The 130,406-nt window shown below is 29.7% G+C and overlaps 2 protein-coding genes across 2 annotated transcripts; one reads left to right on the top strand and one right to left on the bottom strand.

Annotated features, from left to right (window-relative positions):
* The first annotated feature begins 9,377 nt into the window (after positions 1-9,377).
* On the top strand, positions 9,378-44,513 carry LOC107450625 (cyclin-dependent kinase-like 4). Its single transcript, XM_016066459.4, has 10 exons — positions 9,378-9,567; positions 21,724-21,919; positions 25,406-25,527; positions 25,603-25,675; positions 27,201-27,291; positions 28,925-29,122; positions 35,207-35,289; positions 37,425-37,484; positions 39,787-39,921; positions 44,316-44,513. The coding sequence occupies exons 2-10, from the start codon at positions 21,752-21,754 to the stop codon at positions 44,433-44,435; spliced, it is 1,050 nt and encodes a 349-aa protein (XP_015921945.3). The 5' UTR covers positions 9,378-9,567; positions 21,724-21,751; the 3' UTR covers positions 44,436-44,513.
* A 3,671-nt stretch (positions 44,514-48,184) lies between these two features.
* Ufm1 (Ubiquitin-fold modifier 1) lies at positions 48,185-64,013 on the bottom strand. Its single transcript, XM_087167837.1, has 6 exons — positions 63,908-64,013; positions 63,542-63,586; positions 63,199-63,255; positions 59,172-59,229; positions 53,216-53,288; positions 48,185-48,308 (listed from the first exon to the last, which is right to left on the bottom strand). Coding segments are annotated over exons 2-6 (279 nt in total). The 5' UTR covers positions 63,544-63,586; positions 63,908-64,013; the 3' UTR covers positions 48,185-48,219.
* Between the last annotated feature and the right edge of the window lie 66,393 nt (positions 64,014-130,406).

The following is a 130,406-nucleotide window of genomic DNA, read 5'->3' on the forward strand; positions in this document are numbered from 1 at the left end:
TTTAAGAAAATAATTTTCTACTTGTTTCATTATTAAAGAGAGCATAGTAAACCATGACATACATATTCTTGTAATATTTTCTAAAAATTTTAATGAAGTTGTAGAGAATGCACAACAGAGAATATAACCGTGCCAGACACTTTGAAAATTTATGATGATTAATTGTGTAATGTTGCTTTGCTAACTTTTTTTTTAATTTCAGATATTTACAGTATCTGTAGTTTAGAATTTTAACTCATTTTTTTAATATTTTTTCTGAAGCAAAATATTCTCTATAACTCTCTACAGAGTTTGAATGAAACTTTAAGAAAAAATTAATAAATACATGGAAAAAACTTTAATTTCTATGTCAAATTAAAAATGTTCTTGTTGATCATTAATAATATTAATCATTTGTTTTCTTGGTGATAATTAATAATATCATTGTAAACAAATGTAAGATTAAAAAGATTGAATGGTTTAACAGTAAGTAAAATAGATTTTAAAGAAGATCATGTTTAGTTTTAATCTTTAATGGTAGAAAGATTTCAGATTTTATTAACGAACCTTATAAAAACATACACGAAATATAAATACGTCTTCAAACCATATTGTGGGAAATAATTGTTGTTTTTCTATATCATGTTGCACAAGTAAAAAAAAAATTATTTCTTTCAATCTCATTTATCTTTAAATGTTCTTTTCTTTTTGTACTTATGTCAAATAAAACTTTCTGTGCAATAACACCCTTAGGGTTTTTTTTTTGTAGCGTACAAAAAAAAATCTTTTGATTTTTATTTTATTTTTTGTAAAATTATTTCATATTGTAACTAAACACAAGTAATTTGTTTAAAACTTTCCATTTTTTATATTTTGTTATAATTTTTCTATATAAAGTACAGTAGACTCTTTTTGGATTAAAAATTTATTCTTCAAAATAATGGTTTATTCAAACTCGTGTTGATTCCCTTAGAATTTTGTATTGATACTAATGTTGAAATTTTATCAAAAATTCAAGCATTTGCCTATTTTTTGATAAATTCGATGCAGCAAAAACCCAATATTTCTTTCCATCCATTGTTAAGAGACATTTTTCCAATTTTGTAGAAAAAATCAGTAACTTGAAGATTGGAAAATGATGAAATCAGATGAGAGTTTAGGTGGCGTTCTTAGTTTTGAATAGTGAACTATTTTACCAATAATGAATTATTTTGTGACCAATTCATTATTGTTAGTAATTATTTATTGCATCCCTTTTCAGATTTTCCAAATATATTTCTAAATTAGGCATTTTATTGCAGTTACTATGTGACATGATTATTGTGGTAAAAAAAAATACAAATGTAATATTTTTAAGAGATGACGTTTGAGTATTGATTTGAAATTCTTAACCAACAACAGTAAGATATTTATACAAATGGTATTTAAAAAAATCTCAAACTTCTGTGTATAAAAATTCTCTATTTTCTGCAATGTTAATAATTTAAAATTGAGCCAACTAAAACTAACTCTTATTATGAAATATTTCAAGTGCATCCATGTAGAGATTATTCACATAAATGTGAATGTAAATTGTGTGTTTTATAAAGTTTCAATTTATAATAAAATTTATTATAATTTATAGAAATTGTAGGTGATCATTAAAAATTTTAAAAAATTAAAGAAAGCTTATTTTTTGTTAAATATTGTATTGAAATTGATTTTACATTGCAATATTTATTGTTTTTTTTTATTCACCCTTGAGTGAGAATTAAATAGAGTCTACTGTATTATGTAATTTTTTACTTTTTTTTTTTGTTAAACGAATGTTTTTTCTCTTGAGTTCTAAAAATGTGCCTGAAATTATTTCCCATAAGAAATAATTGTTAAATTTATTTATTAAAAAAGAAGTGTTAAAATTTAACTTTGATTTTTATCCTTAAATTTAAATGAAATAGTCTATATAATAAAACCAGTTCGCATTTACCTTGGTATGTAAACCTTTTTTCAATCCTTATAATTCTTAGATACTTGTACATTTGTAAAAAGAAAATTTATCCGGTGTTACGCTGGTATCGCATAAAGAGATAATGTGATTGTTAAAAGTATTTTTGAGAAGAATGTTGATTAAATTTTCAATAATATTAAAATACGATTGTTATTAATAAAATATATTTTGATCAAGTTACGAAGTTGCCCTTCTATCAAAAACTTTTATTTAAAACTATGTCTTTGATTAATTTTGATTAAAAATGTGTTTTGATAGAAAGTTTTTAATTAAAATTTATTTCATTAAAACAAGCTAATTTTTATTTATTTGTATTATGTTAAAGTTTACAATTTTCATCAAATTTCTGTATTTTGTTGAAAACTATTGTCAGAAACTAAAATGTCCGTCATTACCGTGCAATGATATTTTTATGCTAACTGGAGTTGCTATTTTTATTAAATTTTTTTTACCTAAAAAAAATTCAAAGTACTATTCAGATTGAACCTACGCAGTCGATGTGTAGCAATACAAAAATATAACTTTGTGTAACAATACAGAAATATAACTTAGCTTTTTTTTTTTCACTTACTATAATATCAAAGTGTATTAATTTCTTAATTAAATGTTTGATGTTTGTCAATGTAGCTTTTTGTGTACTGTGTATTTTTAAATAATTTTTGTGATTCTTAGTTCCATATATATATATTCTACTATAAATTATCATTTTTTAAATAATTAGTGTTCTTAAATTGAAATAATGAGTTTCAAAACCGCACAAGTCCTCCATTGATTTTTTTTTTCTTTTATGAAATAATTCTTATTTTTGAAATTTTATTATAATTTTTTTGTGGCAAATTAGCTCATGTGTATGTGTTAGTGGTAAAAATCTCTTGATTAACTCATCAAAATATTTCTAAAATTGGAATTTTTTTGACTGATTTACAATTGAATTCTTTCTTGCACTGTTTTTTTAGCAATTTAGCTCAAGGTTATGTTATAGAATCCAATTGTTAATTCACAGAACTATATTTAAATCTATATCATTTATAGATCGAAATTCTTTTCGAATTTAATATTTAACAAATTTGCCCAATTATGTTGTAGTATCAAAAAATGATTTGTTACTTTGCAAGTCTAATAATCTGAATTGTAATCTGAATCTTAATAATTCAATGGAAAAAAGTTAAAAATGTTTTTCAATCTTGAATATGTTTATTTTAACAATATTAAATTTTACAAGCTAAAATTAATTCATTTACTAAGTCATTTTAAAATCTAATAGTTGATTAATGCATCAATTTATAATTATTTAGGTCATACAGAAATTATTGACACAAATACTGTCACCGCACAGAATACGATTTTTTAAGTTAAAATATATAGTACATCTGTTACATATAAACGCTAGCCTCCTCAATGTACTTCTTCCATTTGGTTCTGTTGTCCAACATAAATTTGGAGAGCCCTTTTTTGAGGCTATTCGTTTGTTTTCTACGGACGATTGCTTGCAATTCTGCTGAAGATTAGCATCTGATTGTGTCCTTCATCTTGTTCTGTAAGTTGTAATTCCAAAGGGCCAACTTTGGCAATTATTGAGGTTGTGGTAACACAGGAAGAACACTGCAATAATATCTTGTGGTATCAATTGTGTCACAATTTCTGGCAATGCTCCTTATGCACGCCCTTTTTTTCCCCTTGCATCTTGTTGAAAGTTATGCACCTTTTCTTCATGATCTAACCCAGCACTAGCACTGTTTGCAATGCTGTTGATTCTCTCTTACTGGCGCTTTGTCCTCAAGCTCCACTCTACTGCTGATATTGGCCAATCTGTGGTAAACAATGTACTTTGCTTCTGCTGGCTACTATCATGCAATGATGGATTTCACTCCCCGGTATTGTCTCCTCCTATTGATCTGAGGATAGACACCTTCCATCATTGGTGCCCAGTCTATCAATAACTTCCATCATTGGTGCCCAGTCTATCAATAACTTCCATCATTGGTGCCCAGTCTATCAATGACTGTGACAAAAGAAATGAGCCTGCTTTTTTCTGTTCTCATACTTCAAGTGCTACCTATGCATTCCACTTATCTTATTGGGTTTTCCTATTGCTACGAGTATTGCTTATTTGTGTACTTCTACAGGATCTAAATAATATTTTCTTGATTATATAATTGTACAGGCTTAGGAGTCGTACAAACCTAATTCTCAAGTTATACTTTCCTGAATACCAGAGGTTGAATTCAGGGCGACTTAAAATAGTTTTAAAAACCATAAAATTCTTCTAGGTTTTTTTTCTCTTTTGTTAGATTAAGACTTTTTTTTTTTTTTTCATACGAAAAAATTTTGCTCAATTTTTTTTAAAATTAGTGTTTTGATATTTATAAAATAAGTTTTTAATGACTTAAGATAATAATAATTTACATACAGCTTGGACTTGTTTGCTGTTTTGTAATTCACGATGTCAAATATCAAGTGTTTCAAAAGTGACTGAAAATTTGAAAAATCAATAAATCTTAAAAGAATGGAAATAGATAAAAATGTACAGTTTTCTGCATTCTGCTTAGGAAGCTAGGTTTCTTATTGTTACAAAATTTCAAAGTAAGTTGATTAGTTATTCAAAAAATAGCGATACTACCAGGAAAAACTATAAAATAATGTTTTCTACCGCATGCCAGATCATTTCGATTGTAATATGTGCACAAATGTCTTAATAAATGTCCTTTGTTCTGAGACTGTGCTATATTGTAGATGCTGCAAATAGTTGTTGGTTTTTCTGAAAACATTTTTCTTTCTTAGTCAGCAGCACCATTGGATTAAAAAGTTTGTAAATTTTGAAACTTGATGAGCATAAATTTTCATTTTATGTTTTATTAAATAGAATGCAACTAACTATGTATTTCTATCTTATTTTGCTTATCTTTAATTGATTTTTCAAATTATTTCTGGGACATTTGGTATTATATTTCATATTATAGCAGTATTTATTGTGCTTTCTTAGAATAATTTAGCATTATTTCTTTCTTTTCTTTTTTTTAATTTCAGAATACTATATTGTGGAATCAATTTTTTTCTTGCACAGTTTAATAGTTACTAAATAGTAATTTATATGTTAATAGTTTTAAGAATTTATCGTTCCTATTGTGCTTTGAATAGCTTTACAAAGCTTCTGCGGTTTTGATGAGGATATTTAACATGAAGAAAAAGAATTCTTTTGAATGCCTGAAGCAGTATTATGTTATGATGGTGAAATGTTGTGTAATCTTCAGTGAAAGCCCTTCTATTTTGTGATGTATGTCCTTTTATGGAATTGAACTTTGTGTTGTGCCAATTACTTTATATTTTTCTTTGTAAAATCTTTTAAAGGAAAAAAAAAGAATAGCATTCAGGAAAATAGCAAATATTGCGTTGTATTATATACACCCATAAAAATTATTTTGTAGAAATGAATTAAAAAAAAAATAAAAAATTTCCATTTAACTGTGAATTTTTTGTGCTATACATGAAAAAATACTTGACAAATCACCATCTGCTCACAAAATATAGTACCAAAAAATGAACTTTTCATGCTGTTAATTTGCTCAACTGAAATTTCCTATAAACATAATTTTTATCCAATCGGGAAGGTCCAGTTGTTTTAGTAGAGATTTTGCATAGCATTTGTCTTACGTTAATAGTAACACTAACCTTTTTTTCTCCATCTCTTATGATTCGACGATTATTTGGAAAATGTTCGTAAATGCTCTTTAAAACTAAAATTGCCTTAAAGTTACTGGAAACCGTATCACTATGCAAAATCTCAATGTTCTAAGGGCAAATCAGTCACCATGTGTATGTGTATATATATATATATGATTAGTAATATACTAAACACTCCATGGAATAAGCGTAAATGTTCTCTTCAGGATGAATTCCTTTGCTACAACGACAGTGTCATTTCGAAATAAAGAATGAAAAGTCCCGCAATGGACTGATCGTAAAGACACGGTTCCCAATAGAACACAAAAGTCAAGCATCACTGGCTGCAGTCAGTAAGCGGGTGGGTGCCCACTTTGATCAGCCTGCGTAGGGACCGAGAGTGTGCGGTATCGATCCTCGTTAAACTGCTCTACCATAAAGTACTCGACTTCACCCGCCATCATTGGAATGCGTCATCAATGATTGCGTCATCATTGAAATGCGTCATCAATGATTTTACTCAAGAAATTTTCAGGATTTTTGAGTTGGGCTCACAATCACCCCTGGATTATTAAAGAGCTTCGTCAAAGGGCCAACATGTATTGTGATTGGAAGAAAGCGGTTAGTAAAAACAAATAAATTAAAGCTTGCGAAGTCCTTTTTAACTTATGTCTCTAATGTAACATTTTATGATAAAATTTTCATCATTTAGGAAAGAAAAAATAATAAAACTACAACAATTCTTATCCGAGGGTGGGGGGGGGGGGCACCTACCCTACTCAAAGTGAAGTAATTAGCATTTTATTGCAATTATTAGTTTTTGCATGAATGACTAGGGGTTTAATGATAGAGTAGCAGTAAGGTGTATAGAATTTTTTGCTACTAAAATGGTAATTGAAGTTCGGAAAATTTTCTGCGAGGAACTTAGGGAAAAGTTGAAAGACTTAGTTTTATTGCTGTTAGCAATAAGGCTGGGAAATATAGGTGTTTGCGCTGCAAGACAGAAAAGAAGGGAGGAAAATATAAAAAGTCAAAAATTTAGTCTTTCATTAATACTGCAGTATTTTAAAAACAATGTCGCTCAGTAGTTGTAACAACAATATACTTTAATGATATAATGAAAAAGAAATAATTTTAAAAAAATTAATTCTGAATCAAATTATTGATTTGAAATTTTGAAAACAACAGTGATGCCCGTAAAATTTTTAATTTAAAAAGAAATTGATTTTCGGGGTGCAAATAAAATCTTTGGTGCTCAAATAAATTTTACAACTAATGGCAGACTTAGATTTTTAAAAGAGCAAATAAGCATGAAAATAAAGGTAAAGAAAATATTTCGCACTGTCAAAAAAGTCTGTGATGAACTTATACAGTCAATGGGGCAGTAAATCTTAAGTACGATCATCAATGAATTGAAAGAACTGAATTACTTTTCTTCAGCTGTAGTTTCTCTACTTGCTTTCTCCCTTATATACCAGTTCTCCCATATAGACCTAAGTTAAAAGTTGAAACTTAGGTGTTAAATGTAATTATTATTAAACTTCGTAATGCATTTCATTTGCAGGCATAAATTGCCGAATACATGACTAAATTTCTGTATTCTCCAATGCAGAGGAACCCAAATTTTTTTTCGGCTATGGAACCCAAAAGGATCGACATTTTTTCGCCGTAGCCACATTATCATAACTAAAGTATATAAAGACAAATGTAAACGTATTAACCTATAAAAAGACTGCTTTATTTCAAAAATATTTAATGAGACGAATGACATTTTTCATTATAATAGGAAGCAGTTTTTATCTCTTTTTCAGTATCTGTATTTTTAAGAATTTCGAAATAAATATTAAGAGTTATGTATATCTAGCAACATATAATCTGTCTTTCGTTCACTTTTTATGCTTTTTGACATCAAGTCAAGCGCGACCTTATAAAATAAAAATCGCGTGAGAGTAAAAATTTTTAATAAATGATTACTATTTTAAGAAAAAGAAGTTGTAAAACAGCACTTAAAATTGTAATAACTTTTGAACACATTAGAAAGAAAAAAAACTCTGCGTTAAGTTCATATTCAAATATGTCCCTATCAATATGTCGAATTTTCGCAGCATGTAGAATGGCCAGAAAGGTATTTTTTCTGATAAGCTCAACAGTTAATAATTCTAGAATTAACTATCGAATGTTAATTTTTTTATTTCATCTTAATCCCTGTACAATTTTCTACACACCTATGCAGTTTAAACTTTCTAAGTTTTATTGTTTTTGCGCAACAAACCAAAATGTAATGTTAAGTTAAACACCCAAAGCAGTGCCCGTGACTTTTACGATGTTTTAATTTAGAGCAGGGGTTTCCAACTTGCATTAGGCCGGGGACAACAATTAAAAACACAAATCAAATGGTGGGCCGCAACTTTATCAAATTTTTTGTAGGACTCTTTTATGTTTGAAGGAACATTAAATATTACTGTCAGAGTTTTATCATGTTGTACAAAACAAAAGTATTGAATTACAAATTAAAATAAGAAGTAGATTTTTAAAAATATTTAATTGTTATTAATAATATTTTAAAAAATATTAAATAAATAATAAAAATTCGGGCTACAATAACTCTCAAGTGCGCACCTATGTATTAAACAATTAATGTGCAACAGATATCTAATTGTTAAGGTATTAAAATTTACATAGTAGCACACAAAATATTCAATGAGAAAATTGAGGTTTGTCTGCTGCAACTACCAGAGAATAGATATTTACATTTTAAATTTAAAATTTACAAATGTGTATTTAAATATTTTCGTCCAAAATGAGTGGTTTCAAAAAGTTTAATCGGAGAATTTCTTCGAGAAAATTTCTGATACGCACATGCTAAATTATATTCACAAAATACGAAAAAAAAATGAAATAAAAAAAGAGCAACATACACGATTATTTTTGTATTTGAAGAAATATTTTTTTGGGTGCAAAACCTGAAAAATAAATTTCTTTCCACCGTTGGTATGTTAAATTTCTCACAAACGAAGAAATTAGGTTTTTATTAACGAGAAAAGTATTTTAAACCCATATAGAATTTTTACGAAAATTGTTCGCAAAAAAATGGCAACTAATATATTTTTGCTCGCGGGCCACAAAAAAAGGCTTCGCGGGCCTCATGCGGCCCTCGGGCATCCAGTTTGAAACCCCTGATTTAGAGAAACTGAAAAAGAAACACGTTTACAACTATTTCAGTTCCATTTCTTGCAATAGTATGACCACTTTTTCAAAAAATTTGTAAACAGAAAATGTTGAAAAATAAATAAACATTCATTTTAAAAAAATGTAGTGCATCGTTTTTAAAGAATAAATTATGAAATTACAATATTCTTTTTAGCGTTTTTGCTACTTTTTGATAGTTGGAACCCAGCAAAGTAAAAGTAAAGACTATTTTTAATACCATTTTACCCCACCTGACGCTACTATATTAATTCCATATTTTCTTTTTTATTTATTTAAAGACATCATAACGCAAAATTTATGATCTTCAATAACGCGACATGAACTAATTATCTATGACGCAATAAAAAAAATACCTCAACTTCCTTAAGAGAAAAAAAGAGCTAGCTGAAGATTAAAAAAAGAACGAAAATATTTTTTTGAAATCCATCGAAGTGATCAAAGATGCACCCATTTGACTTGAAAAACATTACGTGCCCTGTATTCAAGGGAGAACAAATCATTGTTCTGTAACCATAGCAACGATCAAAACATAACGGGAACAAGTTGATATCATTCTACGGGTTTGTTCCAACAAAACGTTTGCTAAGACAGAGGAAAAACTTACTATTTACGAATATTACTAAAATGTCGGGGGAAATTTTTATGTGGTGAACTTCAGATTTCAAGGTTACCAATGCGGTTTCTTATTTTAAAGTTATTAATAGAATAGAGAAAAACATTCATTTGAATAAGTAAGTTAATGTTTTTTATAATAACTATAAGTAGTATTTTCAAGAATTATAGCAGTACTTAAGTACATTGAAGTGATAGGGTGTATATAATGATAAGCCACATTTTCGAATTGTTTATACAAGCTTTTTTGGTGAATCTTACGATTTTCATGTAGGCAATTAAGTGTATCTGTATATTGTGCTGTTATCTAATGAATATTTTGGAAACATGTATAGCACATATTAGTAAATACTAAGAAATAGTTTTATGCAAAAATGAACGTGTGGCTTCTCACTATATTAGCTCAAGCCTTTCAATCATTCGATATGTTTGTTGAGTCTTTGAAAATGTGTCATTCTCTCCCTTAAATCTCCCTTTCTTTATTTATTTAAAAAAAAGATTTAACCTTTTGCACTCCGATGTCACATCTGAGTAGACATGAAAGTTATCACTCTAAAAGTATATCTATTTCATATCTTAAGAATTCTTTACCATATTATTTTATGAGCTTTAGAAATTATATAAAAACTATTGCACAGTGTACTTTAAATGATTTAGTGTTTACATTAGTTCAAACTACATATAAAGTACTCGGAGTGCTGAAGAATAATTTAATGCACCGATTCTACGGAATTTTTTTTTGTTTAAAGCAGTTTTTTCTATTCATTTTTACTTTAAATTACATTACTGTTTACTCCAATTTCGAATTAGCTTTCAACTATTTCAATTTCAATTAATTTTTTTGAACAATTACCAATATGGTTCACATTTTACTTTGAAAATGTGTTGATTGCATGAGTTTAATATTAATTATATCCCTTATATGCGTTTTTAGAAGAAAATTTAACCCTTTCAAGACTGATTTCTAATTTTTTTGTAGAGAAAGTTTTTCTTTTGGTAGCATATTGTTTTTTCACCAATGATAATATTACAAATAAGTTCTTTTTTTAAATCTGGTCTCTCTTCTTTCAATTACCCCCTGGAATATTAATGTACCAGTATTCTTTTTAGTAACCAATGAACCATGAAAATATATGAATACTTGTCTCAGTATGGAAGATATATCTGTCCCATATGGGACATACACATCCTAAGTGGTAAAGATAAGGTTGTTTTTATTATTTTCGTATAGTAAATCAGACAAATTATGATTTAAAACAACCTTAAAGAAGATAAATAATGCTTACAATATGCAACTCACTTCTTCTTAGCTCTATTTCAGTTATTTTTCTCACGAAATGCTGCATAAATCTTCACAAACATGTGATTTTTTACAAGCTATGCTGAAATGACATTATGCTGCCAAACATCCAAATAGTAGAAGGGAAGCTCAAAAAGCTAATGTGCAAATATAATATTGAAATGTCATCGATTTATCCCAACAGTCTATTAAGGACATTATATATATATATATATATATATATATATATATATATATATATATATATATATATATATATATATATATATATATATATATAGAGAGAGAGAGAGAGAGAGAGAGAGAGAGAGAGAGAGAGAGAGAGAGAGAATCCTTTAAGGTTCGAAGGGGTTAATGCGTTATTCTTCCTTAATTACTTATTAAAAACAATCTCTTAGTTGTAGTTTCTCATTAAATTAATTTATTTCAATTTAATTCAATTTTAATTTCATTTTTAACTACTACAATTCAGTTCAATTTTGTAATAGTTACAATAATTATTACAATTCAATTTTACTTTCACTTTCAACAATACAATAAATAGTTCAAATCTTACTTTGAAAAATAAATTAATATTAAAAACATTTTATTTTGACTTAATTCAACAGCATGAGAATGATGAAAATAGCCTAAAAGTATAAGCTTTAACGTTCGTAAATAAAAAAGATATATTCTTTTGCGTAGGCACAGTATCGATGAAAAACGCTTTCATGAAAGTTTTTTTACGCACGCAAATTATTTTTTTCAATTTTAAAAATGCTTAAGCTTTCTTAACAAGTATAGTGTTTAAGGAGAATATATACCAACAACACTCAAACCCAGCACTCTGCCGGCAAAAAAAAAAAAAGAAAAAATCTTAGACTTGAATGTTTAGTTTTAAAAATATTACATTTGTTCTAAATTTTATTTCTCAAAAAATTTAGATTGATAAAAAATTTTTGCATACGGGCAATTTCAATTGAAAGTAATTACAAAAAGTGCTTTATTAGTATAATATTCATTAAAACACTTTTAACTAAAAACGTGTTTTAATTAATATTATCATAAATTTACGTTATATCTTTATGAAACTGGTTAATTAGGTATCTCGTTGTATGCATTTCTTAAGTGCAAAAAATTATGAAAACATTTAAATCTTCGTTTATAATGTCCACTGTGTATGAGTTTTTCATACTTAAATATTACTAATTTTAATTCGATCATTAATTTACCGAGAAGTAGTTTAATTGGGAGAAAAAATCTTAATGCTTGTAACTGTTTTGACCTTGTCCATTTTTTTTTCTTTGCAGCACTAAAAACTTCTTTTTTAAAAAAGTTATGCATCAAAACTAAACATTAAAACAAAAAATAACTTTGATAACTTTTTTTTAACTTCAATTAGTTAAAATATCTAAAAGTGCGGTTATTCAAAATTTCATACAATTATGTTTTATATTTTCTGAATTATATTTTTAAATTAAAAAATATAATAACAAAATAATTAAATGAAAAATGATGATAAATTCTAATAATATCCAAATCTCAATTTATTTTTGAACCGCTACTTTTAATAATATTTGAACTCAAATAAATGGACTTTTCATTTTCTGGACTTATGCACTCTTAGTCGCATTTCGACCAGCAGTCTTCTCCGTATTGCAAAACCTGTTTTCCCATGATACTTCTTTGAGAAATGTGCATGTTTGACGAATATTTCCAAACCTGGTAGAAATTGATCACTGTTTAGTCATTTAGGGTCGAATTCTCAGGATGTACCCGGTTCCCAGCCTATCTTGCAAGATTTTCACTACCCGGACTCAGCTAATGAATTTCAGTACCGAAACCCCAAACCCTATTTCAAGTTATCGGTTCGGGTTAATGTTCAACATACACCGAAGGCGCCATTACATTATGACCACCCTCCATCTATAACAATTGGCTCGCCCAGGTTCATGGTTTCTCACCCAGGAACAATGTTTTCATGGGGCATATTAGGACCCATAATCCTCATAGAACAATCCCTGACGTCTGTAAGCTGCTTGAACATAGTTGCAGACCAGGTTCACCCATTCATGGCAACAGTTTTTCCTGCGGGGGATGGTGTTTACCAACAGGATAATGCACCATGTCATAAGGGTCAAATCGTCATGGATTGGTTCGAGGAACATTCCGGTGACTTTCAAGTCATGTCTTGGCCCCCAAATTCACCTGACCGTAATCCAATAGAGCATTTGTGGTCCAACTTGGAAAACCAAATTCATGCTGCCATGCTACCCCCTCGCAATGTGAGGGAATTGCAGGACCAGTTGGTGAGAGATACCTCAGACTACCTATCAGCACCTTGTGGAATCAATACCACGGTGGGTGCTAGCAGTTTTGAGGGCTAAATGTGGTCCTACATGTTATTAGCAGGATGGTCATAATGTAATGGCTCTTCGGTGTAAATAAAATAAAATTTTCATCGGACTATTGAAAAGTTTAAGAGCGTGTAAAATGTACTTTCGTTTGCACATAAATTACGTTTCTAGTTATAGGAAAACTAAAAAATAAATCTCGAAAGTATAATTTCTTTTATTACTTATTTATAAATCTATTATTATATTAAACTTTAAAAATATCCTACACTAAACAAAAGCTACATCTATAAATGCCATTAAACATTGGAGTGAATCAGAGAAAAATGAATACATTATCAAGTTCACTATTAGCAGATGTCTCCTTAACAATATTTTACGTTAAACAAACTTATATAAGACCATTTATACCGAATTTCATTAATAAAATTTTTAAATATATAGTTTGAAACTTGTAGCAAAGTGATCATATATGCGCGTAGAATATTAACTTCATTGCATAATTTTTATTTATTATTTTTTTTCCCAATGCCTATCTGGAGAATGACCTTTCGTCATACAGGCATATGAAGGGCAGATTTGTTGACTACTCTTTCAGGGGCAACATATTAGGTGGGCCAACGTTGCTCCCACAGAAAAGACTGATAGTAGGGAGAATGAAAGAACATCCATGCCTCGCCCGGGGGCGACTTTACACATTGTCGACTCCCGGGCACCTCCACTCGCCGTGGTTTTATTTGTCAACTGTTTCACCGCCTTATCTAGTAACCCTCACTCAGAGGCAACCCTACGCTCGCCGCAATACAGCACTCGCAAAAGTCATAAACGAATCTTCGCGCTCATGGATAATTTTAAAAGCTGCTTGTTGAATTAAGTTAAAATTTTATCCTCGCTTAAGACTAGAAAAATTCAAATAACGAGATCAAAATACTTCGTCCTTCTATAAAGAAAAAGTTACATACACACAATTATTTCAGTTAATTACATGCATATTTCGGTTAAAAAAAATTTCAAATAGAAACTATTCTTGTAAATTAAATAAAAATCTGGAGTAATAAAATATTCATATCTTCGGAATAATCCATTTCTTTTGAATATCATAATTAATAAACAAAGTTTAAAAAAATAATCCCCTATATAAATCATCACATTATTAAGTGTACATATTTTTGAAGATAAAAGTATTAAAAAAAATTTACGCAGTTTGAAAAATAATTATTTTTATTTCCTTCATTTTTACCAGGTTTTTTCAATTGTTTCTATTTTGGAAAAAATATGTATTCTTCAAAATGCTTACAATATCTTAAAAAAATTGCATATATTTTATACTGAACAACTTTTGATTGACAATATTTTCTTCATAAGAGAGTCCTTAAAAAAATTTGAAAATATTTTCATTAAATTTGTTCAAATATTTTCTGTAAAATGCGTGCTATTATGAAAACAAGGAGAAAAAATATTTTTAGTAAAGCCAGGACATAAAGAAACAAATCTATGACATATTCACTACTATATTCGTATAGTTAATTTATTTTTTATAACATCAAATCATATTTATTAAAACTTAAAGTTGTGGCTGCTCAACTTTTTTTAATGTTTCTTAAATTTGTCAGGGAAAATTCCGATATTTTCCATTTTTCTTGCTTCTATCACTATTATTTGTATATATCTGAAATTACTCACCTTCGTTTTAATTGTTTCCTAATTAATTTTATCATATATTTTGCTATATATATTTATCCTTTCATTCTATGCTTCATTAATTTCATAACTTATCCATCTTGTAACTTTTTATTCATAATTTTATAACAACTTTAGCTTATTAGATTCTATAACTCAACAATTGGTCTATATATTTTATAATTTCTTTATTCAATTTTTGGGCTTCTAAATAAGATATGGAAAAAATGCTATGAAAATTATTACGTTTATTGTCAATCTAAAATTAGGCCTTTTTTTCCTCCTAAGTGCGAAAACACATTTACTAACTTAATGTAACGTAATTTAACACGATTCATCTATTTTAATAAGAACGATTCTGAGAAAAGCAGGATCAGTAGAAGTGAAATGTGTATTTTAATTTATATTCTGCTTCAAAAATGAGATAAAAGAGACACAGAAAACTTTTCTGTTATTATTTAATAGTATTCATTAGTCTTTAAAATTCCAAAAGAATTTTTAAGTTGCTGGAATCATATAATAGTCTCATTTGTAACAACTTGTTTTTTAATTTTTTTTCACACAATAGCTTTTATTGTATGTAATTTGCTTTGAAAGTTCAAACATTTATTCTTAGATTGTCATGCAGTCTGTGTGTCTGAAAACTGTATGACCTATTTTATTTTATTTGTTCCTTGCAGAATGGTAATAATTGTTTCTTATTTGGTAATAAAAATCTTACTTTTGCTGAGATAACTGATCGCAAGAGTTTTGTTTTACTATCATAACATCGATTAATTTTTTTTGAGAAAAGCGTGAGTCCTCAGCCTTTCAACCATATTGCTTTAAAACTACTTTCTTTATTTAAAGTAAATTATTAAATTTAAAAATTGTTAAGATTCTCTTATTTGACTCAATATCTTGTCTTTAATGAATCAGAAATAAATAAACAGATTGTCCTTATATGATATAAGTTATGATATGAGTTATGATATGAGAATGTCAAAGTTAATGCTTACTGTTTACATTATATTTTTATTTTACAAATCATAAAAGGTTTTCTTTAATCAAAATTGTGTTCACCTCATAAATATACTTTAACTGCTACAAATTTTTATGTCCTGGCTACCAAAGCTGTGGAGTTGGCTAATACGTATGAAGGAATTTATCGTTTGGGACATAACATTTACAAAAAAGTGTCAAATCTAAGTACAATTGTTTGGAAGCAAATATTATTCGCACTGCAAATGGGAATCATTACATCAAATTTAATCATAGATATCAATGTCAGAAAAGTAAAAAAGAATAAATTCATGTATAAAGCTGACAGCAACAATCTCCTCATCATTACACGTATATAAAATGAAAATGCTTAAAACTCATAAATTGTGTAGTTACTTAAATTAAAGGTTTTAAAAACTAAACAATAAGGTACAAAACCCTGCTGCATTATTGAATATTACGTCCACATGCTTGATAAAGACACCATAAATTATTTGCAATAAATTTATAAAAATAATTATAAAGCTATATTCTACTCATATATCCTACACCCATAACAAAACTTTATCCTAAAAAGGATATAAAAAAGTAAGAAATAAATATGTGTTTCAGGAAGTCCGAATAAAAAGAGAATGATAATACACAAAAACTTTTAAAGCAGCTAAATTTATTCACACCTCATGTTCACTCATGCGTTTTTTAAATCGTATGTCGCAAGTGAAACATGCGCGAATTAATATTCGAAGATTTTCGCGAGAAAATTTGAAACCCGACTTGGTGAATGTAACATTGGCGAATTTCAAAATACGGTGCCAAAGAAGTGCCCGGGAGTCGACAATGTGTAAAGTCGCCGCCCGGGGTTCGAACCCAGAACCTTTCTGATGCAAGGCCAGTTCCTTGATCCCTACACAGACCGGACGGCATAATTTTTATATTTTTTTTTTTGTAAAAATGCTATGATATTCAATTTTCACCGAATATCTGCAATTGGATGAGTGGCAAATAAAATTTTTGCTAACCAGAAGAAGAAGAAAAAATCAATTTTCGCCGGGTCGGCAGCCGGCTAATTTACGATCCAGCCGCCTTTAACTACTCGCTCTCTTTTTTTGAAGACTTTCCTGTTGGCTGAAGTTAGTCGCAAATTATATTGCAAGCTAATATTTCTTTTGAAATTTGTTACCTGAATTAAAAAAAAAAGTCAAGACTCAAGTTTTTTTTCTTCTTTTTTCTAAGAAAATGTCAAACAGGAAAGCGGAGTCATTAAATCGCTGCGAGGTACACAAATCCATTAAAATAAAGAGATCCGGTAAATCTTTCTCAACTTAAATTTATACTCTCGATTTTTAATGATATCTTCTAGTTTCCGGTCGTCATTGTAGTAAAATTAACATAAATATTTATCCTTGAAATCTTGATGAAATCCAAGATTATGATTCCTGCATTAAAAACAAAGATACTACGTTTTCATGAACATAAAAAAAAGGTGAATGAACTATATCGTGCGAATCTGATTAAGAGTTGTACTATTACAGAATAATTTAAGGTGTTGTTTTTCTTCATGAATGGCTAAAAAGGGTGGAGCGACCTTTGATTAATGATATCACCTGAAATATACCACCATTATTTTGGGAAAAGAAAAAGGGGAGAATGTTCACCTTTTAGTTAGTTTGGTACGCATAGAATTTTAAATAAAATTAAATACCTGCATGTAATTTTAGTACTATATAACATAAAAAGATACTGGTGTAAAGTCGTTTCTCATTATTGTTGGTGCATTCTTATTGGACAGAAAAATCTTATGATGGGATATTTAGTTAACAAAAAATTGGAAATCTTTAGCCGTCATCAATATTAAATTAATAACAGTCATAACGGTATTTACTTTTAAATTATTTACCTATCTCTTATATATATTTAACAGTATTTTTAAATCAGTTTTATTTCATTTAAAAATATATTTCATGTACTTTTGTGGACTTCACGTTGACATCATTTGTGGATAGCCTCTTCAACATTTAATTACTCAAAGTTTTAAAATTAGTATAATTGTAATTTTGACATGAACATAATTATCTATTTATGTATGTTCTAATGAAGTTGTACTCGTGTATTCTATGTAGTTGGTATTATGCTGTGTAGGAGATTTATGTTAGGTATTATGTTATATAAAACTTGTACTCTGACCATAAAAGGAAAAGTCTAGTATGCCCTAGATATAAAAATTAAAATACTTATTTTATACTTTATTTATACTTATTTATACTTATTTATTACCTAGATATAAGAATTAAAATAATTATTTTTATTTTAAATCATAGTATAGAAATTTTCATTCTACTTTTATTTTGATGGCTAAACTCATTAAGTAGAAAGTTGAATTGTTTTCTTTTCTTAGACCATTTAGTACACAGTATTCTAAAACATTTTAACAGTTTTCATTTTTGAATAAATAAAAACAATTTTAATAACAAATTACTTTCCTAAACAATTTAACATCAAGGCAAAAAAAGAAAGAAGGAAAGAAATATAGAATGATAAAACCGGTAAATTGCTCAGACTTCAGTGGTTCAACTGTTACGAAATGAGTGGTTAATTCAAATTGCACATTCTGCTTTCTAAATCTGAGTTAATTATTACGACTTGAAAAAATAGATTACCAATCAATCGCAACTGTCATTTATTGATCCAATTCATGCCAAGAAGAATTCGTGAGATCAGTAAAGCATGTTAGGGAGTAATTGAGCTTCAGCATGAAATGCGGGTATTGCTTTCGTCATGAGTACGGGTGCTACTTGATTACCAATCTATTGTACCTGTCATTAATTTATCCAATTCATACCTAAAAGAAATCAAGAGGTCAGCAAAACAGCATATAAGGGAGTTATTAAGTTTCAGCAATGAGTGCGGGTATGGCTTATAATTTTTCAGTTACTAGAGGAATTGTACTATAGTTGTATCATATGTTTTCCAGCACGTTTCCTTTTTAATTTTGATTACAAAGTGACGATAAATATTCGCTTATTTGACGCGTTTTTGTCACGTTAATATTTTGAGCCATATAAAGTCATCCCATATTTTATAAGCCATATAAAATACGGGATAAATAATGATAAAATTTATCATAAGAATCGAAATGATAGTAGTGAGAAAACTATTACAACTTTTGTAATACCGGATGAATTTATGAATTCCTCTTTTAACACTGGTATATTGTTTTTCTGTATAATGTAAAATTTATCTAAACTTGAAATTTTTAAAAAAATATTTTTGCATTATCGTTTTGCGTATGACTTTTTCTCAATTTTTATTATATTTCCGAGTAATTATTCTATTTTTATACGATTTGTCATATTTCTAATAAATTCGATCATTATTTTTAGAGTTATAATTTGAAAAATATAATATCTTGAAAAAGTAGTGAACGATAAGTTCTTTGTTTATTGCTAGTTGGACATTCAGTACCTATAGTTTAACACATTAAAATGAATTGAATAAAAAACAAATTTCATTAAAATGAATTGGTATTTTAGAAAAAAAAAATTCCTTTGTGGTGATTTATAAGAAAGCAAGTTCCTTTTTTTCTATGTTTTTTAACCACTGCTCAAAGATATCACACTACGAAACTTCTAGTTATAAAAGAATACTTAATAAAAGAAAGGATTTAGAATAAATAATATAAAAGAAATAATAATCTAAAATACAAAAAAAATTAAAGTAATTCTTAAGGAATTTACTTGTTAAGAAAAAAATGCTGGTGAAATAAATTAAAATGGAGAAAAATAAGTACACGGAATTAGAAAAATGAATTTAACAATAGGTACTATGAATTTCCTTCACTTCATACGTATACAATCATTCATTTCATTTTAATCAGAAATCTAGGACTCTCCTGTTAATTTCGTGCACGATATATTTTTTTTCTCTTTTAATAAGAAAATTAATCTCAATTCCTTTCTGTATTTGCATTACGAAATCGATTTCAATGAATTGGAAAATCGAAGCAAGCCAACTATTGATGTTTTTTAAAGCTTGCGTGCAAGGAAACCTCAATAGTGAATATTTCACAAGCTCTAGTGAGGGTTTGGGAATTTCCTAAACAATCTATTTGAATTGTTCAAACGTAATGATTCGGTAAAAATTTAGGACAAACACAAAATAAGAAATATTAGCCTACAAATCGAAATTTCTTCTGCGTGAAATGTTATACTTTTGAACTGAGAGCGTGTATCAATGTGTTATTCTGGTAAATTGGGCTTGGCAACAACCATTTCGAGGATCAAGCTAAATAGATCTTTTTCAACAGTTGTCATACGAATTTTTTTTTTCAAATGAAGGTTCGGTCAATTATGGAAGTTTTTTTGTCTTAGGTGTCTTGTTGAAAATTAAGTGCGTGTTATGCTTACGGAAAGATCAAGCACCAGGTAATGCGGAGTGCTTTTACATTGGTTAAGTAATGTACGGTCAAATTATTGATCACCGCAAATAGTTTTATGAAGCATGTTCATGTTGTAATAACAAATTATGCGTGAAATGTTTTATTCATGAAACTTAATACATATTTTAAAATTTAACAACAGCGTGTATATTTAAATGAGAATGTAGTAATTTAAGAAAAGGTACATGCAGACAAATCGTTTGTAGTTACAGTTCAAATGCATAGTTCTTTATTTTTAAATTTGCCATACCCGTACTTGTAATATATATATTGATTCTTCCTCACAATGTTGTATTTATGTATTTTGCTTTGGCTGTCTTGATACAGTGTTAGAAAGCACTTCTTTTTGCGGATATGGTCGTGTGAGCTAATGAAGAGATCGTATCTTTTATTTTCCGGATTTTTATTATTTTCCCCCCCTCTCTTTCGGAATTTGTTTTCCTCTCGGGTTTTTATTACTTTTCTTATTCTCATTTTTACCTTTTTTCATTGTTCTGTAATTTTTTTCCATGTTTCCTCCACATTTTGAACTAAGAAGGAGTATATATATATATATATATATATATATATATATATATATATATATATATATATATATATATATATATATATATATATATATATATATATATATATATATATATATATATATATATATATATATATATATATATATATATATATATATATATATATATATATATATGCACTCTTTCCTTCATAATTAATTCTGTAGTAGCAAATAATTTAATTTTTTTAAATTTATTTACTTATTAGGCCTTAGAGTTTAATACTTTCTAATGAAACTCATACTCATCTGCTCCTAATGAGGTATCATTTTCTTTCACATATGATTTTCAATTTTCTTTTTTATGTGAACATATGTTTCTCCCTCAGAGGGCCATAAAAAATTATAAAACATTAACCAGTCCTCGGTGGGAAAAATGTTGGAGAGCACTGGTCTAAAGCACTCTCGGTGACTATGGTTATGAGGTTAGATTATTTCAAGTGGAAATGAGTGGTAAACGTTTAGAATAGAATTTGATTCGGATCAGCGAGATGAATATAAAAAGCTTAATTCTTATGAAATGTGCTTTTTTTCTTGCTTTCATAATTGTTAACAGTCCCATACTCTGTGGTACGAGATGTTCCTTGGTTAGACAAAAAGCAATAAAAAATATTGTTTAAAGTAATATAAGTTATGTTGCTCTTAAAAGTCTATGAAGGAGCATTTAGAGAAAAAAATATTTCATGTTTTTCGCTAGTAAGCGTTTGTGTTACCTAGTATTTTTGAAATACGTATCTTCGCTCACCTAATTCACATGTTGTATGTTGACAAGAATTCTAAATGAAGTAGCAAATTTGGCGTCAGACTTTTTGGAGCTTTCTTGGGTAAGATTGGACTATCACTTGGATATTTTAAGTGAGACTATCAAGTAGTTAGTTTAAAAAAAGTCAACCAAATGTAGCTCTTTTATTCACTGTGTTATGGCGTGTCAAAGTTGGAAATATAATTCTAATTGTTTATGTATTTCTACTCCAACAGTTCAGCTCGGTGGTCACGTCTGGTTGGAATGGAAAGGTATGAGAAGATCTCAAAGATAGGAGAAGGATCTTATGGAGTTGTCTTCAAATGTCGAAACAGAGAAAACGGCCAGCTTGTGGCCATCAAGAAATATGTTGAAACAGAAGATGACCCACTCATCAAAAAAATAGCCCTGAGAGAAATACGAATGCTCAAGGTATTTTTTACTTAATTTATTGTAAATGATTCAAAACTAACATGAGATGATGTACGATAAGCAAAAAAAAATAATAAATAAATAAAAAATAAAATAAACGGACCACCCTGAATAACTTTTGATCTAATGATTAGATCTTCACGTTACAGCACTCAATCTTAATGAATTGAGGGGTTGACCTCAAAATAGTGCCAACGATATTTTATGTTACTAAATTGAGCACGAAAACGTACTTTCTCTGAATGAACATATCTTTTTTCTGATGAATTCGAGCTCGAGAATTTTTTAAGTGAATTAAAACAAATTTGCATACAATTATAAAATTTGTTTATCAAATGATAATAGCATGCAAAAAAGTAACTTTCAGTAAATAATATATATTTTTTTATTACTTTATTTAATTTTTCGTAAGGTATAGGAATTGTAAGATATAAAAATTTTTACATCATTTTAAGGAATGTAATTTTACATAGCAAAATTTGAGCAAAATCGGTCGAATAGTTCCTGAGAAATTGAAATTTGAAAACACGATTTATTTTTAAAATTCAATTTTTTTGGAATTATCAGACCAATTTTTGTATTTTACCGTGTAAAATTACATTCTTCAAAATGATGTAAAAAAATTGTATACCATGCAATTCAAAATATTTTTGATTATTATAAAGAAATAATAATAAAATTGACAAAAATTTACTAAAAGTTATATTTTGCATGGAATTCTTATTGGATAAATGAATTATATAATTATGTGCAAAAATATTTTAATTCGCTTGAACAGTTCTCGAGATAAATGAAACACGCTAAAAGTAAAATTAACATTAAGGGGGTTCAAACTTTGGACCTCTCTCCTGATCAATTGAGACTATATTTCCGAGATTGCAGTTTTCCCTATATTTTGGGGTCAGAAATCCGAATTCACCAGAAAAAGGGTAAGTTTATTCAGAGAAAGTGCGATTTCATGTCGAATTCCGTAACTTAAAATATCATCTGCTTTATTTTGAGGTCACTCTTTCGAACCATTAAGATTGAGTGCTATAACATGAAAATCCGATCATCAGATCAACCCTAACTCAAAGTGGTTCGCTCATTTTTTTGTACACTGTACATTGTTCAAAAACGTGCATGATTAAAAACTCACATCGTAATATGTACTTCAAAACTATGTGCGATTCAAAACTCTTATTACATTGTTTACTTTAAAATTGTATGTGATTCTAAACTCAAAGGAAATCATATACTACTTCAAAACTGTGTAAATCAAAGCTCTCATCACAATGTGTGCTTCAAAACTCATATCACATTATGCTCTTCAACTATGAATGATTCAAAACATCACATTGTATGCTTCAAAACAGTGTTTGTTTCCTAACTCAATTCACGTGTGTTAAAAAGAAAGAAAGAAAAACTAAAAACTAACCGCCCAAACACTTTATAACTCACTTCAAATCGGACTTTTTTTTAAGAATCATGTAAATTATGCTTTGAATTGAAGCTCTTGGTTTTCAAAATTAGTTCAAAGCCTGCTCAGAAACTTAAGATAACTCTCATTCATAGGCATTTTAATTTGGATAAGTATTTCTGATGTGTTTTGGAAAATAATCGGCATCTATTAGTGTTGCGAGAAAGCTTTCACTGTCAATAATTGCAAGTTTTTTGTAAATAGAAGTCAAAAACTTTAACAAACTAAGGAGTATAAAAGTACTTTCAATTGAAATGATTTGAGCGAGAGCCACATGAGTACCAATCATTTTGAAAATAGATAAAATCAACGGTACTTTGCTTATATTTTATTGTGTTTATGTTTTTCTAAATAATAAAAATAAAAACCATGTCCTATTTAAACTACTATGTATAAAATAAAATTTTGAACTAAAAAGGAGAAAATAGTTTTATTTTTAACCAGACATAAAATTGTAAACGACGCTATCAAACAACGTAAGAATGTGAAATCTCCGTGGTGATAAATTTTAATTACGACAGTGATACACTCTGCGTATTTCGTTATAGATCTGACATAAATTAAATCATATTCTTCCTTTTTTCTGCTAAAAAAATGAAGTTTTTAACAATTTCATTTTATTTAATTTATTTTAGTCATGTGTCTGTTAGTTTGTGTATGTCAGAAATTAGACAAAATATTGATTGGCGATAAAATAGACATGAATTTTGTTTGCAACATTTGCTAAACAATTGTATTTGAATCATCAGTTGGCAGAGTTCTAATCGAAATTTGAGCATAATCCTTTTTTCTATTAACATAATCGAAAAATAGTTGAAATTCTGAATATCGATAAATTCTAATTGTAAATAATTTATGTGGTAGGTTTGACCGAGTGAAACTTTTACTATCACCAAGCAAGAACTAGTTAAGATTTCATCACGCAGGCTAGTCGGAAAGTGAACGAAACTTCAGTTGGCGATAAATTAAGTTTAGTGATAAAATGGCAATAAAATTGGCTTGTAATGATTAGAGAATGATAGAACCTCACAAATTATTCCATCTCAAAATACAAACGAGATTTGGGTGTTGTTGTTTGAAAAGTGGAGAAGTTTTCAATCTCAAAATTCTATCCTCATGCACAAGCAAGCGAGTTAATCGTAAAATTATGCTTAGCTATATAGATGAAGAATTGATTTTTAGGTCAATACAAAACAATCAAATTCAATTTATTTGTTTTAATATTTAAGAAGGGAGTAGAAATTATTGCATCTAATAGGTTTAATTTTACAAGATGAGTTTTTATTGGCTGAAATATAAGTACATTTGAAGAGGAACAAAAAACGTTTAGTATCGCATGCATCGCAATTTCTAGTACACTTGGAAAAATGCTCCCCAGTAAGCTTAAATATACTTAAATAATCTCGAAATTGAAGCAGAAGCATATTATTTGTTTAAAACTTCACTCGCTTCAAGAACATATAAATCAGAAATAACAGTCGATGTATTTCAAGAGCTCAAAAATAGGTGTCACTCCTGGCAAATCTTGAAAATGTGCGCCTATTTTTGAGTGCTTGAAACACATCGACTTAAATATGCTTACTCAATTAGTTTTTAAGTAAAATAATGGATGGGATAAAATTTTATAATGTTTTCACTGATTAATTAGGTCAAAATGGTTAATCCATACACAAAAAAACCCTTATATCATATCAATTCCTACACTGCACAAAGTTTTTGAACACCAAAAATAGTGGCAACTGTTTTACAGCAAAGTGGTATTTCTTTATTTGATCCCCTACATATTTGCTGTGTAGTGAAACACTTAGTTTTCATTACACACAAATTTATAATCTCAATAATATATGATAAACATAAAGATCAATAAAGTTACTCTTACGATACAATCTGAAGCAAGAATCAAAATTTAGTATGCATGTATACAATATTTCATAAAATAAAATTTGTTTCTTAATCAAACATACACTCAGCATAGACAGAATTTCAGTCTTAAGTTTAATTTTATTTCACTATGTTTATTTCTACAGCAACTGAAGCACCCTAATCTAGTGAACTTAATAGAAGTTTTCAGAAGAAAGCGAAAATTACACATGGTATTTGAATACTGCGAACACACTGTATTAGATATTTTAGAAAAACATCCAAGCGGGTAAGCAGTTTATTTTTAAAATAAAAAAATTAATTATACTAAATTTATGTTCTAATATTGCTTAAATTATTATAGGGTACCTGCATCTTTGACGAAGAGAATATTATGGCAAACTTTGCAAGCAATTAACTTTTGCCATCAGCACAATGTAAGTTATTTTTTGCATTGATTTAATTTGGTGTACTTTCATTTAAAGTTGTACTTTCATTTCCTTTCACTTTCATTTCATTTAATAGTTCAATTTCATTTTATTTGAAGACTAGAGAGAAAATATCTCTTTTAGAATTAAAGGAATCGATTAGTATTTTTTTCTTGTTATTAATATGTTATTTTTAAATTAACATTTATCTCTAATTACGTGAACATAACAGTTTCTTTTAAAGTTGAATATGTCTTCAGCATAAAAAGCAATAAAGGGGAAAAAATAATAATTTACCGGCATAATTTTTAAAATTTTGCTAAATTTGGTTTAAACTCATTAACGGAAGGATACTTACGATATATAACTTAAATTGTTTGTGCATTTTTTCAAAAAGCTGGAGAAAAAATTAAAAATCAAGACTGTTTTGAGATATTATAAACATGGTTTTGAAATCGAAAAAAATCTAAAGTTATAACTACAAGCAACATACGATTTATGCAGCAAATTTATACAGTATGATTTAAAGCCTACTTTTAATTATGATTGATATTCCAGGGTTAAAAAATCAGAATTAATTGATGAATTAATGATCCCTAACTATTTGGCTACAGTTCCAAAAGAAGCGAGTTTTAATGTAATTTAATTTGATTTAACAAATTTTTTTTATTTTGAAAGAATTAACTTCAGAAAAAATTGCATTTCAATTAAATGATCGGATACGTTTTTTATTAATATGTTTCTACACCAAAGAGCCATTACATTATGACCACCCTGCTAATAACATGTAGGACCACCTTTAGCCCTCAAAACTGCTAGCACCCGCCGTGGCATTGATTCCACAGGGTGCTGATAGGTAGTCTGTGGTATCTGGTACCAAGCTCTCACCAACTGGTCCTGCAATTTCCTCACATTACGAGGGGGTAGTGTGGCAGCACGAATTTTGTTTTCCAAGTAGGACCACAAATGCTCTATTGGATTAAGGTCAGGTGAATTTGGGGGCCAAGACATGACTTGAAATTCACTGGAATGTTCCTCAACGATTCGACCCTTATGACATGGTGCATTATCCTGTTGGTAAACACCATCCCCCGCAGGAAAAACTGTTGCCATGAATGGGTGAACCTGGTCTGTAACTATGTTTAAGTAGCTTGCAGACGTCAGGGATTGTTCTATGAGGATTATGGGTCCTAATGTGCCCCTTGAAAACATTGTTCCTGGGCGAGAAACCATGAAAACCTGGGCGAGCCCATTGTGATAGATGGAGGGTGGTCATAATGTAATGGCTCTTCTGTGTATATTTAGGAAGAGAGTTATTGTATAGCATTAATCATATAATAGTTTTTACTTACTTCTATCAGGCTCATTTTTTTACGTTTTTTGTAACTTCTTTGTTTATTGCTCAAAAATCATAGAGTGATAATTAAGTATGATATACAATTTTTTTTAGACATGACGGGTAAATATTATTATATGGTATTTTGTTCTTTTATATCATTAGCAGCTTGTCTTAAAGCTGATCTTTATTTTTTAGTGTATTCATCGAGATGTAAAACCAGAAAACATACTCCTTACGAGAGATGGGATTGTTAAACTTTGTGATTTTGGATTTGCCAGAAATTTAAGTATGTTACAAATTACAAACCTATTCAGAAATCAGAACCTTTTATTTAAATTTTTTGCAATCATTTGTAAAAAAGTTAGGTCTAAAGTTTGATTTCATTTCGCGTAATATAATAAATATATTGAACTTATGATTGAAGATAAGCCAACCGGCCTGTGGAGGGGTTAGGGAACTGCATCAGAAAGGTTCTGGATTCGAATCCCGGTCAAGGCATGGATGTTCTTTCCTTCTCTGTACTGTCTGTCTTACTGTGGGAGCAACGTTGACCCACCTAATATGGTGCCCCTGAAAGAGTGGTCAACAAATCTGCCCTTCAGATACCTGTATGATCTAGGTCATTCTCCAGGTGGGCATTGGAAAAAAAAAGAAAAAAAAATGATTGAAGATAATTTTCTTCAGTAATATCTTGCTAAAATAAATTAATTTTAAAAAGAATCTATAGTTATATAACCGATAAACACCTTTTTGTCTTTCAAATTGATATAATTAGTGATATTTGTATTATCATTTTTACCAATTTATAATAATCATTATTTCTACTTTAAGTTTTCTAAAAATAGACTACATTTTCTTTGGGATCTCAGAAATATATTTTTTAATAAAATATTACTTTATCTCTACATTTTATTAGAAATTCCCCCGCACGTTGAAAAACAATATTGTACAAATTTTTTGCAACTTTAATAAAATGGCAAGTTCAATGATATGTTATCAAGCTCTCAAACCATCTTCAACTTTGCAGCACAATATTACAATTCAATTCGGAAGGGTACATGGTTCTAAGCAATGTTTTATTAAATAAAACTGATATTATGGTGCAACTTTGGACTGATTTTTATTCAAATATACTGCTTAATTAAACTACTTTAAAAAATAAATGTGACTAAACAAGAATAGGAAAAAGGCAAGCAAGTGAAAAACACAAGTTGGAGTAAAGATTTACTTTATTTTTTTACTAATATTTTGATTTGTAAAAGCTTTATATGATATTTGTATTATATAAATTTCACAAAATGTTTGAAAAACAATCATTTAAAAAAACTATTTTCTAAAAGAATACTCATGATCATTAAGGTGATATAAGGGCTTTTTCTACTGCGGTAAAAGATAGAGAGAATTGAAATTAGCACGGCGTTTTTATACAGTGTTTTAATAATACAATAACGCTTTCATAATTTAAAATTTATCTGTTTTCTCAATATGTTCGAGCTTTCATTTGAAAAACGTTTGACGAATATTACTTCATTAGAAACTTCATTCTCTTCAAAAATATGCAAATTGTAAGAAAATAGTTGACATGCTTCAAGCGCTTAAAAACTGGTGTCCCTTTTCAAAATTTGACATGAATGAGAGAAAGCAAAGTGATTTGAAATTGAAAAAAATGACAAATATGTTTCAGGCCCTGGTGCAAATTATACGGATTATACGGAAAAAGCAAAGTGATTTGAAATTAAAAAAAGGACAAATATGTTTCAGGCCCAGGTGAAAATTATATGGATTATAAGGAAAAAGCAAAGTGATGTGAAATTTAAAAAAAAGGACAAATATGTTTCAGACCCAGGTGAAAATTATACGGATTATGCGGAAAAAACAAAAGTGATTTGAAATTTAAAAAAAGGACAAATATGTTTCAGGCCCAGGTGAAAATTATACTGATTATGTGGCCACTCGCTGGTATCGAGCTCCAGAACTATTGGTGGGAGATACTCACTATGGACCTGAAGTCGACGTTTGGGCAATAGGATGTGTGGCGGCGGAATTAATACGTGGAGAAGCACTATGGCCCGGTAAATCTGATGTTGATCAATTGTACCTAATCCGCAGAACTTTAGGTAAGTTAATTTTTTTTTAAAGAAATATATGGCATTGCTATAAAACCATAAACAAACCATGTTCTTTTGCTACAAGCACTTTAAATACAACATAAATCTTAATGAATGCGAATGAAAATTCTTAAATAAACAAACAAGAGCGCAAAACATTTATCAGAAATAATCTCCAATTAAAAAATGATTATCAAAGATTTTAATCAATTTAAAATATAAGTTAAAGAGACAGAAAATATGTTTTTTAAAATTTTTTAATAAATATACGCAGGTGTTTTAGAATCATGAGATATACTATATCTGCTATTTTAAATTTGATAATTTTTACTAACTTTTACTGAATTTAACTAAATTTTACTAAACATTCTCAAATTTTTTTCTGAATGAACAATAAAATTATTTAAGCAAATATTTAATAGATTATCATTTCTTTGATTTAAACATTGGATTCAGCCACTACTAAATATTTTAAAAAATATAGCAAAAATATTGCCCTTTCATTGCTGGGAAGTAAGTTTCACTGCATTTATAGTTTTAGTGTAAGAAATACACTTTTACAGTTCTCTTTCGGTCTTCGAGTTTGAAGGGTTGTTAACATAATTTTTTGGTTTTAAGTTGCCTAAATGAATACTATTTAAAATTTTGTATTTCTTTGGACAGCATACTATCGTGCAATTTCGGTAAACTTTATGAGAGTGTTAATTTTAACCAAATTATAATGTCTAGTAAACCATCTCGAATTTAATTGCACCATATAAATGATTCAATTGTAGAGATGGTGCGATCAAATTATAAGCCACACTTTTTCGAAAGGTGAAACTTTTACATCCAATGATTCCTTGAAAATATTTTCAAAACGGTTCTTTACAAGTTCTTAAATACTTACATAGCACAGCAATGCGCAAACTGCATTTCCGATTGATTCGAACAGTTTTCAATTTTAAAAAATTTATTTTCGAATCACACACAATCTTTGGGAACAAATTCCTCAACTACAATAATTTTAACTTGTTTTTAAAAATTATGAAAATTTATTTGGTCACAGTGTTTTATGCATGTGAAAAACTAAAAGGGGAATTTGGGTACATCCTAAATATATTCTCTATAATTGATCTGGCTATTAGAGTTCATTTGCAACGGCACTATTATTCATACAAATTCTTTTAATTATTAATTATTAATAATTATGAATTTAATTATTAATTATTAATAATTTTAATAATTATTCTATTAGTTATTTTGAAGTTATCTTGTAATTTTCATTGAAAGTTGCAGCTCTAGACATAAAAAAAGTACTACAACTACTCTTGTACCCCCAAACAACAAACTCATAAGTTTGTTTGTGACTTTAATATCTTAATTTTTTTTTCTTATTTCAATCTTAGTTTCTAATTTGTAAATCATTTAAATAGGAAGTGTAATGCTTTATTCGTATGGGTAATTCATAAACATCATGAATATGATCCACGACCTTTAACTCGTAAATCACGTGAATACGAATCTCAATTTATATAAATACAAAAACAAAAAAAGTTTTAGAAAGCAACACCTTGATTGCAAAACTCATTAGGATTCAGTTTGTGATATAGTATTAGAGAAACAAATGGTTTGATTCGACCTTTGTTGCTTTATAATTATCACTCATTTTTTTAAATACCAGCTATAATCAGAGGTAATTATACTATTTTGCTTTTAAATAGTAGCTATATATTTTTAACTATTTTATTTCATAATAATTTAACTTTAAGAAGAGAAAGAGTGCAATTAATGATTGTACTCTTAGGTAAACATCCTCGATCTCCAATAAATCTCTGTTTCGAAAATTTCGCGAAAAAAAAGGGTTCTGGTATAAAAAAAAATTTAAGATCAGTCAATATTTATTCTTCTAAATTCATTTTGGGTTCAACATAAGCGAAACTAGTGGAAAAGGTAGTGGAATTTCTTATTTCAATTACTTTTTTTTTCTCTTGAAAAAATTATTTTTGTTGTTTTGCTGTACTTTTTTTTTTCTAACGGAAGAAAATAAAGGTAAATAAATCACTTTTAATAGCATACAATTTCTAATTTCAGTTCCAAATGTTTTGAATTTCTTCAGCGACAGGTTTTTAGCACGCATGAAAAAGTAGAAATAGTTAATCTGAAGTAAAAAAACAAATAAAACAATTCAAAAATATCAATACAATTACATAATTTTCAATAAATATAACGAATTTATGCAGGAAAGTTGAGTATTAAAGTATTTTTCGATTTTCTATAACATTTTTCATACGTATTTCTTATATTTATTTCCAGTTTTTTGGGAAACAGCGGCAAGCAAATCTTTATAAAAGAAATTATAATTTTCAGCCATCACTTTTTGAACTACTTATTAAAATTAATTTATTTTCCTTTACACTTTCAGAATCAAGCATTAATTTAAAAACCTTTGTGTTTTAACCTCCGATGCATTTCAATACAACCAGTAGATGAACAAAAATCGTTATACTTTAAGCCCTACTTACAGAGTGTTTCTGCATTTACCACCAACAATATACATGTCTGGAAACTTTTCTTAAAAAGGAACTATATTCTATTGCAAGTTAAGAAAAAACCATTATCCTTAGGGAGGGAACCTGTTTACATCTAAGTGGATACTAAATTCTTTTCACGAACATATATCAACATCGTCAACTCTTGAAACGACATTGCACAGCATTTTGCTAGCTTTCTTAAAATAGGGAAAAACGATGAAAATAACTCTTATTGAATAAAAACTATCAGCTTGCTAATAAAAATTGATAAAAATGGCATCTAAAAATCGTAATAAATATACGTCTTTCTGCTCGCATTTAAAGAAACTCGTGGAAGAAGAATAAATTTCTTGCAGACGATTTTCTTCTACAGCAAAACAAAAGTTTAAAAAAAATTTCCTTATCTTGCATTTGATTTGTTACGGGCACGTCAGCAAGAAGCGCCAGTTTCAGTGGTCCAATCAAATCCTGTGTTCTTGCAAAGTCATATAGTAGTTTCTTTTTCAAGTACAAATGTTCGCCTTATTTATTGAAATAAATTGCCAAGTCTAGGATTCCAATGATGCTACGAAACTTAAACCCTTTTTTATAATTCTAAGATGTATATCGTAAAAGATGCATGAATTAAATTTCTTACCGATGAGTTTAACTTTTTAAAGTTTGTATATTGTTTTGAAAGCGTATTTATGTAGTTTGAAAACTAAATAAAATGAAACTATATGCAGTCGCAGATAATTAAAAACTATACCTTAATGGTTTTTTCTTAACTTACAGCGGAGTATCGAAAGAAAACACACATTGAAATTCGATAACTAGTATTTTAGAGATAAAAATCATTTTTAGAAATACCTTTACATTTTTTCAACAAACTAGTTTCGATGTTTTTCTTAATTTTATTATTATTACATCTCCCTCAATAGTAATTATTTGTCTGGTTTTTCCTTGCGTAAACATTAACTTGAGACACTAACATTAGTACTTTTTCTTTAATTTCCTTTTTGCCAAGTACTTTAAAAAATTTATAATATTGAAGAAAGATTATGAAACACATTGTATACCCAGAGGAAAAAAGTATGGTCAAAACTACAAGAATATGGTAAAATTCACCATGTTTCGGGCTCTATGGCAGCACCAAAAAGTCCTGTAATCTTTACCGAATCGCTTTGGTAGCGATTTTAGTAAAATTAACAATAAAATATGGTTTTAAAGTAGGTGGTAAATTAGGTAATTTTGTCATGATGCCTTTACTTTAGAGCATGGCATAAAAACCATTAATTCTGTTAAATTTTCTTTTCAGTTTTGTATTTTTTTTTACAAAGTGTGTGATAATAAGAACTATAATTTTGAAAACCAGAATTTCTCACAAACCGTTTCCATATGAACGGAAAAATTACTATTTAATTATTTATACACCATTTATTTTGGATTTATCGACCAGAATTGTTTTTTTTTTTTTTTACCAGGACTGTCATTTTACAGTGCGGTAATTTTACCACCATTTTTCTCTTCGTTTGCAGAAAAGCAACTCACAAAAAAATAAATAAATAAATAAATCATTGACATTAATATTTATTATACTTTCTCGGGTAAAATCAAAGAATAATTGTAGATTATTTTTTCTTAACTACTATAAGGAACTTTCGTTAATTACGCCTTAATTATTTACGAAAAAAAATTTGAATTTGCATCGTTTACGCCTCACTGTCGCATTATGAATGATAGTTTGTTTTTATAAAAAGCAGCTGACATATACATTGATTTTTTTTTCTTCTCTCATTTGTGGTCATAGCGTGATTTATGTTAATAAAATTCATCAGAAACCAACAGAAGGCGAGCATTCACCTGCATTAAAAGTAGGTCGTTTAAACAGAATAATATAAATCAATTTTCATTGTTTTGGTTTTCTGCTTACGAGAACAGATCAATGAACCCTAATTATACGATATTTCGTTATTTTCATAAGAAAAGATAATCAACTTAGCTATTTTCTTCAAGCACAACACTATTTTTTGAAACGATGTTTGAATACAGTAATAAATGTCATTTTTATTCGTTATACAATTCTACTTCCTGATTCGTGCTATTAAATATTTTAGATACACTGTTTGTCTTTTAATATTAAATAAGTTTCATTTCCAAAACAAAAACATTTGCGCCAAATATTCGTTACTTTTTGGGATATTAGTAATGTTCATTTTTAAACATAAATTTTTGAATTGCCAAATTTTATGTGTACTATTAGTTAGTTTAAATCAAGAATTATTTAAAGATTTATGTAAAACTTCAATATTTTTTTTAAGTGTTTGAATTTAAAAGCAGTGGTAATTTTCAGATTCATAATTTTAATATATAGAAACCCTTGCAACATTATATAGGAGACTTTTATATATAAATATAATATCTATAATACTGTCTCTTATGAATATAATATGTATAGTACAGTTACATATGAATATGTTATATACCGAACTATAACATGAGAATATATTGTGTGTAGAACTGTTACATAAAAATACATTATTATGCTTTTTAAACAATTTAGTAATCATCAAATTTAACAAGCCGTTTTGAATTTATTTTAAAATCTAGAAACTTATCTAGCTAATTTTTATTAAAACTTCAATAAATATTTTATTAAAACTGTAATAAATATTATATGTAAATATGACAATTATATGTGAATGTGCAACCATCAAGCTTTATGCATGGTTTTATTTAATATTAAAAATATAAATATTATTTATAAATATTTATTAAACATTCTGCAAATATTTCTTTTTAATTCAGAAATCTATTAACAGTAATATTTATGAGTCGTTATTTTACAAGAAGTGTTTTTGTAACATTTATTATGCACTGTATTGTATGATTGCTTTATAAATAAATTATGTAATATACGACATAATAGTAATTTTATATGCCAAATTAATTCGTAGTAGGTAGTATATTTTAATAAAGTAATTTGAACATATGTATGTTTTATTTAGCGCAATTCATTATAATAAGTGATGTAATTTAGTTCACAGTTTAAACAATGCAATATATTAGGGTTTTCGTAGAGAAGGCCCACAATATTCAATTTAATTATATGTAATTTTATTATTTTTCCAACTTACTTATTACGGTTCTAAAGACAATGCTATTTCTGTTTATTTTGTAAATATTTACACAAAAAAAAAATCAAAGTTTTATTATGCATATAACGAAGACTGCATACTGTTATTTAAATTCTGAATCTATTACCGAAATTAAGCATAATTTTAAATTCATAAAAATTCAGTTTAATATCTAGCACTAATTTACTAGAAGAGAAATAATTAAAAGCTTCATCATTAGTTTCTTCTATTTAGAAAAAGTTCCATTAAATGATAAAAACCAAATAAATCACATTAAAAACTTGACAAAATATTATAACAAGCCTTAAAAAACACGATTAAAATCATTCATAGATTCAATTTATTTTTATTTTAATTTAATTTATTTTGCTGCTTGCAAGTTGTATGGAAATAGTATAGATTTTATTGTTTCAGTTACTTTGAATAAATATCAGATTAACCTAGAAAATAATTATTTTTTTCAGGTGAGCTTACCCAAAGACATTTGCAGATATTCAAGAAAAATGATTTTTTTAATGGTGTTTCAATACCTGATGTGGACGTTAGAGTAAGTTGAATTAATTTTACGCTATTATCATCATAAAAAAGTAGCTATTAGTAATTAATCATGCTTTATAAATTGGAGTAATTATTAAACATTAATATTTCCCAGTCCATCTATAATTTCTTTTAAGCGAATTATTGAAATTCCATATTTTAGTGGAAGAAAATTTTAAGGCTGTATTTTTAAAGGCTCCGTCGTCTCATAAAATACTTTTTGGCTATTAATATGCTATTTTCATAACTACTGTCAGTTGGCAACAGTTCTGTTAGTCTGTTTAGCCTATCTAAAGCCAGCGCTGTCTATGCTTATTCTGAAAATTGCACAAAACGTCAATATGAATGAAAGCCACATTTTTATGAAAATGAAAAGGGTTTGTTGTCTAATTTTTTAATATTTAAAAATTTCCTCCAATGCTGAATTATCTGGGCTTATAAAAATTTGCATAAACTGAGAATATGGCAGCGATGTCGCCTAATTAGCGATTTTTAAAAAAAATTTAATAACTTTTGAAATATTTAAGTTATTTGTTAGTTCTAAAGCACGCACAGAGAATTCTTCACATATTATAAAGTTTAAAATCATCGCTTTGCTTCGAGTTTAAGGCTCTTAAACTGTAGCTTTTTTTATTTTTCTTAGCGACAGATCTTCAAAAAAGCATATTAAGTGACATTTTTTGGAGAAAAAAATATTTCTTTTTGGAATATCTTATTTTAGTCTTGTTTAATTAATTATACAACGCTTATTTTACTAAGTTATTACAATTCGGAGATTACAGTGTATGAATGTAAAAAGTGACAGACTTTAATAGGTGTTCATGGAGAGGAAGAAGCTTCTAAGTACATTCATCTACAAACAGTTGGCATTCTTTGAAAGCCTTTTTTATGGCAATATCAAGAGTGTGAATTTTGAGGAAATGAATGTTTATAAATTTCGATAGTTGGAAGCTTACGGATAACAAATAACGGCGAGATATAATCTTTATTTTTTCCTATACAAAAACAGCTGCATCTAAGCTTAAAGCAAATTTTTTCACATTTACTGAACTTTAACTTAAAACCACTATCCACTTACTTCAACTAAAAAGAAGATCGCCAGTGCAAATTTGCTTAAGAGAAGAATACCTAAAAACAAACAAATTACTATTCCTTTTCAAAACTAAAATGTTCCCATTCCATGAATCTTGACAAAAAACAAAACATGCTGAGCAATCACGGTTCGTTAGTTTTTTTTATTATGAAAATTGGTGGAATTATGTTTTTACTATAAGCATAATTTAAAAATAAAGGAAAATGAATGTTTCATATTTTTTAATCAATATTCATTAAAATTTTCGATTGATACCTGCCGATTAAAATTTGGGAAATGTCATTACCATAATTCTAAATCAGCGTTATTTTCCCTTAGGTTATGAGAATTACTTCTCTAAAACATTTAAGCATCTGCAGTCACAAATTTAATAGATTTCACCGGGTAAAAATTATTGAGCTATATGAAATAGAAAAATGTTCTTCAAAAACTGCAGAGTCAAAAATTTTACTCAAATTTAAAGAGTTATTAAAGATATGCGAATTTGGTTTAATGCTATACGAATTTGCGAATATACGATATGCGAATTTGGTTATTTGGAGGATAAGACCATTAAATATACTCTCAGAAACTGTGTGGTTCAACGTATTCACTTAAAAACGAACAACAAAAATGCACATGCTCAAAAATTTCAACATACTCTCTTTTCAATCACAAAGGTTTAAATGAATTTCGCCAACGTTTTATTAGCTATTAAGGTTCTTTTCATGCAGATTGTCACACACTAAATGTAAATAATAGTGAATCATTTGATTATCCATTTCGATTGAATTTAAATAAAGTTCGAAATGTTTAGAAAATTAACACTTCACACATTGATTCCATTTCCTTTCACTTTTGAAAATTAGTCTTGATAGTTACAGATTTTTTGTAACGGAGACATTGAACTATATTTTTTTCTTTAAGGAATTATTATTTTTATTTTCTACTTTTAGTTTTCCTTATATCATGAATAACCAATAAAGCACAAAAATGTGCATTATGCATCATATGACACAATTAATCAATGTAACACAAATGTTCACTTAACTTCATAATTTTCTTTTTTTCAGGAAGCACTTGAAAGCAGACTTCCACACAACATTACAGCAGATGAATTGGATTTCTTAAAAGTAACTTTAAAAAAAAAAAAAAAAACTATAAATTCAATTTTTAGTTTCTATGATCATAGATTCATGTGTTAAATCATGTTATCTTCTAAGGTAAAAGTAACGAGGAAAAAAACTCTACATTCATTTTAGGAGCTTGCAAATTTTGCACTGCGCACAGTTTATATTGTAGAATTGTCTTTGAATAATTTTGTTAAAGTTTTGTATATGTGTTTCGGTGTTGTGGAAACAGTGGAGGAAATTTTCTATTGTCTCCCGTAATATGAACCTAATAACCTATCATTTTATTTTATTTTATAACTGTCGTTGAATAGCCCACCCAATTTCGGGTTTAAGACTACTAATGTTCAACTCCGTAGCTTTGTAATTTTGAACCCAATCCATCAACAAAACCTTTTCTATTGAGGGGGAGGCAAATGCCTAAAGTAACTTCCTCAGTACCCCAAAGGTTTTGTATAGAAGTCCAGGAAAAAACATGGTTTTTCCTTTAATGTTTTTACTTTAGGCATTTGCCTCCCCCTCAATAGAAAAGGTTTTGTTTTATGGCTACCGGGGCCGGTACCCCCTGAAGACGTCGGCTTCGGTGGTCATATTTTTATTTCTTTCGTTTCCTCTACTGCTACTCGGCTTAATAACCTACCATTGATAAAAATTCATAAAACCTATCATTGACAGATAACGAATACACACAAAAGTTAGAGAAATCCTCAAATCTCAGACAACCATTAAAATCAAAATATATTATTTTCAAAAGAATTCCATAAATAGAGGGTGTTCATATTCGTTTTCAATTTTAAACTACTGCTGTTACGTGAAATAAATAATGTTAAGACAATTTTAGGGCAACAAAATATTCCAAAACAGTGGACAGTAAATAAAATATGTTACATCGATTCCTTACGAGAACTAAATTAACCAATGTTTGTTTGATGCGTTTTATATTTTATTTATTTATTTTTACTTTTTTTATAAATTTTCATGATTAATTTTCATCATCCAAATTAAATTAATTTACATGTTGCAAAATTTCTATATCTTTAAAAACTTTTTCATTAATGTTTACGTACAATTTTGTTATTTATAGTTTCATACAAATTGTACTTGTAAGAATATGTTTCAATTTCAAAATAGTTAATACAAAAACCAAAATTTTGAATATATATATATATATATATACTCAACTCAACCAGACAATTATTATTGTAAAAATTCAGCTTAATAAAAATATGATTTTCTTATAATTGAAGTAGCAAAAAAAATAAAAAAAATCCTTAATTTTTTGTCTGGTTTTGACGAAGTTTCAATTCCACTTTTTAATTTTTATTAGAAACAAGTTTAGAAATGTTCTAAAAATGAGTGTCGGCCTTCCCCCCCCCCATTTCTTTGTTTGCTTTTTAAAACGAAAACTAAGATGAAAAATTATCCATAGATGCAGCATGCTGTTGCTGCTAATCGTTGTCTTAATGGATTAGGAAATTTTCTGCAATTAAAATTATTAATAAGGAAAGCAAAAATCACGTTATTAAAAACCATGGTTAGATCTGTACTCACAAGTGGTTCAGAAACCTGGGCAATGTATAAATCACATGAAAATCGACTATATTTCTAAGCTCTGCTTTTTAAGAGCAGAGTTTAGAAAAGGAGTTTGGATACCATGAACATCAATGGTTCATGGAGGCACATATACAATATCAATTATATATGCTATATAAAGAGGCAGATATTGTCACTACATTAAAGTAAACCAATTCAAATCAGCTGGGCTTACCTGTCAAATGACCAATCCTCCTTAACATCTATAACTTTAATTTTAAACCAATTGGAGACCGAAAGGGAGGCACGCCCAATCTAAGGTGGGTTAACTGCATTAAAGAGAATTTCAAAGCACTGAGAGTGAATAATTAGCAAAATAAGAAAACGTTGTAAAGAAGTCCTTGGCCCACAAGGGGCTGTCTAATAAATGAAGAAGGAGAAGTGCTATTTTCATTACATAATTTGTTGTATTTTTAATAATCGATGTTATTAAGCAACTTCAGAAGGAAGAAATTAAAAAGCTTTCGTAACTTCTTGAGTAACAGCAGATTTTGAAATCTTCGTTTTTATTTATACTTAACGAGAAAATTTATAATTTATAAGAAATGATTAGCATTTTAATTTTTTTCCAAATAATGTTTTTCTTTTTAAGTTATGATCTTTTTACAACTTCTCAACTGTATTTTTTCTAAGCCATTTTATGTTTTAAAAAAAAATATATTTATTTATTTCTTACCTAGATAGAAAAAAGTAATCGAATATTTCATTTCAGAAATGTTTGGATAAAGATCCAGAAAAAAGATACAACTGCGAGCAACTTTTTCGACATTCGTATTTTGATGGTTTCAATAAATCTGATTTTGAGAATGAATCAATGTCTTCAAAATATCGAAGAGATAAGCTAAAGGTAAGTTTTTATCTAATTTTACATAAAAATGTTGGATATTAAATATTAGAGTTGATTAAAATAAATTATTAGTTTTATAAGTAAATTTAAATCAATGGCTGAAATCAAATAAATTAGTAGAAACTAAATGTTCCTTCGTTAAAACTAAATATGATTTATCAGTTTGCTCGACGTATTAATCACGGATAGAAAAAGTGATTTTAATCTCAGATAGGCTGATTTGCTATGCGAATAATTATCAGTGATACGAATAAAATAAATTCATTTATTAAGTTTATTTAAATCATAGAAATAAGGCAACACTTTTTGCTTTAATCAATGTATTCTGAGCAATTATTAAAATGTCGAATAAAAACAGTAACAGAGTGTGGAGTTGAAATTAAGGGTCAACATTGAGTTTTTGAATAACTACGGTATTGAATCGGAAAATCAACGAATATTTCAAAAATAAAAGCAGTTGATTACTCGCAAATTTTTGGAATTTAAGATTTGTGGAGTATTTTTTATCAAAGGGTTTCTCCTTAAAAGATGGGAACCATAACATTAACAGCAGTTTTTTATGAATTCTTTTGACATCAGTGTTATTTCACGAAATATTCACTGCTTAAGCAATACACGCTTCTATTTAAATAAAATTAAGAATATGTAACAATTTTTTTATCGAATGTTAGGACATCGAATTATATACGAGTAACATTTTGTGATTGGCTGAGAGACAAAATTTACAGAATAGAAACGAAAAAGTCTTTTTGTAGAGTTAATATTACTTCATTCAAAAAGTATCTTTATTCGGCGGAATCTCACAATTATCAATATATACATATATATTCGTTTTTCTTAATCGTACAACTAATTTTAACTAATTAATTTATACTTTGTACACAAAATAAGTGTTAAATATATATTTTGTAAAACAATAAGATCATCCTCTTTTATTTGATTATCGTGTTCAAGCTTGTTCCTCTTTCCCTATTGGATAAATCATTTTTGTCCTCATTACAACGAAGATTTTTGTTTATGAAATCAAAAACATAAGATGCCCACTTTTTTGTATATATGTGTGTATGTGTGTTTTTGTGATCCCGTTCCTTCGCAACCCTAATATGGACAATTTTGCGTGTCGTAACTCTATTTAAATATGGATAAGAACTTTGTATTCTTATCCTAAAATGCTTATATTGACTTATATTTATTTTTCGTAGCTCTTGTATAGTGACTGAAAATGGATTCAGTTGAATAAAAGTCTCAATTAAGGCTTTATACAAAGTTGTCTGTAAATCACACATTAATGTAGTCCGTAAAAACACGGTTACTAATAGAACATCTAAGTCTAGCATCACAGTCTGTTACCACTTTGATCAGCCTGCTTAGGAACCGGTATCGATCCTCATTAAATTGTTCTACCGTTAAGCGCTCGACTTCGCGCGCAAGACGTCAGGCTACCAAAGCGGAGAGGATCAAAATATATTTTATGTTAAATTTATTCCTTCTGCAGAGGATCAAAATTGATGGCATGTCTTTAGATCATCCTCAGGGATGTTTCCCAAACATCACATTGTGCAGCTCTAATGCGCCGTAAATAAAGTACCACTACTGCTACGAAGCTATTGTGAATATTCCATAATTTAACAAGTTAATAATCAACTTTCATAAAATCATCAATAAATAATTAAATTTGACAGAATTAAAAAATTTTTGAGATCACTAAAATCGAAAATGCATTTGCTATGATTTTTTTTTTTTTTTTTTTTAAATTTAACTAATAAATGAGAATAAAGCTTTTTTTCATTTCATATGGAAGAAGAATGAATATCTTTTCATTTGTTGTCAGTAGCTATTTTATTGGAATATTTTGGGAAAGCATAAAGATTTTAAAGGGAATTCATAGCTTCGTTTTTGTCAAATGTAAAAAAAAGTATTTATTTTGGAAAGATTGTAATAATATTGTCTTGGTAATCAAAGATTCATCCTGTAATCCTGGTGGTCAAGAATATTGTAATGTAATCATAATAGCATAAAATAATTGGAACTTTAAATTGAAAAAAAAGAAAAGAATAGATATTCTGAATTTGATTAAGGTAATCAAAACAACAGCAACTAATAAAAATTTCCGGTAGTATTATTTTTTTTTTGCTTTTGACAAAACTAGGGAGAAATTATTAATTTTGAGTTTCCCATAGTGAAATATTACAATAATCTCTCTTTAAATAAATAAAATGTTTAAAACTAAGATCTTGTTTAATAAATTAAAATCTCCGCCACTCATTTCATAATTATTAAATTATAGTAAATTTATAAATAGTGTTATAAAGAAAATTATATATTATCAAATTAAAATCTTAATGAAAAATTCTTATATCTCTGATATTCATAAATATAAAATATATTAAATACATTTATGATATAAAATAAGCATAAATTAGATATATTTGGTTTCCTAAATGACAATAGATCTACTTTTATTTTTACAAAAATTTCTTAAACAATTCTATATTGTGATACGTGTTTTCATTTTACAAGCCTAAATTTCAAACACAAAGATAGATTTCATAAGAAAAATTTTTTACCTGATAAAATTCTTAAGAATTTCGTACAGATTGATGAAGAATGCATTATAATGAAGAATTCTGAATCTATAATATTTAAATAAGAAATAAAGTTTTGGAAGGTTCTCTAGAGTTTAAATTGTTTCTCGTTATAGCTCTTTACCAAAGCTTTCTAGTAAAGATGGCTTCATGTAAACAGTGCGAATTGTGATTACCATTTTGTCTTGACTTTTCTTTTAGTTTAATTCGCTATCAATCAACGAATTTCGTAAATAATAGCATATTTTACAAGCACATCCCTTTGTTAGCAAAACTAAGTAGATTGCTAATTTTACTTTTCTACAATATCTGAAAGAAAAAAACACAAAGCAAATATATCTCTTGTTCAAAAGGTTGCCGGTTCGAAACCGATGGTCGACACATTTAACTATATATTGCTTGTTTTATTCTAGTAAGGAGCGTCTCGCCTCAAATTTTTCAAATGCATTTCGAATTATATTTTCTCATAAATGCTAATGATAAGGTAAAACAGAAATATCTATATTGAGCAATGGTCAATCAAATTTTTTAAATTCTTTGCCATAATGTTTGTAACAATTATCTGTTTATTATGAAAATGAAATTTTCAAATGTATTTAGATAAATATTTTGTTACCTTCTGATTATTTCTGATGAAACTGATTAAAAACAAATTAAATAACTTTTAAAACAATGTTGCCGGTGAATGGCATTGTTTGATTTCAAGATTCAATGCATTGTTAATTAGAAAAAAGAAGAAAGACTGGTAGTTCCTTCCCGAATAACCTCAATTTTTATTTCAATGAGAATTTACCTCGTGATGTACCTTTTTAGAGAGAATTTGGACCATAATTTTCTGCCAAAATTATGGAGTTCATTAATTCATTATGGATTTATATTTACTAGACACCTTTACCGTGCATTTCCCGTTCCCCGAATTAAGTCAGAGAATTTATGGAACTAAGCCAAAAGTAGGAAAGCTACGAGAATAAGAATTGTAGCCGACACGAGATTTGAACCTAGCACCTCTTGAACGTTAGTTTAATGTGCTACGTGCTTTCTCAATGCGTCACCAAAACATCTCTGTTACCGCAACTTTTTTCGTCTTATTACACGTTTTTTCTCCCTCTCTTTTATTGTAAAAATTCAGGAACTATTCAGATTCATATAGCCTCAACATACGAGGGCCGGGATCATAGAGTTGAAATACTGTTTGGGAGTTGGACCCAGGTCAAGAGGTCGGAACTTCGATCACCTCCGGCCGAAGACTCCCAGTGTACAAAATGGTGACTGGTGTACGCTATATCTGTCAGGGTCGCAAATTTCTCCAAGTTCCCATAACAAATCAATACCTCTGGGGGTACTGGATCGGAGATCTATCCTGCACCTCTGGTTTAGGTCAAACTTACGGTCTGCAGATGGATGGTGTGTAAAGGTGTCCTCCAGTAAAACTGGCTATGACGTATATGTGTGGTAGAAGTCGAATTCTCGGCAATAGGTGGCGCTACTGGAAAAGTAAGAAGAATCGCACTCCCCTAGACTTAATGGCATACAACAACAACAACAATAGACATATACGAATTAAGCGCCTTAAGTATACAAATAAAGTTTTGCTCTATGTCAACATTCTTATTTTACAGGCTGCGCCATTTCCTTTTTGCTCTTCCGCTCGGTTTAGTTAAAATATAGTCTTGGTATATATAATATATTTTAATTCCGGCTTAAATTTAAAATTTATTTTTAAAAAGATAGTACATTAATCGATAAATCAGTTATTTTGGTTGACGTGTTTAAAGTTATTGCAGCTAATTCGATGTGTTCTTATTTCAGAGTGGCCAGTATCAAATGTTGTTACCGCAACTCTCAACAAACTCTTTAGGTTCTTCACCAGAGATGCGTTCCAGCCATGCTCGATCTATGAAGAAATACGATCCCTTACCCAACATATGACAACCGAATCAACGTTTTGTAAAAAACTGTACAAAACGAAAACTTTAATACTGTACAATAAAATGATATTTATGACAATCCATTGTGGTCTCACTACGCCTACTATTAACCTAAATGTGTGCTAATTAATAACAAGAGAAGAAAATGTTTCAATTTATTTTAAAATAGCAATGAAATATTTATATGTATAGTTATTTTTTATTTGATTGCAAGAAGTTAGTGGTGCATGGTGCAAAAAAGGAGTTAGTGGTGCATGATTGAGATGTAAGACCGAATAATTATATCTAATTTTAAGAGTTATAGCTTCTAATTTAACACTAGATTGCCTAAGGAAGTCATTTTGACTGCTTTTAATTTCAATTAGAAAAACAATGATGTATATAATGACACAATTTCTTAGAATTTTGTACAACATATAATTTTTTTATTGTTAATATTTACTAATAACTTGTTACATAACTGTAAATAATATAAAAAAATATCAAAAATTAATTTTAAACAAATTTCTTTACACATTTATTCTTTTACAATCCAGTCATTTTGACTGCTTTTGGGCAATATAGGTATATACTTCAAGAATAAAGTTTGTCTTTCTAGCGTTAATCGCGGGATATTCATGTTTATAGGTTTTAGATTAACATACGATTCCAACCAGTGCTGATTATTGTGGTAAAGAAATTTGATATAGTCACACTACCAGAGATGCCAACTGCTCCGCAATTTTTAAGAAATTAAAAAGTAAATTTTGTAGAATAAAGGATAATTTCGCTAACTCTTTAAAAGTCTCCCCACGAGATAATTGCTACAAAGTTGTATTCTATATAAGGTTTTAAATTCTTAAAATAAAATTTTTTAAACCACAATTAGCTTAAACTTCGCTACCACTAGAAAATATAATTTGACAAGTCTGCATCTCCGCACATCTATCAATTTAACGACTGAGGTTTTAAAAAAATATTAAAGATTAGTTTCACCCAAAAAAAGTTCTACATAACAGGCAGATGAACTCATAATAGAATTTCGCATAGATAAGTAGTCCCCCTTGTCTTCTGAGTTGAATTAAAAAACTTAAAGAAACGGATATAAAAGTTTATTTACTTATATCTGCTACATTGATATGTTGTTCGTGAAGTGATAAAATCGATATTTTGTTTAGATAGTCAGCAATTCCGACTTTTTTAGGTTCGATTATTGCCTCTTTTGAGCTATTAAATTTCAATGAAATTAATATTTCATTTCGCTCTCATTTATATTTTAAATACCGTGATTGCGACAATGTTTCCTATTTCCCTTGCAAAAGAAATTGATTGAAAATGAATAAAAAACGACTAAGAAGTTTAATAACATACTACACATCTACTTTTTGATAGTTTAATGGCCTTCAGTAATATATAAACTAAATTTCGATTTACTGTAAAGGTCTAAATGAATGAATGAAGCTCTTTAAGAAAAGGGCATGTAAACACTTCCCAGTTGGTTTTAGAATCAACAAAAGGTAAAATATCACTCTGGTCCTATTTGTAAGCTCTATAATTTAAACTATATTAGTGATTTTACCAATATTTGAGATACTTTTGATTCTCTGAAAATATTTTGTATAAAAATGTGAAGAAAGAAACACTGGAATACTTCAAAGGCTACATAATGTAACATAGGTAGAGATAATAATCTTTATATTTCATTTCATTTTTGTACTTTTTGAGGGACACGCGAATGACAAAGTGAAGTATAATTCTAAAATGACAAGATTAAATGTTTAAATGTCAAGACAAAATTTGCATGAAAAACAGTAAAGTCTAAATCAAATTATAAGCTATTACAGTTGTTTCAACAGCAAGTACATAAGAACTAAAAAGTTTAAAATCATTTATTATTTCTCATAAAAATTAAAAAAATCTAAAAATGATAATTAATTATTGAAAGTAATAATCAAAAAAACATTAGTTACTTAATATATATTTATTGATAAACGTTGATTAACAGCCTCTCCTCTATCAACTAATATTTAGTTAAAATTTGTAACTAGGTCCCCCAAGCCTTTATTAATAAAATTGAGTTTTATAAATTTTGAAACAAAAACAAAGTGAATACTTGACTAAACATTTTTTTACACAAACAATTTCGCGCGCTGTCCTTCAATTAAAGTTCAGAATTTTTTGAATTGTTAATTGAATTATTTTTAAACAAAGCTCTGTCCTACAAGATGTGTTACTGTATTTGCTGAAAATAGTAAATGCTTATAACAATATATTCACTTTAATAATTAGTGAATATAAAATTGTTAATTTTGTGTTTCATAATATGTGAATAGAAAACTGTTTTTAATTCAATTTTCATTAAATCTCAAAAATTTGAAAACTTAGTGGAAGTAGGTAGTAAGTAACTTTTTAAAGAATATGATATTACTTTTAGAAAATATAGCAACAGGTACCTGTTTATGGAACACATATTCTCGTAGAAAAAACGTTCTCATTTAATGGCATAGGAGAAAAAAATTTAAGGTCTCTTTATAAAGCTTACCAAACCAAAAATTTTATACTTTTCCAAAATGCCCTTGGTATCTTTATCCACTAAATTCCTTGCTTTGAGATATTAGTATATAAGCCTTAAATTGAAAATTTGGCGACTGTAGAATTACAAAGTTCTATTACTATTTATTTTAATATTTAAATTAAATGGTAGATAAACATATGAAAGCAAAAAAGATCTGTGGATATGACTAAACAGATGTGTTTGTTGAAAAAATAGATTAGTTAAAGAACTCTCTCTCAAATTCAATACTTTCATCGTATATAAACTAAACTCAGTGGCGTGAAAGCCGATAGAGGGCCAAGGCCTACTGTGCCCATTTCAAGTTTACTTGACCTTGGGTTCTGGGGTGCAGGAGTGGACGTTCCAGTTAGGTGGTCAGCTGAACGCGGAACCCCCAGTGCTTAGTTCCCAAGCAGGCTTGGTACTCATTTATTGACCCAATGAAGGGATGAAAGGTTGGGTCTATCTTGCCCGGCTCAAGGATCGAACCCAGGACCTGTGGCACGAGAGCCTGAAGCGCTACCACTCATCTTCATCATATATCGATATTCATATATTAGTTTATATTTTCAGAGGAAAATAAAATCACATTTAAAGAAAACTATGACAATTATTCTATACCTGAGATATACAATATAAAAACACAGAGGGGAAAAGTGGCATCCCTGATTACAGTAAAAAGAACATTTTACACAGTGAACTTGGGCATTTCAAAATGGCAAAGTTGGTTTAAATAAAGAATTTTTACTTAAGGCTAAAATTTTGGAGAGAAAAAAATTACGCAATTGAAAAAAATCGGGTTTTTAAAAAAATTTAGCCAAATGAAAATGTAGGCAACCAAAAACTCAAAAATAGGACCAAATGGAATAAGTAAAATGGACTTATCGACAGATAACTCTGGATTTATAAGAAGTATAGGATGATTTACAACCCTGAAAATACAAAAATTAAATAAAATCTTTCATAAGGGTGCAGATTTGAAAAAAATAAAGTGTATATCTTTATTACGTATTTATTTTCAACTTAAAATGTACAACTATTAAGTTTTTTATGATCATATTTTCTAATTTCTCATAATTATAATAAAAAAGAGGAACCTTAAATAAATATAGGGAAATGAAGAAATAAAGATGAAATTTTCTTAATATTTATTAACCATAATCTGAATAAAACTGTATAATTTATAAACTAAACACAAATTAAAAAAATAGATAAAATAAGTATTGTAATAATTTTATTTACACAGATCCTGCTATAAATAACAAAGGATTGAATGCGAAAAACCAACTCTATCCCTGGGAATCAAACGAAGTTCACTTCCATATTTCAGAAATACATCACCTGAAAACAATTCATAATGTAGTAATAATAAAATACTTAAAAAAAAAATTAAACCTAATTAATATATAGTAAAATATAATTAATATACAGCATACAACTAATTATATACCGTATAGGTTTTATGAACTATTATGCTTGTTGTCCCACTGAATATTTTTTTCTTAGAGGTTTTAAAAAAGTTTAAATTTATTATCTTTCATAGCATGAGAGACTAGTAGACTTATTTATGTACAAAAAAATTAGATAAAATTATCAGAAACTATTTTAATTTAAATTACCGTATATTCCGGCGCATAACACGCACCCGTAATTTCTAATAACTTTTTTTAAATTTTAAGATATACACTTCGTATAACGCGCACGAAAATTTGGAATTGTTAGATTTTCAAAAATATATTATAGAACTGCGAAAAAAAAGGAATATTTACTTTTGCAAATAGGAAATATGGATGAGACCCCAGTCATGTTTGACATGATCGGTAATAAAACAATTGATTTAAAGGGAGTAAAATCTGTCAACGTAACATGAGAAATCTCATTCCACCGTAGCCCTTTCCTGCTTAGCGGATGGAACGAAACTAAAAGCAATGGTTATTTTCAATAGAAAAACTTTTCCCAAATGCAATTTTCCAAAAAGTATTTTTGTTCATGTCCATGAAAAAGGCTGGATGGACGAAAATGGTGTTAAATTGTGGGTAAAAAATGTCTAGCAAATCCGTCCTGGTTGCGTAAAAAAACCTTTTAGTGTGGGACATGTTTAGGTCCCACCTTACAGATAATACAAAAAAATTGTTGAAAGAATGTAACACCGATATGACAGTTATTCCGGGCGGAATGACACCATTAGTTCAGCCATTGGACGCCTGCTTAAACAAACCATTTAAAGCCAATTTAAAATAACAGTGGAACACTTGGATGTTGGAGGGCGAGAAAATCTTTGCGAAAAGAGGACATATGCCTCATGCAAGTTCGGAAACAGTGTGCAAATGGATATTAAAAGCATGGGATGAAATTAAGCCTGAAATGGTTAGAAAACCATTAAAAAAATGCAGTATTTCAAATAAGCTGGACGGATCAGAAGATGGCTGTTTATTTATGGATGAGGGTAACACGGATGATGAAGACAAAACAGATTGTGATGACGTGTCTGAAGAAATAACGGAAGACGAATATAATGAACTATTTATGTAATTACGAAAATCAATAAAAGTATATATGTAAAGGTATGTTATTTCCTTAAAATAAAAGTATTTTTCTATATTTAAATTTTTTTTAATCTATAATTTTTTATATTTGGCGTATACTGCGCACCCGTAAATTCCAATGCTTATTTTTGTATTAAAAGTGCGCGTTATACGCCGAAATATACAGGGTGTCCCAAAAGGTCGTTTACAAACTTAACATGCTGGTCTGTCATATCATGATGAACAAGATTTACATAGGAACTTGTGTCCGAAAATTTAAACTGAGACAGCTAGAGGGCGATAAGTGCAGGTTTGGATGAGGAGAAAAAAAATTATATCGATAGCGGTGTTAGTATGATTTTTATTATAAATCATTACATCACAGCAAATGCTCAAAATTCCTTCCATTCGCCACAATGCACGTTTCACAGCGTCGGCGCATGGATTCACGAACCCGTTCAAATTGGTCAGGAGTGTCACGAACACGTGCTGCCGCTTCCGCGATCCTGGTGATAAGATCCATGTCCGATGTTACAGGTGTCTCGTACACTATGGACTTCATGTGTCCCCATAGATAGAAATCCAGGGGAGTCAGGTCGGGGGATCGCGGTGGCCATGGGACTGGTCCGCCTCTACCGATCCAGCGATTAGGATAAATCCTATCGAGGTATTCTCGAACAGCGTAGCTAAAGTGGGCAGGCGCTCCATCATGCTGAAACCAGATGTTTCGGCGTGTAGCGGCTGGAACGTCACCCATCAGATCCGGCAAAACTCTTTCTAAAAAAATGGGATAGGTATTTCCGTCGGGGCGTTCAGGTAGAAGGTAAGGGCCAATCAACTTGTCACCGATAATACCAACCCAAACGTTTACGCTGAAATGTTGACGTGCATGGGCACGTGTACATCTTGGGTTTTCATGCGCCCATACGTGCATGTTGTGGTTCACGACACCATCCCGTGTAAAGCAGGATTCATCAGAAAACAAAATCCATGATGGAAAATCTGGCTGTGCGACCCGCTGTTGCAAATACCAGCGTGAGAATGCAATACGTTTGGGATAATCGTCAGCGCACAATGCCTGTACTTTTTGGAAGTGGTAAGGGTGTTGCATGTCATCGTGCAGTATGCGCATTATGGTGGAACGAGCTACACCCAAGACACGTTCGCCTTCTCGGAGACTTCTTTGCGGGTTGACGGCATACTCCTGTAGCACGGTTTCCTCTACGACAGGTGTGCGTGTAGCACGTTCTCGACCGATGTGGCTACGTGCTACGAAAGCACCTGATTCACATAATCTGCGGTGCAATCGTCCAAACAAAACATGACCTGGCTGACGTCTGTTTGGGAAGCGCTAAAGGTACGTTCGTGCCGGGGATCGTCCATTTCCATCAGCGGCGCCGTATACGTAATGCATGTCGGCCATTTCTGCGTTACTAAACTCATTCATCCTTCTCCTTCAACGTCCACGCCTGAAATGATTGTTTTTCCCACTCTCCCGTTTTCGTGCAATTATCGCCCTCTAGCTGTCGCAGTTTTAATTTTCGGACACAAGTTCCTATGTAAATCTTGTTCATCATGATATGACAGACCAGCATGTTAAGTTTGTAAACGACCTTTTGGGACACCCTGTATGGTAAATAGTATTTTAAGGAAATTAGTTAAAAGGGAACTGAAAATACAGTATAAGAAACAAAAAACTAAAATGAAAATTAAGGGGGAAGAATGGCTTATGTCTATTTTTCACAAAAATGACTACTGGACAACCATCACTTGTATTTTGAGGATTACTAAGTTTTGACAAATCAATAACTCCCCGGTTCTCTCCAAAATTTATTATACAGTGAAGCCCCGTGGCAGAATCGCAGCGACAAGGCGACATTGCCGGAAAACGTTACAGAGTTTTTGCAGAAAGATTCTTCTTTTGAAAAAAATTAAATTTTTTTTCTACAGAAATTTACACATAATATTTGAATCATGCATTTAGATAATAACTTTTTGATGCTCTCAATTGACGACCATAGTATTGTAAATCGATTAAATGTTTCGATTGCATTTTCGGCAGATATTGATTTTCACGTGGATTTTAAATATCCCGATATATTTCAAACAATATGGAAAATTCAAATCGTGCATTTGAGTATTTACTTTTTAAGGTAATAATTCTATTGAGCTTTTGGCAGTTATTGTTATTTATTTCTCCAAAGTTTTTAAATCCGATGTTTCGATTACATTTTCGGCAGATATTGATTTTCACATGGATTTTAAATATCCCGATATATTTCAAACAATATGGAAAATTCAAATCGTGCATTTGAGTATTTACTTTTTAAGGCAATAATTCAATTGAGCTTTTGGCAGTTATTGTTATTTATTTCTCCTTAGTTTTTAAATCCGATATTTTTTATGCGATATAATTTATTACTACAACGTAATCTCGAAACGAAACACTCGTTTGAGGCGCCCGATTCGAGTAATTTTTTCATCAATCTTTTTTTCGGCAATTACTACTACGGATTTCATGATTTTTAATTATATTTTTTACTGCGATAATTATTTACAAAATGCGAAGGAAATAATTTGACCCCCCACAAAACTCGAGAATATTACCCATAATATTAGAATAAAAAATTATTAAATGTTTTATTTAAAAAAATTATCTAGTTTTTTTGTAAACACAACAGTTTTGTTATTTTAAATTAGTAACATATATGTTTGTTATTATTAAAAGTATCTTGCAGAAAGATGTTAGTGTAAGAGTGTTTTGTCGCAGATAGCTGGAAAAAATTCTGCCACAGGGTAGTGAAGATAAGTCATGCTGTGGAAAATTGGTTTTTGTCCATCCTGAATTTCGTTTTTCTCAGAACCAGTTTTACAGAACAGAACATGACAGAACAATACAGTTAACATTACAGTTACAGAACATAAACCATTCTTCCCTACTATCTTCACATGCTTTTTTCAGAATTAAAAAAAGTCACTGTCACACTTTCTAACTGAGTGAAGCATTCTAAGATTACATAATAAAAGGTTTAAAGGTTGAGATACCAGGTTTTGAATAATTATAAACCACTATCCGAAAATTGATTTCTCTTTTGTTACCAAACAGTTCTTTAAATTTTTTAATTACTTAATTGGGATTTATAAATTGTAACACTTGTTTATAACGGAAAACTGCTTAGAAAAGAAACATTAACAGTTTTTTTAAATAGTCTATGCTTTGTAGGTGAAATAGTAGCTTTTTAATACAATTATTTTTTAATAGAATTATTCAGCTTCCTAAATTTGTATTAATTATTTTGTTAATGCATCTGAGATAATTTAACTGAAATTCTTTTAATAGACCTGACATAATTTACAAAGTTTTCTTTTAAAAATATTAATCAATACCTTATTTACATGATTAAAGTAGCATAAGAAGCCTCTTTGTCCAGAACATGTAAAAACAATGAATTTAGGAATTTAGAAACAGGCTTGATGATTTTCATCATATTACGGACAAAAAAACAATAACTAAAAATAATTAAAATATAAATAAGAATTGTATAAAAAAAATTCAAATTGTAAAGAAGAATTTCATGTGTTTAATTATTTTTAAATTTAATATGTTCTTACATGACAAAAACATTTTTTTTTTCATTTCTCAATTTTAAAAGGACACTGAATTAAGAAAGACATCTATATATTTTTGCTTAAAACAGATAGATATAAAGGTTATAAAATTACCAGCATTTTGAGATGGGTTAATTCCAATTCCACTGTCAGTTATAATTGCCGTTGTTTCAGGTGTAACTTTAAACTAGAAAACAAACAAATTACTAGTGAAGAACAGATGACAAAGTCCAGTAAATAGAATTTACTCTTTCAATCTCTTATGTTTATGCAGAGTCAGATATGGGATAAATGAGGAAAAAAACAGCCTATTGCAGAATCTAAACGCTTTGCTTAAATTTTACTAATTTAGTTTAGTGAATTGCCCTCAATTGCCTCTGCAATAATTACAAATTATTTCATGGTCAAACGTCCCTGCAATCTCAAGTGCATTTTAGAATACAATCACCTTGTAAAAACTGCAAATGCATTCTTTTAAAAAAATTTTCCCCCACATCCTGGGGGAAAATGTGCTAAGTGGTAACTTGAGTTGCTATGATACAGCTAATTAATCCTTTTAAGAGTTCATTTATTTCAAGAGAGAGTATAAAATAATTTTAAAACTCGAGAGAAGAAATTAGACTAAGAAGCATACTACATAAAATTAATTTGAGTTTTACAACTTTTTTTGATTTTTATCTGTATTCCTTTATACACCACCTTTATGATTCTTTTAACTTTCCCCATTTAATTTCCCTAAAAAGTGTAATCCACAGATCCTTTATTCATCTTGTTTGCAGGGGGAAGAACAGTTTTTATATTACATCTGTCAAAACTTTGAAAAATATAAAATTCTAATTATACAGCCAAGAAAAATCAGAGTTTTTCATTCTAAACACATATGCTTAACAAAAATTTTATTTAACAAAACGGTGATCATGATTTTATAGAAGAACAGTCTTAGTATGCTCTAATATTGAAATGATTTCATTCTTGCCTATTTGATTTTAGAAAGCGGCTGATTTTATAATCCAGTTATTTCATTAGTGGTGATCACTGTACATAAAGTACACATCCAAGCCAAAAGAAATGCTAAAAAATTTAAACTAGGAATCTAAGAATCATGTTCTAAATTGGAAAGATTCGACAGATGACAAATGAGATAGAGAACTATAATCAAAGTATTCTTGGAGTAAGAGAAGCCAGATGGACTGGTTTTTGAAGCATCAGAACAGCAGAGATGATAAAACAATACTTTACTGAGGAAGTGATGATAGACATGAAGCCCTTATTCTAGATGAAAAGGTATCAAAAATATAGTCTAATCGTTTAGGAATATGAAGGGATAATTGAAGCAAGGTTTTTCCCAAAGTATACAAAACTGACTATACAAGTGTATGCTCCAACAAATAATGCAGAAGAGGAAGTACCATTTCTACGATTAGCTGCAATTAAAAAACATAATCTTTTAATCGTAATGGTAGATGCTTAAGTTGGAAAGAAAACATATGAAGATGAAAGATCTATTGGAAATGAAGCTCAAATACAGATAAATGAAAATGCGTCCTTCTGTGATTTAAATGGACTAGTCATTGGTGGAACAAAATTCAAACATTAAGAAAATCCAAAGATGACTTGTAAATCAGCAGATGGGAAAACAAAGAAGCAGATAGGAGAATTATAGCAGATAGGATATTAACGGAAAATTTGTAAGATCCATGAGGGATTTAAAAATAAGGCGAGGAGCAGATGTAGGTAGGGATAAATCTGAAACTTCAAAACCATTAAAAAAATAAAAGTAGAAGACCTATTGCATTTGACTAAACTAAAAAAACAAAAATTAAAATTATAGATTTACCATCAAACTAAAAAATAAGTTTGCTGTATCAGAAGTAAAAAATGTTGAAATTAAAAACGACAATCAAAATAAGAAAAGACTTTATTGATACTGGAAGAAACTATTGAGAAGAAAGGAAAGAAAGCAAACAAATAATGGATTACAAGCGACACCTGGAAACTAATTAAGGATTAAAAGAGATCAAATATCTTTTATATCCTACCAAGCCAGAGAGACAAGTGCAATTATATAAAGACAAACACTGATAAAAAAGTGAACAGCATGGTTCATCTAAGTAGGCCCAACCAGAAAAAAAAAAAACATCCAAATTCTTTTGGGTGGGCTAACTTAAAAAAATTCACTTTTTTCTTAAAGTGGGTTTTTCAAAAAACACTGTACTAGATCAATTGGTTTTACTTCAGAAGCAAAATAATTGTAAATTACTGTCATCTAATCAAAGACTTTTAAATAAGTGAAAATAAATTGTGCCTTTAGTTAGGATGGAAAAGTAAATTATCTGTTCATTTGGGGATATAAAACCTTAAGCATATTTTTTAATTTATATGAAACTATGATTATGTCATGAAAAAAAAAAACAGGTTTTTGATGAAAAAAATTCTGGTGGACAAGAAAAAGAACTAAAACCTTTTCAAAAAGACACCTTCACACCTTTTCAAAAAGAAAACTTAACACCTTTTCAAAAAGGCAGGAAATATTTTAAAACCTTGCTAGAAATGCAAGGAAGATAAAAGAGAGTTTTATAAGGCACTTATAGAAGAAGCATGGAAAGCTGCTGAAAGAAGAAAAATTAGGTCAATTTATCAAGCAATTAAACAAATTACTGGAAATGCAAGAAAAGAAAAACTAAATGTAAAGGAAAAACAAGGTAAATTCCTAATGAAAAGGAATCAAAACTAGATAGAGAGAACATTTAAAAAAAGTAATCTCCCATTGCGGGACAAACGGTCATGAAGATTAAGACTCCACAATTTCACAGCCAACGCCTTGATATGATAACGACAATGTTGTCAGCATTGTGCACCAGACAATTTTACTTCTCAGACAAGCTTGTAAAGCAATATGAAGGTCAGTAGGCTTCAAGTCGCCACCGAGGATTGAACCCTAGTTCATCACATTAACGAATGTTTTAAACAAATACTAAATAAATATTAAAAATGATCTTCCGACAACATGAAAAGACACTTCTATTGTCCGGAAACAAACACCAAAAAAAATTATCACTCTAGTTCAAAACTTTTATGTAGTAATAAAACTGTACTGAAAAAAAATTGGTATTTTAATTTTTAAAATGATTAAATATAAAAACAAAACTCTTGCCACCGAAGGAAAAGTAAGAACTTTTAAGCATAATAAATCTAAAATAAGGACTTTTTCAAGAGTGCTTAATTTTTGTGATGCATAATTAAGCACTTTTACAGCGTAAACCATCCCTCTAGAGGGGTTGTATCAAAAAGGGGTGCATCATTTAACCTCATATTGATTCCAGTAAAATTGGTTCAGAATGGTACCTGTGGCAGAATCGTGGCGACACTGGGACATTGTCGCAGAACATTACAGAGTTCCTGCAGAAAGATTTTTCATTACAGAAGCAAAGAAGTTTGGGTTTTTTATCAGCAGAATATTTCGAAATATTTTTTTTGTACAGAACTTTTTTCCCCTTTCTGCAGAATTATATAAAAAAAATGCCTTTCTTGCATATTGGAGGAAGAAAAAACGCTCGTAATTTTTTTTCTACTTTCTTTTGAGAATGAAAAAATTGTGCAATGATTGGCTTTAGGTAGATATTATAAAAAGTTATTTCCAAATAGCAAAAATTTAAAAAAAGGTTAACTTTACAAATATTTTTTAGAACAGGAAAATATCATCAATAATATTAGAATATGCATTTTAAAATCTAAATATAAAAATATTTAGATTTTAAAAAAATTCTTACATTTATAATTAAAAAATATATACCGTACATTCCGGCGTATAACGCGCACTTTTAATACAAAAAATAACATTGGAATTTACGGGTGCGCGGTATACGCCGAATATCAAAATTTATAGATTAAAGGTTTTCTCGCCCTCCAACATCCAAGTGTTCCACTGTTTTTTTAAATTTGCTTTAAATGGTTTGTTTAAGCAGACGTCCAATGGCTGAACTAATGGTGTCAATCCGCCCGGAATAACTGCCATACCGGTGTTACATAGTTTCAACAATTATTTTGTATTATCTGTAAGGTGGGACCGAAACATGTCCCACACTAAAAAGCTTTCTGGTTTTCTTACGCAACCAGGATGGATTTGCCAGACATTTTTTACCCACAATTTAACACCATTTTCGTCCATCCAGTCTTTTTCGTGGACATGAAGAAATATACCTATTGGAAAATTACATTTGGGAAGAGTATATCTTAAAATTTAAAAAATGTATTAGAAATTAAGGGTGCGCGTTATACGCCGGGGCGCGTTATGCGCCGGAATATACGGTATACTGTTCTGTTCTATACATGAGGGCTTTTTTATTTATTTTTTATTTTTTTTGTAAACAGAGCTGTTACTTTAAGTTAGTAACATACATATTTGCTACTATTAAAAATGTCTCTCAAAAGGTTATTAGAACTAGACAGAATCGTCGTGAAAGCTCGAAAAAATTCTGCCACAGGGGAAGTGGTGCAACGAACAATTCAAATATTTATATAAAGAACATCATCGAACAAAGTCACTAGTTTAGCACATCATTGTACATGAACTTTAATGACTTTCAAAAAGCTTTTGATTCTATTAATAGAGAGATGCTATGGAGAATTTTTAGAGTTGTATAGCATTTCAAAAAACTTATTAATATCATTAAAGAATTACTGATTCAAATTAAAGCAAATAAAAATCTGACAGAGCCCTTTTGCATTGAGACAGGGATTAAACAAGGGTGTGTGATGTCAAGGTTATAGTTTGTAATTATAATTGACTGCATAATGAGAAATACAATCCAGGATGCAAAAAAGACAAATAAGATGGAACTTTACTAAAAAATTCAGATTTTGCTGATGATATTGTTTAATTTGTAAGTAAATTAGAAGAACTACAATTCAAGACAACTATTTTGTAAAACTATGAAGGAAACTGATTGGAAATAAATAAAAACAAAACAATGAGAATAAATGGCAGACTCGGGGTCAAAATGAAATTTAAGGTAAAAATAGAGGCTATGGAAAGTTTTCATACCTCTGTGCAATAGATGAAAAGAAGGGAGGAACAGATGCAGCAATAGGAGTAAGAACTTCAAAATTCCAATATTGCTTAAAAAAATTGACAAAGGTTGGAAGATCAAATAATTTAATGCAGTTGTACGGAGAGTACTATTATACAGGTCAAAAAACATGGAAACTAAAAAAATTACAGAATGAAAAAAAAAAACAAATAGTTGCCAAAACAGATGCTTAAGAAACATTCTAAAAATATTGTCTCAAACCATATCAAATTTAGACCTCACAAGATCTGATTAAACCAAACAGAAGCCAATCACCCTTAACATGAAAAGAAAATGATTAAAAAAAAAGAGACAGGCCTATGCCAACATAGGCCTGTCTCTTCACAAGTAAAAGAAAAAAAGCAGGTGGGATGAACTAGCTGTTTTCAAGCGATATTCTGCGATGCTAACTGAATGAGTTGGCACAGGAAGTTAAGGGCTTTATGTGCTACTGGGCATAAAAAAGAGGATAATTTACTACTGTATAAGATTTCATTATTGCTATCTGATTACATTAATATATTTGACAGTTAATATATTTGATTGTTGGTATTGCTATTAATATATCCGATTATTGATATACAATTCAAATCTCAATTGAAATAAATGAAATAAAATTATGAAAAATGTTTACACATCACATTACATTTTATTACACATCACATTAAATGTTTACACATCACATCCTTTCTATTTCTACTTCTTGATTTCTTTTGAGCAATGACAAAAAAAAAATATAATATTGATAACATGTAGTAATGAAATAATATTAAGAAAATAAACAGACACAGTATAAAATTAATGCTGCAATAGTAAACAATTGATACTCAATAATAAATAAATCTATGAAATACCTCTATAATACCGTATAAAATCATTTCTGTTTTGTACCAATGAATTTTTTTTATCCATAAATTTTAACAATTAAACACCTATACAAGCTCACAAAAAAGGTAAATACACTAATACATACAAATAATTACACTTAAAAAATAAAATACCTCTTCAGCTGCAAATTTTAGAACAGCAGTAAATGGAGTATTCTCTGGTACACTTAGACTAAAAAAGAATAAGAAAAAATTTTAATTATGAGGTTTTTTTTTATTTTCATATTAAAAGAAAGAATGGGATTTATTGTTTACAATGTACTGTAATGCTTATACAGTCCATGCTCTGTATCACTCTTCTTCAATAGGAAGGAAATCAGGATAAAACCTTACCCTGGTACTGGGACTTTTTTAGTTTTATTTCTGACTTTTATTTTCCATTTGTTGTTGACAACCTTACATTTCATACTTCAAAGTGTTTTTGCTTTTTCTGATTCATGCCTGGAAAGTCTTAAGGATGGGCATCTATTTTTAAGTGTCTGAAATGTGTCAACTTTTATTTTCGTATGCATAATATTGAAGCTAATGAAGTTTTCAATCTAGTAAAATCTTACTACTTCAGTTTCTTAGGATTATTTATTTAATAGAGGCCTATTTTTATAATGCCAATTACTTGGACAACAGAGATGATTAAATTGAGCGTATATGGTATAATTATATCTTTCAAAGTTTTACTCACTTTGTTATTCTATTTAACAATTGCACATGCAGCTAATATAGTAATCTTTGCTATCATCTTAAATAACACTAAAGATTATTGGCAAAGTAGCAGTTTAAAAGAGAAAAAGTTAAAATTTCTGTCAATAAGTAAGAGATATTAGGTTTCAAGAAACTGCAACCAATTTCTAATGCTCGTAATGTTCCGTGAATAAAATATGCAGAGTTAGGTTTTTGACATCAAAAACTGGCTTTAGAGATGGCACATAAAAAAACTGCCAAAAAGGTGTGGTAAGTTTTTTTATTTTGACATTGAAAGATAATTGATTGAACATAATTGATTCATCACCTGTAATTTTATGCGTATGTTTATTCACATATATTTCTTTTTTTATAATAGCCAATAATTATCCTTACACCAAAATTTTGAGTTTTTGACACTTGTCAAAAACTATGATGTCAAAGAAGGATTTTTGACATGGCACATAAAACCATGGTTAAAACCCGGAAAAAAGCCGTCAATTGTCAAAAATTTGCCAACCTTGTAAATATGTCAATCCAGTGACATTGCTAGTGAAATTATACTCAAATTTATATTGGAATTTTATTTTTTTTACCTTAGTCTAGTAATGTCACAGCCCATTGCTAGCGAGAACATTCGTCACTAGATGGGGCAGTCATCTAGTGAAACGTCAAACTTTGTAATATTTCTTATTTTATATTGTTAAAATGTTCTCAGTAAATCACTTATATTTTAATTTTAAATGTAATTCCGATAAATTATTTTTCATTAAAAATACATATGGAAGTGAGAACTTGTAGAAGCATTTCATGAAACCAAAGTAAAAGCTAAACCTGAAAGCCTTTGTAGTCTTGTGTAACTTTTCCCCCGGCTCTTAAATTGTTCTCAGTATTAAATTATAAACCACTTTTAGCCAGTGAACCCAAAGTTCTGGTTCTCTGCATAAGATGATAATTAAAACATACTTAGTTCTATAGTAACTGTTTTATAGATTTTATTAAGGAAAAAAAAAGAGATAAATGAATAAAGTTAAAATACAGTAAAGAAACAAAAATACATACACAAAAAATTTAAACACTCATGCTAATGAAAAATGTTTTAGCAATTCATAAAAATATTTTGGTATGGGGTTCAATCAGAAAAACAATGAGTTATCACTGTTAAAAGATCTAGGTTATCCTCAATAAGAACTTTTAACCATTCAAGATTGACTTAATTCAGAAAACAAGGGGGGAATTAATAAATTAAAATAAAGAATAATAAAATTAACAAACAAATATCTCTCTCTTTTTTTAAAAAAAGATCATGTTTGTTTTGTGTGTTCAACTTAAGTTACATTATGTTCAGTCGTACAAAACAGGGGTCTGTCCAGACATTTTGTGAAAGGTCTGTTTTTGTAAAATTGTGAAAAAATTCCTCGTAATTTGTGAATATAAAATAAATGTTACATTCTTTCAACCAGGGTCCTGCTTTTGTGAATTTGTGCAAATAGGGTCCTGTTATTGCAAAAAACGTTTCCAGGGAGTTTTTAAATTGTCAAGAGATACAAGATTATGCTCAACACTGTAAAATTATATTTAAAAAAAATTAAATTTTAAAAAATAAACAGCAATTGCTGCTACTAAATTAGAGATGCAACATACAAATATTTGGTATTTAGTCAATACTGCTGAACGCAGAATATTCATTTCTGATGAATAAATGAAGAAACGTCTGACGAAGACAAAACTTAGTTCGTTTACATCTGTCTTTCTTTCCCCCCCACCCCCTGGGAAGAATTTATTTGCTTAACAAAACAATAATGAAGATAAACAAATTTGTGAAGGGTCCATTTTTAGGTTAAAATATTTTGTGAAGGGTCTGTTAACGGACCCAAATTTCTTTTAAACAGACCCCTGTAAAAACTGTACAACTCAGAAACTTGAAATTACATAGCTGTGTAGAAAAATTTAATTGAGGTAAAATAGAATTAACATTTACATTTAATTTTAATACCCATTGCTACTGAAAATACTCATTGTGTGATGCATCTTGTATTCTTAAGTTTATATATTTTCTTCTAATTACAGTTGTTTAATCTTTCAAATATGGGTAATAGTTCACTTATTACATAATTAATAAATTAACAAAATTTCTTAACCAAAATTATAATAATTATATATTTTATAAAAAATGATCAGATATTTTTTAAAAAATCATCGACTCTTGACCCTTTGCTGGTATAACTCATGATCCAGAATAGCAGTTACTATCATGCACTGTAGGGAAAAGCGTAAGGGAGGGGGGGAATAAAAGAAATACTAGCAAGCAGGTTAAAAAGCAAAACAAGCAAAAAGTGGAACCTCCTATTGTACACTAAAATAGTAAAATGATTACGATAATGCCAAAAATCTTAGTAATTTACAAAAATATATTTTGTATTATGTTTAGAACAGTGGGTACTTTATAACATCAATGATTGACTAAATTTAAGAAACAAAAGGGGTGAGATTAATGAATTAAAATTAAGAACAATAACATTAACAAATATATGCAAATTCTTATGCTAATGCCTTAGAATTTCATAAAAATATTTTGGCATTATGTTCAGTTGTGATTAGTTATCATCTGCACCTATTTTAAAGAATTTTTTTTTCTTTGCCAAGATTGGCGATATTAAAAGCCAATGTGGATTGTACTAGCACACGTAGACTTGTACTTGTCCTTTGAAAAATTATTAATTTAAAAAGTAATAACCTGGAATGCACCATCTTTTTTAACTTTATTATTTAGAAAAACTATAAAGATTTAAATAATGAGGCTTGAAAAATCTGAGACTACACTCTAAACAACACATGAAATAAAATAAAAATTTAGCTAACAATAAAAACAAAATATTCTAGCTATAATAATAAATTAATTCGAATATTTTTTTTTTACTCGTGTATCATTTAAATATTTTTTCAAAGCAGATTAAACAATTTTATCCTAGATATTTAAACTGAATTAAAATACTACAGGTAATACAACTGATGCAGATGATCTCCTAAAAACATGGGGTTACTTAGTTACTTTCAATCTAGGCATTTATTTTTTAAACACATGTAAACTTAGTTCCATAAGGTAACTAATAAAATACAAATTTTAGAAAATTGTTAAAAGTGCTAAATATTTGAATAAATATGAGAAAAACATTTAATGCAGACTGCGCTCTAAATAAATAATATAGTGAAGTTCGTCTCGAATACACAATACACATCTTGTGAATAAGAATGCTTAGTGACATGCATCTATATGTCACTAGGCATGTTTTCCTTCATTTCAAGTAGCATGAAAAATGCATGCCATGTATCTTAATATTAAAATATTAGAGTAAATCCACTAGCACATGAGATCTTTAATATTTATTGAGACTTTCTCATGTATAAAATTTAGAAACTAGTTTCATACAAATTGTATACACTACATAAAATAAATACTTACACTTTGAAAGGTAACTTCGGATCAGATGTCAAAGTTATTTTGAATGTAACTTTAGACCTAAAAAAAATAATTGGTGATTAACCCAAAATTTTATGTAATTGAACAAGTGTAAAAATTTAATAATTATTTCATAAATATATAGATAGAAAAAATTGTAAGTGGTGTTGAGCTTTCAAACTACTAGCACAAAAAAAGAGAAGAAATGGAATTAAAAAAAAAAAAAAAAAACAATTTCCCCCCAGCAAATAACGCGATCAATCAGTGGAGAGGTAGGTTTTCTAACTATTTCTAATTACAACTAACTATTTCTAACTTAAAGTATTACTAATCACAAAATACTCACATGGCAAAAAATATAACTTCAAGTGACTGCTTCTAAAATGATTTCCTGAAAAAAAGGGAGACTTTAAATAACGCGAAAACTTATGTGAAAGATTATTCTGTGAAAAAGGCAATAGGGAAATTAATACTGTATCAATTCTAGCAATACATAGTATATATATATACATTTCTTTTCGTTACAATAAAAACAAATGAACATAAACTACAAAAATCGTAAATGATGACAATATGTGAGAAATGAGACAATGACTAAAAAAAACACTATTATCAAACAATATTATAAGAAACAGAAAAAATATTACACTATATAGTTCAAAATGATTTATTTAATACACAAAAAATTCTAATTCATAAAAATTGACAATACCAGAAAACCACGTCAGTGAAAATGGAACTAGATCTATCGATGAAAACAATCAACCATCAAGATCAACAATCATAGGAAACTACAAATACAGTTAAAAAGGCAAAACAGAACGAAAAAAGATTTGCCACATTTTACGGATTATTCTCCCTGTACGGATTATTTTCACTGTATGGACTATTCTCACTGCACATTGCATCAAAATTCGCTAATCCAAATTCAAAAATGCAAGTGAGAGCCTGATTGGTGAAATAAATTCTCAAAATTTTGCTAAAAAGAAAAATCTCAGCAATTAGCTTCTTATTTGCATAACATTTCGCCATTCATGTAGTCAGTCACAACTCTACATTTTTATATCAGGTATGCAGTGTGAACGGTCCTTAAAAAAGAAGGTTTGAAGATGTGAAAAGGATCATTCTCGCTGATTGCGATTTTTTTTAATAACGAATGAGAGCCAGCTGATTAGTAAAAATTATGGAAGAATCGGAAAAAGATGGAAGATGAGCGGACTGCTACCATTAAAAGATTTTTGGGAAGTTAAGTAATAGACCTTTTTCACTAAATTTTTCACTACCGAAAGAGAACTTCATTAGCGAATATTTTGTGGATAAATATTTTCCGCCAATTTGGTTCTCATTCGCATGCAAAAGAATTGCAAGTTGTGATCCTTATTACCCACCTTCATCCACCCATCTACTTTTATATCCACCCATAGGCTAAACTGGGTAGCCTTCAGGACAGCGAAGGTCTATCCTAAAAATTCCTTAGCCTACACTGAAAATATTTGATTTTAAGAATGTAAGCTTAGAATGTATATATATATTATTTATTTTTTATTTTTTTCTTACAACGAAAATCCCAAAATTCTTTTTTTTCTAGGCAATAATTACAAACCATAGAAAGTTTTTTTCCTTACAAGTTTATCCTCTTAGCTGGAAACAAAATTAAGGCAGGCGTTATAAGTTGAAATTATCTTCGTATTCTCTAGTTTCAAAAGAGACTTCTGACATATTACCTTCCATAAAACTAGTTTGCACCCCTCCCCGACCTTTTAGAAACAAATTTTTGTTTCCCAGCGAAAAAAATGGGTTTCCTTTTTCATATGTTCTCGTCCCATAACACAAAGCGACGTTAGAATATATCGATTGCATATTTCTATAAAATTTCGTGTTTTCTCATTTGATTCTAATTAATATCAACAGCTGCGTTTGAGGGCGTCATTTAGCGGAAACTTTAATGAGATTTTTTATATAATATTTTGTTTCAAAGGAGAACTTTGATATTAATATCAAGTCAAAAGATAGGTGTTAAAATTTCTGAAAACATATAGATATGTTAAAAAATCTTAATGAAATTATTTCATTTTTTACGGCCACTCTATATAGTTAGCACAGTTGTCGCTAAAATCGATGATGATGCGAATATGATATGAGGCGGGTAAAAAAATTCTGTGTTGCCTACATTTGATGTATACTTTGTCCTACTTCAGTTTTTCGCATTTTTTCTCCTTTGTTTCCTAATTATCGTTAATAAATGCGCTTTAGGGGTTCATTTCTCAGTATTCTCAGACACTTTAATGATTTTTTTATAATTATTTGGTTTAATAGAGAACTTTGATATAAATATCAAGTCAAAGAATAGTCTAAATATTTCTAAAAACATATACGTATGCCAAAAAAATTTATAAAGCATTTTTAGAAATTTTCATTTGGTCTCTGTCACTTAGTTAGCTCAGATTTCGCTAAATTCGATGATGATGATGGAAAGAAGATGTGATTTGGGTTATACAATTCGCTGTAGCCTATATCTAAAGTATACTATTGGCTATTTCGGTTATAGGAATTACCCTCCTTTGTTTTCTAATTATTATTATTAGCTGCGTTTTAGGTTTTTTTCCCCGGGCATTTTAATGAACTTTTATAATTTTTTGGTTTAAGAGAGATTTTTGATAATAATATTAATTCATTGTATAGGTGGCAAAATTTCTAAAAATCTATACATATGCTAAGAAATATTTATAAGACAATTTAAATTTTTTTATTTTTATTTAGTCCTCGTCCTCCATATAGTTAGCACAGATATCGCTAAAATCGATGATGATGCGTTTATGATATGAGACTGGATGAGAAAAATGTTTGTAGTTTAGATTTCATGTATACTATTCTCTATTGCTGTTATAGGCAGTGTTCCCCGATGTTTTCAAATTATTATTAATAGGTACGTTTGAGGATGTTACTTAAGAGATACTTTAATGATTTTTGATAATTTTTTTGTTCAACTTTGATACTAATATCAAGTAAAAGGATGGGTGTTGAAATTTTTAAAACATATACATATGTTAAAATATATTTATAAAACATTTATAAAATCATTTTAGTTTGTTTTTGTCACTCTATATAGTTAGCACAGTTGTCGCTAAAATCAATGATGATGCAATTATTATAAGAAGCGGATAAAAAAATTCTGTGTATCCCACATTTAATTTATAATATGTTCTGCTTCGGTTATAAGCATTTTTCTCTGTTTTCTAATTATTATTAATAGCTGCATTTTAGAGGGCCATTTAAAAGACACTTAAATTATATTTAATAATTTTTAGGTTCACAATAGATGTTTGATAATAATATCAAGTCAAAGGATAGGAGTCAAAATTTCGAAAAAATATGCGTATGCTAAAAATAATTTTAAATACTTTTTAAAAATTTTGTTTTGTCTCTTTCACTCTGTATAAAAAGCACAGGGGTCACTAAAATCGAAGAAGATGCAATTACGATAAGAGTCGTGTGAAAAAATACTGTGTATCATTCATTTATTGCATACTATTGTCTATTTCTTATATTGGTATTGCTCTCCTTTGTTTTCTAATTATTATTAAGAGCAGCATTTAAGGGGGTCATTTGACTTATAATTTAATGATTTTTTTCGTTCGAAAGAGATTTTTGATAATAATATCAATTCATTGCATAAGAGTCAAAATCTTTTAAATTATATAAATATGCTAAAATATTTATAAAACAATTCAAATGTAATTATTTAGTCTTTGTCCTCTATATAGTTAGCACAGTTGTCGCTAAAATCGATGATGATGCAATTAAGATATGAGGCAGGTTAAAAAATTCTGTGTAGCCTAGATTTGATGTATACTATTGTCTATTTCAGTTATAGGCATTCTTCTTCTTTGTGTTCTAATTAATAATGGGTCATTGAAGGGGTCATTTGGCATGCACTTTAATGACTTTTTTAATAATTTTTTGGTTCAACGAAGAACTTTGATAATAATATCAAGTCTAAGGATCGGTGTCAAAATTTCTAAAAACATATCCAAATGCTAAAAAATATTTATAAAATTTTAAAAAAAATTGTCTTTGTCAGACTATATAGTTAGCTCACGTGACGCTAAATTCAATTAGGAGGCAAATATGGTATGAAATAAATTATGAAATTCTGTAAATAAAACTATTATATTAATTTTCTTCATTTTTCTCTTTTATCTTTTTGTATTTATTTATTGTGCTATATCTATCTATCATCTCTCTCTCTCTCTCTCTGTATATATATATATATATATATATATATATATATATATATATATATATATATATATATATATATATATATATATATATATATATATATATATATATATATATATATATAGTATATATAAAGAAGTTTTTTTTTTTGCTTTGACATTTGGTTCGTTGCTCAAAATCCATGAGACTACTGTATCTACTGCAACTACGAAGTTAAAATTAAACGTGTTGAAATAGCTATTTTCATTTGTGAACTTTACGCAAGTCTTTCTTGAACTTTCTTGTGAACTTTACGCAACCGAAATTTCAATTTGTTTTCGAAAGTTATTATAATTTTTAGCTCTTTTTTGTGATTCTTTTTCCACTTTTTCACTTTAAATATTGACTACTTATCCACGGTTATAGAAAACTTACTTGGCCTTCACGAAATCTTTCTTTCTTTACTTTACTAGCTCGCTCTCGAGTAGAAGTCAACCAAAAGTAACATAAAAAAGTGGGGAAAGAACACGAGTTTACGTATTGCTAGTTATAAATCTTAACATTTATAACGAAATTCTTAAAAATTAAAAAGTTGCTTAATAAAGAGCAATAATAACCGTTACCTATTTGAATTGTTAAACGTCTTATCTTCCAGTAAAATTACTGCGAATTTATTTCTTTTTATTGAGTCTCAGAATCTGTATTCACTAAGCTAACTTTTTTTTCAATCTAAGTAATCGTCCATTTCGTTATGATTAACATATTAACAAAATTAATAAAGCTGGTAATGAATAAACAGGGCCAGTGCAAAGGATTTAAAATTATTAGTCAGTAAATAAGCCAAATATAGAAAGTATTCGCTAATTTTCGAAAGTATTCGCCAATTTTCGAAAGTCTTCGCCAAATGCAAATCTTAGCAATTTTTTTATGATTAATTTTTTTTTCTCGTAGAAAATTGTTTTACGATAGTTTGTTTCAGACTTATATTCTTTGAATACAATTCTTTTTGGTTTAGCGGTTCATCTACTAAAAACAAATAAAAAATACTAATTTGTTTAGAAAAATCCGCTTTGACGTAATTTTAATTTCTTTCCAGTGGAATAAATCATTCGCCAATACACAATTTTTTTCGCTAAATTTACGATTTGATCGCATTTGGCGAGGAAGCGAAGCTTAGTGCTGGCCCTAAATAAATATCTGATAATGGATATTAAACGAATAAATTACATAAAAACATAAAAATTGTAGATTTTCAAAACAAAATATTCCAGGTCTTTGGGGAAAAGTATTGACGTTAAAAGTGGAAAAAACATAGAATGAGAAGCAATTGCGAGCTTTCGAGATCATAGCTTCCTAAAAAATAAATTTAAAATATGAATTTGAAGTCTGGGGACTCCGCATCCTGCTTGCTATCGCTCTACAACTTCCAACGCTGATTTCAGCTCGAACCTTGCTATTAGAATTTATTCTTAAAACCCTTTAAACACGACATTGATTATATTAAAGGCTACTACCGATAAAGTGGCGAAAATTCAAGCAATTGGAGTGAAATGATATTAATTCATGAAAATGTGTGATTTTAATAATTGTTTGCCCCAAAACTAGATAAATATTTAAACAATGTAAGAAGTGTTGTTCATATACGAACGTAAGAGTCCCTTGCGCTGCAAAAGGCGATGATTCTATTGCTATAATTGCATTAAAATTTTATTATTTAGTTTTCGCTAAACTAAATTACACGGTGAGAAAAAAAAATGCGTCATAAAATATGCAATTGCCCCCTGCTTGCTGTCGCTTGCCGATCCTCGGAACTGCTTGTGCAGTTTTTTTCCAGATTGCCTTGATCGCTCATTTCTGTCCGAAAATTGAAATAACAACCTAATAGAAAGATAGAGTTGTTCCGAACTCTTATTCATTTATAAGTCCTTTTAATATTTCTTGGGCATTAATAAAGTTTGAAATTTACAATACAAATCCTGGAAGAAAATACAATTAAAAGCTACGCAAGTTTAGTATAAAAATAAAAATTCGAATCGAAAAGCCATAATGGAATCTTAATTCCAAAAGTTTTAGAAGAATAATTTGCTCTTTTAACTGGAACGTGGTAGTAAACGCTTGAATTATCCAATATAACTTGAAAGAAAATACGTATATATCTAATTAGCATAAGTAAAAATTTAAAAATTCGAATCGTAGACATTTGAATTGAAAAATAATTCTTTGTAAATGAATATTATCATCGAAAGAAGGTCTGACAGGCAGGATAAAATACAAATATATTGGAGGTTTTGTTCTCTTCAAGATGCGATACAAAAGGACATTGATGTATACACGTCTTTTATGATGTCTTGCAGTATTTTGTTCCACAGTTGCTGTAAACACGACCCTACTTTAAGTAAACTCGGAGGATGTCCAACTTGTAGACAAAAATTATGTCGATTTGTCCGATCAATAACAAATCTGGGGATCGACAGAAGGGTGATAATGTAGCAGAGGTGATTCTGGGGTATATTTGCTGTTTGTGGTCGACCATTCTCTTGGATCCAGAGACCCTTGCAATGAATAGATAGATACACATGTGGTAAAAGGATGTCACAAATGCAGCTGTGTTATCATGGTTCCGTGGATCAATATTAGGGGTTATCGCGTGTTGCATGCGATGCGGTGTCAACCCATACCATCACATCAGCAACGGTGTGCTGTTATACAGTATACGCAAGATCTCCAAAGACGTGCACGATTGTCATCACTGCCCGAATTGAATCTTGAATCTCCGTTGTAGACTACGTCATTCCATTCGGTTGCAGTCCAAAGTTGCGGAAACACGACACCATTCCATATGGTGGCAAGGGTAAGTAGATGTCAATCCAGCCTGGTACAGCACATTATTCCTACAGTTCGTGTACGAGCATATTGAAAAATACACATGTGGTAAAAGGATGTCACAAATGCAGCTGTGTTATCATGGTTCCGTGGATCAATATTAGGGGTTATCGCGTGTTGTATGCGGTGTCAACCCATACCATCACATCAGCAACGGTGTGCTGTTATACAGTATACGCAAGATCTCCAAAGACGTGCACGATTGTCATCACTGCCCGAATTGAATCTTGAATCTCCGTTGTAGACTACGTCATTCCATTCGGTTGCAGTCCAAAGTTGCGGAAACACGACACCATTCCATATGGTGGCAAGGGTAAGTAGATGTCAATCCAGTCTGGTACAGCACATTATTCCTACAGTTCGTGTACGAGCATATTGAAAAATACACATGTGGTAAAAGGATGTCACAAATGCAGCTGTGTTATCATGGTTCCGTGGATCAATATTAGGGGTTATCGCGTGTTGTATGCGGTATCAACCCATACCATCACATCAGCAACGGTGTGCTGTTATACAGTATACGCAAGATCTCCAAAGACGTGCACGATTGTCATCACTGCCCGAATTGAATCTTGAATCTCCGTTGTAGACTACGTCATTCCATTCGGTTGCAGTCCAAAGTTGCGGAAACACGACACCATTCCATATGGTGGCAAGGGTAAGTAGATGTCAATCCAGCCTGGTACAGCACATTATTCCTACAGTTCGTGTACGAGCATATTGAAAAATACACATGTGGTAAAAGGATGTCACAAATGCAGCTGTGTTATCATGGTTCCGTGGATCAATATTAGGGGTTATCGCGTGTTGTATGCGGTGTCAACCCATACCATCACATCAGCAACGGTGTGCTGTTATACAGTATACGCAAGATCTCCAAAGACGTGCACGATTGTCATCACTGCCCGAATTGAATCTTGAATCTCCGTTGTAGACTACGTCATTCCATTCGGTTGCAGTCCAAAGTTGCGGAAACACGACACCATTCCATATGGTGGCAAGGGTAAGTAGATGTCAATCCAGCCTGGTACAGCACATTATTCCTACAGTTCGTGTAATGGTATTGGTTGGGATTGCCATTGAAAGTGACACAGATTCTATCCTAGTATTGATCCACGGAGCCATAACTGCCTAGAGGTACGTTTGCGATATCCTTCGCACACATGTCTTTTTACTCATGGCAGATCTCCCAAGAGCCATTTTTTTCACAAATCAATGCTCATTTAGCCAAAAAAAAAAAAAAAAAAATCGTCACAGAACTGTTTCTGCCATAATACCTCCCTTTTCTGGTTTACTCTATCCCTAGATTTTTTAATCACTTTCTTACGTAGCTTCTCTCGCCAATCTTTACTTCTCTTACCAGTTTCTGAATTCATCTCCAACTAGATAGTTTCTAGATAGATAGTTTACGAGATAGTTTCTCTAGTTGGATTCTTCTCCGCCATTACTTTTCCATACCCACTTTAATTTCTTACTTCTTTGACACTTAAGTAGTATTAACTCTTTTACCATTTTTCTCAAAGTTTCCTTCCTCCAGCGTGGTGAAATTTTTAGCTGGCCAGTATATTATACATCTTTTTTCCCCGCCGGCATTTTTATATTTTCTGATTCATTATCTACAAATACTTCAACAGCTTTATATCCTTTAAACCACCTAGTAACCCCTTAACACTTTCCTTATTTTGAACTAATATATTCGATACTCCATCATTGATTAGTGCAGCAACTGGTTCTTACCAAAGTTTAGATTTTGTATTATTATTATTTTTTTTAAAGTTCCTGTGCTAAATTCAGCACTAATTTTGACATTATCTTTATTCCGACTTGCATCAGCGGATACATTGTCTCAAACTTGATTTTTCTGAAACCAGATATAAATTTTTTAGCAAGGCTATTTTCAACTAGGTTGACTTTTTATATTGATTTCAGAAATAATTTTCAAAAAAAATCTACTCCTTTTGAGCCTCTGGTGATCTCGTACCATGTATTGATAATATCGTTTTCGGTATAACGAATTTTTTTAATTTTCCTGTATTTATGCATGTTTCAATCATAAATAACTTTTTGACATGGTGATGGTACGTTTTTCTCTTATCCCTTTTACCAATCTGAACAAATATTTCCTTTAGTTCATCCATCCGCGTCAATATTAATTCTGCACCTAACGTCCTTTCCCTATCTAGTACTAACTAAATTATCTTTGATTTTTATCGACATAAAATATTTTATTTTATGAGATGAAACAATATCTCTTAATACTTTTTTTGGTAATCTCTTTTATTCTTTGTTTTTGATCTACAACTCTTTTGTATTATTGGCACTGAGATTCCGGCTTTGATTACTGGAATACTTAGTACATTTTCTCCTGCCTTCTGCCTTCATTTGCTCATCCGAAAGATTTCTCGTATTTTTATGATCGGTTTCTTTCCCACCACATCCACTTTGGTATTCTTTTGTTTTGCAAGTCCGTAGACAAAATTTCCAGATATGTCCTCTTTCACTACCAGAAAAATATATTTTATGGGATCTAAAGTTCTAACGTGGCCTGTTCAATAAATTATCGTGTGATCTCCAGTTACTACCGAATTTCTGCTTGGCACTTATTTCCGCTTTATTTCGTAACTTTGCGTATAAATTAATTATCTTTAATTTACTAAATTATTTTTAATTTACTAAATTATCTTTAATTTACTAAATTATCTTTAATTTACTAAATTATCTTTAATTTACTAAATAATCTTTAATTTTTTTGACACAAAATGTTTTATTTTATGAGATGAAACAATATCTCTAAATACTTATTTTGGTAAGCTCTTTTATTCTTTGATTTTGAGCTACAACTCTTTTGTATTATCGGTACTGAGATTCTTGCTTTGATCACTGGAATACTTAGTAAATTTTTTCCTGCGTTCATTTGCTCATCCGAAAGATTTCTCGTATTTTTATGATCGTTTTCTTTCCTACCACATCCACTTTGGTATTCTTTTGTTTTGCAAGACCGCTGACAAAATTTCCAAATATGTCCTCTTTCACTACAAGAAAAATATATTTTATGGGTTCTAATGTGGCCTGTTCAGTAAACTTTCGTTTGATCTCCATTTAGTACCGAATTTCAGCTTGGCACTTATTTCCGCTTTATTTCGTAACTTTGCATATTCAGTACGGTCCGAATCATTATTCTTTTCCACCATAAGTAATCTAATAAGTAATCAATGGTGGCAATCTCTCTCTCAATGGTGGTAATCTCTCTCTCAATGGTGGCAATTATCTCTCTAATTTTCTTACATTTGATGTCTTTCTTTTGCCGGTTTTCTCAGTATAACTTCCATTTCTGATTGCATTTCAATCTAACTACGTTTGATCTCTTCTTCTTAATACTTTTTCTCAATTTCTCATTTGGTTTCTATTTCTTCTCGAAAGGCTATATTTCGAAGGTTTTGTTGTCGCTTGAAATGATGCTTTTTTGCAAATAATATGCTATTTTCGTAATTGATGTGAGTTTTCTACAGTTACACATGACTATAAGGTCAAGTTTAAGCTATCTGTAGTCAACGTCCTCTATATTTATTTTGAAAATGGCGCAAAACATCAAAATGGAGAAAAGTCACAGTTTCAATAAAATGAAAAGCGTTTGTGGTCTAAATTTTTAATATTTTAGAACTTTCTCCAATACTGCATTACAAGGGGTCATGAAAATTTGCAAAAAAAAAGTACATAAATCAATAACAAATAAATAAAAAAATAAGACATTGATTATGATAATTTTCATCTAGTTGGAAAAATTTCGCCAAATTGGTGATTTTAAAATGTTTTAATAATTTTTAAAATACTTCAATTATTAGTAAATTTGCAAGTTTCTAAAAAAAATTATAGTTAAATATATGTGCTTAGATACCAAATATATAAGTCCAATCGTATCTCTTCAATATCTTTACCAATTATTATTATTATTTTTTTTAATTTCTCTCTGATTTTATAAATGAATTCATTACTAATCGCAACGTGAAAGAAAATAAATACTCCTTAGGTTCAAGTTCAAAAATAAAAATTCAAATGGATGGAAAAATGATACTTAAATTGAAAAATTTTTAAAGGTGAATTTATTTTTCGAATTTTTACCCGGTTGTAAATACGCTTGTGGGGTTAGGAAGGATAAATACAAACCGATTCGATAAATAGGTCAAAATGTTTTAACGCAGAATTATTAGTTCTTTAATATTATCAGGTTTTTTCAATGAAATCGCCAGATTTTAATTTCAATAACACATGAAGAAATTGAGAATACTATCAGAAATATTATGGCTGTTTATTCTAATTATAGCAGGAGTAGAGCTAAAATAAAACCAGAAAGTTAAAAAGAAAGAAACGGATTTTTTAAGGTGATGCAACAACTTTTTTTTTAATTTTAATTTTTTTTTTCGACTGCTTGACAAGTTTTAAATCCCTTTTTGTAAATGTTTTCAAAAACTCAAAATACTTGAAAAGATGTAGTTTATGATTTTACAAAATTCCTTACTATTGTAAAAACTACGTTAGATTGAAATTTAAAAGCGTTTTTTTGTATACTGCAGTATCGAAAAATCGATAAAAAGTTTACTATACATGGATGTTACAAAAAAACTTCAGATGTTTTTGAAAACTTCTGTATCAAATTGTATTTTATCAAACAATATATTTTAACTATTTTTTTAAATTATTCAAAAATTGAAGCTTTCTTAATTTTCTAAAAAAAAAAAATAATAATAATTAATGCAGATTGAAAAATTGGAATTCTAAAATAATTTTTAACCTACCTAAAAATTATTTTAGAATTGTCTTGTCGAAATAGTGAATCATTTTTCGAAATAATCCTGTCGAAAAATGATTCACTGTTAAACTTATCTTATCGCTTCTGAAACTTTTAAACTTTCTTTCAATGCTTGTATAATTAGAAAACACGAGTCTTCCAAAAAAGAGAACTCGTCTGGTTTGCCACATGACACTCTTCTTTCTCCGCCAAAATCGCCGAATGAGAGGGAGCACGTGACTGTTGTGACTCTGATGGGAAATATGGGCCTGCTCCATTTGTATTTCAGCTCTATGTCCTTAAACGGGGAAATAAAATTAATAAACTATTAAATTATAAATTAAAAAAATTTAGTTAAAAGAGTTAAATTTCACGCCTCTGGAAAATTCAACGAAGTTTAAACTCAAATTAAACCAGTTTAAAAAAATCACCAAAAATGATTTTTTTAAAAAAATAAATAAATGAAGTATTGCTTTAACGTCTTAACTTTATTTTATAATGCCCGGTAATTGCAATTAATATTTCAAATAAAATTTCAAGACCAAACTTTGGCGATCCGGGCATTGTTGCAACATCATTTTTTGACAGTTTTTTTTATTTGCTTCAAGTATGAAGTAATAAAGCTGTAATTTTTTCACTGTTATTTTAATTAAAAAAAGTCTGGTACTTCGCAAACATACCCTTTAACAAGAATTCCTTTTTAATTCTTAATGCTACTTTAACTTTCCATATTTAATTAAAACATAACGAATATCACTGTTAATAACATTTGTTTGTATTTTTTTTCCCTTTTAAATTTAAATCTCGGTTTACTTTCTATTATTTTTTATGGACCTCGCTTCGCCATAGAATCTTTTTATTCACTTCCGATGTGTTATTCCAATAAATATCCCATGTTTAATGAGGAAAGAACGGGAGAAACATGATTTTTATTATCCAGTTCTACGTTTCCCTTTCTGAGGAAAAGTGCGCCAACAGCTCCTCCACTTCATTTAGTCCAGAGAACAATGCAAATGGTAAATAGTGAGTTACACCACTTTGATTGCCAATCTTGGCAATTAACACAGTAGTGTATGAGGGGAAAAAACGGGGGAAAGAAGAAAGAAAATTTCAACCGCTTTTAATACATGGGAAGGGGGGAATTCAGTTGAATTAATTCGCTGTCAGGGCCATTCGGCTTACAATACTCGTTCCGCAATAGAAGATGTTACTCTAAAGTGAAATTATGTCCGTAGTTATTAATATTATTATCGCAGACAACGGCAATAAAAGCAGGTTTCAACTCGCTAAGAAGTTATTCGGCTGGGACAATAAAAATATATTTTGCTTGTCTACGGTTTGGCGAGCTATTTCAATTAAACAAAGCATTAAAACGGGCTTCATCTCTTTCTACCCTCCTTTAGTTAACTCTAGCGGCAACTTTTATTTCGCCAACCCACCGCCTCTTGGCCTCTTTCTTTTGTTTGTTGTTATCGTCTTTATTTGTTTGTGTGGTGTAGCTAGATCGGGTAGCGGGGGGTAAGCGCGTAAGCAGAACAAAATGCATATTAATTACAATCAAAAATAAATTACCCTGGCTGAAAGAAAATTTATAGATCGCAATTGCTTGCCTTAGCGCCCCCACACCCGTTTGCTCTTAGGACTTGAGTAAGAGTGGGTGGGAGGGTGTGTGCCTGCATGTATAAATAAAAGCGGCAGAGCGTTCCAGGCGGAAATGATGTATGAGGCTATTTCTGACGTGGAAAAATAATGAAGTTTATCAACAATTTTAGCTATTTTAATTGAAGCGTAGCACATAGGGGTTCGCTGTGCATGCGCGCTAAGATATAAAGAGTCGAGTTAGGTTTTACCATAAATCACGGAATAGACTCGAAAAATACGAATTCCTGCGGGAAGGTTTAATTTTAAAACAAATAATAATTTCGTTGAGCTTGCATGTTTTCTCGCGATTTCTCGCGTGCTGATACGAGATCCAGTTGCTCTGCAGTCTCCCCCCTTTTTTGTGGAAAAAAATTGCAAGAATAATATGATCGCGGGGGGCTTAGCGAAAGACTCCGAAACTTTTCCGTTTTACAAGATTTTCGGAGATAACATAACGGAAGAAAAGTTATGACACCGTCTCTTGTTGAAAATGATATTTTATAATTTTGAGAAATATTTTAAATACATTCGGTTTGTTTTTGATCAAGATGAAACGCTCGTGATAATCTTGATTTTGTAATAATTTGTTCTTTTGTTGCATAAATTTCCTTGAAAGGAATAGATACGAATGATTTATAGAGCTTGCGTTATTTGGAAAATTCAAGTTAATTAAGGTGCTATGTGAGATTCTTTATTATTGTCTATTTTGTTTTGACTTTTACGAAAAATGTTTAAAGAGAAGTCTGTATTGAGCAAATTATACTGAATTTATTTTAATTCAGTAACATAAAACTCACACGTTCTAAAACATTTATGTGAAACTCGAAAAAAAGCATAACAGGCTTAATCCTTTGACATAGAATATTTATCAAACGTGTTTTTCATATTTCTTTATTATTTAATATTAATTTAGGTCCAAATAAATGAATATTATTTTTGGCATTTTAATAATTTATGGTTCTGAAGTACAGCATAAAACATCGGCTTCTTTTCTGCATTAAGGGTAAAATCTTTCAAACACTGCTGACTTCTAAACGACAATTTTTTAAATTTGCACTTATTTACATTGAGTTAGATTAAGATAAAGTCATTGATCCTTGAAATTTCTTTCATTTTTAAAATCAATTATTAATAAATGTTTAAATGCGAAGAAATTTTTTTTCAAACTACTTTTACTACATGCGTCAAACGGTCAATCAGTAAACGGTAAATTTTTAATTTCCTTTTTCGGTGTTTTATTTATATTTTTCCTTGTATTTAACAAAGTTTTGGAGATAAAATGTAATTTGACAGCAATATAGAGAAGAAAAGATAAAAAAAAAAAAAAGAGGGGATTGCTTGATCCTATCAAAAGAAAAAAGTTGGGATAATTTTTAGAATTTTAGAAAATATCTTCTTCATAAAGCTATGAAATCCCACGACTACACATTTGTCTGTTTTTAAATTTTTTTAAAATCAATTTTATTACAATTTAAAAAAATAAAAACAGAATTGGATAAATTTACATTTTTTTACTCAAATAAAAAAAAAGAAAGATATTTAACAAAAATCTAAAAAAAGGTAAATGTATAATACTGATCTACAAAGAAAAGTATTTCCGCACTAGTCTTCTGAGTCAGGGGGTTAAGTGGGTCATACCCCAAAATTGCCTGACAATGTAGCAATCCTTGCGCACCGGCTGCTTTTACTACACAGACAAGCTGGTGCCCATTCATCTGAAGCTGCGTGGGCTTTTGAAGCCACCACTTGGGATTGAACTTCAGTTCTTCATATTCACAATTCAGGCCTTAACCATTGAGACATCAAAGCATAATGCTAAACTTTCGAAAAATGCTGATTTCAGAATTGCATTAGAATAATTTTATACGAAAAAAAACAAACTTAATAGAGTATCTAAAGTTTTTCTGAACTTACATCTCAAACTGATATTAAAAGATGGTATTTTATTTTACATATTTCGAAAAATACAGTCAAATAGATTAACAACAGTTTATTTGTAGAAATTAAATAAAAAGGACTTAAAGCATATTTAGAATTTTCTCACCTTGTCTCAACCCCTTTGACAGTTGAATTCAGTAGGAAGAAAAGAAACCTTGAAAGTTGCTCCCCAATTTTAGGCAACTAAGCCAGCAGGAAGAATTTAATATTTGGCTTTCATTAACTGGTGATGTGGCATATTAAAAAAAACGTATTTTTAAATTTTGATTTTTCAGGAACTATTAGACCGATATCGTTCAAATTTTGTATTTTGCCATTTAAAATTATATTTTTTAAAATGATGTAAAAATTTTATTCAATATTTATTCGACAATTATTAAATTAAATAATAAATATTTCTTAAAAGTTATGTCTGGAATGTTTTCTAGATAAATGAATTTTATAATTGTATGCAAGAAATTTCAATTCAATAAATTTTTCCAGTTATGGCAAACTACTCAAAAAGTATGAATATCATTCACTGGTTCAAACTTTGAACCATTCTCCAGACCAAACTATCGGGACCATATGTTCCAGATCGTAGCTACCTCCTATGTTATGGAGGTCTAAAATCCGAATCCGTCGAAGAAAAAAACATATGACAAACTCGTAACTTAAATATTGACCGCCTTAATTAATTAGCATATTTGAGGTCGCCCCTTGAGCAATTAAGATTCAGTCCTATGACGTGAAAATCCAATCATTACATCAAAAGTTATTCACTGTGACCTGTTTATTTATTCATTTATTGATTGATTTTTGCACGCTGTACATACAATGAACAAACTTTATTAACAAAAAAAAAGATGAAGAAAATATTCACTTATTTCTTACATTTTTAGTATTTCCGATACATTTATTTTCACTAAATAGTTCAAGATGTTAAGATAACTTTCAAGTTCAAGATAACTTTCTAACTGAGATTTAACGATGAAATTCAGTTAGTAAGTTCAAATGGAAAAGTAAGAGTCCCCTATCGATTGTTATAGGCTGTACATACTACAGTAATGCAGTGCGTATATACTACTTTACTGAATAGTATACACTGCTATATTCGTATCAATAATTATGTGAAACGATATTAAAAGCTTTATTTTACCTCAAGCAAGAAACAACAAAAATAGTATACATTGCTATATTCGTATATATAGTATACATTGCTATATTCGTATCAATAATTATGTAAAACGAGATTAAAAGCTTTATTTTACCTCAAGCAAGAAATAACAAAAAATTTAAAAATGCAGAAAAAAATAGAAATAGTAAGATTATCAAGAAAGTAAGCCATACTATAGGCGTTGGCGTAGCATCGGGGGTCGCAGGGGGCACGTGCCCCTTCAGTAATTTTCCCATCTTCAGACTGTCTTTAAATTATTACTTTTAAAAAAAAACTAAGTAAACTATCTTTAATTTAACAAAAAAATGACTTTGGATTGTTAATCAATAATGTAACGAAATAATTCTGTTTTGTGGGTAGTATCTTAAATATGTAATGTTTTTTTTTATTATTTCCATTTTCACTTAAGGATTTTAATATTAGTTCAGTTTTCATTTTATTATTAGGTTAATTATTTGGTTTAATTTATGCACAATATAATTTTTTAATTACAATCTTTTTTTTTGATTAGCATTGTCTAATAATTTCTGAAGACACTGTAACTGTGCAAAATTTTAAGTATCGTTTCAACATATTTCTGTTTGAACAACAGTTACTGCGGCATTAAACAACATCCAACTTACTCGGAACTCTAAATTTATATTCTAATTTATTTGAAGTATAAATTTCTGCGTTTAATTTGACAGTAAAAGTATAAAATTCCCGTAAAAACTCGTTGTGAGCTAAGGGAAGTAATTGAGGATAAGGCTTCAAAACTTAGTGACCAACGGCACGAGTGTGGCAGTGTGATCGGTATTGCGCATATGCCGCCTTTACTTCCCAGATAAGCTGGTACCAATCGATCTGAAGCTGGAGGGGTTTAAAGCAGTCACTGGTGATAATTTGCTAAAATAATAACGTTTAATATTCTTATAATTTTTAACCATTTCATACGAAATATTCTTTGTCCGTTGCTGCTTATTTTTGAAAGTAACGCACGAAGCTTCGGTATGTTTTAATAAAATGTGCTCTATACTATTTTATTTGATTATCAAATAATTTTTGAAAACCTAGCGCTAAACTTGAAGACCAGATTACACTAAATGCATAAAAATATTAAAAAGTGGCGCATTATTGCACATAGAAAAAAAAATGATTTTTTTTTTTTTACATTTTAAAGGAATTTCACATTAAAGAATTACAGTCTTAAATAATAAATAATGTTCATTATGATGGATCTGATTTTCTCATTATCTTCCGGATAATGGTTAAAAACGAATTAAATCCTTAAAACATTCATATGTCTTAGGCGGTGTAGAAAAAACGATCACATCACTAATTACAAGTCTAGACTAAGTTTATTTACACTATTCATTCATAAAAAATATTTTTTGGGACAATTAGGAATGCTGTAGGCTTTGTGCTATTTTTTTAAAATCTAAACTATGTGTGGAAATTAAAATGAAACATAATTACTATAAGAATAAATTCCTAATATTTACTTTAAGGGGTGTATCTTAGAAAATATTTTTAAAATCCAAAAAGAAAAATCAATACGACAAATTTTTTTAATAATTATTTATTTAAAAATACATCGAAAAAATGAAGAATATCGAATTTTTTTTATTATCGTTCCTTGAAATAAAGCTGTAGAGTGTACTAAAAAAAGGAAAAAGAAAAGATGTATTAACTTTAACTATTTTTTTTTTGATCGAATGACAGGATCTTCACGTTTAGGGACTCAATCTTAATGGTTCTAGAAAGTGATCTCAACTATGCTAATTAATTAGTGCAGACGATATTTCAAGTTACGAAATCAGACATAGAAACACCCTTACTCTAAATAAACATTACCTTTTTAGGATGGATTTGGAATAATACAGGGTGCAGCCGAAATTTGGGAAATATGGTACCCATAGTATGGCCAAGAGAGCGATCCAAAGTGTGGATCCCTTTAAGTTAATTTAACTTTTTGCACATTTTGCCATACCTTGAGAACTTCTTAAGCGAAATAAAAAAAATTTACACTCTACTATAAAATTTGTTTATCCAGAGATAATTCCATGCAAAAACTAAGCACTTTTGAGGTTATCCTCTTGCACCATTAAGATTGAGTACCAGAACGTGAAGATCCGATCTTTAGATCAAAAGTTATTCTGGGTGGTTAGTATATTTTAATTTTAAATAAAATAGAATAACAAATTCAAACTTGTCACGGTTTCACAATGTGCTCTGAATGCATTACCGAATCCGTCATGTCATGTTCCACGAAAGTTCTTATTACTGCCAATTTTGGAAAAAAAACAACAAAAAAACAAGTAAAGTGAGAGTAAAAATTTTGACTCCTCTGCTGAATACAGAAAATTACACTTAAACTTAAAGTAAATAAAAAAAATTAAAAAAACTCGCACCCCCCCCCCCCAAGAAATTTTTTTTTTTTTTTCATTCACTCTACTTATGCATATGAGCACAGTTTGAAACTTTTTTTAAAAGTTTATTGGAAGATCAGCCTATAACTATAAATTCAGTGGTTTAAATTACGAAATAATATAAATTTAAAATTAAATGATCTCAAATATAACAAAAGATTTATAGACTTACCTTTTCAACGACGACAGCAATAAAATACGTACTCTAAAACTTCACTAAAATTTGCAACTGATGGCATGAATGTTAAAAATTTAGGTAACTCAAAACGTCAAAACAGTGTTGCTAAAATTACATCCGAAACTTTCCTAGCCAAATGTCTTTAGATACCCCTAGGGGATTTAATTGTTTTATACGTTTTTACTCTGAATTAAATGAAACCAAACCCAAGGCTACAGAACTAATGATTTCGAAATGATGTTGGTTATATGAATAAAAGTATTATTTTTATCTTCTACCGTTCTTTACGCATGAAATCTTCATGAATTTTAAACTACGGATATGATCGACTTGATTTTACTCTCTTTCGATCAACGTTAAGAAAAAGTAAGAAGTACACATACATAAAACATGAAACAAAAAAAGATGGAGATGGTCAAATATCTCGAGAAATACACATTGGATCGAATAAGAATTTAAATAGTCACATAAATTTTTTTTTTTTTTTTTTTTAAATTTGTAAAAGATATCCAATAATACCTAACTCGATCTTTCACCGCACCCCTGGTGGCAGGGCGGAGACAACGTTGAAAATTATAATATGAACAACTCCTATTTTTAATGGCAGATTTGACTCTTCAAAAAAAAAATAATAAATAAAAAAAGTATCCCTATTTGAGCATTGGACTTATGAATTTATTTTCACAGATGGCGCTGTAACCGAGAATAATTAAACAGGGTGCAATCTTGAGGCCCATAAGATGAAAAAAATAAAAATAGACATGTTAAAAAAATTATCTATTTATTTATTTTAGAAAAAAAAAACATTTTTAGCTTCCTTTATTTTTATTTTTGATCGAGAAAACTAAAAGAGACGAGTTCAAAAAAAACTGCATTGATTTTTTATTATTATTATATTTCTATCGAAAAAAATTATCAAAACATTTTTAGTCTTATTTATTTTTATTTTCAACTTGATGGATCTGTAGTTACTACCATTTTAAGCAGCTTTTTACTGGAGAATTTGAATCTGCAATAATACATAAGGGTTCATATTGAAGATTTCAAAGTTGATCTTCTGAAGTAGAAAGATAGAGTTTGGTAAGATATTAAATTTGTCTAGTTTCACTTTTTTGATCCGATGTACATTTCTTGAGATATTTGACCGTTTCAGAACTTTTTTTATACCATATATATATATATATATATATATATATATATATATATATATATATATATATATATATATATATATATAGTGCAGCAATAGATGAAATAATGACGATAATTTAATAAACATAACAATTTAATAGAAATAAAAGGTTAGAACGATATAACAGTGACATGGGGAGAGCTGCCTTCTCGCAGTGGTCTCCGGATTGCATGTGACTAAGAATTAGATTGTTCTATGGTATAAAGTAAGAGTTAATTATAAATTCGGGAGTTTCCCTTCGGGACTTCCCCTTCTGGTCTGGCTGGCGCCTCTCAATGTCAAGAGGATGATGCAACTTCCTTTAATATTACAAGATGGTAGATGACGCAATGTTCGCAGTTGTTACACTATGGTATTGAAACCTACATCAATCGGCGATCCTGACATCAAAATGTCCTCATTTTAATCAGAATAGCTACCAGACACAGTTACCTGAAAAAAAGAAAAAGAACGAGAAAGCAAGGTATAAAAATATAAAAAGCAATTTTTTAATTAACTGGCCACGGTTTCATGTGGTCAGCTGAAGATGAAGTATTGTTCGGTCCATCGTGATTCCCGACTTTTAGCACATCATATCTATCATTCTTCTTCACTTTTGTGATTTGGTATGGACCGAAGAACTTGGGTCTTAATTTGAGTCCAGATCCAAACTGAGTTCTCTGGATTGCAACAAAGTCTCCTATTTGATATTCGTTGGCTTCCTTTCTTCTTTTATTGTACTGCCTGCGGTTCTCTTCTTGGATCTTCAAAATATTCTTTTTGGCTTCTTCTCGAATGTTCTCTCTATCTTGGATATAGGATTCCATGTGTTCTTTCTCCAGCATTTGTAGAATTTGTAAGTCCTCTTTTGCTTTCATTTTCACTCCGGTTAAAAGCTGGAAAGGTGTCATCTGAGTGCTCCGAGAAACTGTAGAATTAATGGTACGCTGTACTGTTGGAACAAATTTGTACCACTTAGTAGGATCTTTTATTGATAGTTTTGCCAGTATCGGTATGAGGATCTTATGCATTATTTCCACTTGTCCATTACCACGAGGAATGCCTGTTGCTATTTTCACATGTTCGATACCTTCATCTTGGCAATAAGTCTCAAAATCTGTTGAAGTAAACGCAGTACCTCTGTCAGTAATTATTCGTGAAGGATTTCCAAAAGTTATCTGTTGAGCTTTTAACTTATCTATTACCTCTTGACTTGACGTAGATTTGGTTGGATAGAACCAAACAAATTTAGTAAAAGCATCTACCACGGTGAGAATATGTTTATAGTTTTTATTAGTTGAAGGCATGGGGCCAATGAAATCGATATGGTAAGTATCTAAGGGAATGTTATTCTTAGGAATCGGGTTCAAAAACCCTTCTCTTTTTCCTGCCTTCCTATTCACTAATATACACTCTACACAATTACTTACAACATTTTCAACACATTTTTTCATATCTGGAAAGTAATAGTTTTGTTTAAGTACATCAAGAGTTTTAGTTATACCAAAATGACCTTTAGCATGAGTAGATTTGATAATGTCATTTTGCATTTGTTGTGGAACCACTAACAAGTAATTATCATTCTCAAGCTTATATAAAACATTATTTTTTACCACAAAATCATCAAATGATTTATTTTCCAAAAGTTGTTTAATAGAGTTAATATATTCATCATTTTCCTGGTTAGTAACAATTTTAGAGGTTAATTCGTCACAAGTAATATGCATAATTGGATATCTACTTAAACAATCAACATGTTTCATTTGTTTACCTGGGCGATGTACAATTTCATAATCAAAGTCTTCCAAAAATAATGCCCACCTAGCAATTTTAGGAGTTAATTGCTTTTTACTCATAGTCTTTTGGAAAGCTGAACAGTCTGTTACTAGTTTAAATTTATTTCCCACCAAATAATTTCGAAATTTTTTCAAAGCCTCAATTATAGCCAACACTTCAAGTTCATAACTTGAATAATTCTCCTCTTGAGGAGTCGTTTTTTTACTCATATAGTGTATTGGGTGTAATTTGTTATCATCAGATTGCTGAAAAAGAATAGCACCATACCCAAATTTACTTGCATCGGTATGTAACTCAAGCTTTGCTCCTTGTTTAAAAATGTGTAGTACTGGATTTTCAGAAAGTTTTTGTTTTAAAGTTTGAAATGCTGCTTGTTGTTCTGGGCCAAAATAAAATACACTGTTATCCCGAAGTAAATCACTTAATGGTTTAGCAATTAAAGCATAGTTAAGAATAAACTTCCTAAAATATCCGGTTAATCCAAGAAAACTCTGCACCTGTTTAGTGGATTTAGGTACAGGAAAATTTTGAACAGCAAATGTTTTTTCGGAAGAGGGTTTAATGGTACCGTTCTCAATAATATAACCCAAAAAGTTAATTTTAGACATCAAAAATTTGCATTTCTTTAAGTTAAGTTCTAGTCCATATTCGGATGCAGTTTGTAGTACTCGTGTTAATCTGTTCAATGCGTCAATTTCACTTTCTGCGGGAATAAAAATATCATCCATAAAAATGACAACAACACCTTCTCTAAGAAGATCACGAAACACATAATTGATGTACCTCTGGAATGTACTAGGGCTATTACACAACCCAAATGGCACTTTATTAAACTCATACTGCCCATCAGGTGTTACAAATGAGGTGTATTTTTTACTGTCCTCGTCCACGTCTATATGGAAAAAATTATTACGCAAATGAAGTTTATTGTATACTTTGCCACCCTGCAACTTGTCTAACACATCTTCAATTTGAGGTAAGGGGTATTTATCTTTAATTGTTTTTGAATTTAATTTCCGGTAATCTAAGCATAATCTCAGGCTATTATCTTTCTTTTTGCAAAGAACTATTGGGGAACAATAATCGGAGCAACTCTCTCTAATTATGTCTGTTTTTAACCATTCTGATATCTGATCATTTACCTTTTGTTTCTCAGAAAAAGATAAACGTCTAGCTCTTTGACATACTGGGATTTCATCTTTTAAAATAATTTTCATTGTTAACTTGGTGTCTTTAATTTTGTTTGGTTTGTAATTATTAATCAACGCGGACAGTTCATTTCTAATACAAGGATCATTAACATGTGATAAATCAAGTTCATCATTTCTATACACCTTGTTGATATTAAATAAAAAACATTCACAAGAGCAAGAATCATTAATATTGAAACAAGAACATTTATAAAAATCTTCACTCTTAGAAGTTTTGGTTTGAGTATTTACACTTGAAGAAAGCTGACCTAGTTTTATTAATTGCTCGTAAATCGTTGAATTTATTATTGCATCTACTTTAAGATCATCCGAAACAGCGGCGCTGACCTTCAACCCTGACTCATTGGGATATAGAGACGTATGGATCTGTATAAGTTTCGCTTTCCGTTCATCCCCAAAACATGACGTCAGCATTATATTAGATTTAGGAAAATCTTTTATTTTTATTTTATTTGAATTAATCACTGATATTTGAGCTCCTGAATCAATTATGGCCTTTACCGGGTGATTTCCATTCAAATAAATCTCAGCATACTGTAACTCGTGTTTAAAATTATTCTCTCCAGATGGTTTGCAGGAATTTACACTTAATCTTTGATTACTTAAGTTATGACTAGGAGGGGTATTTTTTCTTTCTGATTCATCGCTTCTGGAATCATATGTTTTTTTCGTTCTCTTTGGACAGTACTTCGCAAAATGATTTATCTCTTTACAGATGTAGCATTGCTTTTCCGCTTTACTTTGTTTATTTATCGGTTGAGAAAAACGATCCGGCTGATTTTTTCTGAAATCCCTGTTTTCGCTGCGAAAAAAAGTGTTTTGTCCATATTTATGAGTGTTAGAAACTTCTCTGTGAGGCATATTTTTAGACGTAGTGTAAATGTCTAATTCTCGTCCTAACTCGACGGGATTAAACCAATTTTCTCCCTGACGGATTAAAATATGACTGGCCATCTCTTTATTTAATGTCTCAATTATTTTATCGGATATGATTAAGTTGCATAATGATTTAAATGTTTCAACTTTACGTAATTTGCAATAATACTCGAAATGTGAATTTAAGCGAGTAGCAAATTGAATATATGTTTCTTCTTTAAATTTTGAGGCATTTTTAAAGTTATTCAAACATTCTTGGGGAGTTTGTTGAAAATCGCGCAATATTAAAGCTTTTAATTTTTCATAGTTTTTTAAATCCTCATCTTCAATGTATAACAAGATGCTGTTTGCTTTTTCACCTAGCATATTAATTAAGATTTCGGCTTTAAGCTCCTCATTTACGTTTTTCGAAGTAAAAGCTCTTTCCAACGATGAAAAAAATTGATTAAAGTTTTCAGGTTTCGATGGAACTGGAAGAGATAGAGTTTTAATGCTATGAATTAGATTCTCAATGTTTGTTTCGGGTGTATAATTTATTGTTTTGGGAGGGTCAATTTCAAATGCTTTGTTTTTCGCCTCTAATAAAAGCATTTCTTTCTCGAGTCTTTCTAATTTTAGTTTTTCTAACTCAATCTGAATTTCGCTTTGTTTAAGTTCCCTGTCAGCTATTTGTACTCTTTCTTCTACGGCGTTAGCTATCAAATTTTTGACAAATTCAGAATCATTCTTAAAAATTTCGGAACATTCAATTTTTTCTTTTAATTTAACGATATTATCGCTGCTGTCTGCGATGCCTCCTATTTCCTCTAATACTTTTACTAGGTCTTCTTTCTTTGAATTTTTATACATTTTTAAAATTGAAAATTTCCTACCTTGATTGAAGAGACTCTCAGTGTCCAATGGTAATCCAATGTTTCTCGATTCGTTGATTCAAACCAGATTCGTATCCCTTTCGTATCCAAGGATTTCACACTGCACTTCCACGGAAAAGTTGACTGCCTTGCTGATTTGCACAGGATATTCCAATAATTTCAGGAAAGTTCGAAAGTTTCAGGAAAGTTTCTGGATCAATTCTGCCCTTCTCGACAGAAGTTTCTGGATCAATTCTGTCCTTCGCGACAGAAGTTTCTGGATCAATTCTGTCCTTCGAGACAGATCCGGTTATTGCTGATTTAGGAAAGTTCAGGTCTCTGCTGCTGCTTTTCTCCAGTCGCTGATTTTTTGCTGCACTTCTCCCCTCTCGATCACTATGACTCCTGAAAATTCGTGGATTCCAGCTGCTTTTGCTGCACTTTGATAAATCGCTCCTCCACGAGCGTAGAATTTCGGTGAACAGTTCGGTGATTCCCCTACTCGGGATTTAAAATAGGAACAAAATCTGGATCTCCTTCTCGAGCGCAGAATTTTGCTTTACTTTTTTTTTTTCGGTGAATGTCCCCTTCTCGGGATTTCTAAAGTTACTTGGCTGAAAAATATCCCCTTCTCGGGATTTCGAAGTAGTTGGTTAAAATCCCCTTCGCGGGATTTTAAAGTTCAGAAATAGTTACAGCTCGCCGTTCAAATTCCGGACGAAAGCCTCCATTATTTGTGGGAGATAGTGCAGCAATAGATGAAATAATGACGATAATTTAATAAACATAACAATTTAATAGAAATAAAAGGTTAGAACGATATAACAGTGACATGGGGAGAGCTGCCTTCTCGCAGTGGTCTCCGGATTGCATGTGACTAAGAATTAGATTGTTCTATGGTATAAAGTAAGAGTTAATTATAAATTCGGGAGTTTCCCTTCGGGACTTCCCCTTCTGGTCTGGTTGGCGCCTCTCAATGTCAAGAGGATGATGCAACTTCCTTTAATATTACAAGATGGTAGATGACGCAATGTTCGCAGTTGTTACACTATGGTATTGAAACCTACATATATATATATATATGTGTGTGTGTGTGTGTGTGTGTGTAATACAAAAAGTAAATACTTTTGTATTAATAAAAGAATTAAATCTCTTTCGTTTTCATAAAATGTCTTTGTTAAAGAATAAGCGTAGAGAGTTTCTATTTTGGGAATTCTAGGCTGAAAACATACCATTGAAATATAAATAGATTTATATTTCAAGGGAAGAGTTATTTTTAGAATCGTTCCCTTTTTCAATTCCATATAAGGAAGCAAAAATGATTTTCCTTAATGCGTAAGGTTACAAGGAATGTACGAATGTGCCTTTTTACTTCAAATCTATGTTGGTATAAAACGTAAGAACGCATAGTTTTGCGTGTCCTTTTCATAATTCTGCGATCCTGATAAGCTGTTCCGGGATTGTCCGGAGTCTTGTCCACTCCCCCTCCTTTGCAGGAGTGGGGACTTGAATTGTTAGCAATACCAGCCTATATTTAACTAAACCTGTTTAGAACGTCTGATGGCTTAAGACTGCAATTATTTCAAGCTAAATACAACACTGATAACAGGGTTGGAGCCCTGTTATTACATATATATATATATATATATGTAGCACGATAAAGATGAAAAAGACAAAAAGAAATGGGTGAAAAACGGAAATATAATATAAAAATTTATTTAAAATAAGAATAAAAATTAAAAAACCCAAAAAACAAAATTATGAAAAGATATAATCTCGTCATCTGGCTAATGACGAGATTATATCTTTTTATTATTTTGTTTTCCGGCTCTTTAATTTTTTTAAATAAAAGTTTATTTTAAATATTTTTAAAAATATTTTATTTTCTTAGCTTTTCTCTTTCTCTTTTCATAGAACTTTATTATATTATTTTCCATTATTTTTCTAATTTTTAACATTTTTATATATATATAAATAAATTAAAAATACAAAGGAAACAAGGGAAAAATATTTTTAAGTCGAAGATAAAAACTATTAATAGATAAAGTGTTTTAAAAGAATTTAAAATTAAAAAAAATTAAAAAACCGTAAAACAAAATTAAAAAGCAGTGAAACAAAATAAGCAAATGTTATAATCTCGTCATCAGCTCACACGATTATATCCGCAAAAATGAGTGCTTTCTAATATTGTATTAATATAGCCTATCTAATATTGAGTAATATACTATTGTATTGATATATTTTGCTTTGGTTATACAATATTAGAGAGCACTATTTTCAGCGGATTTAATCGTGTGGCCTAATGACGACATTATATCTATTCTTTATTTAATTTTCTGACTTTTAATTTTTTCTAAAATTTTCAAATACTTTTAAAAACATTTTATTTATTAATAATTTTCTTCTTCTCTTAAAAAAATTGCATATTTTTTCTATGTTTTCTTTGTATTTTTCACTTTGGGTTCTATGAACTATATATATATATATATATATATATATATATATATATATATATATATATATATATATATATATATATATATATATATATATATATATATATATATATATATATATATATATACATATATGCACACACCTTGAAAATAATTATTCACAGGTGTCGATCACAATATGCAAGTATCTTTTCCCCTTCCCCCACAGTTGATTCAGTGTAGTAGCTAAAGCTCACCTCGAGGGAGGGATCAGGCTTAAGGTATGCATATTTGGTTAGAATAGAAAAACTGACTTAAAAAAATGTTTTTCTTTAAATTAAAAAAAATAAATTAAACAAAAATAATTTTACATACTCCTAACCCTCCAAAGAAGAGAGTAAAAAAAAATTATTGAAACATTTAAGTTAATATGGAACATTTTGTAGCAATTTAGTCGTACTGCGTTAATAAAAATAATAAGAAACAACCAAATTCGAAATATTAAATTCTTTTGTAACAAAATAAAATAAACAAAATTCAAGGAGCGATGCTGACAGATGACTCCCGAGGGTTGATTAGTGCCAACGAGTGAGTGGAAAATGTTCTATACATACTTTTTTGCGTCCCTTGTATTAAAAATATTCATTAAAAAAAGAAAAAAAAGAGAGAGAAAAAAAGACTTTCAACGGTAATATATATCGTTATTTTTTTCTCTCTTTTTGCTAAATAAATATTGACGAAATTCTAAGTCAATATTTTTTATTAACATATTAATTATTTCAGTTTGATACGAAATACTCAAGAGTTTGTACACATTGTAAAAATATATGCTTCTATTTATTATATTATATTTTCTGAATTTATGCGAGTAAAAAAATATTTTTTTTGTTATGAAAAATAAAAATTTTCTTCGATTACAAATAATATTTTTTATTTTTTGAGCACACTACCGGAACTTGCATCTTCTCCCACGATAATAAGGGAGATATTTACTTATTTCGGCATAACGATTTTAAAGCCTTCAACAAATGGCATAAAAACTAAATAGAGGGGAAAAAAATTATCGAAGAGAGGCAAAATAAAAATTAAAAAAAAATCGAGTGAAGGAGTCTATACTCATATAAAAAGAAAAAAAAAATAATTTAGACTGCACTTGATTTCAATTCTCCGGTTATATTAACTCAAAATTGAAGTAGCACTAGAGGAAAAATAAATAAATGATACTAGAACAGTGTTGGCGAGGAGGAAAAAAAATTGAATTAAACGAGAAAGAACGATATCCTTTCTTATCTCGCCAAGATCTTCAAACTGCTGCTTTATATCTTGGGTAAAGTCAAATGTGCAAGAAAGGGAAACAAAAATATCAAAAATTGGGCGTTAAAAAATCCAACCCCCTTTATATCTTTTACTACCCCCCCTACGAAGAAGTTAAACCCCCATCTCGCTGCTCTCTCGTGTTTCCTGGACTGTAGCTATATGCAAACACACGCTAACATTCAATTATGTTTTTGTTTTCTGCAAGAGAACATCGGAGAAACATGAGCACACATACACACACCTACAACATGAATCATTTGTTACACTATACGAGACAAACGAGTGGTGAGGGGGGAAGGGAGTATGAACAATTGCGAGTGCTATGAAGCATTTTATAAAACGAAAAAAACTAAGAGCAGAAAAAAAACCTAATAAACTTTACTTATGGAACAATGAAATAAAAGAGTAAATAACAAAGGTAAAAAATGTATAAATAATAAGTACCATTTTAACGCAACTCTGTAATTTAATGTCCTTGATGAATAACAGAAGTCGATATTTTGAGATTTTTTTTAATTTCCTCGAGTGCGTAGGATGAATTAAAAGAACGCATTTATCAAGAGGCCACTTTTCGTGACTTATTTGTTTTGATTTCTTCTGAATGGCCTTTAATACTTGGTCTGGAAGGATTCATTAAGTTACGATATAATAGGGGTTTAATTTATGCTCCCCTCTCTTAAGAACGCAGTTACAGCTTCCCCTTAAAAAATGAGAAGGGATTTTGATGCATGCTAGTTTAAGCAAGCATTACAAAAAACATTTTAAAAAATTGTTTGCATTCGGCAATAAAAGCTGCATTTTTGTAAAATAAAGATGTAGAAGAAAAATTTTAATGTTAATTTCTCAGTGAAAATATTGATTTACTTAAGGGGGTAACAGAACGTTTTCCGTGAAATCGCATACTCAATTTTTATTTCATAATAAAATTTAGATTCTAACACTTCTGAATCTATTTCCCCCCTTTTTTTCCAGCTGTATTCTAAGCATTTTTATATTTTTTTCAAAACCACTTTGTGCCATTCGTAATCATTTCTAGCCGTTTTTCTTGGCGATTCTTTCGACAAATTTCAAAATAAAAGAAACGTAATCTCTAGAACTTCAGCACCAATAGATTGGATTAATTAAGATCGTTTGCCTAGATATTTATTGAAATAAATTTCTTAAAAATTGTGATTCTGAATTTCTTTTTTAGAAATTCTTTTACCATACTAAGCAAATATTTCTGAAAATAAGTTACACTCAAAATGTTTTTTAAAAAATTTCTTATTTAATTAATTTAAAGAGTATACTTATTAAACAAAGCAAAACAACGCGAATAAAACATATAAATCTGCACATAATATATAATTTCGAGTTTGTAAATTAGAACCTTCCTTAGTGTCTAAACACAAAATGACAGTAAAAAACTCTTTCAACTTTATTTCTCCAGGTATAATATTTGTTGAACACCAGAAGTACATATTTATTATGAGAACACTTACCTCGCTCTCATAAGTAATTCCAAATTAGAATGTAGTAGCTTAAACACACTAATGGTTATCATAAATTAGGGGAAAATTACAAAAATAGCGAAATTCTCCCAAAAAAATGCCAATCCCAATGAAGTTTGAATATGTTGCCAAATAAGAGTTGTTAAGTAAAACGGCAAGATGTAAATTAGTAGCACTGCATTGGAATAGCGTCACCTGCAATGAGCATGAAATTATATGTTTGGTCGCAAACCTGCGAATTTTGCTGTGTTTCTGAAATTAAAAATTTGGAATAGCCAATTTGTAACAATGACCTACCGGGAATAATTTTTTTCGAAAAATTGAGATGGGGATCGATTAGAAGACTAGAGGTAGGACAAAGTCAAATGAGAATGGTCAAATGGCTAAATATGGGTTTTTCTGTGGTTCATAGACTTTGGCAACAATTTTTAAGCACAAATTTGGCATCCTGAAAGTTCAGCCAAGGCGGTCAATTTCTACGACGATCACCGATTTTTACCATTACGTGCAAGAAGGAATGGAACCGCAACTCCGAGTCATATCAGATCCTCTCTTAGTGCATGTATTTTTTGTTCAATAGTTGTTGTAGTATTCTTTTGTTCAATTTTGAATGACATTTGTATCAAGAGTCAGAGAAAAGTTTTTTAATAAGTTTACGAAGTGCATGTGGAAATAGTAGAATACAAAAAATTGCCAATGTCAAGGAAATCTAGGCACTCTTTTGATCTTAATGCCCTGTTCTTAAAGTACCAGATGTATTTCATTCATTTTCACTAGCCAAAAATTTAGGCAGCAGCTGTACTTTTAATAGGGTTGCAAAAGAGCTTGAAAATGTAATCGAAATTAAAATGTCAAATATTCAGAATTGCTTGATTCGCCCGGATTTAAAAAAACCACTAAACCACTAAATCTTAAATCCCTTAATTTTCTCTATGTATTTGAAGTGAAGAAGTGGGCATTTTACCACATACAAGAACCGATGATTCAGAAGGAGAATTTTAAAAATCTCTCTGTGTTTATTTCCATTGACATTAAAATGAACCTTCTAAATAATATTATTAGAAAATATATATTTTTCCCTGTTTATAAATTTGTTAAATTGAATAATGTGGCGTAAAAAGTTTTTTTATTTTTCATTCTTGAGAAGAAGAAAATTAGGAATTACTGCCGTATTGTTTTGAAATAATTAAATTTTTGTAGAATTCCTTAACAACTTAATCTGATGCACTTAAATAAATTTTTTGGTTTAATTCTATAAATACCTCAATCTTACTTAAAATAAAATTGAAAATCAGAAATATAAAATATATGACACACGAAGTAACTGATGAAAAGTAATTTTACTAGTTAACAATCTATAATGATAACCTTATATTGTATTGCAGGTCAAATTGGAAACAATTTTTACCTTTCTTGAGACTTCTATATTTTTAAAAAAATTTGATATAAATGTAATGATTTATATCATTTAATCTTTTATTTTATTTAATCATTTCTTCAATTACTTTTAAAATCTAGTCAAGCTCGAGCTAAAATGAAAAACTCGAGTTAGATAAATTTTTCGACAACAACGGATATTCAATAATTATTTAAAAAATTTTTTTCCAATGCCCACCTGGAGAATGACCTACGTTATACAGGCATCTAAAGGGCAGATTTGTTGGCCCCTATTTCAGGGGCACCATATTAGGTTGGCCAAGTATGTTCTCACAGTAAGGACAGACAGTACAGAGAATGAAAGAACATCCATGCCTTATCCGGGATTCGAATCCAGAACCATGGTTATGACACAGGCCGGTCGATCATTCTTTAAAACTAAAAAATTGAAGAAAAAAATCCATGAGAAAACCACTTAAAAATACTTACTTTTATAATTTTCGAACAAATTGGGTTTTTGGAAGAAAAAAAACTTCCCATTAAGTTATTTAATTAAAAATGGCATTTTCATTAGGTCAAATTTCAACTCTATAGTTGAATTTCAGTTGGCAATAGACCGGCTTAAAAAAAATATTTTTACTAAAAATTTAATAGAAAATAATTCTCGTACTAATTGTGTCTTAGTTTTTTTATGCCATCGAACTCCTTGTATATTTTTCTATACGCCTACGTAGTTTTAAGTTTCTAAGTCGTATAGATTTTGCGCAGCAATACAAAATGTAAGGTAAAGCAAAAAAAGTTTGAAAAAAAATTGCAGAATAAACACTTCGAAATGCAATAACCCAACAGCAGACCCAATTACTTGGATTTACGGCTACTAATGTTCAACTCCGTAGCCTTGTAATTTTGAACCCAGTCCAGAAGACAATGGAACTCCTGGATCAAGTATTGGGAGAAATATGTCCTCGTGGAGAACCTTTTTGATGGAACTAACCCACATTTTGATTTACACGGAGAGAAAAACCACGAAAACCTTTTATGGTTAGCCTAATGGCAAGGGGACTTTAACTCATGATCCGTCTGCAACTGAGCATATTTTACCTCAGCAATGTGGTCGGTGCATGCCTGGTGCGGAATTCGAATCCGGGATCGAACCCGGGTCACCTCATTGGGAGACGAGTACTCTATCCCCTGAGCCACCACCTCTCTCTAGCTTATTTTCGAATGCTACTTTTTTTATTCCATTGTACTCCCTGCATACATTTTTCTACGAACCATCGTGATTTCAAGTTTCTGGCCTCGGCCCTTATCAATTTTTTATAAGGGGTGATTAATTTTATTTGCGTTCGGTAATATTGAGAAGACGGAAAACTAATGACATGATTGTTGAAACCTGTCATTGATAAATAAATAAATAAAGAGAGATTAATTAATGTCATAAGTATTTTTGTCATTAATTCACTAACGCAAGTTCCTTTTTCTCAAAAACACTCTCTCAAGTACCTTATGACTCATAATTATTTCAGAAAAGCTAATATAGATAAAAACCGCTAACTTTTTTGACTTAATACATAAAAACTAAATAAATAATTAAAAAACAATCTGACGCAATTAAGTTTATTAAAGCAATGATAATCTGCTTTATAAAAGGTAATCAGGAAAATTACATTTTTCTTGATTTCCTTCAAAAACAATATAAACTATACACTATTAAGTAAATATGTAATGTTACACAATAAACACTAATCAGTAAATAATAAGGCAGGTGTCATTGTTTCAAATAAATATGTTTTCCGTTATAAAAAATAAAATTGAGTGATATTGTAAAACTTTTATTTATTTATTTTTTTGTATATATCTTTTAAGCTGCAACATAGATTTCCAAATATTTTGTAAAATAAATCAGCAAATCTCTTTTTTTTATGTGGTAAATGAAATATACCACATAAAAAAAAAAAGATCACATGCATAAATCTTGCACTTAATTAATTTTTTTTCACTCCCAATATTCTCTTCATTATTTTTTATTCGCCTTGTAAAGTAAAATGGGCACTTAAATAAATAATATGTACATAGGTTAATAATTTAAAAAAAAAATCAAACTAATTGATAAAATATTGCAGAATTGTAATGGAAACACCCATTTAATGCTTGATCATAAAAATAAATAAATAAAAGGCATTTTAAATTATTTTTTTAATTTAAAATCAAAATTTAATGGGAAAAATACCCTTTCTGTCGATTTTCGACTTTCAATCTTAAAATAATATTAAAAATTATGTCCGTAATTAAGCAAAAAAAGCATCCAAAGGACAAAATGTCCAGATCAAAAACAAGGAATCAGAGGTCTCCAACTCTTTTTTATCTTTTATAGAATTCTAGTTAAAAATTTATTTAGTTCAAACTTTATTTTGATCTACCTCCCGCAAGATGAAATTCTGCTGTTTTCTGTTGCTTACAAGTTGAGCTTTTCTTTAAAAACATTATAGATATTTGAAATTCATAATGGATATCTCTTAATTGTCTTTTTAAATCCGAAAGTTTTAAATTGCTATGTAACAGTCAGCATGGTTCTTTGCTGAAAAGGGTTAATAGCAATGTTCTCATTCTTTTAGGGTACATTTTGTCCTTTAGGAACTGTAAGAAACTGGCCACTAGATGGCGCATTAAACATTCTTTTAGGTTTCTGTTTGTTTCCAAAAAGAGAGTAGGAGTCGAGATTAAAAAAGATGGAAGTTATTGAAAAATGTTCTTTCTATGTTAAATTTTGTCTGTGATGTGTCGTCAATTATATCTGTAATGTGCATCTGTAGCTTCAAATAAATTAATTTAAGATGTGGACGACTCGTCTTTTGTGTGAAAGTATAAAAGTCTTTACAGAACAAACTGTTTGTGGAAAACCATACCGATTTTTGGGTTGTAATATGAGTTTTATCACACCAAATGCATTAGGACTCTAAATATTAAGAGTTGGTTTATAATCATTTATTCGTAGGCTTCAAAAAATCCAAACAATCTGTCTGATAGTCTCATGAAACCCCAGCTTTAAACAATGGCAAAAAGTACAATTTTTACTTAGAAGTACGTAGCTTAGAAGAAAGTGAACTCATAAATGAGATAAAAAAATTTGTTTCAAAATTTCAAAGAACTAAACATAATTATTATCATTTAATTATTTTAAATTATTGCATTAAAAAGGATAAATTTTAGTTTTTAGCATTTTCCATACATTGTAATATATTTTGTGGTGTATTTCTTCATATTTAGTTCATGAAACAAAATCACCTGGTTTTAAGTAATGAGATATTCATTTTGCATAAAGCTGTAGAAAAGATTACTTGAATCCAATTTCTTACCTTTCTTGTAATATTTTATTGTAATCAATTATACTCTTATACAGACAATCACTTTGTGAAAGTATACAAACCGAAAAAAAGTCATAAAATAATATTTTTACGGTATAAAATTATATCTATTGTCTAATGTATTGGAAACTGGATCTCAAAAGAATATACGAAAAGGAGATATCTAAATGCTTGAAGAAAATTATCAAAATATGATTATTGGAGTTTAGTTATTATTCAAAATATGGTTATTGAAATTAGGTTTTATTTATTTTAAGCATCATATTATAAGCAAGTATTGAGATTAGGGGGTGCTTCTTAACTGGATTACCAAACGATGAAAAACCAATGAATGAACAAGTGTTCCTTTAGTGGGATTTTTCCAAGTTAGTAAAAGTAAAAGAAATTTTTTAATTTTCTTGTCATATTATACATCAAAATACTGTAAAAAATAATAAAAAAACAACTTCTAACCAGTGGAGGAACAGGCATGTTCCTTCACTGGGAATAGATTTCCCAGTGAATGAACAGTATGTGTGAAATATGATTTTACATGGCTCTAAGATAATTAGTAGTTCTGTGATATAGAGGATACCTAAAATTCTGTTAAATATTATATGAATAATTCTTGAAATAATTTCGTTTAAAAATGCTTTAATTGCTAAATTTATGAAACGAATTACAATTATAATTTATTCTTTATAAATGTATTGGTTAGTTACATTATACGTTAGACAGCTTAATAAACTATGTTTACTAAGCGAAAACTAAATAAATATAATAAAAAAAAACTTAAATAGAACATTTCTTTGCTTTGTTCCAATATAGCTGAATTACTTTCCTAATGCAGTCTTTAACGTCTTGACTAACACGGGTAAGAAACATCCATTTAAAAACAATCATCCAGACGAGATCTTCTTTTATAAATTCGAGTTCGAGTAGATGTCAATCAAAAGTAGCAAAAAAATACCAAGAGAAAGATTACATGTTGCCCGATATAAATCTAAACATTTATAAGGAAATTTTTTTAATAAAGAGGGAGAGTTAAAAATCGTTCTTCATCTCATCAAAAAGTAAAATTACTTATCATTTATTTATTTTTATTGAGATACACATTCTGTAAAAATCATTTGGTTAATTTTTTTTCAAGTTCAGATAATTATTTTTCAAATCCAAATCATGGCAACTGTTGATTTCGTTACAATTTACATATTAATAAAATATTCTTACACAAAACTGCATTTAACTAACTAAACTAGAACTCATTTTACGAACAAAAGGTTCCCTTTTTTTGTGGAAAATGTTGACGTTTAACACCTTAACGATCGGTTAATTTTCAAGAAAACGGTCAAAAAAGTGCCTATTTTTTTACTTTTGTATAAGTATTAAGTATTTGATTAGTGCGGGCATCTAGTTTAAAATAAACTAACTATCTACAATTACCTTAAAAATATCCTGGTACTGCCATCTGATGCGTAAAATGAGAAATAAAATGTTTTCCGTGCAAAAGAAATGAATTAGTTTTATTCTTTTTGGCGCGTTACTACTGAACATTCCAGCCCGTCAATATCACGGGAGCGAGAAATAGAGGGCGAAACCTCACCCCGTCATTTTCACGGGAGCGAGAAGGAAGAGGTTAAAAGAAGAAAAAAAAACACTGATATATGGGGAGCATTTACGGGGTTAGATAAGCGGAGCAAGCAGCGGTGGAACTTTCAAGTATTTTTAAAAATACATAAACAGGAAAAGTAGAAATGGCAGATCCAAATATTAAACACGTTTTCCTGATAGTTATTACAAGGAGGAAGTCTCCCAAAAGGAATTGATAATTTTACATAATTAAAACCGTCTAGAGGAGAATTGCGTTACGTCATCTAATAATCTCGTTGTATTTAGACAATACGTTAATATAAAAACAACTTAAGAACCTTGAAAACAAAATAGATGTAAAATGCATATAAATAATTTAAAAGAGAAAAATTAGGGTGTCAACTTCCATAAAAAGTTACTAATCACCGGAGTAGGAAGCAATGCAACTACACCCAATTGACTCACCGTATCAAAAAATGTTGAATTAAAGAGATACCCAATATTGGAGAAAAAAAGTATTATTTATTTAATATTTGTTGAAAGAACGAGGAAGACATGGCCTCCCTCTTCTTTTTTTCCTTTTTTCAATGAGGCGTGGGACAATAGCGCTCATCATTTCTCAATCAAGAAAAGGTTCGGATTTAAAAAGAACAACACCCATAGATCGTTGTTTTTATTTTTTTCTCCCAAACTGAATCAAATAAAGCGTAGGATGTTTAATGTCGACTTAAAAGTTGCACCCAGTCACCCAACATTGATAAAAGCGCATTAATTAACTAGAATCGTCGAGTCTTTTAGGGCATGGAGATATTTTTTTGCGCCTTTTTGTAATAGCAGTCGTTTCTTAAATTAAAGATATCACATTCGCAGATACATATTATTTCAAACCTAATTTAACAAGTGCATTGTTTTTCTTTCCTACATTCTTTCAGGACAAGCTTGAGCATCGAAAAATTGCTGGGTATTTTTCAAATAAAATTTACCGGAACCTCAAAAACCATAGTACTAGAAGTACTCGTATTATGCATGTTTCACAGATCAAAATTCGTATGTCATTGGCTTTTAAGTCATAGAACTCAAAATTTGATCAAATTTTCACCATGCACGCTTCAGGGATAATTATATTTTTTAATCAGTAAGTTTGTGTGATATTTCATCAAAATATTTAATACCGGTTACTGCTTTACAAAGCTAATCATTTGGAGAAATATTTAATACTAAGCATGCATAAAAGTGGGAAAAATAAACTGTTCTATGAGCCAGCAGTTCTCAAATGGTGAGCGGAACCCTAGGGTTCCTTGAGAATGTTAAAGGGGTACCGAGGGTTAGAACTTCTTTCACACAGTTTTTTATTTATTTACTTATGTATTTAACATAGTTGGACTTGCGATTACGTTTAGATCCAATCAATACTATTACTCATCACGCTTTTTAAATTAACATGAAGATAATTAAATTCGTAAATAAAGAAATATGTTTTCTTAATAACTATTTTCAATGGTTTATTATAGTTATTTTTACTTATAATTTCAATGAAAATCATAATTCGGCTTATTTCATTAATTTTCAATGAATATAGGCCAAAAACAAATTTATAATTGTACTAAATTCAGCTCCAGGTCTATGAATTCAACTGTTGGACATAAAACATAATCTAAGATTATTAATGGTAAAGCAATAAAAGTTTTTTTTTTTTTATTAAATATTTTAGTTGTTAATACACCGACACTTTTCCTTATATGCTTTGTGCATCGTGTAGTTTTGTTCATCATCATGTGCATCGTGTTGTATTTTTTCAGTCCTTTTTTAAAAAGAATTTTTACTTTTTACGCTATCTTTTTAGCACATTCAAACAAACTGAAAAGGGGACAAAAGCTTTATATATTGTTGATTTTATTGTTCTATGTAAGTGGGCATTGTGCGTCTGTTCTTTTCAGTCCTTTTAAAAAAATTCTCTGCCTTTTACATAATTCTTTACCACATTCAAAAAAGCGAAAAAGGGAGAAAAAGCCTTGTGGCTCACGTATTATTATTGTTGATGCACCCTGCCTATTTCTTTTCTAACGAAGTCTTTCTGTCTAACGAAGAACCCTATATGTATATATAAACACAAAGAAGATTTATAAAATAAATTTTTTTTATTCAGATTAAGTAATTGTAATAACAATTCTAGATTTACTTTTCAAATGATTCGAAATACCAATTCATTTAACATGGTTTAAAATATGAAATTTAAGATCAGAAATTCTTTTTTAAAAAAATCACAAATCATGAGAATTAAACAGTCACAGTTTTGTCTTGGTGCTCCAACTACAGAAAGTCGAAGAGTGCAACTGATAGATAAGAAAGCTGTTTTGATTCGGAATTTTATTTCTGTCACCTTTTTTTTTGTTATATTCATCATCCTCTTCTCCAAACAAATGATAATTACGTAAATAACAATTCTAGATTTACTTTTTAAATAATTCGAAATACCAATTCATTTAACATGGTTCTAAACATGAAACTTAAGATCAGAAATTCTTTTTAAAAAAAATCACAAATCATGAGAATGAAACAGTCACAGTTTTGTCTTGGTGACCCATTACAGAAAGTCGAAGAGTGCAACTGATAGATAAGAAAGCTGTTTTGATTCGGAATTTTATTTCTGTCACCTTTTTAATTATTTGTTTTATTCATCATCCTCTTCTCCAAAGAAATGATAATTACGTAAATAACAATTCTAGATTTACTTTTTAAATAATTCGAAATACCAATTCATTTAACATGGTTCTAAATATGAAATTTAAGATCAGAAATTCTTTTAAAGAAAATCACAAATCATGAGAATGAAACAGTCACAGTTTTGTCTTGGTGCTCCAACTACAGAAAATCGAAGAGTGCAACTGATAGATAAGAAAGCTGTTTTGATTCGGAATTTTATTTCTGTCACCTTTTTAATTATTTGTTATATTCATCATCCTCTTCTTCAAACAAATGATAATTACCTAATTGTAATAACAATTCTAGATTTCCTTTTTAAATAATTCGAAATACCTGTTCATTTAGCATGGTTCTAAATATGAAACTTAAGATCAGAAATTCTTTTTAAAAAAAATCACAAATCATGAGAATGAAAACGTCGCAGTTTTGTTTTGGTGCTCTAACTGCAGAAAGTCTGAATTTATGGACTTTGATATTTCATTGAATAATAAACAATTAAAGATGGTCTGTAATTTGAAGAAGCGTGCATTTATCGTAGGTGGGTTTAAATGAGCATTTTGTTTGCTAAAGGTGTTAAAAAAATGTTGCCTATCTTGTTTTTACTTCATGCTACCTTTTTGCTAAATCGGCGCCAAACGATGATAAATAAGAAGAGCAACGCCCTCTCTCAAAAAAACTATGCGTTCGTCGGGGGATGTGGATTAGTTTCGATAACAAAACTTAAAAAACTTAATACAAATATGAAATTATTTATAATTTATTTTTTATTTAATTCAATAATTTTGTGTTGAATTTAATTACACTTGATGGATAATTGTTGTTTTTCATCAAATTTTGGAATAGTAGGTCAATTTGTTTTTTTAAAGGGTATCCGGAAATTAACCCAAGATTTGAATTAAAGTATTCAACAGGGTAAAAATCGTCACTTTTTGCGAAAATTTAGATTTTTTTCCCTTAATTATCCACATTTAATATTACTTCATTAGCTTTTCAAAATACTTTAAAATTTTGATATCCTCTTTTTAGAAATGAAGTTACAGTCATTTTTCAAACTGAACCAAAACTAGAAGTAAACTCTCGAGAACGAAAGTAAAATGTTTATTTAGATTTGAGTATTTTAACCTTTATTTGTTGGTATAAATTATTTTTTTAAGACAAATAAAATTCGTTTTCGGAAATTAGTTTGCCAAATTATTATTTTTTTTGGTGTCAGAATTTTCTTACATTTGAGAATTTTCTAAAACTTCACAAGCATTTTCTGAAGAACATTGATTTTCAGAAAATTTCTTTAAGTCAGCAGATTACAAAAAAAGTTCATTAACGAATTCTTTGAAATTTTACATGTAGATTTGGTGTAAACGATGCTTTGATGGTAAAGCTAAGATCTAAGAGGGAATTTGTTATCTTTATGAAGCTTTAATTTAGAGTATTTAGAATTTTGTTTAAATTAAAAATTCAATATACTTAGTCCCATTTTATTTATTTTTTATTTTTTTAAGATTTTGGTTCCAAACACAGATAATTACATTATTTTAATCAAGAAAAAATATTATTTCGAAATGTATACAATACAGTTTGTTGTAGAATTGTTAGCGTAGCATGTAAAATTTCTAGTTTTTATATTCAAATTTGCCCTTATTTCAAAGAAAAATAAATAAATAAATAAAAAATTATTGTAATATTAGGGCCCCTGCGTACCAAACACAAACTTAAAATTTTGCTTGGGCTTTTTTTTAAAAACAAAAACAAAAATTGTATCGATACCTTAAGTAGGAGATGCAGTATTTTTTTTTTTTAATTTTAATTTCTCTTATTGAAAAGTGAAGCACACAGGATACGGTTATGTATGGAATAGCATATCGAACAAATGACCTCTATGGGCTTACAGTCATATATGCACTCTATTCCCGAAAAAATTTCCCATGACCACTTTGAATAAATGTGGCTGAATTTCGTTAACGCAGCGTTCAATCTCCTCTTTCAATGCACGGGCGGATGTGGACTCTTTTGACCTTTGACTTCAAATAACCCCATCAAAAGAATTTCAATGGTTCTAAATTGCATAATCCAGGACAGTGGTTCCCAAATGGTGTTCCATGGAACCCTAGAGTTTCGTGGATGAGTCACAGAGGTTCCGAGCGATAGGAATTTTTTTAGCCATTTATGATTTACGAAACCCGTAATTAAATTTATATTCAATTAAAAATCCTTTTTTTATTTAATAATTCCGTTATTTTTATGACATTTAATTGAAATGATTGAAGAAAGAAACTTCAAATCAATGTTTTTTCTGATAACCATAAAGTGAATGAATGATGACAAGGATATATTCATTTATGAAAATTGTTAATATTATTTCGCCTCCAATAAACATAATCTGATACAACAGTGAAGAAGTATGTTTCTCTGATAACCATTTTTAACGTTTATTTTATTTTTTTCCTTTTTCGTTTTTATTTCAATAGAAACCATATTTCATCTCCTTCATTTTCAGTTTATGCAGGAACTAAAATTAAATTAAGAACTAGACTAGAACCAGACTTGTGAATTCAACTGCCTGACATAAAATCCAATTTTAAGACGAACGATGATAAAACTGTATGATAAACTAAATTAGGGGTGCACAACCTACGGGTCGAGGGCCACATGCGGCCCGTCGTCTGTTGATGTGTGGCCAGCGGGAGCTTCTAAACGCAGTAAAAAAGTTTATTTTAAATTGGTTTTTGTTTAAAGAATATAAATTTTCTTTTTTAAACATTATAAATTTTCTTTAATTAAAATATTTAATTCAAATTTACATCACTCTATAAAATGCGCATACTTTTTGCACTTTCATTCTGTAAAGATCTTTTTGGTTAGAGTTTGTACCCCCCCTCCCAATATTATGTATATATATTTGGTAAATTAGTTATTGAAAAAAATGGAAAAAGTTTTTTTGAAAATAAGAGTATAATTTTTTCTTAGTTTTTAATAAATTTAAATAACTCAAAGTTTTTAATTTTCCGCAAATATCTTATTAAGTTTACTGGTAAAAATACTTAGAGCTTAGAACACTAATGTTTATATAAAAATTATATTTGTCGCTAACATGATGAACTATGCATGCGGCCCTTCGTAAATCTACCTGTTGTGTAAGTGGCCCTTCACTCAAAAAGTTTGGGCACCCCTAAATAAATTTTTTCGAAATAACTAAAAAAAATTAAATTATTGCAAATTTTCGAAATAATTAATAGTATTTCGTTAATTAAGATGTTCACAATTGCTAATGAAATTTATTCATTAAGTATCTGGGTTCCTCCAAAAGAAGGTCGATCATTTGGGGTACCAAAGCTTAAAATAATTGGGTACCGCTGATCTAGGGGGGGGGCGATTCTGAATGCTGAAATGATGTGCAAGACCAGGAAATATCTCAGGCAATAATTGAATTTTTGAAATATTATTCAACAATGAAAACACATTTGTCTTTCGAGCAGCGCTGCATTTTTAGTTACCCTAAACAATGAGCTGCAAAACTGTTTTCTTTTTTCTTTTTTGATTGTCAACATTAAAACTTTCGACCAATTTCTGTCAAATGCTTCCTCTAATTTTCTTCAAAACTGTCTTTAAAATTACTTAGTTTTAAGCAAATTTAAATTTGTGTACCTTGCATATAAAAATATTTTTTCGCCGTTTTTGAAATAAAATAAAAAATTATAAATAATAATTAAATACTCACTATTTTACATGGGATTATCTTTAAATAAACGTATTGTATATTGTGGGCAAAAGTGTTTCAATTCGCTTAAAAAATTCTCGTGATATAGCTTAGCTTTTAACCGCTCATCTGCCTAAACTAGTAGTAAGATCATATACGATTGCGGCTTCCCCGCATTACCCGGGTAGCACTGGGAAAATCCGCTAGTGCCGAGTTTAGTTCAAAAATCAAAAGGTATTTAACTTGCATAGCTCTATACTATTTAAGCTCAATCATCTCCCTTAAAAACGTCAAATTTTTTTAAATGTTTTAAAAGATCGGAGGCTTAAGAAGTTGCACTTGCAACCCTCTGCAAATCAGAAAAATATTGCTGCTAAATTTTACTAATTTTTAAATGTAATTAGTTGAATTCGATATCCTTTTTTTATTCATTTATTTATTTATTTATTACTATTATTATAGGTAAATCTAGAACTCAGTTCAAAAGATCCATTTTTAAGTTTAAACTTCAACTTTTTATGTTTTCCGAATAAAAAAACTTTTTTTAAAGGCTATTACTTATTATTAGCTATTGAAGGAAATTTTCTGTTATTTCTATTAATAAAAATGACATTAATAGACCATTGTTACTAAACATCTCTATGTTAAAAAAAAATTAACAGCGGTGCCACTGTTTATTGCCAAATTTACGTTACATTTTGTTTTGTAATTCAAAATCTATTAGACTTAGGAATATGAAATTATGAAGGCATGTATATGTAGGGAGTACAATAGAATAAAAAAAATGACATTCGATAGTTCGAAAATTTTTAACTGTTAAACTTGGTGTAAAAAATACCTTGCAGCCCGAAGCCGAAGAGTTGAAATTTTACATGCTGTAAGGGCCATTTTAATTAATGAACTTAACAGGGTTTTTTTTTTTTTACGAAATTTCAGTTTGTTCAAAAACTATTACAATATTAAGTGTCTTTTCTCACGATTTTTTTTCCCACTTTTTTTTCCTTCAAATAATGACATTGTTACAGAAAACTTTATTTATCTCTCTTAAGATCTTTATTTCATCCTTACTCTTGTGTTGATGACGAAAGCAACGAAAAAAAAAGTTACAAATAAGTAAATAAATAGAATAAAATAAAGAAGCAAGGGATTAAATGCTGCCAGATGCAACATCCTAACATACATATTAAATTTTTTATCAAACTAAAATCAAGATTTCAAGAGTGATAAAAACCGTTTAATATTTGAATAGATAGAATGACATAGAGTCAAATAAATAAAGTTGAGTAAAATTAATTTCCCTTTATTTCTTCTTAATGGGTCACATATTCTGTTTTATTTTGTTTTTTTTCTCTAGCACAGTTGATTACTTTTTAAATCCGGAAAATCATTCATTTCGTTACGTTTAACGTATTCTCACAATGTGCTTCCATAAAATTATGAAAATTATACTATACATTTTATCGAAGAAATAAATCTTTTTTTTTATTTTTTTTTAAATATATCGATTAAAAAAATTATGATGAATAAAAAACAATCACGATGATTGGTACGGGGAGTAAGAAGGGGGGAGAGCCTCCTAGTCTCATAAAAATAATAAGTTTAAAATTAAATTAAAAACATTATAACTCATGGTATTTTTCGTTTGTGCTTATAGCCATCATGTACTTAACAAATTAATTCAGATTAATGATTTTGATGTTAATTACTTTAGTGTATTTTGTAGTTCAAAAGCTCAATTTTTATATTTGATGTTTAACTTATAAGATTAGTAGCAATTTGATAAAATAGCTCAAATGGACGCATCAGCTTATTTCCAAAGATTCGATTATTCGTGATTTTCGAACAATCTAATTGATTTAATAGAATGCACTAAGAACTCTTCTTTATTTTTTTTACTTATTTCTGTCTAATTGAAGATCGAAACAAAACTTTCGATATGAAATCAGAAAATGTAAATGCGTATACAATTTGAATTTATACTTTTTTTTTCCATCTATTTTGCTCTGACAAATAACTTGCGTTAACAGATTCAATTAGAATATTTTTTCAGCTAGAATTTTTTTTTCTCCACAGTTTTTACTGCATTCTCTTTGTGTTCATAAAACATAGACTCGTTAACAATAATTTTCAAATCTCATATTAAGTTCTTTTTCTTTTCTTTATGCCACCCAAGTTGAACGTTTGGACATAAAGTTTGTTTCTCTTTTGGATAATAGATGGCGCTGTTTATTAGTTTCTGAAAGGCTGCGAAATAAAAGAATTCGTTAGGAGCTGAAGAAAAATGAAACTTCTTCATTGCAATTAAAAGAATTCTCTTTTCTAATATTCGACGAATGAAATGTACGTAACTAGATTAATTTATAACATTTTATAATTCTGTTATAACGAAATGATACCAAGCGTGACATAAATTTCTATATCGAACAAAACATTTTTAATAGATTTTGAGGAGCTGAATTTGATTTTTGTTATTTAGTTTTTTTTAAAAGTTATTACCATAAAATTGTTTTTATCTACTTAGCTTAGAGGAAATTTTTTTTCACCGTGTTGCTCCGATGATTCAAAAGCGCACTTGTCTTCGATTGTTGTAGTGTTGCGGGTTGGCAACTTATTCCCACTTGCACAAAATTTTGTACGTCGATTTGATGGGAACTGTATAATTTTGCCGGCATAAAATTGCAAACTGAGATTATTCTACAAGATTGAGATTGTTACAATTCCAATACATCCCCTACTACAAATACTAATATTGTAAGTATTTTGCATTTAATTTATTTTCCACTGTTACTATAATTTGTTTTTAAATTCATATGGAACAAATCGTTTTTCAAGATTCATGGGGCAGGAACACCTCATTACGACGGACCGATAGTTTAGAAGGAACGTGATAGCCGAATTTTAATGAACTTATTATTAATCTACACATATTTTTGTTACATAAAAAATGTTTCAGTATAATTCGCTTGTAATACTTACAAACTGGAGTTTAATTTTGCTAACTCGGTAAGTTTGAAATCGTGGCGAGATTAGATCTTTGACGTAGGTGTCCCACAGGTGTCCCTTTTATATATATTTTTTCCAATTACAAATAAGAATAAATTTTGGTATTTTTTTAATTACAAAAAACGGTTTAATAGCTACTGAAAAAAATCTGTTACATTAAAAAATCTGTAAAATTAAAAAAAAAGTAGTTCACAAAAAAAAGAGAGAAAAATTTCACTCATATTTAAAAATTTATCCATAATTTTGTAAACTAAGGAACTTTCAATGATGAGTAACTCTTTCTCTTAGATCGAGATAAGTGCAAATTTGAAAAATTTTTGTTTGGAAGTGAGCCGCGTTTAGAAGTTTTGACCGCTGAAAAAGTAACCGGTGTTTCATGTTGTATTTACTAACCATAAATTATTGAAAAAGTAACTATCATATTTTTTTCACATATTCTGACGTAAATTAATGCAAAATAATGGAAAAGGTATGTTTAATAAAAATTCTGTGTCAAATGGTTAATAATGGTCAATTGCGAACTTAGCCATCTGTATAAATCTACTTTTCCATTTGAAAACTACAATTATGATATTTTATTTTTTTAAAGGTTTTTATTGGAATAGTGGTTTCAAAAGGGAAAAACGTAGTATGGGTATGGATAGCAGTGGGGTAGTTTTTAAATTGCTTAAGGCAGTTCGATGTATAAGTTTTATTAATAAATAATTCGTTAATTTGTAAACTCCAATCGACTTTAAATTGATTTTTGAAAAAGAGTAAGTATAAATAAATCGCTCATGGGCTGCAATAGTGGCACAACTAAAAAAACATGCGTTTTGGACTAAGAACAGGTGTAAATATGAAAATACACATTCTTTTCAGCAGCAATACTTCAACTTGAAGGTAATCTTCGTTTAAGCAAACGAAAGCGCTTCTTATGCATTTTGTTCAGCAATGAAAACCTTAAACCCACTTACCTCAAAACTTGATTTTTTTTGAGTTGTGCCGCTATTGCAGCCCATGAGAGAAATGTTCAACTAAAAATTATGTTTCTAAAAAGAGAAAGAAAAACTGCAAAAGCTTCAATAAAATAGAAATAAGGAAACTTACTATAGGAACTTTGATAACCTTATATTATTTGATTATCTGAAGTTATCAAAGAAAAATTGAAGTTATCATACTGCTCCCATCCGCACTAATCATTGCTTGTTACAGATTGCATTGCAACAGATTAATTTCTGCATTACCAACTCTATTTAATGTGTATGAAAAATTTAGAAGAATTATCCGACCTAAATCATATAAATATAATCACGAATATCTCCATGACTGAAGTACCAAAGAGTCACTAGCGAAAAATTATTTTTAAATATTAAAATCTCTTGCTTCCATTAATCATAAAATTTTATTTAATGAATATTTACTTATGTATGCCAGGTATGTCCCAGAATTATTTTTGAAATATTTATTTATTAATTTGTGAACAATTTGTAAAGAACAATATATAAGGTAACATTTTTAATATGTATCAAAGAATGCTTCAGCGGTCAATTTTAAGATCGCAGCTATTTCTTATTTTTGTTAACGATCTATGTAATATAAAATTATAGGATGTGATCATAAGTTTTGCTCAAGATTCAGTTTTTTGTACTCATCAAATATTCTAAGTGAAAATACAAAATAAGAAAGGATTAAAAAATTTTGGTGCAAAGTTGTCACCATTTTTGGTGTTGTGGTTAACTAAAATTTTTTACAGTGCATGTAGCGAAATTTTTCAAAATTTATTTTTCTTATTTTCTTTAAATTTATCTTTTGTTTGTTTACTGGCAACACATATTTTCATGTTCAATTTAATGGATACATGACCAAAGCATTTTGCTTAAAAAGCAAGCACATTTTTATTAATATATTCGCATTAATTCTTTTAAACAATTGCTATTTTATGAGTTTTATAAAATTTTTCACGCGATAACTACAGTTCTGTATTTAAAAATATATTTAGTTTACTTCGACATCAAAAATGGTGGCAACTATGCACCAAATTTTTGTTACAGGTTAAGATTCTTTCTTATTTTGTTTTTGGATGTTTTGTTTGTAACCAAATGTATAATTTTCTAACTTATTGCTGAAAATTAACTTATAACTTATCACTTTAATATTACTGGTATAAAATAATAAAATAAATAAACTGCCCTAGCAAAAATTTAGAACTTGTGTCAAAGGTAAAATACTTGGGACTTGGAAGTACATATTAATTCAAGTTTGAAATAGGTTCAAAATGTGCTGTATCGTTCGCTTTTCTCAAGCTTTATACAGGTTTTTCCAAAATTCATGCGAGAAGTAATTTAGATTAAAAAAAAAAAAAACATGTTTTTAATTAAAAATCGATAATTTTTAATTGATTCATTAAGTACAGTACAGAGAATGAAACAGAAAATCAGCTAATATAGGAGAAACTTTGCTGTCACATATGCACATTTTTGTTAAATATTTTGAAGATCGTTTTGCATTAATGTAGCTGAATTTCGTTTACGTGGAAATCTATTTCATCCTTCAAAGTATGAATGTTGAATTATTTTAGATTTAAATAGGGGGGAGGGAAGCAGCTTAAGAAGAAAGGCCACCCCTATCAAGTATGATGATCTGAGACCAATTATGATCCCTGAAATGATAAGGTATAGTAACAATAAATGACAAAAAAATGCTTAAAATATTGACCAATAAAGAAAATACATTCTTCTATCATGCAGTAACCAACTCTTAATAACCCTAACGATGAGTTGATAAGCTTTTTTATTTATTTATTTATTTATTTGTTTCTTTGTTTTATCTTTTTTATTTTTATTTCTTCTTTTTTATTTTTTAAATTTTTGCAGAAACTTAGAGCAAAGGACAACGGTGTCAGCAGATAGAGAAGAGTGGCGTAAAATGGGTATCAAGCTGGAGAAAACTGAGTGAGGCGGCCTTGTTTTTAAATTGGCTGCAGTGTTTAAGAAAAAGAAGAACTACTTATAGCCCAAATGACGCAAAATTTAATTAATTGTGAATTTTGTGACTCCTCTTTATTTCGACAAACTGTTTTCGTGGGCGGGATAGCCTGGTTGGTAGGGAACTGGGCCCATATCTAAGACGTCGTGGGTTCGATCCCCGCCAGCCAAAGATTACCCGTGCAGTTAATGGTGACTGGAGCAGGTTAAATCTGTCGGATCACAAAGTTCTCCATGTTCCAATAACAAATCATGCCTCTGAGGGTACTGATCCAGGATTTTCATGTCTACTGGATTGGATTCAAAATTACAAGACTACGGAGTTGAACGATAGTAGTCGTAAACCCAAAATTGGGTCAGCTGTTCAACGACGGATATAATAGAGCTTAGGATATAGGATATAATAGACTGCTAGTATATGACCCAGGTTCGAACTCCAACTGTGGCTGGTTGAAACGCAAGCTGCTTCCGGTACTACACCAATCACAGTGCTGGCGTAAAATGTCCTGATTGTAGATGGATCATGTGTTGGAATCCCTTACCATCAAGTCAACCGGGGAAGTTTTTCTTCTCCATAAAAAGCAAATGTAGGTTAGTTCCATCAAGAAGTCCTCTAAGAAGGCTAGTTTGTCACAATATTTGACCGAGAGCTGCGGTGACTCAGGGGATAGAGCGTTCGCCTTCTAATGAGGCGAACCGGGTTCGAATCCCAGTCGATACGAATTCCGCATCCGGCTTGCACTGACCACAGTGCTGACGTGAAATATCCTCAGTGGTAGACGCATTATGGGTTAGAGTCCCCTTGCCGCCAGGCTAACCGTGGAAGGTTCTTGTGGTCTTCCTCTGCGTGTAACGCAAATGTGGGTTAACTCCATCAAAAAGTCCTCCACGAAGGCAAATTTCTCCCAATACTCGATCCAGGAGTTTCCATGTCTTCTGGATTGGGTTCAAAATTACAAATCTACAGAGTTGAACATTAATAGTCGTTAACTCAAAATTGGGTCGGATTTTCAACCACGGTTACAAAATAAAATAAAATTGTTTTCGTCTATACATTAGTTATAAATTACATATTAAAAAAAAAAATTTCCATGTGGTTTTCAACTTTAATAACCTGTTGAATTATTTAGAAGGAAAATAAGTTCAAAATCAAACATATGCTTACTGTTTCATTTTGGTATTTCTATACATCGCTGTCACAAATGAAAATTCTTCTTGAAAGCTCAATTACCAATTCCATCAATGATTAGTGCGGGTTTTCCTAAAAGGGCAGTATACCTCCATCCATCAAGACAATCCTTTACAGACAAGAAGAAAGCTGTCAACAAATGATGCCTGATTCCTTGTCCTAAAGGGTTTTGTATGTCTATATTAACATTGTTTAAATCCTAAATGAAAACAAACTTGCAGAAGAAAAATTGATACAACTGGATCTTAGTTTTTTTTAAAAACCTACGAGACCAGTTAAAGGCAGACTATTTATCACAAAAGCTAAATAATTGAAACGTCAAGAAGTAGAATTTCAGACAATCTCAAGAGCACGACTTCTTTTTCATTATTTGTAGACGTCACTCTGGGTTCTTTTCGAAATCCATTTTTATTTTCTTAAGTTGTAAACTTTTTTTTGTATTGACACAGAGTTGGTTCTTCTAAAGGATATCAAGTATTCTTCGTATTATCTCTTTGCTTCAGTTAATGCTGATGCCTGTTAACTTGTTTTGACTGAAAACAGGTTACAGGTGGATTTATTCATAGACTTTGAACAGAATAGTTAATGTGTAACAGTTAGAAAAGGAAATCTGCCTGTTTAACGTTAATCGATCATTATTTCCTTTTAAAGTGTTTGAATTAATGTAATTCCGGTTTGGTAGCAAATATTAGGAAACAGTTATTTGAGGAGCTCCGTGACTTAAAAGATCTCCTTTTCGAAGCAAAAAATACCAAACAGTTATTTTATAGTTTTTTTTATATGAGTGACAAATATGGCATCTGAAGAGAGCATTCCACTCCCAGGCGAGCTCATTTGTCGAAGGGGCAAAAATTCCAATTATGCTTTTAAACATTTTTATTCAGTTTTCACAAATAAACTGATGATGCATATTTATTCTATTTAGCAGTATCTTACGATACATGTAAAATGCAAAGCTTCCACTCAGTCACAATTTGAGATATAAAGTGTCTAGTATTTTAAACTCTTTATTAATTTTTCTGACAATATCATGTCAGTACAATACAGCAATCACCGGATTTTGATAGGTTGCCAAATCGTATGCAGTTGCCTGTTTTTAGATTTTCGATAAGTCTGTTTGTTTTTTATGTAATTAACATCAATAGAATTTTTTAGCTTCATCCAAATCGGTCTTCATCAGTTTCAGCTGTAATAAAAATAGATTTTAAAGAATCTAAGAACTGAGAAACGAAAAGTTTTTAATCTACTCAAAAGCACAAATAGCACCATTTTATTGCTTCAAAGTTTTGAGAAAGAATTAGCAGAAATTCTAAAAATTATCAAGCGGTATTTCTTTTAATAAACTGCCCCTTTGTTTTCTACCCTTTTTAAACGGAATTGTGCTGTTTAATAATGCTATAATATCAAAACTTAAGTGCAAAAAAAAAAAAAAAAAAAAAAAAAAAATATATATATATATATATATATATATATATATATATATATATATATATATATATATATATATATATATATATATATATATATATATATATATATATATATATATATATATATATATAATGAAAATACAAATTAAACATTTAATCTAAAATCCAAGATGGAGGAGCTTCTTACGCTTATTCTTCGAACTTATGGCTCCACAGTGGACTGCCAACAAATCCGCGAAGTTAAGCATCACTAGCTGGGGATCAGAGTGAGGGTCTGTGACCACTTTGATGAGTCTGCGAAGGGTCCGAAGGTATGCTGTGTTGGTCCTCATATAACTGTTCTACCGTAAAGTGCTCGACTTCACGTGTAGGTCGTCGGGCTACCGAAGCGGGGTCCCATCCCCTTTGCAGAGGATCAAAATTGTAATGGCATGTCTTCGGATCATCCTCATGGATGTTTCCCAGACCGAAGCCAATAGCCATATGACCAGTTCTAGTGAGACGTAAATAAACTACAACAACAGCAACAACATCGAACCCATTTCATGAAAAGGATAGGGTTTACTGCACCCGGGGGCAAACGCATTTTTGGTGCCTCCTTGCAATATGATGACAGATTTAATGGGATGGCTCTCCTGCTTTGGTAGCCCGATGGCCTGCTCGCGAATTCGAGCACTTTACTGTAAAATGGTTTAACGAGGACCGATATCGCTCACCTTATGTCCCTACGCAGGCTGATCAAAGTGGTCACCCACCCACTTAGCGACCGCAGCCAGTGATGCTTGACTTCGGTGTTCTACTGGGAACCGTGTCTTTACGATCAGTCTACTGCGGGACTGCATTTTAGAAAGGTGCTGTTTTTGGAATTTTTTATGATAAAAGTTATTAAAAAAATAATGTGATTTTAGTTTTTTGTTTTTGGTCTGACAAAAATGGAACTGTTTTCTCCTTTTTAGTCCATTTAAGAAACGTCCTTTTCTTAAACTTTAAAAATATTATTATCATTAAGTTTTTGGTGCTGGTTTATTTTGGAAAAAGATTGAAGTTTTTTATAAATATAAAATGGTGATCACTGGTCTAGTGGTTACTGTACTAGACTACGAGGCTAGTGGTTGTGGGTTCGAATCCCACAGCAGGCATGGATATAACTTCCTCTCTGTGTGTTCTATGACCTTTCTTCTGTGCTATTATAACCCTCCCTATAAACAGACGCTACTTCACCGCCTTGGCTTAGACATAGGTGTCTACTAGGTAATGAAAATTGAGCAGCAATTGTGACATTTTTGGGGTCAATGGGAAATAGACCCTAGTGCCCACCTTTTCCAAAAAAAAAAAAAAAAAAAAAAAAAATATGAAGATAAAATTTGTTTACAGCATTTGAGAAACAATTGTAACTCATATTATCCTCTTTCACTATAGCTAAGTGAAAGAAGGTCATAATTTCGATATGATAATAAATTCTATTGGCGTTAAATTCTGTTAGTAGCGGAAAGGAAATCCTTCAAACTTTTCTTGTCATCGGACGTAGAACTAATTGGAAATTCGATCACCTTAGCTAGTCAAAAAGTGGTTGAAATTTCTATTGACCGTAATCTATATTAAGCGATTATATGAAAATAAATTCTTGCTGTAGCAAAATTAAGAAACTATTCAAATATACTGCATATTCGTCAAACAAGCAGGAGGAGCTAGTCCCAAAATTTGATTGACAATAATCTGCGATTGGAGAAAATAAGAAGATAAGTTTTGTTTTTAGCTACCAAGAAAAAGTTTAAATTTGTAATATCATTCAGCTTTGTGCTCCAGTAAAAATTTGAATGCTCTAGCTAATCTTAAAGTGGACGGATAATTGATTTAAATAAATTCCCTCAGGTAATAATATCACGATAAATTTTGTTGCAGCAGTCGGGAAATAATCAAAGCTAGCATTGTCCAAGAGCAGAGTGTTTAGGCGAAGCTAATCGGGAATTGTTTGGAATTCTGATTGTAAGATTTCACTCTTATAGACGCGAAAGATTTGGACAACTCTTCTTGAAAAATTTCAGTAATAATAATAATGAAATAATAAAAAAAATAGGTGATCAGAGAAGTAAGCCTAGTTATTTAGGATTTCTATTATGGTATTTATGCAAGACTAACGCAGTACGCTAAGTAGATATTTTTTTTTTAATGGCGGGCACTTGGGGGTTGTCCCATTGGCCACAGAAATGCCAGAACTGCTACTCTCTTCTCGTTACCCAGTGGGTACCTGTGGCGAAGCCACGGCGGTGGAGCAGCGTCGCCCACGTCACACAACCACCAACCCGTTTATAGGGCAGGTCACATTCACACAATCAAACACAAGGGAGAAAGGGCATAAAGCACAGAGAGAGAAACAAACATCCATGCCCTGAGCAGGAATTGAACCCGCAACCAGCGGCTCCGTAGTCAGGCACGCTAACCACTCGGCCACCAGGTCGGCTATTAAGTAGTTATATACCAGTGAATATGGAAAATAAAGTATAAATAAATAAAAATACAAAGTAAGCAAATAAAACGCGTCCTAAAAAGGGAAATAAAACCATACCAAACTTTTTAATTTTATTTTAAAATTAAATTCTAATTTACACATATAGGTTTTCCTCTGTATTTTTTAAAGAAAAAAATGCATGTGCCGCCACCACTGCTTGTTCGCTGCTTTGGGTGTTCACCTTTACTTTATATTTTGTTTGTTTTGCAAAAATGCTTTGAAATTCGAAAATGTATATACATAGAAAATTGTCCAAAAATAATTTTTAAAAAATTTTTGCTATTTTTATTATAATTTTTTTAAATAATAATAATTTTTTTCGAAATAAAAAAATTTACATTCAAAACAGTGAAGTGATTTACGCACTCCAGTACTCTGTGTAAATATCAAACATGTGCCAAACATGCGCGTCTTTCTTTTATAAAAAAAGTATTTTATTTCCAAAATTAATGCAACATAAAATTTTCTTACCGCAGCTGAAAAAATTTAGTTTAAATCTACACTGCTGTTGAAAACTATTATCAGTGGTAGTTAAATGGAAGGATAGAATTAGAGTCCTATTGCCCTTAGAAAAAAACCGAACATTTTCATGGTTTGCCACACCTTGTAAAGGGGAGATGATGTTTAACTTTCCAAATGCTGTCACCAACAATTAACCTAAGACCAAAGACATCGTTGTCTTATACTTGCCATCTTAGTTGTATTCACAATTACGTAAAAATATGAAAAACAAAAAATATTCATTATTCGTTTTAACTCGTGCTTTGTTTTTAATAAAAAGGCTCTCCTCGAAGACAAGTTTGTTCCGTTAATGACAATTATTTTCTAAGTTGTACTTAAAATTGTGAATTAGAAAATGTACAATGTCTATGCATCATGGAAACTTGAATAAGTTTTGTTTTTCGATGAAATTAAAAATTTTATCATAACTTCTAACTCGTGTTTTGTTTTTAATAAAAAAGGCTCTCCTCGAAGACAAGTTTGTTCCGTTAATGACAATTATTTCCTAAGTTGTACTTAAAATTGTGAATTAGAAAATGTACAATGTCTATGCATCATGGAAACTTGAATAAGTTTTGTTTTTCGATGAAATTAAAATTTTATCATAACTTCTAACTCGTGTTTTGTTTTTAATAAAAAGGCTCTCCTCGAAGACAAGTTTGTTCCGTTAATGACAATTATTTTCTAAGTTGTACTTAAAATTGTGAATTAGAAAATGTACAATGTCTATGCATCATGGAAACTTGAATAAGTTTTGTTTTTCGATGAAATTAAAAATTTTATCATAACTTCTAACTCGTGTTTTGTTTTTAATAAAAAGGCTCTCCTCGAAGACAAGTTTGCTCCGTTAATGACAATTATTTCCTAAGTTGTACTTAAAATTGTGAATTAGAAAATGTTCAATGTCTATGCATCATGGAAACTTGAATAAGTTTTGTTTTTCGATGAAATTAAAAATTTTATCATAACTTCTAACTCGTGTTTTGTTTTTAATAAAAAGGCTCTCCTCGAAAACAAGTTTGTTCCGTTAATGACAATTATTTTCTAAGTTGTACTTAAAATTGTGAATTAGAAAATGTTCAATGTCTATGCATCATGGAAACTTGAATAAGTTTTGTTTTTCGATGAAATTAAAAATTTTATCATAACTTCTAACTCGTGTTTTGTTTTTTAAAGGAAAAGTGCTCCTCGAAGACGAGTTTGTTCCCTTAATAACAAATATTTTCCAGGTTAAAATTAAAATTGCGAAATATTAAGTAACTAATGTCTATGCATCATGGAAACTGGAATAAGTTTTGTTTTTCGATGAAATTAAAAATTTTATCATAACTTCTAACTCGTGTTTTGTTTTTTAAAGGAAAAGTGCTCCTCGAAGACGAGTTTGTTCCCTTAACAACAAATATTTTCCAGGTTAAAATTAAAATTGCGAAATATTAAGTAACTAATGTCTATGCATCATGGAAACTGGAATAAGTTTTGTTTTTCGATGAAATTAAAAATTTTATCATAACTTCTAACTCGTGTTTTGTTTTTTAAAGGAAAAGTGCTCCTCGAAGACGAGTTTGTTCCCTTAACAACAAATATTTTCCAGGTTAAAATTAAAATTGCGAAATATTAAGTAACTAATGTCTATGCATCATGGAAACTGGAATAAGTTTTGTTTTTCGATGAAATTAAAAATTTTATCATAACTTCTAACTCGTGTTTTGTTTTTTAAAGGAAAAGTGCTCCTCGAAGACGAGTTTGTTCCCTTAATAACAAATATTTTCCAGGTTAAAATTAAAATTGCGAAATATTAAGTAACTAATGTCTATGCATCATGGAAACTGGAATAAGTTTTGTTTTTCGATGAAATTTAAAATTTTATCATAACTTCTAACTCGTGTTTTGTTTTTTAAAGGAAAAGTGCTCCTCGAAGACGAGTTTGTTCCCTTAATAACAAATATTTTCCAGGTTAAAATTAAAATTGCGAAATATTAAGTAACTAATGTCTATGCATCATGGAAACTGGAATAAGTTTTGTTTTTCGATGAAATTAAAAATTTTATCATAACTTCTAACTCGTGTTTTGTTTTTTAAAGGAAAAGTGCTCCTCGAAGACGAGTTTGTTCCCTTAACAACAAATATTTTCCAGGTTAAAATTAAAATTGCGAAATATTAAGTAACTAATGTCTATGCATCATGGAAACTGGAATAAGTTTTGTTTTTCGATGAAATTAAAAATTTTATCATAACTTCTAACTCGTGTTTTGTTTTTTAAAGGAAAAGTGCTCCTCGAAGACGAGTTTGTTCCCTTAATAACAAATATTTTCCAGGTTAAAATTAAAATTGCGAAATATTAAGTAACTAATGTCTATGCATCATGGAAACTGGAATAAGTTTTGTTTTTCGATGAAATTAAAAATTTTATCATAACTTCTAACTCGTGTTTTGTTTTTTAAAGGAAAAGTGCTCCTCGAAGACGAGTTTGTTCCCTTAACAACAAATATTTTCCAGGTTAAAATTAAAATTGCGAAATATTAAGTAACTAATGTCTATGCATCATGGAAACTGGAATAAGTTTTGTTTTTCGATGAAATTAAAAATTTTATCATAACTTCTAACTCGTGTTTTGTTTTTTAAAGGAAAAGTGCTCCTCGAAGACGAGTTTGTTCCCTTAATAACAAATATTTTCCAGGTTAAAATTAAAATTGCGAAATATTAAGTAACTAATGTCTATGCATCATGGAAACTGGAATAGGTTTTGTTTTTCGATGAAATTAAAAATTTTATCATAACTTCTAACTCGTGTTTTGTTTTTTAAAGGAAAAGTGCTCCTCGAAGACGAGTTTGTTCCCTTAATAACAAATATTTTCCAGGTTAAAATTAAAATTGCGAAATATTAAGTAACTAATGTCTATGCATCATGGAAACTGGAATAAGTTTTGTTTTTCGATGAAATTAAAAATTTTATCATAACTTCTAACTCGTGTTTTGTTTTTTAAAGGAAAAGTGCTCCTCGAAGACGAGTTTGTTCCCTTAATAACAAATATTTTCCAGGTTAAAATTAAAATTGCGAAATATTAAGTAACTAATGTCTATGCATCATGGAAACTGGAATAAGTTTTGTTTTTCGATGAAATTAAAAATTTTATCATAACTTCTAACTCGTGTTTTGTTTTTTAAAGGAAAAGTGCTCCTCGAAGACGAGTTTGTTCCCTTAATAACAAATATTTTCCAGGTTAAAATTAAAATTGCGAAATATTAAGTAACTAATGTCTATGCATCATGGAAACTGGAATAAGTTTTGTTTTTCGATGAAATTAAAAATTTTATCATAACTTCTAACTCGTGTTTTGTTTTTTAAAGGAAAAGTGCTCCTCGAAGACGAGTTTGTTCCCTTAATAACAAATATTTTCCAGGTTAAAATTAAAATTGCGAAATATTAAGTAACTAATGTCTATGCATCATGGAAACTGGAATAAGTTTTGTTTTTCGATGAAATTAAAAATTTTATCATAACTTCTAACTCGTGTTTTGTTTTTTAAAGGAAAAGTGCTCCTCGAAGACGAGTTTGTTCCCTTAATAACAAATATTTTCCAGGTTAAAATTAAAATTGCGAAATATTAAGTAACTAATGTCTATGCATCATGGAAACTGGAATAAGTTTTGTTTTTCGATGAAATTAAAAATTTTATCATAACTTCTAACTCGTGTTTTGTTTTTTAAAGGAAAAGTGCTCCTCGAAGACGAGTTTGTTCCCTTAATAACAAATATTTTCCAGGTTAAAATTAAAATTGCGAAATATTAAGTAACTAATGTCTATGCATCATGGAAACTGGAATAAGTTTTGTTTTTCGATGAAATTAAAAATTTTATCATAACTTCTAACTCGTGTTTTGTTTTTTAAAGGAAAAGTGCTCCTCGAAGACGAGTTTGTTCCCTTAATAACAAATATTTTCCAGGTTAAAATTAAAATTGCGAAATATTAAGTAACTAATGTCTATGCATCATGGAAACTGGAATAAGTTTTGTTTTTCGATGAAATTAAAAATTTTATCATAACTTCTAACTCGTGTTTTGTTTTTTAAAGGAAAAGTGCTCCTCGAAGACGAGTTTGTTCCCTTAATAACAAATATTTTCCAGGTTAAAATTAAAATTGCGAAATATTAAGTAACTAATGTCTATGCATCATGGAAACTGGAATAAGTTTTGTTTTTCGATGAAATTAAAAATTTTATCATAACTTCTAACTCGTGTTTTGTTTTTTAAAGGAAAAGTGCTCCTCGAAGACGAGTTTGTTCCCTTAATAACAAATATTTTCCAGGTTAAAATTAAAATTGCGAAATATTAAGTAACTAATGTCTATGCATCATGGAAACTGGAATAAGTTTTGTTTTTCGATGAAATTAAAAATTTTATCATAACTTCTAACTCGTGTTTTGTTTTTTAAAGGAAAAGTGCTCCTCGAAGACGAGTTTGTTCCCTTAATAACAAATATTTTCCAGGTTAAAATTAAAATTGCGAAATATTAAGTAACTAATGTCTATGCATCATGGAAACTGGAATAAGTTTTGTTTTTCGATGAAATTAAAAATTTTATCATAACTTCTAACTCGTGTTTTGTTTTTTAAAGGAAAAGTGCTCCTCGAAGACGAGTTTGTTCCCTTAATAACAAATATTTTCCAGGTTAAAATTAAAATTGCGAAATATTAAGTAACTAATGTCTATGCATCATGGAAACTGGAATAAGTTTTGTTTTTCGATGAAATTAAAAATTTTATCATAACTTCTAACTCGTGTTTTGTTTTTTAAAGGAAAAGTGCTCCTCGAAGACGAGTTTGTTCCCTTAATAACAAATATTTTCCAGGTTAAAATTAAAATTGCGAAATATTAAGTAACTAATGTCTATGCATCATGGAAACTGGAATAAGTTTTGTTTTTCGATGAAATTAAAAATTTTATCATTACTTCTAACTCGTGTTTTGTTTTTTTGAAAGAAAAGTGCTCCTCGAAGACGAGTTTGTTCCCTTAATAACAACTATTTTCTAAGTTAAACTTAAAGTTGCGAAACATTAAGTCGCTAATGTTTGTGCCTCATGGAAACTGGAATAAGTTTTGTTTTTCAATGAAATTAGAAATTTAATGATTATTTTTAACTCGTGTTTTGTCTTTTAATGTAAAAGTACTTCTCGAAGATGAATTTGTTCCTTTAATAACCATTATTTTCTAAGTTGAACTTAAAATTTCGAAAGATTAAGTGGCTAATGTCCATGCATCATTGAAAGTGGAATAAGTTATGTTTTTTAATGAAATTAAAAAAAGATGATCGAGAAACAACCATGGCGTTCAGGAAGCAGAAAGCCTCTTAGTATTTTATATATGTCTATAGAATCCATAAATTGAAATTACACTTTATGATAATAGACTGTAATAAAATATAGATTTAGTGTGCCAGACTAATTAAAATTCCGATGTGCACTTAAAATACAAAACTTATTGACCAGCTTGAGAGTAGACTATAATTGTTACGGTAAGCTTAAAAAAATTTAAAATTTTTTCTCCCCGTCTTTCAAGCAGTTTTCTTAAAGAAAGAACAGATAAGAAATACATTTTAAATTATCTGAGCCATAATCAACACGCTATCAGTTAAATAATGAGGGTAAAGTGAAATTAATGAATAAACTTTGTTTCACAATTTAACGATTCTGAAAGTAAAATTATTCTGAAATAAAGATTAATGACTAGAAATTGCTAATAAAGTTAATTTCAAGGGTATTAAATTAATTGTTTTCATAAAAGAATGCGAAATTCAGTATATTTTATATGGGCTAACAACAACTTAAAGAGAATTTACGCAGTAATAATCTGGTATTTCGCGCTAATTAAGTCGCAAATTCGTTGTGGAATAATTAATTTTTCTCCTGTGATTTCTACCAAATGAAGCAGGTATCAGGTTATAGTTGAATGCAGTGCAGAGGAGATTCTAAACTCTATTAAAAACATGGAAATAAGAAGCCAATTCGCAATCAAATTAAATACGTGTTTATGACTGAAATTGATTAAAATAAAAATCGATGTTATTTAATTGCATGCTCTGGCTTCTGGACTCATTAAAAATATATTCCCAAGTTTCAGAAATAACACACACTTTTAATAACCTTTACGAAAATTTGAATATTTAAGCCGTTTTGGGGCCTCAAAACTGATCCTGACTTTAAAATTTTTGCACATCCTTGATTACATCCATCTTCCGAATGATATCTTATGTACAAAAAACCATCGAATTGTGCTAAATTTGATATATTTGTTATTATATATATATATATATAATATATATATATATATATATATATATATATATATATATATATATATATATATATATATATATATATATATATATATATATATATATATATATATATATATATATATATATATATATATATATATATATATATATATATATATATATATATATATATATATATATATATATAGTTTGTTTAGAAGACTTTTTCATTGCTAAAATATAGTTAATAGTTATTATACTACTCAACAAAATAGCACAAGGCTGAAGTTGCTGTCGCTGTGGGTGGTATAATAGTAGGTGGTCGTTGACCTCGACCACCTAGTTAATCTTAATATTATCTCTTTATAATATAACAAATATAATTAATTCCAAAGACATGAACTGCACGGAAATTTTCTGAATAAACATCAGCAGTACATATTTTATTTAAAAAAAATTTTTTTTTTTTAAAGTAATAACAAATCTACCAATTTATACTCCTTCCGGGGATTATACTCTTCTCTGGTGGTAAAATGACAATTGAATTAGTGTTGTAAGCAAGAATACTTTTTTGTTTTTGTTTTGCCCGCACTTGAATGCACACTTGAACCTCAGATACATTGGAGCCTGGTTGGTTGGAGACTATTTGATATAGCTGCAAATACCACAAGGGAATATGCAAACAGTAAACCATCAGATATATTAAAGAGCGTTCCCGTAACAGCTGCGACAATATTTTACACAAGAATAACGTAAAATATTTTTTCTTCTTCATGTCTGCTATCTTTTTTCTTACAAGAGCTGAAATTCGTCATTGTCTTTAGGTACTCTTTCTCTCGACTGTAATTCGATGAATTCAAAAATCAAAATAGTGCTTCCAAGTAGTTCCTTAGGTTATAATGGTTCAGCGGATTGTCCGGTTTGAAAGTTGGGAAAATAATTTTGAATTGCTATTGATTTTATTAATCTTGCCATTAAAGTAATGCTATTTTTTCCCTTCAGAAAGAAGTTCATTTTTATTTTATCACTGTTACAACTAATCCATGAGCAGCTTTTAACGCTTAACTACATAACCAAGAAGACAAAGAAACTCGTAGGATAGAATCCCAATGCTTCATAATGACAACTCATTGCCTTAAACACTGTGCCATCGTGGCTCTATACAAAAATTCGAAAATTCATAATTCTCTTCTTTAAATATGAAAGTTTTTTTACTTTTAATATTGATGACGCATTAGGTGCAGAATTATATCCAAAGTTCTGCAATAAGTCTTTTGATTGTAATTACAAGTGTTCTTCGGATATAGTCAAAACTAAATATTAACCATCACTAGTTAAATTGCAATTTTTTTAGCTGAAGAATAAATTTTTTTTTGCAGACTAGATTTGCAAAAAGAAAGAACCTTAATAAGTTCAAAGTAAAATTATGTTAGATGCCTACATTACGGCACTTTTTTTACTTTTTTCACTTGAACTGCACAATAGGCAACTGGCGACGGTCTGGGAAACATCACTGAGGATAATCTGGTGATAACACACATACGACACAGCCCATTTTACAGGGAGGACACATTCATACACCACCATCCATCTACATGTCGCAATTTTGACCTGAACCGGAACACAATAATTTCCGATCCAGTACCTCCAAAGGTATCGATCTCGTATTAGAACTTGGAGATTTTGTGACTCCGACAGATTTAGCGTGCACCTGTCACCATTTTGTACACGGAGAATCTTCGGCTGGTGGGGATCGAACTTATGACCCTCGGGCATAGGCCCAACACGCCCTACCAGCCAGTTGTTCGGATATAAATTGTTCGGAGTAAATTTGTGTAAATAGTTCTGCTTTAAAAATAAATTGTTGTGTGAAAAATTGGATGAAAAATATTCTACTTTAAAGGCAAATTGTTCTGTGTAAACGTGGGTGCAAATAGTTCTGTTCTAAACATACATTTTTGGGTGAAAATTATTTTACCTTAAAAACAAATTGTTCCATGTGAACTTGGGTTGAAATTGTTCTCCTCTAAAAATAAATTGTTGTGTGAAAAATTGGGTGTAAATTATTTTACTTTAAAGACAAATTGTTCTATGTAAACTTGGGTGTAAATTGTTCTGCTCTAAACACAAATTGTTGTATGTAAAAATTTTGATGCAAATTATTCAACTTTAAAGACAAATTGTTCTGAGTAAACTTAGGTGTGAATAGGTCTGCTCTGAAAATAAGTTACTGTGTTAAAAATTTGTTGCAAATTATTCTATACTTTAAAGACAAATTGTTCTGTGTAAACTTGGGCGTAAATAATTCTGCTCTAAGCATAAATTGTTCACCTAGGACATGGATTGTTTTAGGATATAAATGAGCTTAAGAGGCTGACGCACTAGAAATTTTTTGAATAAAAATATTTCTGCTTGTGTCTCCTCCCTTTATTTATATTTTTAGAGCCCTTGACAAAAAAGAAGAAAAAATAGTATATACATTAAAAACTGCAAATTTGTTTTTTTACGCAAAGGTAAAACAAAAACGCAATCAAAATTTTTTTAATCAATTATGAGTAGGTTGAAATGAAAACAGCAAACCCAGACTGAATGCATGCTGAAAATTGGAGGAATCTATATATATATTTCTCTTACACGGCACCAAAAAAAAGCCTCATTACAACTCCCCGAATGGCAACGTTTGAAAATCGACCAATGATCGCTGCTAAAAATGTCACATGGCAAATGTCACATGAGGTGGCTCAACATATAGCGCTTTTAAAAACGGAAACAATAACCAGAGTGAGCATTATCAGGTTGTTCAATTCAGATTCATGCCCTAAAAACATGATAATATTTAGTTTAAACTCAATTAGGAATTAATTAGGCTGGCCTTCTCCATGACTATAAATAAGTCACAAGGTCAGACTTTTGAGAAAATCAGTTTAGTATTGACTAAACAAGTTTTTAGTCATGGGAAACTTTATGTTGACCTGTCAAGAGTTAAGTCATTTGACAGCCTTTCAGTAATTGCTCCAAGATGCCAAATCTATAATTGTGTTTTCAAAGAAATTCTAAATGCTTAGTGTTAATTTCTTAGAGCTTTGCAGAAAAAAAAAATGTTTTTTGGAAAAAATTTAATTGAAACTTCTATTGGCAGTAGGCAAGGGGAACTGCCAAAATCAAAACTCCCCGATTAGAAATGCAGCATGGCGACCTCCACGTGGTATTTCTCGGGTAATGCTAACAGCCATGCATTTTAATTTATTGTATGTAAAACATCCTTATTTTGTTCTAAAATATTATGTACTTTATCACAAATGTTAATTAATATAGAAATTGATTTCAATAATGCTGATCACCAAAAAATATTTCATTTGGCGATAAAACAAATTTTTGTGTTCTTGAAAATGAAAAACTTTTTGAGGATTATTATCTCACAAGGAAAAGTTAGGGTTTCAAGTTGATATTTTTAAATAATAAAAAAAAATTCTAAAACTTTCATAATTTCTAGCATTAACTAATTTATTATACACATTTAGTTGAGTTTAGGTGAGTAACTGCAATATTTGATAATTTATTTTGCTAATATGTTTCTCATTTAGCTAATGTTTTGATTTTTTCACCGTGTACAATCTAAATAGCTAATATACTTTTTTAAAAGCCAATAAGAACATTGATAGAATTCTTCTACATAAGTACAATACTATGTCTTTGATGATAAAATACTATGTCTTTGATGATAATATACTATGTCTTTGTGCTAGAACATTGTGTTCATTGGCGAGCGAGCGCAGTGAGCCATGGTTCACGGCGTGAACCGCATAGGATTGCGTAGCAATTCTCGGAGGTTGGCGAGGGTCAGCGAGCAGGGGGCGAAGCCTCCTAGTTTCTTATAATCGCCTTTCCACTCTTTTTCTGTTTCCTTCGGCAATCAAACAAGTTTTAGTGTTCTCAGTCTTTCTTACTAGTGATAGCATTTTTGTTTTTTTTTTTATCCTTTAACTGTTATTCGGTTGTAGTAATTTCATTTTTTTTCTTCCATATTGAAATGAAAGATGATTTTCTCTCAGTGAATGAATATTTTATTAAATCATATATTGTCCATTCTGGTACAATACCTTCTGCCATCTTTCTGGAAGTTCTGTCATCTTTCTGCAAAATTCTAATCAAGAGAAATTTTTGTTTTTTGTTGGCAAAAAACTAATTTTTCACCTCTGTTTGAAGTAAAGGTTTTACCGTCTTAAAATTTTCATAGAGATTGAAACATTGTTGTAGACAACTCATTTTTCATCCCCAGTGATGATTAGCAGCAAAAAATTTATCACTTTCCTGACATTTGAGAAGCAAATCGCAGACGTCTACGCAACTACTTTCTTAAATATATGTAGAGCTTTGAGATAAAACCTCAGGTTTTTCAAATGATCATGAGCTGTTGAATTCGATGAATTTATTCACCGGTTTGCATCAATTAGTGCATTTATTGTGTTTTCAACAACTGATATTGTCATGCAGCATCTTTGTGCATCTAAATTAAAATTTTGCTTGATCGAAATTTTGCAATCCAGTTTTAGCACTAGCGTCTTAGATAATTATTTTCTAGCTTGAATAAAATTTTCAGCTTTTCGATAGGAAAAATGTAAAACGTACCGAAAATTCTCCTTTCTACTTTCCATATTTGAGCAACCAAAAACTACAACATAGAATAAAACGAATTTGTTTCACAAGAAAGCTTTGCTACATCACCTGTCTAAATAAATAATGATTAAGTGGCTAAGTTGACTGTGAAATTATATAATTAAGTCCTCTGTTGGGAGAAAGGAAACGAAATTACTTTCCAAATAATCTAGTAATGTGGGAATCCCATTAATTAAAAAAATAAATTGTGGCCATGTCTTTAGAAAACAGAAAGAAAAGGACATTAAGAAAAATATATTTTCGTTTTCTACGCTGTTAAAATATTTGTAGCCTGTTGAATTGACATGTTATTCAAATCTGCTCCACCATATGACTCTATGATCAACCACATTACCGTTAAAAGGAATCTCTTGTTAATTAGATTATAAGAGAGCCGTAGTGGCTCAGGAGATAGAGTACTCTCCTCCCAATGAGGTGATTCGGGTTTGAATCTCTACGATGGCTGATCAATGCAATTCGGCACCTGATTCGCACCGACCACAGTGCCGATGTAAAATATTTTCCGTAGTAGACGGATTATGGGTTAAATTCCCCTTGCCGTCTGGCCAAACATGGGAAGTTTTCGTGGTTTTCCTCTCCATATACGAGCGTGGTTTTCCTCGCCATAAATTACGGTTGGTTCCATAAAAAGTCCTCCATGAATGCAAATTTCTCCTACTATAGGATAGGGCATTCACCTTCTAATGAGTTGAGCCGGGTTCGAATTCCAGCGATGGCTGGTCGATACGCATTCTGCACCGACCACAGTGATGACGTAAAATAGCCTCAGTGATGGACGGATCATGGGTTAGAGTCCCCTTGCTGTCAGGCTAACCGTGGGAGGGTTTGTGATTTTCCTCTCCCTGTAAAGCAAATGCTCTCCCTGTAAAGGTTAGTTCCATCAAAAAGTTTTCCACGAGGGCAAATTTCTCCCAATACTTGATCCAGAAATTCCCTTGTCTTCTGTATTGAGTTCAAAGATACAAGGCTACGGAGTTGAGCAATGGTTGTCGTAAACTCCTAATTGAGTCGGCTGTTCAAAGACAGTTATGAAATAAAATTAAAAAATTAGATTATAAGGTACTATGGTTCAATTTGAACGGAAAGATGATATATATTAACACTTTTATAGGGGCCTTTTAAATATCACGTAAGTATATAGATATATATATATATATATATTTTCTTTCGGCGACTTCGAATCCGCCTCTCGCCTTGTCCGCTAACTTAAAAAAATCGCAATATCCATCTTTTCCTAAAATGTCGCAACAAACAACCCCTCTTGTTTTTTTAATTTTCTTTTTCTCACAGCAATAGTGTAATTTTCAAATCATATTCAAGTAAAAAATATAACCCTTTAAAAATAAAAAATGGTGATTTAATTTATTTTGTGAAATTTTGAGTTGAATATTCTTTGGAAATCTCTGTTTTCTCTTAGAGATCAAAACTATTGACCTTTAAATTTTCTTTAAAAAATTTTTTTTTTCTTGCCGTCATTCTGTGAATGCAACTTTTATTTCAAATTTGAAATCTTCACAAGTGCAATTATTTACCAAATAATTTTCGTCTCAAATTGTAAAGGCATTTTAAAAATAAGCAGATTTAATGTCTATGTT

Source organism: Parasteatoda tepidariorum, chromosome 7 (assembly GCF_982258835.1).
Source record: "Parasteatoda tepidariorum strain Cologne lab strain chromosome 7, Ptep-v5.0, whole genome shotgun sequence".
Lineage (NCBI taxonomy): Eukaryota > Metazoa > Arthropoda > Arachnida > Araneae > Theridiidae > Parasteatoda > Parasteatoda tepidariorum.

Excerpts from the sequence above, each read along its gene's own strand:
- LOC107450625 (XM_016066459.4), top strand. The coding sequence starts at position 21,752 with ATGGAAAGGTATGAGAAGATCTCAAAGATAGGAGAAGGATCTTATGGA. Across the intron at positions 25,528-25,602 it reads TTAGAAAAACATCCAAGCGG|GGTACCTGCATCTTTGACGA; the intron begins GTAAGCAGTTTA and ends AAATTATTATAG. Across the intron at positions 37,485-39,786 it reads ATGAATTGGATTTCTTAAAA|AAATGTTTGGATAAAGATCC; the intron begins GTAACTTTAAAA and ends ATTTCATTTCAG.
- Ufm1 (XM_087167837.1), bottom strand. Across the intron at positions 59,230-63,198 it reads CCGAAGTTACCTTTCAAAGT|TCTAAGTGTACCAGAGAATA; the intron begins GTAAGTATTTAT and ends ATTCTTTTTTAG. Across the intron at positions 53,289-59,171 it reads TAAAATTTGCAGCTGAAGAG|TTTAAAGTTACACCTGAAAC; the intron begins GTATTTTATTTT and ends TTTGTTTTCTAG.